We start from the raw sequence: 116,996 nt of genomic DNA, 5'->3' as shown, positions 1-116,996 counted from the left end.
TGACAGTAATGGCATTTATAATGTTACAAAAGTTTTCTGTTTAAAATAAATGTAGCTCTTCTGAACTTTCTATTCATCAAAGAATCCTGAAAAAATGTATCATGATTTTCACAAAAATATGAAGCAGCGAAACTTGCTAATAATTGGAAAAGTTTCTTGAGCAGCAAATCATCAAATTCGAATAATTTCTGAAGGATCATGTGACACTGAAGACTGGAGTAATGATGCTGAAAATTAAGCTTTGCCATCACAGGAATAAATTACATTTTAAAATATATTCAAATAGAAAACACTTATTTTAAATTGTAATAATATTTCACAGTATTACTGTTACTGTATTTTCTTTCAAATAAATGCAGCCTTGTTTAGTATAAGAAACTTCTTTCAAAAACATTTTCGAAAAACTTACCGACCCCAAACTATACCTTAAAATTGAAATGTTATAAATAGATATTGATTGAAAACAAACATATCAAATGCATAAACATGTATTTAGTCAAATGTATACATTTCTCACCTTTTTCTTGCATGTAAAGAGTCACACCAATATCTTTGTATTTCAAAACATGAAGAAAAAAAATTCCTTTGCAAATAAAAGGCTTTATTTTAATAAAATATTGTTAATCCAGTCTTTTTCCTAAATTTCACCAGTGTAAAAAATGTTCTCCAAGGACATGTTTTCTCTCAGGCAAGAACATGTTAAATGTGAGTGCGGTGCTCTACGACCATTCACATAGTGTATCACTACTTGCAGACCAGCCTGTACCCACCACAGAGCCGGTGAACTGTTGTTTTTATTTTCCTTATCATTTGTTTGTTTCCATCGCCCCTTTGTGTCCCGAAGGAAAGCGATGTCTGTCATTAGACAACATTATGACCCATTAACTTATTTATCTAAGACTCCCTCCCTTCCTCTGCTCCCACCCTCACTCCTGCCTTTGCTTCAGAACCGGCTGCATTTTTAAAAGAGGTATTGTTTTCTAGGCAGAAAGTTTGGTTTTTCTTTCAAAGAAATTTCCCCTGCCCTTTTGACATTTCAATCGCTATCCTGTCTACGTGGCTCATTCTTTGCGAGCAAGAAATTAATTTTGTTGATTTACCTCTCAGATATCTCTCATAATCATTTCCAAGCTCAAAAAATATCTGAAGCCAGTTGGGTTTGTTTTCAGTAAAGAAACACTGAATTTGTATATCAGTGACATCTGTTCTTGTTTAGGTATTCCTAAAGATCTACTCATTCAAAGCCCAAGTTGATCCGTTGAACACCCAAAGATGTTCATTAAACATTTGAAAACACCTTGATGTCGGTAAACACTTGCATTAGAGGGTGTTTCCTTCCAAATCTTGTGGCACAATTGTTGTTTTAAATGACTGACGACGAGTCAGCCTGTTTGATGCTTTGCACCTTCAGGAAAGAGTACAACGTATTTTTGATAGATTGTTTATTATGTTGTCATTTGCAATATGTTTAGATTCACTACAGTGACATGAAACCACACTCACATAAGATCCACAACAACTATAGGCTAAATATCTACTAGTCCGAGCAATCCTTGTAATTTGCTTTTAATGTGGGCACATTGTAATTAGCTCTGACAAGTAATCCAATAAATGTGCTCTGGAATAGCACAGAGAAAATCCCTGTGCTAAAAGAAGGAACAGTTGCGTATGTCTGGTGTTTCCAAGGGAGTTAAATAAATCCAGGGTGATTAAAGGCAGGGCAGACCTGTATCAAAAGAATGTTTTGGAAAGTTTAAAATGCAGCTTAAGATTTAAATGAGGAAATGAATGGGCAAAGGGGGAAAGAATCCAGACGAAGTGTGAAATGTTCCCTTTTTTGTCCTGTCAGCACTGTAAACAGTTTAAATTGTATGCTGAATAGACTGGGGGCCGTTTACAAGACACCATTTTCAACTAAAAACGGAAAACTTTTCATGCGTTTGGGCCGTTCATTTACATGACAACAGCATTTTGGGGGCCTGAAAATGCAAGCTTTTGAAAATGGGTTTCAAAGTGCACGTTTTTGAAAACGATGCCGTTATCATCTGCGTAAACAAATAAAACCTTAATTTTGTGAAAACGGTGATGTCATGTGCATGCGTATTACGTGTTCAGTATATAGGCGCATGCGTTAGCCTACTTTACAGTGACATCGCCAACTAACGGGCTAGCAGCATAATACAGTGTTTCTTGTTGACGTCAGATTTGAATTTATTATTAATTGAAGGAAATTGCAAGTGTTTTGGCACATGTGTGCAAAAGTACAATTGTCTACAATTTGCACAATAACTAAATGCACATGCTTGTTGATCAAAACTGATGAGTTGATTCTCAGTGAAACTGTCAATCTCTTCACAACTTCTAAATATTCTTTCATCGTGTAAGCCATCACATGCAAAATGATCCATTCAGTTATCCAAATCTGACAGACATGCATGTATTTTCCATAAATATCATGGTACGTCTGCTAAATTGGCAAATGACCTGCCATTGCAATAAAAAAGGAATCACAATCAACCAATCAAGTTTGGAAGCATATATGGAGTTTGCCTACAACACGATCACTACCATTTTTGAACATGGAGGACCTTAGTTTTATTACAGCATTTTTTTATACACATCAATATTGTAAAGATAAATGCAAGTCTATTTACAGTATATCTGCACAACAATCTCATGTTGGTGCAGAGCAGCAGTATTTAGCCATCAGCAAGAACAAGAAATTTGCAACATGCTCATTGCCAACAATTCCATCAGGCTAAGAGATCCAAATTGCGACATAAATGACAAAGATGTCTTTGCAAATATAAATTCTGTCAGCATTTCCATATAGACAGAGTTTTGAAAAGACATCAAATGACTATGAAACAACTATTTAAGGTGCCATTTGAGAGAAATAGTAAAAGAGTAAAGGAGCTGTGGTAGTATGTCCAGGTAAACCATTGGTGTGCACTTAGTACATTGTCCAGTGAGTTTTACTGTACTTAAGACACCTGTATATATTTCTTAAAAGTATTAGATACCCATTAGAAGAGAAAACATTTGCTAATCTGTCTATAAGCCATGTACAATTAACTTTATATTGTTTCTGTTTTACTTTATTGAGAATAATGGAGTTAGAAAGACATGAAACAACCCACAATCTAGTTTTTGAGGACGAGGTTGGGTTCAGTCTGGCCAAAGGTCAGAGACGTGCAGCCACAATCTCACTGGACACTGAGCAACAATTGACACACCAGGCCAACGAGGGGGTAATATTACAATGAGTGCTGCCATTTCAGAGAATGGTGTGAGCACACATATCCCACACATTGGGCCCTTTAACACCCAACTTCTCCTGGCCTTCCTTAACACACTTTACAGAGACCTAATACATGAACAAGAAAAAGGTTTAGTTATACCATTTGCCAATTTTTGTTATTGTCCGGGATAATGTCTGCTTCCACTGAACCAACATTGTTAGGGAATGGTTTGATGCACATGCAAGGATAACAAGGTAGTTCCTTCCACCATACTTTCCATTCCTGAATCTGATAGAAGAGTTTTTTCAGCAGTGGAAAATATATGACCATCGACCACAAGATCAGATGTCTCTGTTAGATACCATGAACGCTGCTTGTGAGGACATCACAGGTGATCACTGCAGGGGATGATTGCATCACTCAAGGAGATTTTTTTCCCCAGTGCATGGCAAGGGGAAACATCAGATGTGATGTTGATGAAAATCTTTGGCCAGACAAACAAGTGTGACAGGATTTCCACCAAGAATTTTTTTTTTCATAAATGTCATTTTGAGGCAATTTTCTGTTTAGTATTTACAGTAACATGAAATTTACTGTAAAATGAAAAATACAATTGGACAAGTAAAAGTTTCAGTTTACATGTAACACATTTGTTAAAAAATAAATGCACTTTTTGTTTTGGTGACATTGACCAATTTACTGACACAATAACTAGGTTTTGAAGCATGAATGAAATATTTTGGGTGAGTTACACTACATTTTGCAGACATGCAATGGAGTTCTGATGTTCCAGCAAACAGTTTTGACAATTGCCCTTACAGTTTAGAGGATGTTAAGACTGTTTAGAAAAAATGTGCCAAAGCGATTGAGAAAAACTGTAAACATGTGATGAGTCAAAAATCACTAGCTGTTTGATGAGAAACACAATTTTAAGCCTAAAAAAACATAATTTTGACTGTTGGGTTGCTTTTTTTTAATGTATGTCTATTGTTTATGTCTAATTGATATTAATATTCCATAAGAAATAAAAATGATCCATTTTCTTTTTATGTTTGCTTTAAAGGAGTTGTTGATTATGATTTCACTTTTCTAACTTTAGTTAGTGTGTAATGTTGCTGTTTGAGCATAAAGGACACCTGCAAAGTTACACCACTCAAAGTTCAAAGCAAAGGGAGATATATTCTTTTACAGAAATCGCTTTTTAAGGACTACAAAAAACAACTGATAGGGACTACACAAGCTTCCTTCCGGGTTAGTGACATCACAAACCCTCAAATTTACATAAACCCTGCCCCTGAAAACAAACAACAAATGGGGTGAGTCTATGAGAAGAGGAAGAGTTGTGCTCAAGCTGTCGCATCCGTTTTTTCACATTTATTGCAATACAGTACGTAACACAAATGCAATAGCATGTCACTCTGTAGGCATCTTACAACAGTTCCCACAAGAGCGATTATAGATTATAATGACAGAATATGCTAATCAATGACTTGAAGATAGTTAACTCCACATCAGCTACACAAATTCATCAACTAACCATTCAGAAATGTCCTGTTGCATTCTACATGTTGTCACTTCTTCTTGAGTCTCTCCATCATTGTCTGACTCAGTTTGAACATAAAAGGCAGAACAGTTTCTGACATTTTAGTGCGCACAAGCTGCTAAGGACACGAGCTGTTGTAGCTCCGCCCTCTGTGCACAAAACAACACGTTTTTGCTCATCCTCAAAAAGGGACAATTTTACTGACAAACTTCACTTACACACTCTGGGGACATCTGTGATTTTACATCTTGTAAAAAGGGGCATTATACCACCCCTTTAAATGCTCATGACATGTGTTTCTACCTGCACAGCAGTCTTTTTCTTTACATTTGCATAAAGTTTATCACTTTTTCATACTCTCAATCTCCGGTCTGCTGTTAATCCCACAATCCACCACCCAAGCGTGTTGCTCTTTCATAGCAATGAATTGAAAACACCACTTTGCTCGCTCCTCAGCAGTGTAAACGCATCGTTATGATAGAAAAAGCAATGTGGCCGATAATATTACTATGGAAGAGGTGTGTCACTAAAGCCCAGAGAGAAGTAAATGTCTGCTACACGCAGCTAAAATACTGCCAGTATTTATTTAGAATGACCCAACAGAATTGTCGTGTGTCACAGGTTCAACAATCTAATGATATTTACAAATGAACCTTAACACAGCTGCTAAAACAGCTAGTCACTAAACCAAACACGACCTCATGAATTTATTGGAGTAACAACAGTTTATGTGCAACTGTCAAAGGACACCATGGGCAACATACAATTAGTGAGCAGGATAAAGTCATGTTGTTTATGTTTGACGCCGAACTAAAAAAAAATGCATAATACAGTAAACAGAAAACCAGCACCAGAGATGACAACAGACCCAACAAAGGACAGATGGCAAGAAAAGTTGTAGAGAGGTGAGGAGTACAGGAATGAGATTAAAAGAGGGATTGTTCCTGGAAATGAGGGTACGGCAGATGTAAGGTCCAGGCTTAATGATCCCCTGATTACAACTTGCAATTGAAACACCATCAAACAAAACCCAGAGGTGTTTCGAATTAACCTCAATGAACTTGATATTGACGTCAGCAAAAGCTGCTGTCACTGGATTCACGCTCAGTGAAAGTGTTGACAGTTCGTAGATGCTTCTTCAAATAAAACAGATAAAGCTGATTTTTTAAAAGCCATATAAAACCTATAGCAGGTGCTGCTATATTTCTCAACATTACTTCTCTTATAATAGCTTTGGATTGGCCATGCCGTGGTTTCCCACGTAAACTTATCTAAAGTAACATTAAATTAAAACAGAGGTAAGACACACCCAAATTTAGATTGGTCAAGCAGCATTTGCTGTTCTAAATGGAAATTAACTTCTTGTCTTTACAAACCAAGTACACTTGAATTGATGGCAAATATTAGTTGTCACTATGACGCAAAACTTGCAGTAACATACGAATCTGTTTAATCTACTTGGGAAAACAATTTCAGAGTCAGTCAGAATAAAATCAAATGTTTACAAATTATAGAAATATTTACCTGGCAATGAAAACTACACATGGCGATCGTGTGGGAAGTCTACCTACAGACTCTTCGAACCTTTTGCCAGTTTTCCTTATAAACCCAGATAATTCAATAAGCTTACCAAATGGTGGTGTCTGTCATTATAATAAGATTTGGTCCCCTATTGAGGGGTTCACAACTGTGAGATCAGAATTTGTAATTGAATGGGTTCTTGATACCTGTAGAAGAATACTTATTTCCATACAGGAGGTAGTTTGAATGGAGGATCTGGGGGAGGGCACACTTTTAAGGGGCGCACCACATTTCTCATATTTTATAACTTATTTTAGCTTTTCATTATGGCTGGGAGAATGAGACCATTTTACCAGGCGCACTGAGACACTTTAAATGATACCAAACATGTATAGTTACTTTTTTGTACACACTTAACATTGGTTTTTGGTGAGCTTTAAGTGAGGAGAAGAAGGGGAGCAGGGGGAGATGATGGGACTGTAAAAATGAGGTGTGAGCTGCACTGTGTGCTGCATCTCGAATGTTGCTGTTACATTTGCAAGAGATAATTCAAATGTTAATTCTCATGAGAGCCTTTTGTTTTCTCAAGGGTTAGCCCAGACTTGCTGGCACCCACCTTACCGTCACAAAAGGTCAGTTTGGTTGTCTGGATGCTGCTTTCTGTGCCAAAGGGCATGGATGTCTCATTAAGAGGACTAAGACTGTCAATTGAGGACATGACTGCATATTCAGGACTCATTGTTAATGACTTTACCACTGCGCTTTTGCTGCTGAAATGATTTTGAGTCATCTTCTTTCACAATAATAAACATTTACTTGTTTTGTGAATTTGTTTATGTTCTATACAATTGCCTTATAGTATTTCTTGATATCAGTCAGCTGTGATCCAAACAAAATATCGCCCACCTAGAAAGTTCTGTAAATAAAGGTTCTCTGGAGTTTACCTGCAAGGTTGATTCAAAGAAAACCAAAATTATATCACATATTTATTTACTGCCATTTTTAATCAGTATGATGCATAAATAAATCGATAATTAGTTAAATATGCGATTTGGAACAATAGCTGGAAATTGCACTACAATGCAATGTATAAATTCATAAACACACCTATAGTATAAGGTGTAAAACCTTGCTTATTTGTGCAAAGTGTTCTTGATTTCAAGCCAGTTTCGCAAAATGTTTATTTTGTGTGACATAACATGTTTATCATCACTTGTAGGCAAGTGACAGTTTTATCAACTGGCCCAGAACTCATTTACACAAACGAACGAACGAACGAACGAACGATAGATAGATAGATAGATAGATAGATAGATAGATAGATAGATAGATAGATAGATAGATAGATAGATAGATAGATAGATAGATAGATAGATAGATAGATAGATAGATAGATAGATAGATAGATAGATAGATAGATAGATAGATAGATAGATAGATATGAGATTCTATCTATTACTGTAATAATTAATGGAAGGGGATAGTCCCGAGCTGTTGATTTGGGGCTCAGAGGCTCAGCCATGTCAAATCCCTCTTTAGCGACTTAAACCTGCATTCAAAGGTAACAGCCTAAGTTCACCTGCCCCACCCTCACTCACTCACTTACTTACTCACCCACCCATCAGCAGCCACCGTCATAAATCAGTGGTCATTCTTCCCTGTACATCTGAGAGCTTCATTACAACAGACATTGTTCTTTCTCTGCTAACTCTTTGGAGTAACATCAATAAATCCTTCATTTTCAGAGGAGTTTTGAGGGACATTTTGGGGACATTATTACAGGCACCCAACAAAAAAAGAGATTCTCTGAGAACAACTCAACAAGAGCAGCTTCAAAGTAGAGCGTTTCTCTGATTGGGAAACGAGGACCCGACAAACAACACTTCCTGAACCCCTACCTGTGCCCTCCACCAGCTGCCAAAAATGGGGAATGCCAAAAGCAGTGCTATGTCCAAAGAGATCCTGGAGGATCTCAAACTCAATACCAAATTCTCAGAGGATGAACTGGCACAGTGGTATGAGAACTTCCAGAAGCAGTGCCCGTCTGGCCGTATCACACCAGAAGAGTTTAAGAAGATCTACGAACGTTTTTTCCCAGAAAGTGATGCCGCATCATATGCCCAGCACGTCTTCCGCTCCTTTGACACGAATGATGATGGAACGTTGGATTTCAAGGAATACATCATCGCTCTACACATGACATCAACTGGAAAGACGGAGCGGAAGCTGGAGTGGGCCTTTTCACTCTTCGATGTTGACAAGAACGGCTACATCACCAAGTCAGAAGTGGGAGAAATCTGCCAGGTAGGTCAAATGTTATCTTCACAAATATGAAACGTTTGTGGCACTGTTGTGTGGCTTCCCTTCAAAATCATAGCATAAATGAGTGAGTGTATTTTTGTAGGGAGACTGGGGCTAGTTGTCACACTATTTTACTGCAATTTCTCAGAGTATCACATATTATTGAACATTTCACCCTTATTCCCCAGGAAAAAAAATTACCTTTAGTGAAAACATGCCCCAATATGCAGGGGATGTTGTCACACAGGGGCAAGTTGTCATAATGGAACCTGCCATTAAAAAGCCTATCATTTCAGTAAAACAATTATTAAAAGAAGAATTGTAAAAATGTTCAATGTATAACACTTCAAGAAGCGACAACATGCTAAGATGCCAACTTACCCCAACCAGTCATTTATAATAAATATGTATCCTGAAAAAAGTTCAACTTTTTGGTTAAACTCTGTCTTCATTATAGCTGACTCTTTTCTGAATGTATCCCAGTGTGGTTTTAGTGTTCACTTGTTACAAATGATAATATTAACATTTTAGAGGACAAAATTACTCTGATTTAAGATGTTTGAAACCATCTTGAAAAACATTAGACTCAAATCCTTATAGTTACTGAAATACATCCCTATGCAGTCTTAATACAGACCACTTCCCCCATGTGACAACTTGCCCCTGCCCCAATATAGTACAGATGCATTCTAACCTTTCTCCTGATCAATGAACCAGACTTTAAATATTCTCTCTATTCTCATTCTAAGTCAGCAATGTACCGAACGCAAACAAAGCACAAGGCATCATAAAAAAAGAACCCAAATGTCTTATCCTGTAACTTTGACTTAATAAGCCAGTGCCTCGGAGCATGGCTAATGGAATTGGCCGATCCCAGAATAATCCATCTGATACATGGTTTAGCTTGAACAATAAATGCACACAGAGGCCTTTTCGGAGGTGGACAGACAGGTGGCTGGGGGGATTACAGTGTGAGAGACCTTTTTTTAGAAAGACTCTGGATCAGTGGGTCATAGAAGTCACAGTAAACAGTGGGAACATAAATTGCATATTACATGTCCAGAAGGACAAACATGAGGAAAAAAAAAGCAAGAAAAGAGTCACGGAGATCGGTACAGTAATATAAATTAAAGCATTGGAAGACAGTACACCACCACGAAAACTTAAGATGCAATATGGATACTATTGGACAGGAGATACACTTACCTTTTTGATGCATTGTTTATGGCATTAAGGCATTTGTGGATTTATATTAAAATGGTTATTCTCACACAGCTAGTATCAGATAAGAATTGACCTCATAGTCAGGCTTTGTGATCACTGATTTGGTGGTTTATAAGTGTAAATGTCTCTGTCATCATGCCAGAAACTGAATGCCAAAGAGTAGCTGATTAAAGTCTAGGCTTGTTGAGGCCAGTGAGTGGTTTTGGCAGGAGCTTTGGTGCTGCATCTAATCTGTATTATTCTTACGTGTCTTATGTGTCAGAGATAAACATCTCCTCAGATCACTGAACCACTCAGATCCAGGTCAGCTGTGGTCAGGCAAAACTAAAGTCTATGTTAATAACCCTTGGCATTAGTGGTCCTAATCTATGATTACCTCCAGACAAGCATCATCAGAAGAGCAGACGGTCATTTATTTGACACTCCCAATTATGGCTGATGACTAATGGCTGTGGTTTTCACTGTCTGAAAATGAATAATGTAATAAAATATTACATAGCCTGTATTGAGATTTAAGGTGTTTACTTTTGATGTATTGGGGAGAAAATGCTATGAGATTGGGAAATGGTGGCTAGACTATTATTAATAATATTATTAAAAGGCAAACAGATTATATATATATATATATATATATATATATATATATATATATATATATATATATATATATATATTATAACAATGACCACAACATACATATATATATATATATATATGAAGAGTTCAGATGCAAAAGCCTCTAAGTGTCATCTGAAATGTTCTTCTAGAATGATCGTTTTTATCAAGCTTGTATATTTAAGTTCAATAATTTCACTTAAATGGCAATGCAAATTGCCTATTAATTGTCATTTAAGTGAAATTACTTAACTTAAATATACAAGCTGTATAAAAATATATAAAGGCTTTTGCATCTGAACTCTTCATATATATATATATATATATATATATATATATATATATATATATATATATATATATGAAGAGTTCAGATGCAAAAGCCTCTAAGTGCCATCTGAAATTTTCTTCTAGAATGATCATTTTTATAAAGCTTGTATATTTAGGTTAAGTTCCATTTAAGTGAAATTATTGAACTTAAATATACGAGTCTGATAAAAATGATCATTCTAGAAGAAAATTTCAGATGGCATTTAGAGGCTTTTGCATCTGAACTCTTCATATATATATATATATATATATATATATATATATATATATATATATATATATATATATATATATATATATATATTATATATAGTTACATTTAAGTCGTTGTGTTTGGATATAAACCAACATTTTTCAGGTTGCTTGATGTGCAATTTTCTTTGAGTTCCTAGCCCATAATGTGTAAATGAAAGAGAGAGGTTTTAAAAATTATTCAGGTTACACTATATTTCCACTTTGGACATTCTACTAAGTAACTTTGCAAGATTGTCAACTAACTCGCATTAATTTCCAACTACATGGCAACTAACTCTCATTAGAGTATTAGTAGAGTGTTAGGTTAGGGTTAGTAGAATAAGATGACATATACTTATAGTCAGTAGAATGTCTGTTAGGGGAGCATCATAATAAAATGTTAGCAGATATTAAATAGACATGACTGGTATAGTTGATATGTAGTTGCAAAGTTATGTAGAATGTTTAAAGTGGACTATCGAAAATAAAGTGTTACAAGTATTCAACAGAGCATGAGCATTTGTCTGTTATTTTTCCTCCCTTCTCAACTTCACTTTTCTTCCATCTTGTTGATCTTCAGGCTATCTTTAAACTGATCCCTAAAGAGGCCCAAGAGGATCTTCCAGAAGACGCAAACACTGCTGATAAGAGAGCAGACAAACTGTGGTCGTACTTCAATAAAAAAGATAATGGTAATGGCTTTGTTTTTATATTTTAGTTTTTAAATAGGCTAACTGTTTAACTATTTGTATATCTTTTAAAATAATACAATAGATGTATTATTATCACATATCTGCCATCCCTGGATACATGGTAAAAGTTTCAAGTCTGTTACTTGAATATAAATTTTCATGATGGTAGATGGTACCATGATAATGTCAAAAAGCTGCTGTTAAAAGCTATGTAATATTGTCCAGTAACATTGAGGGTTCTCACCCTCTCTTTCTCTTTTTTTTTTTCAGAGCGATTGGCTGAGGGCGAGTTTATTCAAGGTGTTCTTGACAATGAAGACGCTATCCACCTTATTCAATATGAGCCTAAAAAGTAACAATAAAACGAGAACAATAACACTGTATTTTTATTATCATGTGGTGTCCTTTTGTGCTCCCCCCACCCCTTTCTTTTTCATTTAGTTTGTTTTTAACTTTTACCCCTTTAATCTGGCCACATCTGTCTGTTTCTTGTATTAGTGTGAAATAATTTTGTCAATATCTGAAAGCCCATTAACTGCAATATATTTGGAGCGAGTCATGATAGATGGAGTGAGGGTAGGTTAAAGTGATTATTATTAAAGATTGTAAACTGATAGTAAAGTGTCACTGCTGGTAACTGCTGTTGAACTGAGTGAAAAAAACACTTTCTGAAAGATTAAATTATAACGATATACTCCTGAGCTGTAAGCAATCTTTTTTTTTTTCATTATAAAATGAAATGAGAGCTAGATAAGTCATGTTCCTCTTGTAAAAGAAGTAAAATGCAGATGAAGGCCAACTAAAAAAAAATCTATTTATCATCCAGGATGATTGCACAATATATTCAATAATGTTTGTCTTTTAAATTGTGCAAATCTGTTTTTTGATGTCCATAGCTGAGGAATAAAACTAAAACAATAAAAGGCTACCATGAGTCTCACTATTCTGTGTCAGTACTTGTGAATTTGTGTGTAATTGTTTGGGTGAGGTGAAGAGTTCAAGTGAACCGCTGGAATGGGCAGCACATTAATCTCTGATGGTCTGCTAGCGGCCGAGAGGTTTAACATTCTCGTGGCAATATTTACCCGTAATCCTAGATTATCTTTGTGTGTGTCAACGCATGGCAAATTTGGGCCAGATATATACTTCATGCACAGCACACAGGTAAATGTGAGTCTGTATGTGAGTACTTTCTAATATTGTGTTGAAGAGAGTCATCATTATGCTCTTTGTTATAACATTGTTTACTAACCGTTCCTTTCCTCACTGTCTTAGTCCAAATCAGGATTACTAAAATAATCGCCTGTACAACATTGCAAAGTAGACATTTCAAAATCTCCAACTTCACAGTCCATCCTCTCTCTCCAGTCTCTTTAACTCTTTCTCCGCTATTGACGCGAATTTCCAGTGTTATGCCCAATTTCAACTCCTTGCAAAATTATTACCTCCGTCGTTGACGTCAGTACTTGATTATCTAATCCTAACCCCACCCCTAATCCTAATCCCTCCCCCACAACTAATTCTAAACCTACCAATACTAGGGGGGTAATAACTTGGCAGGGATCAGAATTCGGCACAACACCTGATTTACGTGTTTTCACTGTTATATGTAAGGGGCGCTATTACACATTGTCTGAAAGAGTAGGCTACTGAATCTCCTGATCAAAAACACACTGGGCCCTATCATACACCGGGTGCAATGCGCAACGCAAGTGTTTTTTGCTAGTTTCAGCCCTACGCAGTTATCATTTTAACTGTGTTGTGCGCCCATGGGCGTGCTGGTCTGAAAACGAGATGTATTTAGGCACATTGTTGGCGCGTTGCTATTTTGAGGCAACTGAAATAGACTGCACCATTAACCAACAAAAACCTGGTCTAAAGTCAATGGCGCAGTATTTAGCCCTATTCGGACGGGACTAGTTTTCCAAACGACGTTTGAGTTACAATTCTTATCAACCTACGTCTGTGATTTCATGTATGGATTCGGACGGGACTAACATCTCCGTGTTTATTACCGAGGTAGGAGTGTCTGTTTTACATGTGGGCATTGCAGAAGATCACGTGTTCAGAATGCGTGGATTGCGTATGGTCATTTGAAATTAAGTACTTTTAAAATTAAGCACTTTGAAATATAAAGTAAAACGTCCTAACGTATTTAGTGTTTTGTAAACCTTTTATAAAAATTGTAGTATAAAAAAAAAACTAAACATAGATTTATCATCATGATTTTATAGAACTGGGTTCTTATAATAAACCCACTGGAATAAAAAGTTTTAACTTACACGTTAAATATAATTTACACGTTATGTAATTAAGTGCAGAAATGAAAGTAATCTTACCTGAAACTGATATTACAGTAGCCAGTCTTAACAGTTTACGTGATTTGGCTCTTCTTGTTGATTTCATTTTTTATTTAATTTTTTCTTCGCAGTGTAGGCTACCAAACACATTTACATCCATTATCGGTGCGCAAAAAGCAGAAACTTGAATACCGGCGCGATAGTGAGAGATTGTATGGCAGTTCACGTTGACCAAAACACATAAGAAAAAGCGTTTTGGAAAAAAAATGTCCGGTAATCACAGACATTCGCATTCGGACGGGATTAGATTTCTCTGAGGACCGCCGAGTTTGACGAAAAACAGTAGGTAATTTGCTCTGGAATTTTTACAGAGGTCGTGTGAGAAAAAGACAGACATGGCAGATTCGGACAGGATTAAAATCTCAAAGTACGTCTGTGAAACAGATATTTCTCTAACGTCCCCCTGTGAAACTAGTCCCGTCCGAATAGGGCTTTTGTTTATTTTTTGTTATTTTAAAGGGCGCATTAGTAATATGAGCCTAGGTGGGTGCACAATGCGCGTACACTCTGCTTATTACACACACAGGGCACAGCAGCACACAAACATGCAAAATATTACAAATAAAAGGATTACAATGTAAAAGATTATTATTGTGTACATAAAGATATGGTGGAATCCGGCTCGTCCCATAGATGGTCTGCTTGTTCGCTTTAACGTTGCGCACGAGCAGATCCGGTTTTCCTCTCTGGAGACGCATTCAGTTTTTCCGCTCGCAAATTCCGCCATGTAAGTAGCGAATCGCCATGGCCCGCGCACAGCTGGCTTTTAAAGGGAATGGGAGATGAGACTCTGATTGGTTTATTGCACGTTACGTCCAAAACACACCCATTACTCATTAAGAGAATAGGGACAACCCTTTTAGACCATGCCGACCATTTTTCCCGTCGTTAAACGAGCAAAAGTGAATTTCGACACGCCCTAAATGCACTTGTGCCGTGCACTTTAGACCATGCGCTTAGATCGTTAAAATAGGGCCCACTAACACAGGTGAAGGGAAGAAGATCAAGAGATAAGCAAATGCATATGTAAAATAACGCGATCATCAATATTAAACAGCATATAAATCAAAACTGCTTAATGTTATATGAAATGTCGACCCATGACGAGCTATGACTGAGCGAGCATTAGGGGTGTTGATGGACTCGATCTCCATGTTTTGATCATCGTTCTGAATGCGATCCAGACGTAGTCTGACAAAATCACAATTTTCTCAGCTTTTTTCTCAAAATTTTCTTAATGAAACTAACCCACATTCAAGTATAAAAAAGAATGCATTAAGCTGGAATAAAGTGGTGTTTTTTTTTGTTTGCTTGTTTGTTTAAAAGCAGAGGGTCTGTTCTGTCTTTTGATATATTGCATGTTCAGATAGTTATTAAATACAGATATAGCATAAAAGATTAGATATAACAGAACACATTTTTGTTTAAAATATAACAGATGAGATGCATAACTAAAAATAATACAGGCTTCGTGATCTGACACAATCTCAACGTAATCCACTCAAGAGTTTCATACCTTTCAATACATAAATAAAATTTCCTGGAATTCTCACACTTGGAAATCCAATCACTGAATGATTTACACCTTTCTCCTTTCTCAAATCTGCTGTGTGTCTGCATACAGTATCTCTCACTCATACTGACTGAATTTCAGCCACACACATACCTAAACAAAATCATCTAGGGACATTTTGCATAGACAATTTTTGCAAGTCAGTCAGTTAATCAGACAAACGAAACATACAAGGCCTTTGTTGTAAAAACTCATTAAAGGTATATTTTACCCAAAATGCAAATTCGGACATAATTTACTCACACTCTTGTCGTTCCAAACCCGCATGACTCAAAAGTAGATATTTTAAGATATGTTGCAGTGTTTTTTAATGGCAACCAAAACTATTTCATTACCAACATTCTTCAAAATATCTTCTTTTGTATTCCACAGACAAAATAAATTAATCGAGGTTTGGAGCGACATGAGTTTGAATAAATAATTTTTGGGTGAATCAGCAAGGAGAATCCATTCCTTTCATGGCCTCCTTCATCTCATTTATCTCTCTCTCGCAGTCCTCACACGTATCCGGTCTGCATCCCCCAACCAGTACCAGGGTTGGCACATCTTCCTCTTGCACCATTCTCATGCTCCCATTGGATGCCCACACAGAGTCCATCATCCCATTCGGGCACTGTAACAGGCCACTGACGGAGTAGAGCCCGCCCCCTGGGACCACCTCATCGTAGGATGGAGCGTGGGTTGTAGCGCGGGCCTCTTCTAATCGAAGTCTCTGGCGGTGACGCATCTCAATGACTGTTTTGGTGTAAGAATTAAGGGTCATAACCGCAGCACCCATGCAGCAGCTGAAAGAAACCCATGCCAACCTTGGAGTTGAGAAGTGAGAGAAAGGACCATGCAAAAAAAAGAGGGAGATTAACAAAGATCTAGACAGGATTTATCAGTGAACTATTTCTCAAAAATATCTCATTTTTGACATTCAAGTGGCATTTAACATCATGGACAAACCAGGGCACAACATGTCTTCTATATTTGGATATATATTAACATACTGTATGTATACCAGCCTTGACGTTCCATATTTGTAATATATGAAAACTTGAACGATATATATAATGCAAAGGGGAAGCGAAATAATCTAAATATAAAAATAAAAGTCAGAAAAATGCATCTGAATGTGATGGCTTTGAACACATTCAATTAATTTCACTGATGAAATACATAGAAGCAACCTATTAATTCCATGTATTCAATATTCCATGAACTGAGAAAAATTCCTAAACATTTGCATGTTTCTAAAGTTTATTCCTGACCTGGGCCTGCTTTGGCTATTTTTTTATTTTTATTTTATTGCTGCACATTGTAAACTATATTATCACACAGTGTATCCAACTTTATATCTGCCCACATACAGTGTAGTACACTCAAATAAAGCAATATTTACTACATAAATAGCAAATCTCGACTGCTTGATTGCTTGTATCCTTGCAAAACATAAACTATATTAGGCGATCACCCAGCTCTAATCTGCTAAAACTAAAAGGCATGAAAATACTTAAGATATGATAAATATTAACATCATGATTTTCTGTTAAGCTGCTTTGAAACAATATATATTGTGAAAAGCGCTATACAAATAAATTTGATTTGACTATACTTAAAGTTCAAACTACACTTTTAATCGGATTTTAATGAGATATTGTGTGAACATGCAAGTACTCACGCAAATGACCAACCGTAGTCCCAGGTCTGAGGTCTCCAGTCTTTGGGCCCAACAATCACAGTCAGCTGAAATACGGTGGTGTACATCATATGAGCCACCATCCCTAACAGTCCTGAAAAATAGAACTAGATGGAATTAGGACAATATAAGATGCCTGGTATCTAGACAATGTAATGCAAATGATCAAAATATAATTCTTTAACAATAATTACCAAAAACTGCAATACCCAAATGTACCACAAGAGAGAAGCAATCTCTTACCTGAGAGCACAGTGCACATGGCTGCAAAAGCGTTGATTTTGAGCGCATGCATTTCTTTATGAGCACACAACACTTCCACCCACATGAGTAGGAACCCTATCCCCAACAAACTGATGTACATGAACTCAGCAATCATTGACAACCACAGAACACCTGCAGCAGGCACAGAGGAACACATGCATGGTACACTTATATGAGCACATATAATGTACAAAGAGAGAGAGACTTATATATATATAATTTCATGAACACACACATGCACTGCACTCTCACCATGAGTCTCTCCAGGAGTAAGATCTAAGAACCGGCGACATCGTTCTCCTGTAATGTAGCAGAATGAACAAGTATACCAATGAAATCCAATGTCTGACACACAACAATACAATTATTTTAATGACATATAAAGCATTTTAAAATGGGTGTGCCATTTTGGTTTTTACAATTTCTTTGACACAAATTTGGCACTAATTTTTCAAACCTCAAGACATTAAACTGATCAAAATACACATTTTTCATTTCATTGCAATGATCTAACTGTCAATTAAGACAACTGCTCAAAATGATAAGTAACTGCTGCATAGCTTATATGAAAATTGATGAACATTCCACGTTATGATCAGAAGGTTTCTGGATAATGAAATCCACTTACATCAATTACTGTGGAACATGAACCAAGTGGTCTACATTATTTTGGATGTAATACTTCATCACCATTCTTTTTCAGACACTGTTTCTATGGTCCCATGTTCCACTTTTCCAGACCATGTTTTCAGATTTGACATTACTGTGCAGGCCCTTGTTGAGAATCCAAAAAAGCGGGTTGAAAAAATGTTTTGAACATTAGATAGCCCGTTACAAGTGATTGTTTTGTGTCTAGATTTTGAAAAATGCCATCAAGGTCCTGAAATTAGTATTAAAGTTTAAAGTATTAAATTACTTTTAAAAAAACTAATTTGTTAAAAAAAAAATTGTCATTTACCCTCATGTCGCTCAAAACCCCTTTCTTTCCTCCATAAAACACAAAATAAAACATTTGGCAGAATGTTCATCCAGCTCTTCCATAAACAACTCATGCACTATTGCAAGTCTTCTAAAGATTTGAAAAAGAAAAAAATGCATTGCTTCATCTCTGAAATCTTGTACACATTTGGATATATTCAAACATAGCGCAAATTCTGAATTCAGTTTCATTGTACGGGAAAGAGCAGTGTGAAAGTCCAGCCTAACATCTCCTTTTGTGGTCCATAAACAGAATGACATAATCAACATTGTGACTTGACGGTGAGTAGATAATTTTAGGGTTAGAAAATTTCCATTTTTTGGTGAACTATCCCTTTGATGTCTCTCGATGAGACTTTTTCTTACCATCAGCGTGTTTTTCACAAGACTCCCAAAATCCTGTGTGGAAATATCTGAAGGTGTACTTGTCTTCTCCCGTCTCCCAAATGTAGTGAACTGCGTTGGCCAATTGCCTTTGACGAATCCTGGCTAGTTCCTCCCTTCGCTTTGGTGGTAAAGTGCCCCGTGGATCTGGGGTGGGGCTTTCTGAAAAAAAAAAAGACAACCAGTTAGCCTGTTAGTTACCTAAATAAGTGGAGTGTACAAGCAAAGTAACTTTTCACTGCTCGTATCACTGTGTTCCAGAATCCAGACAGTCTGTCATATTGGAGATTATTCATTGACTCTTTCTACAGACTACATTATTACACCAGTAGGTGGCGACCATCTTTATAAACCGTGTTGGAGCTAACGCATTACAAATAAACTGAGTTACGTAATCAGATTACTTTTTAAAAGTAACTAGTAAAGTAATGCATTACTTTTAAATGCATTTTATCTTGGTTACTTTTTCAAATAAGTAACCAAGTTACTTTCCAAATCAGGACTAATGTGCACATAGTAAACATAGTTATTGTAGTTCTAGACTAAATGTGAGCATGTGTTTACTCATCGCACTTGCATAAAGACAGATTCAGTATTCCTCAAAATGAATAAAACAACAGTGAAATGCAAACTCAGAATATTACACAAACCTGCGATAAATAAATGTGTAAAAAACACATATTTTATGTATTTAATCTCACTTTATAAACCAGTTTCTTTGCTGCTGACCTTCCATGATACAACTGATTTAAGAAAAGCATCACATTTGTGTTTAATTTTGTTTTTATTGCTGAAATGAACTGTTTGTTTCAGCTGCGCCCTACTGAACAACCGCAAATTTGTATTTCCTTCATCCTGAGGCTTATTCATTTCACTTTTGGTGTGAAAGGGCCTTTACATTTGCCAAAAATAAAACTTTTTTTTTTTTTTCACTGTTTATGAATGAGTCATTGAATCATTCACTCAACCAATTCATTCAAAACACTGGCTCATTCATTCAGGAGCGAAAAACTACTGTTGTTTGGAGATACTTTCATTTAATTTGGGACTATTTATGTTGATGGGTCAAATATGCAGAACAATATTGTCTCTAAAAAGTAAGTTACTCAGTCATAACTTCTAGTAATATCACACACGCAATAGTTATGTTGGTCTGAATATCAGCACGATTGTGATTTATCACACCGGTAAAATCAAACCAGAAGATTAAGGTGCATGTGATATATCATACCTGTAGTGTAAGGCTCACTATTGTTCTGGCCGCAGTTCTTCATCTTGACAGGTGAAAGGCAGAGAGGTTTGACCACCTTGTGCGTTCCTTCACACCAGTAAGACGTGCAGAAAGCCAGCACAGATAAAGCAAGGGCAAGGGAGGTCAGGAAAAGAGAGAGCAGGGAGCGAGAACGCCTGGACATGTGGTCCAACATGCTACCCAGAGGTAAGGAAGGACAAACAGGGATGCCAGTGTCCACGCACAAAAAAATCTTTTGGGATGAGAATGAAATTGAGAAAATTATATAAAGTAGAAATGAGAAAGAGATCCCTGTGGCAGATGGTAGGATAAATTAAGATGTGGATTTATTAAAGGAGAGGGTCAGACAAGGAAAGAAAAAACCAGGGGTATACATTTAAACTTTGTTCTTGGCAGACGTTTATTAACCAAAGCAACAAATGAAAAAATCTTGAAGAGTTCTAAAAGACAGATTACATTAACTACACAGACACATCTTACTACTTTAGCACTGTTGTGTTATGGTTTGGCATTATGGATTTTGTTAGCTAACAGATTTATTATTTGTTTGATATTTTTATATGAAATAATTTATTATTATTTTCTATCACCAAATTCTGTAACGCAAATCACTTCATGTCATAATTTTGTTTTTTAAAGATATCTTAAAATATACAAATATTGTTTATATTAGTTGATCTGTTATGTTGCTTTGAAAACCAAAGGCAAATAAATGTACTAATTACTTCTTCCAGTATGAATCATATATTTCTTCTCATAGGTTTATACCCCTTGCAGATTATGTAAGATGTTAATAATTATAATTAAATAAGAGGGATCATAAAAAAATTGCATGCACTGTTTCACATTAGAGACAAAATAATCACTTCATTTACACAAATGAACCAGTTCAAAAGTTTACATACCCTTGAATCTTGGATGATCAACAGTTTTATGTTTTGATAGTTGTTCATGAGTTGTTGTCAGGCGCAGTTAAACTGCCCAATGTTCTAGTGTTATTTTATTGAGATACTATTATAGTTTTTTTTATATTATTATGTTTATATTTTTCATTTCATTTAAAGTTTTGTTTAATTTTAAGTCATTTTGTTGTGTTTTTGTCATTTTTATAAGTTTTTATACATTTTTATTTCATTTTTAGTTTATTTAGTTCTTTAAACTAAATGAAAATGAGAAATGTTGCTGCTAGATGAGATAAAATAAGTTTGTTTTAACTTTATTTTATTTTAGTTGTTTGTTTTATTTTAAGTAACAAACATGTCTGTTGGTTTTAGTTTTAGTTTCAGTCATAATAATAATCATGCACTGTTCTTCAGAAAAATCTAATTATTTTGTTATAGCATCTTCTGCTTTCCAGCAGAGACTGTATGATTTTGAGATCCATCTTTTCACACTGAGGACAATTGAGGAACTTACAACTATTACAAAAGAAGGTACAAACATTCACTGATGTTCAAGGCAGCACCATGATGTATTAGGAACCTATAGGGTGTACATTTTTCTTATTTAGTTTAAAGATCATTTCATTTAGTACTGCACTTCAGAGACTACATAAGACTACAAAAAGTTTACACCCCCTGCACCATCTTGAACATCAGTGAATATTTGCACCTTTTGTAATAGTTGTACAGTTCCTTAGTGTGAAAAGATGGATCTCAAAATCATACAGTAACTGTTGGAAAGGGCTCAAATATACGGAAGAATGTGCAGGACCTTAAGAACAGTTTGAAGTTTTACAGCCTGTTATGTTTATTCAGAACAGTACTAAAAAAATAAAAACCTTCAATTTTGCACATTTTGCAAGGGGTATGTAAATTTATGAGCAGAACTGTAATTTAAAGGTAAAACATGTTTATGAAATGCAGAATAAATGATACGAAACTATTACTGATATTCCCTAACGCATCATCCAGTCTAACACTGAATGGGATTAAAAATGAGAAAAGGAAAGAGAGGGAATTCAAAGGATTACGTTTGAAGTTACGTGATGAAATTATTAGTTAAGCTCTTGCATTAAGTCTAACTTTACTTGTAATCCTCTAATAATCTGTTTTAATCTGTTTGGGCTTTGTAGGTGTGCATGTTTTTTTTTTTTTATTATGCTTTTAAGGATTCCTATGCATTATTTTTATCCTTAAACTCACATTAAACTTGAGCTATACGAGTATGTAACATAAAAACTATAGTTTAATATATCTGAATAAACCAGACTACATTATAGATTACATCAACAAAACTCATTTTCAAAAGTCAGATCAACTAAAAAACAGTTAAGGCAACATTTGCACATTTTACAGAAAAACAGATCCTAAATGTAATTTTATTTTAATGTGTTTGTAAGCGATAGAAAAAGCATTATGTGTGCTAATCAAAAGAAATGATTGAATCATTAATTTATTGTTTAAGAGTAGTACCAGATGTATCCGCAGTATTGAGAATTAAATGTAGCTATATTTCACAAGAAAATCAACATTATTCTGCATTAAAAAAGCTGATTTTTACCTGTGCACATTAATCTTCTAACATCATGTCCATCGTAATAATTCCCCCCTGTTTCGATCCATTCATTTTCATCTTTTTCTTCCTTCTGTGCAGTTGTTAAACAACTCTTTGGTTCAGCATGCAGTTTCCCTCCTTACCCTTCTGCGATTATTTCTGCTTTTCCCCTTTTTTGGTACAATCCTGCCCAAATCTCCTCCTTTTCCTGCCTTTCCTTGGAAATTGGTGTCACACTCTACCAAGAGCATCCATAATCCCTCTTCAGTCCATCTGTTAGCGCCATCTCCATCTTTCTATCCTGTCTTCTTTTACATCACTCCATCCCACCCTTTTTAAACAACCCCCTGTCCCACCTGTTCTTCACACCCCTCTGTGTCTCCACCGGCCCTTACGTGACCGGTTGTGTCCTGGGGCATTACCCACCCCTCCTGTAAAAAGTAATCACTCTGTACTACTGAGAATTACATATTGTCCTTGTCCCTGTAAATCACTTCAACACGAGCTTAAATATAAAAAACATTCATCAGAATTTGTTGCTGAAGGTATTTGGTGTTCTTATGATTTCCACCTATTCCTCCCACCTCCACCGCGCTTTAAAAAAGTCCTAAGAGATGATGCATTGTTTTATAATATTATTTACACTTTATTATTTACAAAAAAAAAACAAGACATGAAAAATGTATACATTATAAAAACACTGATGATGCGTATGGGATGTTTTTGTTACTGTATGTGTACAGATGTATAAATGAAAGGCGGAAACGGGGAAAAAAGAGAGCTGCACGGTCATCCCCAGGCCTGGGACTTGCAGTAATGGAGAACTAGTTTCCCATCACTTCCAAAACACTGTAAAACAGAGTAGAAGAACAAGGTTTACCTATTGAATCAGAGAAACAGATTGTTCCTTCACAGAAATCCCCACCAAAATTGCATTAACCTATTATATATTCATTATACAGGTCATGTTAAAAACAGAAACTTGAAACGAGTCAGTTGCGTATAGAGGAGTGTTACGAGTTTCAAGTCTTCTGAATAATGCTGAATTTGTCAGCAAAACAATGTTAGATGTAATTACTGTAGTAATGACAGTCAATTATGCATAATTACATCCAACTAAACCAAACCATGCTTCTAATCCTAACCCTATAGTAAGTACCTGTTAATTGATATTACTCGATACTTCTTAAATGTATAATTACACTGTGACTAAGACACATTAAAATAAAGTGCAACCAAATGGACATCTGAAATGATTTCAGTCTACTTTCAATTCCCTTAAAAAGTCAGAGGAGGGCAGAGTAGCATTGCGCAACACACACACACACACACACACACACACACACACACACACACACACACACACACACACACGTGTAAATCAGCTCACTGATGAACCTGTACTTGAGGTGAACTCTGCTGAGGTGCTGGAAGAGCTGACTCTAGGAATTTGACAGGAACACGGCAGCACTGAACACACACACACACACACACACACACACACAAAAAAAACATACCTCAAAAAGCACACCCACTTCTTGGTCTGGTGATGGAGCAAATGACTGATTGACATAAATGAACTGGTGGAAGAGCAGAAAAATAAAGATAAAGCATTCAGTACACAAGAGCAATACGAAAAAAACTAGTTCATCTCATAATGCTTTTTTGATTTCATGAGTAAAATTACTTTGATTGGGTTGTATACATATACTTTTTATATGTATATGTATAAATGTATATATATATACATTTATACATATTATTAATATATATATATATATATATATATATATATATATATATATATATATATATATATATATATATATATATATATAAGGTTAATACAAATGTATTTATTAAACATATTATGAAAACAGACAACAGATATTTAACTTGTATTAACATGTATTGTCTAGGAATGTAGATCTAAAGCAGTGGTTCTCAACCGAGGGCCAGAGCCCAATAGCACAGTGAATGGCAGCTCTGGTCCTGGAGTACCGCAGCACTGCACAGTTTAGAAAAAGCCACTTGAAGGCAAGCCTGCAACTTTAGGCAAAAAAAAAAAAAAAAAGCGGTACGCAGAAAAGGAGACAAGAGGCCTTTTTTAAATGGATGTCAATGAGAGAGGCTTCACTACGCTGAATAAAACGCTTTTGTGAGGAAATAGCTTATTTAATGAATCGACAGTCTGCTAATCTTCAACGTGTTTTATGCCAAACAATACTTTTTTTGGTAACCGTATTTACTATAATAGAATGTTTATTTCACAAGAGAAGGCAGAGTAGGGAATGTCACAACAGATAGGACTCATATACGGCATTACCACCAGCAGATGTGTAGTGGTTTTTAATAATTGTGTTGTGTAATATTGAGTAATATTGTATATTGTCTAAAGAAAATAAACAAACATTTTTGTGGGTACAGTGTAATATCATAGTTATAAATTCCTTTTCAATTGATTATTAAATTGTCTAATTAAGGTTTATACATAGTTTCCATGACAGTGTTTAATATAAATGTTTTCATTACTACAAGATGCCAGTTTGCTAAATTTCAAATGATTATTAAACAGAAAGCACAAACTATGCAAAAGCGGCAGCCCTTCCGGTGCACTCAGTGTCCGAATTCACTGACTCGTTTTTGTTCACTCCCTCAAGTGAATTATAAGGAGTAATGTAGGGAATAGTGAATGACAGTATAGGTGGTGATTTAAAACAGCCCATCTCTGATTTAGACGTCTCCCTAATCAAACACGCCTGATTCAACTTATCAGCTCATTAGTAAAGACTCAAAGGGTGCGTCTCAATCAGCTCCCTAGCTCGTGAATCAGTATAGTGTACACAAATCCGGCCGCTGGTAAGGACCCTGGTTCCGGCAACATGACTACATACCCCGTCAAAGTACAACATTGTATAATGTTGCAATCTTGCAACATTTCAGCTGAATATTAATAATAAATGCTAACTAGATGTGTTCACTTCCTGTCTAGTGATGTGCGTTTATGCTAACATAAATGTTCTATCGCGTGTCATTATATTTATTGAGTTGGCTTGTGCGTTTTATGTTTTGTGCTTCAGAAATGTGATGAATTTTCCAGTAAGGGAGCATCAATGCTCCCTGGTTTTTGATTTTTGCCTGGTTATTGTGGGATTTTTAGGGGGCGAAGGTTTCAGTGCACTGAAAGGATTTTGCGATTGAGACAGCCCTTATAATGGCCGTCAAATATTGTGTTGGACAACAACGGGAAGCATACGAGTCAAAAAAGTTAAGCCCACTGCCCGAACATGCTTCATTTTCTATGTTCCGTGTCCGCACAGCTTTCAGAAGTACACTAACTCAACAGGATGAGCGCAGACGGCACGTTTGACACAATTGCTTTTCCAGACTCTACAGGATATCATAGGGCAGCACTGAGTCATGTAATTTACAGGATGTTCACTCAGAGGTATAGAAGAAGAAAAGTAGCTTGCATGCTAAAGTAAAAAAACAACAAAAAAAACAACGGAGAATGATATACTGCTTTGTTTACTGTTCTTGCAACAGCGTGTTGTTTTGTATCGCTCTGTACAACAACTGTACAATATATGCACAGTTGCATATTGCCACCTACTGGACTCTTCTGTCTCAACATTCACCTTGCACATGTGCTGTTGTACGTGGACCCTCCTGATGGCAAAAATTATGTCTCAATATGAATATCTTTAAGAAGCTTTCAAACTGTGAAAAATGAGTGGTTGTGTTCTTTTGTTGATGGCACAGTGGTCTGGCAGAGGAGGGAGAGTCCACTCTGCCTTACACTGCTTTTTAATGAAGCCAGTTGGTCATGGTGGGGTGAATAACATACCAATTGTTCACTAGGCTCCAGTTTAAGAAAGCGTGAGATGAACTGAGCGAGTGACTGAACGGTCCTCCCTTTCTCCACGGACCATTTTTTGGTCTTCATGATGGGCGTATCACCGACAGCCTTCAACAGCACATCAACTAAAAGAAAAAATGAGAGTAAAATAATTCACAACATACTCAGAAAATCTCTGTGGACCATACTTATTAAGAAGCTGAAACTTATCATAGATTGCTCTTTTAACAGTGTACTTAAGTGTGTTACGAAACACGAAATTGTACTCTTAAAATGAACAAACACACAGTCCAACTTTACATTAAGTGTCATTAACTACTAGTAACTTTAACATGTATTATTTCTGTTTATTGTGTACATGCATGTTTTACATTGAACTTATATATTTTTTTTAAAAAGAACATGCATGTAATTACAGCTGTAATTAATTTAATTACATCTATAATTAAACTGTTGACAGTTTCCTTATCTCTTAAACCCACTCTTAAACAAAACCAGACCATCACCCGTATCCCCCCTCAATAGCAGCTAAAGTGTTTTGCATTACAACATATAAAACAATGAGTACATTGTACCTAAAAAGTATTTTTATGCAAGACATACAAAGTAGCTAAAGACACCTAATATAAAGTGACACCTAATAAAATGAACTGCATTTTTTCACAAGGGCCAGCCAATTACTGTTTGATGTCAAACTACTTTGTTTCTAAAAATTTTAAAAAAGTAAAGTAGAAATGTATAAGTTATATTAAAATGTATAAGTATATTACTCTGTTAATCAATAATGGTGCTAAAGGATCTGCAATAAAACATTATATAATTACAATAATAAGGTACAATATGGCCAAAGTCTCCACAAAGGGATTCCCAACGTCACAATAAATTGTGATTATAGTCCTCTGTATTATCTTGTCACCTGTTGTTTAATGATTCAACAAGAATGTTTAGGGCATTCGATTAATTAATTCGATTATGCCTAATTTTCTTTAAAATCTTAAAAATACAACTCTTACAAACACTTTCATGGTAAAGAAGCACATGCCTGCTTGGCCAGCCATTGGCTGCCTACATACAAAAGAGAAGTTCATTGGCTGGCAGAGCTATCAATCTTTGCGAAAACACGGAAGTAGCTCGCGGATGACCTGCCGAAATAAACACTGCAGCAGCGTTTAGAAATTAATTAATAACAGTTTCTCAGGTCATGTATATAACTCATACTCTTTTTCTTCTCATCCGATAATCCAGTGTGTTCAGTGACAGTTTGTTGTATCGAAGGTTCATCTTTTTGATTTTCTGTAGGAGATTCTGCGTTGTCAGACATCCTCCGACGTACACGGCTGGAAGCAACACTATAAGACTGCGCATGCGTGCTGAGCTGAGCTGAATTTTCAAATTAAAAGTCTCTGAGGGCGTTCTGTTTTAAAATAGGCTACCATACAACGTACATTTTATCTAGTTTATATAATTAGCTTCCATTCAGTTTAGTAAATTAAATTCGTTTTAATTTAGTGCCAGCAGATTATAAGAAACCGCATGCTAATCCAACCATAAGATGGCAACATTTCCATAAGAATGGTTATAGATAGTTAAGAGTTAAGATAAGAACTCCTGGAAAGCTTTTTGTTAGTGTGTAGGTCTGACAAGTGACGAATATATATTTATGCGTGCTGGTATTAAAGAGATCTACTGTGCTGCATTCATTGCACTTCAAATGGATGGTAGTAGTAAGTAAATGTATGCAATCTTCTTGACTCCACAGACATTTTTATCCCTTAACATTTTTTTACTCACAGTACAACACAAGGCAAGTATTCCATTCAAAAGATAGAGAATTCACAGGGGAGCAAATATAAATACATGTATAAATAGGGCCTATTGTTCAGACTTATTTTGCCATTGTAAAGATAAAAATGGATTTGGTTTCATTCTTGAAAATGGATATTCTCTAATCCAGTGAACCACTCCTTCAGTAATGCTGGGTTTTATATGTGACCTCATACACTGACAACACTTCCAGCCATTCATCATTGTATTAGTAACCCTAGTGATAGTGTGTGACATAAGCTGTGCTAAGAAAGAGGAAGTGATGTGATGTGATTCATGGCTCAGCTGCAGCATCCTTGAATTCTCTTTCCAGGCAGGATATGTAGGCCACCAAAAGCAGAAAGAATGTCAGTTGTAGCCTTTAATCTACAATTCATTCAAATATCTTAGTTTCCTTAACCCTATAGCATCATATTTGATGCATGAAAGGAATCTAAACTGTCAACAAAATTAAAACTTTGCTGAAAGACCTGTTGTATACAACCTTCTGTCCTCTGATTGATACATTTATATAATTTAGCCTATAAAATGTATAATTTATAGGCTATATAAAAATTTATAAAGGCCTATTTTTTTATATTGTGTCTAAAGGTTGAATAAACTGTTCCATTCTCAAATAGGCCTATTTATATTATTTCATGTCACGCTTTTAACACAAAGAAATCAAAGAAATCAAACATTAGTACTTCTATTATAATATTGATGGTGAAAGTGATAGGCCCATACATGGAGATAAAAAAAAAAACAGAGCATTAGAACAGGTTCTGCTTCGACAAGCTCTGTGTGCAAAATGTTGACAGACGGGATTCCAAAATGTGTTTTCATTGTGATTCACCCATGGCAATAAACTCAAACACACAATGTACAAACAGTCCTACACAATGGTGTAACAATAACTCTTATATTTTAAATAGTCTCCTCTCCTCACAAAAAAAACTTTACTTTTAAAACTTACTTTTTTAAATGACCAATTGCCTTGTTCAACTTTTCATTTTTCACTTGTTCAACCCTAACAAGCCCCACTTTTACTACTGATTCTACACTTGAGTGAGGTTTAAAATTCAAAAAGAAAACTCATGTGAAATCATTCTGAAAGGAAAACAGTGCAGCGCTGCGTCAGTCAGTAAATAATACTACTTTCATTCACTATTACAGCTGTTGCCAGAGCTCTCCCGTGTAAAACATCACGTCACTTCCTTGCCCATCCCTAAAGGAAAAAAAAAAGAAATATCGGAGAGAAGAGCGACGCCAGAAAAGTCTGTAAAAGAAGGAAAGCGATATTTAAAGAATCATTTGGTTAAAAGTGGAGAAAATAGGTACAATCCCGTTGACAAGCACACGGTGATCAAAGTAAGTCTAATTCCCTCGTTTGGAAGGAAACTGATTCGGTAACTCCGTTGGGCGCGTAACTTTTGCAGTTACTCCCACTTTAAGAAACCTTCATTGCATTAAACTATAAATACTAACTTATTTGATACACACGTTGATTTTTGCTCTATTACAGCTTCATTGGACAGGGCGACGCTTTCCTGGGCAACAGGCAGGTCTTCTGCTTAAAATATAATAGCACTGGTAAGTTACTTGGCTGCAATAACTTTATTTCGTTTTCATCGAATGTGTATAAAATGTGTATAAAGGTGTTTTACTTCAGAAAGTACGTTAAACCTAAGATTTTTACTTTATACCCGTGGTTAATAGATCTGCTAAAGACGACTAGAACTGATACCCTTTCCAGCTGTTGCAGTTGTTTATGAAAAGGTTAGGACCAGTCTATGGTTAGGACAGGCATTTCGATAATTACTCTTTATATATATTATATATAAAGTTTTATATATATTTATATATATATTATATATATATATAAGTTTCTCGGATGATGCAAAAAATGGATTTTAACAACTAGGCAAAGAGTAACTTTTATTTAATTATTAAATAATTTTGGGAGTTAATTATAAACCATCCCTGGGCTTCAAATGTGTTCTAGCTATAGGCTCCAGAAACGAGTGACATTTCTGTCTGTCAATTAATGAATCGATTTAAGTTTTTAAAAGATGTAGGCTAACCGTGGGCACGTTTATAATGTTTCTCAGACTTTGCGTCTCAACCATAGACGGTAAAAAAAAAAAAAAAAGGTCTCAACCTCGCGAGAATGCTCGAGGCAAGAATGCATTTAAGCACGCTCTTCACATACAAGTCCGAGCTTGGATTTGGCGTCTGCCAACTCCTCTTTTTCACTACCTTTACGCAATCATAGCTCTTTTTTTGTGCAACATAATGATTTCACACCTGTTTATTGATACAACACGGAAATATACAATATACAAAAAAGAACATGAGTCTTATACTGTTATCTCACCTCACCCAAAACAGAGCAGTTGAGTCCCACTGGATTGAAACTTCAGCTTTTACAGAGAAAACAGTCTGAGGAAAGAAATGTTGGAAAGTCAATAACAAGCAACATTAAATTATAATTAACTATAATATAACAAATAAAGTGATATAATATATTCTATTTATGATTTAGGGAATTTAGAAATGTGGATATCATATCAAGCAACATTATATAATTATAATAGCTATAATACCAGCATAAGACAAAAAGTTGCTGCCTTAAATTTTTACAGTAAGTACAATCAACTTGGTTGTTTAAGTCATTTCAACTTAAATGACATTAAACTGACTTAAAAAATGAGTTGAATCTTGTATGAAAATATATTAACTTACTGTATTTTGATGAGTTAAAGCAATGTTGTCAACTTTTTGATCATATCATTTTTTACTGTGTTATTATATTATATTATAATACAGTTAATATAGTATAATGAGATTTAGGAATGTGAATAACTAGCAACTTTAAATAATAATTAACTATAATATAATATAATACACTGCCTGACAAAAAAGAAAAGAAAAAAAAGAGGATTTAAATATGCAAGTGTCTTCCTACATGGTTGTTTAAGAAATGAAAAGCTACACACTTCATCAATTAGGGTTTGAAGAACTGTTGCCAAACATATAACATGCTAGAAACATAATCACTGCAATAATGATCCAAACATTGACTCTTAAGCAGTTGCCTATATAAATCTAAACAGCTACTTTTTTTGGGACGGCCAGCGTATAATAATATATCATATAATGGAAACCATTTAGTTGTTTAAATGTTTTTATTACACCTTTTCCCTTCATCTTACTTTGCAATTTTGCTCCTCAGTTGCTACCATGCCACTCCACAAATCATCTCGAACCCCTCGTCTGGACCCCACCATGATCTCTGCTCCCCTGGGTGATTTCCGTCACACCATGCACATTGGTCGTGGTGGAGACGCTTTTGGTGACACCTCCTTCCTGTCCAGCCATGGCCCCTCTAGTCCTAATCCTGACTCTGTGCAACCAGTCGGGGAAGCCACTGTAGAGACCACAGACATTCAGATGAACCATAATGATGATTTTGAATATGCCAAAGAAGATATCGGTCCAAGTGAGCTCCGGCACGCCGAATCAGTTTCCTCCTTTGACCTCGACTTTGATTTAGGGCCTTCGATTTTAGGAGATGTACTGGGAGTGATGGATGGACTGACCATGGGTTTTCACAAAGACAGCGAAGAGGTGTTTAGTCCCAGCAAGAGCACAAGAGATGTGATGATGTCGCCAAGGGGTGCTGCCAATGAGTTGAATGAGAGGATGAGAATGGAAAGCGTGACCAAAGAGGTGAGCCAACAAGATGAGCAACTGAACGAGATGAATGGCGTGAAATCAAAAGGGCTGAGGCCTAAAGTGCGATTCAGCGACAAGCGTGATGAGATCATCGGTCGGCAGGAAGCAATTGAGGGGCTAGACGTGGAAGGTGAAGAAGAAATGAGCTTGAGACCAAATAAGGAGATACAGGAGATTAGTGGGAGAATAGTTTACGACAAAGACCCAAGACAAGCAGAGATGGTTAATCGGAAGGAGGACAACTCTCCAAGCATCTCTTCCTCAATGAGCTCAGAATATGAGGGAGTCTCACCGTTGGACCGGAGGAGAGAAAACCAACATCTTTCAGAAACAGATTCAGAGGAGGAGGGCGTCAATGGAGAACAAGGATACACTTTTGAGGACGAGTTCGATGATGAGATTGGCCTATAAGAGGACATTGCGAGCGATTCAAAGACCAGAAATAAGTCATTAGCAGAATTGATGGATCATGTGAACAGAATCAGTCTTTAAAAAAATCCAAACACGGAGAGTTAATGAAAATTTCCTTCTTGAGGTAATAACTGGACTATTTGGAACTCTCTTTTCCACACTTTTGAAGTTTACGATGGTGTTTGCTCATTTTTAAGTCTATTTTATGAAAGAAAGACACAAATTTTGAGAGTCTCCCATGGTCAGTGTCGTCTTAAAGAATAACCCAAGAAAAATTGTCTGCATATATTCCCAAGGTATATAAAACTGTTTAATATTTCACTTAATAGTTCCGTTATAGGGCACTTTACCTTCTTCAGTTAACTGGATACAGCTTTAATCTCAGTGGAGAGTGAACACCTGCAGTACAGACTCTTTTTTTTAAAGCCAAACACCACATTAATTATTGTTTATATTATGGTTATATACAGTGCCTTACAGAAGGCACTGAAGATGTTTTCCATCTTTTTCTTGCTTAGTTTCACTGAAAAGCCAGCGAAGAAGCTTTTCTTTTTGTGGGAAGTTGCAAGGTTGCTGAATGCATTCACAAATGCTGGAATTTTCTCCTGGGAGTTTTCATTATTACATATGCATGCATACATACATACATATCCTAAAATGCAATAAGGAATCAGATTGCTTTTTGTTTTTGGAGATGTAGCCTTTTAGAAAGTGTAAAAATGAAATGCACACAATATAGTTACACACTACAAAATAGTCTTAAAGCTAAACAAGTGCAAAATGCATAGTTTTTAAACTGTGAATGGAAAACAAAACTGATCATGTAGGTTTTGACCAGATTCATAAAGGGAAGCATGAAAAGCTTTAATAGGTTGGGTTTATTTTTTAAAGCAATTGCTTTTATCTTGCTTTCACATTTGTATGATTTGAATACTATAACGGACAATCAGTAATTATTTTACACTCAAAACCACTCTGCCAATTGAAATAATGTAGATAGACCAAAATGTGTAATTAAAGTTTTATAAAACTGCAAACTAGCATTTTGTATTCTTTGAATGTGCTGATGGAAGGTAAATGCATTTCTGTAATGCTATTTTTAATGATATAGAATTTTTATTTTAAAATCAGGTAAATAAATGAATTCTTTACTATCTTTATCTCCCTCCCATTTTATTTTGATAGTATCAGTGAGCGATAATTTTTCCTGATGTTTTTATTTATGTATGTGTAGGTGGATGAATGGATGGATTTTTAGTTACACACAAAACTTTTCAGAATAATTCTAAATGACGTGTTATGTTATTTTTTCTACAAACGTCACATTCATGACCATCATCAACCAAGGATCAAAGTAAAAAGCGAACAATTGCTGGAAGTGGAGTACTTGCAATTTTTATTTATTTATTTTTAACCGTAAACAAGCTATTTCTTCATACTTGCACTGGAGGGCATCCTTTATATTAAAACCATTTCCTCTTTCCATCAAGAATCACTGAATTCATTAGATTTTAGCCTTGAGGGAAAATTCAGAGCACTCATTGGCTGCATAAAAACCTAAATTGTATTTAAAACTTGCATAACGTGATTTTATCTAGTTAGGCTTATCAAATTTCCTTCAGTACTCTTTACAATTGTTTTGTGCAAAACATATAAAAGGAATTGAGGAGTTATCAAATTTTTTTCATGAAGAAATAAAGACTAACAATACATTTTTCTCTTTATTATAATATGTGAAAAGGCTACTATGGTTTTTGAAAATAAACCTTAATAAAAACCTGCAGTCTGCCTTCAGACCGAAACCTCTTCCTGTTATGTCCATTAATTTGCCTGAGGAAACAATTCTAAACTTTTTTTTTTTTTTTACTGAACAGATACCCAAGGAAATGTGACTCTTTGGAAAATATGCTGGTTGTAAAATAAATGAAGTTAACAGACAACCAATAGACTTGATTCAGAACGGAGTTTTACCGAATTAGTAATTTGTCACATACAATTACATCATTTCTGTCTCAAGAAGTTGAAAAATTGGTTCCACAAGTACAAGAAAAGGGTGGGAAAATGATGGAAATGCATACAAGTCATGCATACCGAGATGTTCCATTCATCCATCTATGTATATGTACATTAAAAATTATACACATGCACACTGTTTCTGCCTGAAACAAATCTGTCCAATCTGTCTGTTTCACTCTCTCTCTCACACACACACACACACACACACACAAACACACTTAAACCGAAATAGTTCTGAAGATGTTGAATCCTGACAGCGCTGTGGAAATGAGAACTCCAGGAATCTGTGGGTGCCAGTGGACCTCCTTCACTTCTTTCTGGCCCTGGTGAAGGAACAGTAGCTGTGGTGGTAGCTGTTTTAAGCCCTCTGCCTGTCCTCCCACGTCACATGATTCCACTGACAGATCCCATTGGCTGATGACGTCATCAGCTCCAGAGGCGGCAAACACACTAGAGTCAACAGGGCTCCACTGGACCGATGTCACGGGTGCACTGTGCTGCTTAAAACTGGCCACTGGATGACCAGACTGAAAAAAAATAAAAATAAATTATATTAATAAAAAACATCTATACACTACCAGTCAAAACTCTATGGTCAGTAAGATAAAACAATTTTTTCATTTACCAAGAACCAATTAAATAGATCAAAAGTTACATATTTTTCTAATGTTTTATATTTATATTTTAGATTTATATTTTAAATAAATACCGTTCTTTTGTACTTTTACAGGGTATATGCAGGAATCTTGAAGTTAATTTTAATACCTTTTCAAGACTTTTTCAAGACCTTCTCAATATTTTTTAATACCTCACCGCCACTTCAAGCTGTAACCATTTACATCAGTGATACTTTTAACTTAACAGTTTTAGTTTGTGATAGACTATACGCACTACGTAATACGCACTGGGACCGCCAGAGCGTACATGTGCTTTTGAACTTCCGCCCGCTCTGGTGCTCTCAGAGGCAATTTACGTACCTGTTCGTTTTTTTTAAAAAATGACTAAATTCACACACTTTTACGATGTTTTTGGGATTCAAACTGTTGGACAGCTAATTCAGAAAAAATACTTTCAAAATTTAAGACTTTATAAAGCCGTGATAAGACTTTTTAATACTTTTTAAGGGTCTTAATTTTCCCAAAATTGATTTATCACCTTTTAATACTTTTCAAGACCCCGCGGATACCCTGTTTTATATTAAACCAGGAAGAAACATTTATCCTTTAAAAGAACGTATCATGTTTCCCACTAAAACATTAAGCAACACACCGTTTTAATAATAACTACACATTTTTCTTGTGCACTAAATCAGCATATTAGAATGATTTCTGAAGGATCATGAGACTGCTAAAAAAAATATAAAATACAAAAAAAATACAGCTATAATAAATCACAATAAATTATATTTCTAAATATATAAAACACAAATTGAATTGAAATAATATTTTACAATATTACAAATATTAATCCTAGAGACCATGAACAATTAAAAGCTATATATTTGAAAATATCCGAACTTTACAGCATTTTTCAGAGTGCTGTAGTTTGCAGGTAGGTTGTTCCAAACATCCTGGAACAATATACCAGGCAAACAGTTCCCACAGTTCTGCTATGGGTTTATATGGCCTCAATTGCGTTAGTCTCTTCACGTGATCCCAGACTGACCTGTTTCACTTTGATATTTTCCTTTAGTTGGATAATAAAACCTTATATGTGTTTCCTCTTGCTCATGCTCACCTGGAACTGCCTTAAATCCCAGACTTTCAGGAGGCCATCATCTCCTCCAGACAAAATGAATGGTTCAGTCCGGTTCCAGCTGATAACATTGACATCTGAAGAATGAGCCTCATTGGCTGAAAGCATAGAATTAGGTGGTGCCCTTAAGTCCCAAATGCGAATGGACTGATCCACTGAGCACGATGCAAAAACCTGGGGGTGGGAGAGAAACACTCATTTAGACATTACATCCATCAATCAATATCCATTCATATCATCTTACTCTGTAGATTGACACACCGTGGCTTCAGTAGGTGACCACTGTAGGTCCTCAACAGACTTGCTGTGTGAGCTGAAAGGCCGTTGGTCAATCTTCCAAGTCCCACCCTCCTGTGGCTCCCAGACATGAATGTTCTTCTTGCAGTCGCCGCTTACCAGGCGTCCTAAGGTAGGTAAACATTAAATTATTTGAATCTTAGTAGTTCCTTTAGTCGCTAGACATCTATTTATATGGAGATAAGACCCTGTTCTGTCTGTCATATACACTGCGTTCCAAAGTATTATGCAAGTGACATATCAGTGGGATTTCAGTACAATAAACATTTAGTTATACAAAGAAAGTGTTAGTTTTATTACTCTCTAGATAACTGGTATCAATCTCAGACAGGTTTGTTAAGTAGTTTGCCAGGTCTACTTAGGTAAATGGAAAACCTTCTTAAAGAGGTTGTTTCACATTATTAAGCAAGTTACAGTTCTCATGCAATATGGGGAGGAAGAAAGATCTTTCTGAAGATGAAAAGCATGGAAGATGTTGAAAAAGGTCTTGAAAAATGCATGTAAACTCATATTTTGTGGAAACTAAGCGGATATTGTCGAACGATTATTGTCGTGATTTTAAGCATAGAAGAGCTTGGTCAGAAAAAGGCTCAGTTTCTGTCAAACAAATGAATTGCATTAAAGGGGCAGACCATCAATTGTAGTACTAGTATGGAATTCTTCAGTGAATAAAACTATTTACAAATAAGTCTTCATTTATTTCTAACTTTATGCACAACTGCCAGCAGTGGCTTTTTACAGCTGGCCTTAATACAATTCATTCTCACAAATCTTTTGATAGTTCGATAATCTCCATTCAGTTAGTTGTTTTCATGCCTTTTGTGAGACATTGCACCATTTCATGCTTTTTCATATTCAGAAACATATTTCTTCCTCCTCCCCATATTGCATGCACTGAGACTTGCTTAATAATGTGGAACAACCAGAACAAGACCTGGCAAACTACTTAAAAAACCTGTCCGAGATTGATACCAGTTATCTAAATAGATATGAGAAACAAAAACAAGCACTTTCTTTGAAAAACTAAAATCTGAATGTTTATTGTACTGATATGTCCCTTGCATAATAACTTGGAACAGTGTATAAAGTCACAATCCATAGTTGTGTCAACTGCGCAGACAGATCAGTGTATAACATCAAAGTACCGTGAGAGAGGGATTAAAAAGCATATGGAGCCGTCAGCTCTCTTATCGATCTCATGGTACTTTGATGTCACACACCAGTTGGTCAGCGCTGCGCCACTTCAAGTCGAACACACCTCATATTACCCACCTGGTACCTTGGGTGACCAATCAATGGCAAATCCTTCTGACATGTGACCAGTAAAACTGAAAAGGGGCGTGGCTTCCTTCTGTTGCTTGATAAAGGCCGACATCACTGATGAACTATGTACTGCCTCAAGCTGAGGTCGGAGGTCAAAAATCTCCACCTGGCCTTTCTCTGACCAGACAGCAGCCAGTGCCTGTTCCCCTCGCTGGGTGACCTATTCAAGTATTAAGATAATAAGAACTTTAGATGGGTTAGGCTGGATTAATTTTCTGATATCTACTAATTTTTTCACAGCACATTTTTTATAAGTAAACATTTGTATGAACATAAAAAGATTGAACAACTGAGACAAACTGAACAAATTTCACAGACTTTGGACAAACAGAAATGAAATGTAGGCCTGGTTTCACAGACAGGGCTTAGATTAAGATAGGATTAGTTAATTTAAGACATTTATAAAGCTTTTATACACATGTCTTATAAAAAGAAAAAAAAAACATTACTGGTGGTGTGCATCTATTTATTTATAGTTGCTTTCAGTTAAAACAGCTCAAACACGCATATTAGTCTGGGACTAGGCTGGGCAAATTAGTCCCTGAACAAAAGGAAGGGTCAATATCAAAAATAGCAGTCCTCATTGCAGTTTATTGCACTGTTCACCTCTGCAGTCCTCATGCATCCTGCAGCAGGATTCAGGTTTTACAGAGTCCGTACTAGAAATGTCTCTTTAATGTCCCAAGTTATTGTAACTGAGACTTTAATTGTCTACCACCTGTAAACTGTTAGTGTCTTGAGGACCGATCCACAGGTGCATATGCAATAATTGTTCATGGGTCATTGAACAAGCATGAAAAACATGGTCTAAACCCTGATCTAAAGATCTGTAAATCTTGTTTGGATTTTACATATATATCTTTAAAACAAAGCATACTGAAAAAGGGACGTTTCTTTTTTGTGGAGTTTATAAATAAGTAGATTAAATATGAAAGCAACTTGACTTACTCTGACTCTGTTGATCCCACCGTAATGTGGCATCATGGCCAGTTCCAGCTGTGGTTTCTTATCCTCGTCTTCCTCATCTTCATCACTTTCTCCATCACTGCTTTCATTTTCATCTTTTTCTTTGTCAGTTTCATGAAGATTGTGCATGCGCATGACAATAAGCCTGGATTGAGATTGAGAACATTTCATTATCTTTAGGTCTTTGTAAGAAGCCAAACATAATAAAGGTATTAGATGTTTGCTGAAGTTAATGAAAAGTAACAAGCTCTGGCAGTATTGTTGCCAGTTTACCTGTTGCTTAACGCAGTGTCCGCCTGTGTTCCAGCACAAAGCACCATCGAGAGAGGAAACTGCTCCCTCCCCTCTCCTTCACCATCACGCACCACATCAAAACTCAGACATGGGGCACCTGCAGGGGAAAGAGAAGTTCACCTATTATATATGTATTTAAGAAGAGAGCAAGTATGGGTTTAGAACAGATATAGCTGGTTATTAACGTAAAAGTTCTTCTATTTTAATTCACGTTAATAAGGCTTCAAAATATTCTCACAAAACCTGTCAACAACTCATTTTCACTAAAATTAGTATTTCACCCATTTTAAGAATAGAAAAAAAAGAATACAGACTTATTATTTAAAGAATAATCGGTTTGATAAAGAATGCCTTAATTTTCAAGTACATTTCCCCAAATCCCATTCTTACTATCATGTCTCAAAAATAAAAAAGGACCAAAAAAAGTGTTATTGTTTTATTGTGCAAAATTTGTATTGTAATATGTATTACAACATGTCAGAATGCATTAGTGTAATGACAGTTTGTAAATTATGTCATAAAATAAAATGTATTTGTAAATTGTCATAAAAATAATGCCTCAACTCAAAATAATAATAGTAATAACAAAAAACATAACAATTATTATTATTATTTTGAGAAAACAAAGCCTACATTGCCATTAGGATATTGTGACAATATTTTCAGGACAATTGCACATAATTACCTGACATTTCAATTTTCAATGTGAAATACACTTTAGGATCACAAACCCAGACATCTCTTAGCACAGATGCAAACAAAAAACTGTGGCAGTTTCAGGGTACTGTAGAATTACAAACAGACTGTAATACAAACACCATGGTCATTCTCTTGACAGAACTTCAAACTGTATCACGACACTAATACTACATGTCCAAAAAACATGTTATTGCCATAATACTTTATTTTGTTGGTAGATGTATGCAATATGTTGCATAGAGCAAACTACATCTATGAATAAATGGCTCATGCTTGTCTATGTTTAGTGGTCGGACATGTTCAGCAAACTGACCGGTCTGGCACTCGTGATACATGCGGTAAGCGGAGCGGTCCATCTCGAGCTCTTCTCCCGGCTGGAGCGCCTCCAGACCGGGGACATAAACTTTTTCCTCTACGTCCCCGTTCTGTCCACCTCCCTCCACATCATCCTCGTCGCTTCCACTCGCCTCCATGTCCTCAAACTCATCATCCTCCTGAGGCAACGTGTCTTCATCGGCCGCGGACATTTTGAGAGAACGGACTGTTTCCGCTTCACGTCACGTGGTTTAAAGCGCACGCCGAGCCCTGTACAGAGTTGGAAAGCACCCAATTCCCCGGGCTAGCGGGAATTGTTGTCCCAGACAGAGTGTTTTCCAGAAATCCTCCTTATTCTTATATCTCTAACATTTAAGTCATCTTCTAAAAATCTGGACACTGAAATATAATCTATGCTAATCCGTTCCATTCCAGTATTGGTAAAATGACCTAACAATGACAAATTCTAGTAAAGCATTTAATGTCAGTTTCAGCATTTACTAATCTAAATCAAAAGTCGTATATGTTAATATTATTTAGGATAATGGTCTAACATGAACTAACAAAGAACAGTTACAAACTAATGTTAAGAATAATAAATTCTGTAATAAACTGTTAATGTTAGTTAGGCTACTGATAATGTTAACTAAAGGGACCTTATTTTAAAGTCTTGGTCTAAGTCTTCTAATCTGGCCATCATAATCTTAAAATGGCCAGCATTCTCTTTCATAAAGTCCAACTGAAAAGTGCCCAAAATCCATCTAAATCCATCTAAGTAGATTTAAGATTGGATTTTTTTACCCTCCAGATGGGTTGGTGCTAGTTTGCATGTGGCTTGGATAAATATTGTGCTAATACAAACAAATGCTGAAATGTAACGGGGCAACATTATGAACAACCTTGTTTAATTTCAACAATATGCAACTGAAATGTAATTTATTGTGTGTTGACTAGCAAATTGTGTTTTCATGTGTGTTTTCGAGATGTGTCAGCCCTAGGCTATGTTGTGGTAGGACAGCAGAATTGTGTGAACAATAGGTCTCTGTGCTGTCTTGCTATTTGTGCCCTCATCTGCAAGTCCCTCCTTCCAGCTGATACTAGAGAGTCCTCATTCAAACACTCTGACAAACAAAAGCGTATAGTCTCTTTCAAAAACAATCGCAATAAATAGACAGTTCAGGCAAACACAGAATTAATCTTAAGAAGATTTTATTCATGTATAAAAATCTACATGTAAAAACAGACAACACATGTACACCAAAAAATGTTAAATTCATTTGAGTAAAACATTGCTTATAGTAGTAACCTTCTCTATGCAAGACAATACTTGTAAACATGACTTGTGTAACCCTTTTGTAAATGTCTTTTCTTTTTCAGAAAGAAGCAGGTGCTGTGCTACAGTTGTATTTAATATGGATTGAATTAACTGTATTACATGAGTGTAGTTGTTCGCTCTTGAACACTGAGCGATAAGCAGAGCTTTTTGGCTTCATCTATTCTTTGCTTTTTCACTACATTCAATGTTAAAACATTCAGTCAACAGGTTTTACCTGAATTATCATGGATGACACACAATTCACTGTATAAGATGATAGAAATACTGGATAAGTGATAGAAACAATCAGTGCAAAGACATGATGGAGGAGAAAAAACACCATTCACATACTGTACATAAAAGAGAACCTCATATTAGCCATGTGCAGGTTTCCAAAATATCCCTTTTCTCCAACAGAACTGATCCATAACTGCATCCAGCCACTTTATCCAGAGAGCATTTCTTCGAAATCTCATGCAAATGCCAAGCTTTATTTATCAGTGTAAAACAAAATTAGCATCCAAACTGACTAAAATCAAGGCAACACAGTAGCTGTCCTTTCAAAGTGAAGCCTTCTTCTGGGCAAGTTTTGAGGCATATTTAAAACAGATTTCTTGACTTTCACCAGATCAGACTTGATATTATCCATAGAAAAGATAAGCTCCAGTGAGTGAAAGCTGTGCAACGTGTATAGCTGTTGGTCGGACCCCGGTCGAGCTGTATTTTACCCGTCTCTCCTTCTTCTATCACAGGCTGTTGCTCATCCACCGGTTCATGACTCTCCACATTCTCTCCCTCCTTTGGATTTTCTTGATCCTCTTCACTTGGTGTGGGGAAGATGCAGTTATGCTCTCCGAAAGCACAATTCAAATCGAGCCATCGTGTGAAGAAGGATGAGGTGAAGGAGAGAAGTCCTTCAGGCGATGACTGAACAGATGGGAAATCAGAAAGATCTGGACGATCCGGGAATTTCTGTTTACAAAAAGATACGAAAAAAAAAAAACACTGACTTCAGATGTCAAGCCTACAATAAAGAATGAAAAACTTACTGATACAACATCTGATAAAACAGTGTTGTAGCAAGAAGTATGGTTTGATCAAAGTGTGTTAGAAAGAAATAACTTTGTATGATGATATACCACTTTTGCTATGTCGTCCAGCGTGTAAATCAGCTCACTGATGAACCTGTACTTGAGGTGAACTCTACTGAGGTGCTGGAAGAGCTGACTCCAGGAATTTGACAGGAACACAGCAGCACTGAACACACAGCACTAAACACACACACACACACACACACACACACACACACACACACACACACACACACACACACACACACACACACACACACACACACACACACACACACACGGGTCATTCCAGAATTGCGGGTCCATTTCAAGTATAGAAAGAAAACAAAAAAATATTATTTTCTTTTTCTGTTAAACCTTTTTATTTTCATAGAAGGCACTTTAAATTCAACATTTTAAATATTTGCTGATCTTAAACTTGTAAGATTTAAAATATTAATGCTGAACATGAATTTACTAACTGAACATCAATGTAAAAAGCTGTCAACTCTGTTACAGACAAAATGGGTTGATTTATATGGGTTGATAACAGAGTTGACGACAACAGAGTTGACATTTTCCACCATTTTGTGCTTTATCTCAAAATGCTAACCTCAAACCAGATACCACATGGCATGTCTAAAATCATAATTTTATGGGTTTTCACCATATTATCGTTTTTTAAAAAGTGAATGAGAGATTTAATAGATTTGACAAATAATTAATCTATTGGTGTATACTAAACATTTTGTACAAATTAATGAGAGAAAAATAATGAAATACTTCACGCTTTCCAGAGTTTCCCACCAGAGGAAGTGACATCCCTTGGTGCAAGTCACATGCTTTTTCTACAAATGCTTTGGAGGTTTTTTTTGTTTTATAACAGAGGTAACAGAGTTGACCAGAATGTAGGGACAGACACAAAATCAATTTATTTATTTATTAAATTACAAATAATACAGAAAATATATATTCTATGCAATTGTTTGCATAACTTAAAAGAGTAAACAAAAAAATATTTGAAAATTAGACTTAATTATTTCATGATAGTTCAAGTTGAATGTATGAATCTGGAGGCGGAGACAGTCAATAATAGGTGCAGTGGGAGTCATTTAGTTAATATTTCCCCATTAAATTGTAGTACAAGTGTAGGGAGTGTACCATATCCAACACATCATTTTGATTTAATGATTCATAATGACAAAAAATGTCATGTGTTGTAAAATTCAAGTATAATGTATCAAAATTGAGCGTCACGTCAATGACCCGTACAGAACTGTCATTCTTACCGGCTCATTGCACAGCGCGCTGTCGTTGAAGTAGTGAGACACGACGTAGTTCTTCGGAAACACTTGTGGCTGCAACACATTTAAAATGTCATTTTACATCCTTTGATCTTTACTTTAGGTTGCATGGGCTTCTCACGCGTTACCAAAACCGCAGAACAACAATAAGGTCAGTGCAAAATTGACACGGGAGAGATAAATGAGATTGTGAACTTTCTAATAAACAATGAGCAGTTTTTTAAAAGGGCGAAACTCACGAATCCGTTCGTTCTTTCAATGTTTATAGAGTCCTGCAGATTTCTGATCGTCGTCTTCATAAAATCATTGCACCCACTTCCTTGAACAGTCAATATTGATAGAAGTAACAGCACTGAAAGGCAAAGGTAAACAAAGGTTCAGAGCATTAAAAGCCGTAAGATTTTTCAGAACAACTACGCATTTTAGTGTCGCGAACACCATCTGATTATACAACCATTTTAATACGCGCATCAATTGATGGACCTTCGTCAGTGCTGCGCGCGTATCACGTTACCTGTTGGTGACATGCTTCTACCGGCCAATGCGGCCCATATTCTCCATGTTCTTCTTAACCAAGTCCTTTTGCGCGACAGATTGTTGCAGGAAAGTTATGGAAGAATCTCAGTCTCGGTGGGTTTTCCAGCTCCCTCTTTCAGAGACTACTAACCAACGTCTCCTCTTCCTCTTACTGCTGCGCTTTCTCCTCGATCCCTCATTGACAGCTGCACTGCGTTCTGCCCCTCTCTGGCTCAATCCCAGTCACTCACTTGGAAACTCCCAAGTCTTCTGGGGGGAAAATTCTGATGGAGAGCAAGATATTCCTCTATTTCCTGTGAGATTATAGTTTCCTGTTTATTTTACTCTTACTTTCCTTCTTCCTTTATAAATCCCTTGGTTTTGAGGCTTGGCAAGCTAGTGAGCAGCACATTGGATCTGTTGTTGTAGGCTACTGGAGCAGACTGTGTGGAGGCTGTTTGCTCACTGAAAGTGAAAGTCCTGGTGGTTCAATCTCTCTCCCCGCTCTCTTTAAAGCTCCCCACCCCTTTACCTCATTAAACAGCATGCACTCCCCCTCTTCTCCTCTCTTTATCTGTACTCAATGCACGGCCTTTCCCGGGCTTAGTCATAGTCATGCACTCTGGCAGTCTGTTTTTAATTTCCCTCCTCCCCACTCAAGTATCCATGTCTGTTGCTTTCTCAATCCCACAAATCATCAAGTAAAATGATGACTAAGCACATAAGCTTTCACGTCTGTAATAAAAGGATGTTATATTTTAACATGTTTATGTAATTCATGCTGTTCTAGATTAGTCAGTTAGGCATGTGATGCCTATAAAATGAGAAGATTCAGCTATGCTGTCATTTATATAGACAAAGCAGTCAGTTTGTGGTTTAGTTTGTGGTGCATTTAGTTCAAATACAGTCACATGAAAGATGGCATCAAAGAAAGAATTGTTCTTAGTGCATAATTAATGAGTGAAATAAAACATTTTCTGTATTGGGATTTTTTTTTATAGTGTGGTAATGTTACAATGTAACGTGTAAACAAAAAACAATGAGAAAGTTTTATGCAAAGTAAAGCTTGCCTTGTACCATCTGGAATAAATAAATTCATGATTATCTATGTGAGTAACAGACACCGTGGCAATGATCCAGCAATTCCTACTATGCCATCATCAATCAACCCGGGCAGACAGGAAAGCGTATCTTGCAATCCTCCAAAGGGTGACATTCACACCTACACAACACATCTAACTGAATTATTTCTTTTATTTAACCTGCATTGATAGATTCATTACACCTTTTTAAATCTAAAATGATTTTGCACATCCAAGATACCTAAATATGTGTGTGTGTGTGTGTGTGTGTGTGTAGAGTGATATATCACTTCTGCTCTGCACGGTTTACATTAATATAGGAGGAAATAACCTGATCCTTTCAGTTACGCTCATGCAATTGTGAAACACTAGTATGTCCTTATGTAAGAGGTGCTTATGGTAGGGGTACATGTTAGAAGTGTTTATTACAAAACTTGAGGTCTTGTAGCACTTTGAAACAAGTTGTAAAAACTGTAATGGCTTTAGGGTCACTGCTAAATATTTCAGAAATGTTCAGCAATTAAAGGGCCAGTTCACCCAAAAATGAAAATTCTGTTATGATTTACTATCATGTCCATCCAAAGAAGATATTTTGATTAATAATGTTATTATTAACTATTTTTATAGTTAATAATAATGTCAATAACTATTTTTGTCCATACAATGGAAGTCAATGGGGTCCAAAACAACACTGGACCTCTTTTTTTTTTTTTTTTTGCATGGCGAGAAAAAACATTGAGACATTTATCAAAATATCTTCTTTTGTGTTCCAAAAGAAATGTGAAAATTATTCGCCACAAGATGATCACGATTGTGGTCAGTAGCTGGAATAATCACATTTCACTAATGAATAATTACATTACTTAATAAAAAGTAGCACTTTACAAGATTTACAAGCAGCGTACAGTCTTTATTTAGCATGTGTGAGTTTAAAATCCATTTATTTAAAATAAGTTAACAAACAAGGATAAATAAAATTGCTGATAAAACAGACAGTTTCTCTCAGACATGTCAGATGAACAGAGATACGTGATGATGACGTGAATTATAATGGACATTAACAGCATCATGTCAACTGATACTCTGCCTCGTTCCCATGAAGTCAGTGTACCATGTGCTATATTAAACACAGTGAAAAAGACAGTGAATGGACATGTCTAGTCATGACGGTAAAAAAACATTCCATTTAAATGCACATGCCTTAAGTAAAAGGTTTTTTTAGGTTTCAATCACTATGGTAGCTTTTACTTTCTCTCTGTACCATGCAGATTCTCAGGCTTGGCCCCTTTTTCCCGTAATTGACCACAAACACACACACGCACTCACACATTCCTTTCATCTAACTCTAGCAATGAGTCTATTGTCCCCTTTCTCTTTCTCACTGGCTCAAAGTTCTTTCTCCACCTCTGACTGCAGTCATCAGATGGCTCTTGTAGAGCTTGCTGAGTCCTGTCATCCAAAACTTAAGAAGACGCACATTGTCCTCTTCTCCGGGCCCCGTGGCCCCCAGAAGGGCCAAAACCTTTTGAGTGTCCTCTTTACTTCTGCCATCCACCTTGGAGAACTTAAACAACACTTTTACTTTGCTGTAACAGAGAAAAAGAAGAGCATGTGGTGAGAGGAAGCACAGAAGGTTAGCAAGGGAACAATAAACAGACAAGACGAAAACAGGGCAAAGAGGAAACTGGAAAGAAGCGAGTAAGTGAATAAGAGAGAGAGAGGGGGAAAAAGGAGAATTACAGGAAAAAGGAGAACAGGCAAAATATTTCACTTTGTGATTGTTACCTGACTTTTCTAAACTGTCTCAAATAAATATAATGGCACATTCCACAAATGTAGTATATTTTGGTAACCGTTCATTCATTGTAGTAAAAGCCATTTTTAATTATTCATTCATTTTAACTACCAAAAAAGTATTATGTAACAGTGGTCCTAAATCTTTGGCGCAACCAAAAACTCCCACATTTCAGGCCCTATTTTGTACACAATTGTGGAAAGTGCCATATATAAATACTGTAACAGTACTTCAACAGTTGGAACAGTTTTATGAAAGAAATTAATACTTTTTTTCAGCAAGGAAGCATTAAATGAATCAAACGTGGCAGTAAAGACATTTACAATGTTACAAAAGATTTCTATTTCAAATAAATGCGGTTTATTTCTATTCCTCTAAGAATTTTGATAAAATATATCTTGCTTTCCTCAAAATATTAAGCAGCAAAACTGTTTTCAAACTTGATAATAATAATGAATGTTTCTTGAGCAGCAAATCGCCATATTAGAATGATTTCTGAAGGATCATGTGACACTGAAGACTGGAATAATGATGCTGAAAATTCACAGAAATATATAAACAATACGTATATATATATATATACACTACCGTTCAAAAGTTTGGGGTCAGTAAGATTTTTTTATGTTTTTAAAAGACGTATCTTCTGCTCACCAAGGCTGCATTTATTTGATAAAAAACAATAATAAAAAAACAGTAATATTGTGAAATATTATGACAATTTAAAATGACTGTTTTCTATTTTAAAGGGGGGGTGAAATGCTATTTCATGCATACTGAGTTTTTTACACTGTTAAAGAGTTGGATTCCCATGCTAAACATGGACAAAGTTTCAAAAATTAAATTGTACGTTTGAAGAAGTATTTCTGTTCCAAAAATGCTCCTTCCGGTTTGTCACAAGTTTCGGAAAGTTTTTTTCGAGTATGGGCATGTGTGACGTCAGATGTAGCGGAATTTCCTTATACGGGTCCTAAGGGCACTTCTCCGGAAGGACGCGGGAGTGCGCGCAACCGTAGACCAGAGCAAGAGAGCGAAAGCAGTACGCCCATCAAAGCGCTATGCTCGGCTTTAGGGAAGTCAATGTCACCAAAGAAGTGGGTTTTTGGTTGCCAGGGCAAGACAACCCTGCACAGATTCCCAAAGAACCCGGCGTTAAGGGACCAGTGGATGGAGTTTGTTTTTTCAGAGCATCAACGGAGGTTGTGCAAGACTGTTTGTTCCCTGCATTTCGACAATGCTTGTTTTATATAAACAAAGCCCAGATCGACGGATTTGCAGATCATCTAATGCTTAAGGATCGAGCAGTCGCAATGATAAAGGTTCGCGGTCGTGCGTTGGAACCGGGCGGTGAGTAAAACTGCTTCAAATGTCTCTGTGTGTTGTTAGCTCGGCGCGTTAGCACAGCTTTAGCTCCACCCACACGGCCCGTCTCCAGCCGCTCGTTTTTTTCCGGAAAGACTCGGTACAGCCTATCTTTCTTTTATAAATATAATAAAACTAAAGACTTTTTGGAGATATGAAGGATGCAATACTACTCTATAGGTACTCAAGATTAACAGGAGATTGAGTGAAAATGAGCATTTCACCCCCCCTTTAATATATTTTAAACTGTAATTTATTCCTGTGATCAAAGCTGAATTTTCAGCATCATTACTCCAGTCTTCAGTGTCACATGGTCCTTCAGAAATCATTCTAATATGCTGATTTGATGCTCAAGAAACATTCATTATTATTATCAATGTTGAAAACAGTTGTGTACAATTTTATTTCAAAATTCTTTGATCAATAGAAAGTTCAAAAGACCAGCATTTATTTAAAATAGAATATTTTCTAACATTATAAATGTCTTTACTGTAACTTTTGATCAGTTTAACTCATCCTTGATGAATAAAAGTATTGATTTATTTTATTTCTTTCCCCCAAAAATAAAATTAAAATTCTTACTGACCCCAAACTTTTGAACGGTAGTGTTTAATGTTACAAAAGCTTTAGATTTCAGATTCTTTTGAACTTTCTATTCATCAAAGTATATATATATATTCTGTTTATATACAAATGTAATAAATTAGACAAAATTATATAAATCGAAATGAAAAGCAACTCTTGAGCAAGCATTTTTGGATAAATTAGTTGATATTTGTATGGAATACAGACTGTCATCTGCTTCTAAAAGGATATATTTGAATGAAATAGTGGTATGTATATATCTAAAGAAAAAGTGCTAATTTACTTCATCCACTCCTCTTTCAGACAGAGGAGGCAGAGAGAGACCACCTCCACCGACAGATTCTCATTAGAAAGAGCCACTTCGATCTTATTCAACAGAGTTGGACCTAGGAGAAAGAAAAATCAGGAAGGAAGCCACATTATATATATATAGTACAAATGCAATAAATAGTGTGTCTGTTTGAATAGGGGTATACATCTTTAAAGACGTATCCTTTAAAGATGTAAATCCTACATGTGCCCATGTGTTTACCTTTATCCGTTGGTTGTGTGTTGGCACTGCTAATGTTGAACTGGTAAAGTGAGAGAATGTCATCATCCGAAACAGGATTTACACAACCGCGCTCAACGTTAAGTACATCCACCAGCAGAGAAAACTCTGGAAGACAGATTGAGAGAAAGAAAGAAAGAAAGAGGGAAAGGGGTTTCACCATTAGGATTCTTAATGAGTGTTGAACTTTGAGATGAACCTGACTCTGAGTTATGAAACAATTTCACTATGTTTAGTAAGAAAACAGTCACCCAGAAGTTGAGAAATATGATGTAAATCACATTCCGACAAAGAAAACACCAAAACACTTTGTTTGAGGCCTCTGCTACATCCATGTGTGTTTGTCTTGATTAAAATAAAATACAATCATGTTATAAAAACAATATGATCCTCTGAATTGACGGATAAAGATTACGAGAGCACTGCTGCCATTTCTCAGTGTCACTTATGTATAGTGTTACTGTTTGTGAATGTTTGACCCAAAGTGATCTTAGCTACGGCAGCACTGCAAAGATGGAATCAGAATACAATAGGTTAATGGGGCTCAAATCCCTCAGGGCTTGGATCTGAAGTGTGTTTTAATGTAGTGTAGACATACGAAAGTTAAACGAACTAGCTGTGTCAAGCAAAAATATACAAAAGGGGGTTTGCAGTGAAACCGAAAAGAAACAGCAGATTATTTTACAGTACAGTACCTGAAGAGCTGACATGGGCTGGGATTGGTACATCCGGGCTAAGGCCAAGGAAGTTGCATCGATATGCTTCCTCATAGTGAGGACTGTACGGAACTGCTCGGACACAGCCAACTGGAAGCAAAGCCTGTGAAATGGTCAGAAAACTGAACTCAGGATACGCTTTTAAAGATCATAAGAAAGAAATTCAGTCAAGGGTGTCCAGACTTTTGACTGGAAGAGTATAGATATAACATATATGTGCTTTATGGTGTAGACCTGGAATCACTTGATTAGTGTGATGGAAATAGGTATTTAGCTAACCTTCAGCACATTAAAAGCTGACTGGATAAGGCCAGGGTCTGCACCTCTCCATATGACTTGGTTTCCCATGAGAACGTGCCATGTCAGTTGTCTGAAATCTGTGGTACCCAGGACCTGCCAATTAATCCAAAATAGCATAGTCAAACTTAATATTTATATATATCTTTTCAAATTGATGTTGGTAACAGAGTAAACATTTATTTGCCTGTCTTAAATGTCTCAATGATTTGAACTTCGGCCCAATAAGGTCCTCTTGTCTTCCATCGTCAAATTGAAAGTCTTTAGTCTGTACACTCTCTGATTGGCTGGCCTGTGAGTTAGATCCGCCCCCTTCAGCACCATCCCAGCCACTCATCTCTTCCTCTTGCTCTGTGAGAGAATTGTACACAATGTTGCGGTGAACCTTTTTTAATGCTGCAGTCTACAGTATAAGCTTAGGTTATGCAGAGTCATTGCTATCATTCAGACTATAAAAGATGAGCAAAAAGCTGAACAATTTCTTGAGAGCTGTTTGTTTGTCAGACTCAGGAGCAGAATGTTGGAAAAGGAAAATCTGGGCCAGACACCCAGTTTAACAGTTCACAAATCAATTTGTTTTAAAAATCAATTTAGCAGACACACTAATTAAAATGTTCCTACGGAATCAATAGTAACCCATGCTTAAAAACAAAACTGAGCAGTGAATAGAAACATAACATTTATCACATTTTTAACTAAACAAAATTTCTATCTTTATTCCTTTAATGTTTTTTAGAATAATTATTTTACTCTGTGTATTCATTTTACCAGTTTGTCTTTCAATGAGAACGAGTGTGTCTTCTGTTGGTGCTCCTTCTAAAAGCTTCTCAGTCAACCGACTGCCACAAGCTTTCAGCAACCTACAGTATAGACAATTAACAAAGTAAGAGGAATTATTATGATTTAAAAATACAAAATAGATAGGCCTAAATTGTATGTGTGTTTGCTGTGGTGTTTTCCAAAGAAAATAATCACTATTACTATTGCTCATACACATTTAGGGTTAGGGATCTGACCAAACTCCTAACCCTAAATGTTAAATGTTTGTCACAGGTACATGAATGATACCTCAAACAGTGCTGTGAAATAAAGTGTAAAATAAGAAATAATGTCACATTGTGAGATATAAAGTAGCAATTTGAGTTATAAAGTCACAATTATACAAAATAAAGTCAAAATTATGAGAAATGCATACTTTTTTTTTGAAAAGTAACAATTATGATAAGTTGTAATATTGAGATATAAAGTCACAATTGGAAGCAATAAAGTCGCAAGTAGGAGAAATAAAGTTAGAGTGAGTTATAGTTAGTTATAGAGTTAGTTATAGTGAGCTATAAAGTCACAAATATGAGAAAAAGTTGTAATTGTGAGATATAAAGTAACAATTATGAAAAATAGTGACAATTGTGAGTCTCAATTAAGAGAAATAAATTTGTAATTGTGAGACATATTTACAATTGTGAGAAACTGACAATTGTGAGACAAATTTGAAATAATGAGAAAAAGTCATGATTATGAGAAATAAAGTTACAATTGTGAGGAATAAAGTCGCAATTGTGAGACTAAGTCACAATTATGAGAAATAGCCAATTATGAGAAATAAAGTGGTAATTGTGAAAAATAAAGTCAAAATTATGAGAAATAAAGTTGTAATTGTCAGATATAAAGTTACAATTGAGAGAAATAGTCAGAATTGTGAGACAAAGTTGCAATTATGAGAAATAGTAATAATTATGAAAAATAAAGTTGTAATTGTGAGATATCAAGTCACACTTATGTGATATAAAGTTGCAATTGTAAGATATCAAGTCAGAATCGCGAGATAAAAAGCGACAATTGTGAGATAAGTCACAATTATGTGAAATGAAGTCACTATTTTGAAATAGAAAGTCACAATAGTGAGACATAAGGTGGCAATTAGGAGAAATAAAGTAACATTGTGAGATATAAAGTCACAATATGAGTTATAAAGTCAAAAATATTCAGAATAGAGTTTTACGCACCAGCTGAATGAGGAGTGCAGACTAGCCCACAGGTTTTGGTGCTGGGTTAGAGATGTGAGTGAGCGGGCTGCGTTGCCGCTGCGCTGGTGGGGGAACACTGCCGGAGAAAAGGCACTGTTCATACGCACAGCCCTCTGAGGACACACACACTGCTCACTGTCAAACACCTGCAGGGTAACAAACAGGACAAAACATTGTATTTTCAACACTGCAAGCAGCTCATCACTCCAAGAGGCACTCCGTCAATCACGCTACTAAAGTGGGTCTGCAGTCCAGTACCTTGAGTGCTGTGTTCTGTAGACTCTGAATGGTTAGCCGCAGGTGGCGCAACAGGAATGGCCAGGAGTTGATGAGGTAGATCCTGTCCATAGCTACCACGACAATGCTATACCAGCGCTGGAAGCCCCGTGCCAGGCTGTCTTTGATGAAAAACGTATGAGAAAAAACAAATCCATGCTGTTCGTCTCCAAAGAAGATGGGCCCCTCTCGACCAGGACAAACCTGCAAAAGCAGATGATATAAAAAGTATCTCATAGATGCATTTTTTTGTTTATTCATTGATGCAAACAAGTGTATACAAACCTCACAGCTGAGGCTGCGCACACACGCCTGTCGCACCACACTGAAGAGCTGTGGCTGGCGGGGATGCTGATGGCTCAGATAGCGGATTCCTGTCTCACTGTCCACACTCACAAAGCCTGGGTGAGATGCAGGTAGGGAGCGACAGCCCTGGTGAGAGAAAGACAGATATTATACAATATTAGAGAGAAGGACATTTGAATATATTTGGGCTGTGACAAGAATACTTTCTCACTTCACACATGTCTGCTCTTTGTGTGGCAGAGCTGTTGGCTCTCATGGTGAGACCTTCGCCCTCTCGATCCCCCTCTCGGTCCCTGTCACCAGGAATGGCTGAACCAGGAGACGGGGACGGAGGGTGGACGGCCTCTGTACAGAATAGCGTCCGAGGGCCATGGAGTTCACAGAAGTGGCAAAGGGCAACTAACGCGTTCATCTGGAGGAAATTGAAAGGTTATATGAGAAAATGCAATACCATAAAAAAATAAAAAAAAAATAATAATAATAATAATAATATTATATATATATATATATATATATATATATATATATATATATATATATATACACACATTTTGATTTTGATAGAATAAGGGTAAGTTTTAGATTAGGGACCTAACAGTGATGCCAATGACTATGGCATTAAACATAACTCATTAAACATAACATTATCAACTGTACAGGCAAAACCATTGTACATTTTGAGATTTTGCTTCCATAGCATATCTTCTTCCAGACTAGTGGAAAACATCCAAGTGTTACTACACTTTCTCTATTTGTGTCTGTAGATTTCAATAAAACATGTTTAAAGGCTGAGTTTCTTCAGTTTGTTTGAATGTTTCTCATGCACTGAGCCAGAAATCTCCACTTCAGTAACACACATAATTATTTATATATATTATATATATGAATTAATTATATCAGTTTTATTCCTATATACATTCTGAAGTTTTCACAGAGGGGTTTGTTCATATATACATTTGACTTATTTATATAATATTTGATTCCTAAAAGTATGGTGATTTTTTTTCTTGAGAGATGAAAATATATCTTAAATCCTCTCTGTAAAAAGTGTTCTGCAAATGATGGCATTTTTTCTTGGATAGTGCCTTTTTGCATTTTTAAACATAACATTGTTGTATAACATAACATTTCAGGAAATTTAAAGTGTTAATGTGTTGTGATCAACTGGGGAAGTATGGTGACATATTAGTTAACATTTTTACCTTATTCACGTGTGGTACCATGACTAAATCTAAATGCAAGCAAAAATTATATACAGAAAAAACAACACCACAATATCCTTACCTTTAACAGCTGGGTAGAGCTTTTGCGCCGACTGGTACTGCCAGTCAACTATTAAGAGCAAAACATTGCAATGGAGTATTGACAATAGTAACTCTCTAATGTTACAGGTTTTGCATGGCTATCAATGTCGCTTACAATGTAATTTGTTACAAGTACTGCTAAACATAAATGGCAAACTATCCTCGCCGATGTACAGTTTACTAAATAGTCGCTGAAATGCGATCGTAATAATTAGTTTTATCGTGTTTACATTGTTAGGTCCATCCTTTTTCAGTCTTATGCATCATGTGATGGGGAAGTCACGCGCTAAGATCACAACAACGTGTGCGTGACTCACACAGCTGCTCTTGTCTCTCAATGGTCGTCGGTACAGGCCAAATAATCCACGAATACGGTTTTCTGTTGTAGTTACATGGTGGCGCCATTTATATGTTTGTTATTTCGAGTGATATAATTAATTATGGGCTCTACCGTAATCCGCTGAATGCCTTTTGAGAACCCTGGTCAATGAAAGAATCTTCTGGGGAATCGGATCTTTTCGACGATTCAGTTGAACCGGTTTACAAAACCGGTCTGAATGAATCGCTCATGAATCATAGGGATAGTTCACCCAAAAATGAAAATTATGTCAATATTTTGAAGAAGGTTAGTAATAACCAAACAGTTGTTGTTTGGTTACCAACCTTTTGGTTACAAACATTCTTCAAAATAGCAGAAAAAAGAAATCCATACAGGTTTAGAACAACTTAAAAGTGAGTAAATGATGACATAATTTTTATCTGATGGGTGAACATCCCTTTAACATGAATTTGAATTTCTCAAAAAAAAAACTCCAAAAGTTCAGGCGAGATATGTAAATTAATTTTGTTCATTGTAAATGCAATTTATATTTAATGTTTTTTTATGAGTGGAATCATGGCTGCAATAGACTGACCTGGGACACATTAAATGACAACACTTTACATCTGAAACACGAATACACCGTAGTATGTGCTGGGATATGTCTATTGGAAAATTGAGTATTTATTATGCGTTCGAATCAGGTTTGTATGAACAAAAGTGTTCGAAAGAATCGATTCGCGGAAATGAATCGGACATCCCATTAATAGTGCTTTTGGCAAAAACTACAATACCCATGACCTGAAACCGGAAGTTGTGTTTGTGGACATTGCCCTAGCAGTAATTAGAATTGAAAATAATAAAGAACTACATTATAAAATGTACAGTGAATGTTACAGCCAACAATAAAAACAGTATGTTCAGACAACAAACATTGTTTTGGCGTGTAATGTATTTGGTTAAATCATTCGCGCAAGAATATGAGTCATTACCAGATGATGTCATCATGTACAGGTCAACATTAACACTAACCAGTCGACTCGACTTCGAACCTAGTTTGTCTTACTCTTTATGACTTGAGGTAGGATGGTTCATGCTCTTCATTATACCAAAAAGCTTTTATACATAATATATATATTATTTGTCTTACCGACTACAGTACAATATGGCAAAAGTATTGGTGTTAGGTTGCTTTCTAAATGACTGTTAATGTAACACATTTTTTTCATGAAGCTCTGTTGAAGCTGTCAGATATGGAGTTTGAGGAAGAGAGAACTCAGGAAGACATCACAGATGATTCTGGCAGACAAATCCTCATAGGTAAGACATAAGATACATTTATTTACACTTCACCGAGTAACTCATGTCATCGGGAAATTAAGTTGATACAATATAAAAACCATGTTGTAATTCTAAAGGTTATATTTAGCATTTTATGGTTTGTAGTGCTAGTAAACTGTTTAATTTGTTGTCATTTTTACTAGTTTAAAAAATATATTACTTCAAAATTAGCTGAAAATTACAAATTGATCTACTTTGATAAAACTTTTATGTCACCGCCTATAACAAATACTGGAGAGGTGGAGGCTACAATGCAAATGACCTGAAGATGGCAGTGAAAAGCCTTTTTAATTTATTCATGATTTCTCGCTAAGTATAGGTTTGTTTTTTTGAGCAAAATTGCTGTAGGCTTACTGTAAGTGGAGAGTAGAGAATATAATTTTCACAAAGAAAGCACTGCTTCTACACCACAAGTCTTAAGAGCACTTACAGGGACACGCCATTATTGTGCTATTTTCAGTTAAAACCTCCTGGTCCAAAAGCTTTCAAAGGGGAAAATTGTGCTGTGTTTCTGTTGAGGCGAACCAAATTGTCATCTTTTGTTATATGGGGAGTTTTAGTACGTAGTCTGTACCAACCTTTCAGGTAAATGTTGTACATAGAATACCGTTCAAAAGTTTGGGGTTTCTAAGATCTTTTTTTTTTTTTTTAAATCTCTTACTTTCACCCTAACCCTAAGGTTGCATTTATTTGATCAAAAATAAAGTAAAAACTGTAATTTTGTGAAATATTATTACAATTTAAAATAATTCATAATAATTCCTGTGATGGCAAACTGAATTTTCAGCATCATTAGTGTCACATGATCCTTCAGAAAGCATTCTAATATGTTGATTTGCTGCTCAAGAAACATTCCTTATTATTATCAGTGTTGAAAACAGTTGGGCTGCTTAATATTTTTGTGGAAACTGTGATAAAAAAAATTCCAGGATATTTTTGATGACAAGAAAGTTCAAAAGGACCAGCATTTATTTGATTGTAAAAGTTTTTACTGTCACTTTTGATCATTTTAATTTGTCCTTGCCAAAAAAAAAAAAAAATTAATTGAACTGACACCCAACTTTCGAACTGTAGTGTGTCTGTTTATTTTGCCACAACGGGTGTGTAAAAGTAAAAGTGTAGGTGGTGGGTGGAGTTGAAGACATGACTCACGAGTTCAAACATGCTGCACTGAAACCAACATTTGCCCTTAGACGTTTATTCTGTCCCTTGTAAACTTGCATGTTTATCTCCATTTACATCTTCACAAACCACTACATGATGTCTACCTTAACTGCTCTGGGAGAACTTAACTTCTATCTTGTGTTATCAGTTGGTGCATGAATGTATTCATAATCATACTGCGGAATATTCACTTTGCTGTGTGAATGATTTTACTGAACCTTTTTTTCCATTTCCCTTCGTACCAGATGAGATGAAACAAGAAACTAGCCAAAACATTTGCCAGCACTTCCTCTTGGGCAGATGTCATTTCGGAGACAGATGTCGACTGTCTCACAGGTCTGTCAATCACTCTGGATGATAGAGATGCAACTAGCGAACTAGCCTTATGGTAGACATGCTTTATTATCTGTATATTTTCATTTAAACAGCAGTTGGTGTACAGCAGTTGTCGTCTTGTAGCTGCCATAAAAGATGTAAAATTTGATAGATGTTGGGCATACTCATTGAAGCTTAGTGGATAAATAATGCATTGCTCTTTCCTGACTTCACAGCATGCTTGACGTCCCTCAAAGCAAACACTCAGAGGAAGATGAAACAACCATCACAGAAAAGCAGAGCAAGAGCCGGAAAAATGGAAAAAAGATTAATGCTGAAAAGCAGCATATAAAAACTGAGAGGGAAGGTATGATGATGATAGATTTAGTGAGGAAGTGCAGACACACTTTACCTTCCAAATTCACTCTTCATGACTACAAATACATGCCTCTCTGTCTCAGGGTGTAAGAAGAAGCCACGCATGCGTACAGCCGATGATGTCATCTCCAGAATTATATGGGACGCCTCAGTGGACCCAGCTGATTTTGTAGTTGGTCACCTGGACCGCTTCCTTGGGGTGCTGGAACGCCCATTCTCTGACTTCTCATGGGACACTCAGGTGTGTTACATCAGTACTAATGTGGTTCACTATCATGTGTCATGTATGGTCACACCCAGCCTTAACACTCATTTGTTCCTCTTTAGGTGTGTGACTGTGACTTCTCTGAGGAGTTAGCTCTCCCTCGTCACAGGATCCAGTACTTCACCTACAAAGGCCAGCGGTTGTGGGATAGAGACAGTCGCACTGACAGGGTGTTCGGCTCCACTGGGCAGACTATTTTGCCCCCTTTTGGCGGTGAGGATCAGCAGCAAGGTGAGCGACAGTAGGGACTTTAAGCAACAGCTGCTGAGGGAATGGCAACGGCGAACGGAAGTAAACTGTTAACTGCCGTAGCCAAAGAACACATAAATCACTAAGCAACAATAAAGAGGATGGCGTAACGGATCATTTAATTATATGTACAAAAAATGTCATAAAAACAGCAACAGCAGGATTGCTTTTGGAATTAAATGAAATACAGATACCACATAACCATAAAACAGAACATTTAATGATCTAATCAGTCACATGGTAATGACTACGACAAATCAGCTGTTCTCCTGTAGTAGACTGTTACAGGAGAATGTCACGAAGTAGCAGTTAAAGTCGCGCATGCGCAATAGAATGCCAGAAAGCCATTGCCGTTCAATCAGCAGCTGTTGCTTAAAGTCCCCTACTATTATTTTGTCCTAGAAAACAGGCTCTTGGGCAGATGTCATTTTGGGGACAGTTGTCGACTGTCTTACAGGTCTGTCAGTCACTCTGAGTGGTAGAGACTCAACTAACGAAGTAAACCTCAAGCTAGACACATTCACCAGTATTTTGCTCTGTATTGTCCAGCAGTTGGTTACTGGGTCAATGCCATATAAGAATGTCCACACTAAAAATAAAGTCCAGTTTAAAATATGTGTACCAAGTTCTTAGATATGTCAGTTTCATGTCAGTTTCTTATGGTTATGAATAACTTTAATACCATTTTCAAGAAAGGTTTCAATGTAATGACTGTTAGTTTGACCATGTGTTTTTTTTTAAACCCTAGTAACCCTAACCTGGGACACATTATATTACAATAATTATATTATTAATAAAACATAGCAGACAAACATTTTTTTAAAAAATATGAATAAGCAGTAAAAAAATAAAATAAAATGAACAAAAATTGTTCAAAATTTTTTCTTTATTATGATATAAGGACTTTATGCCTTAATTTTAATACAGAAATGAAAACCATGTGATTTTTTAACAAATATAGGACAAAAAAATAGCATCATGCCACTTAATAGTAATATATTGGAATTATTTAATTCTCAGACACACCTGATACTGGACAACATGAAGAGATCACCAACACAGCAGATGTTTCAAATGACCTAGAGCAAGCAACTGACTTTTCTGAAGAACAGGATGAGGTTGTAACTACAATTACAACAACAAACAATAAACAAGAGCTGGAAGATGCCATAGATCACTCATTAACCGAAAATGCCGAGGAAGGAACCAGTGATGACATCTTACCATTGCAACAAGAATCTGCACCAGAAAACAAAAAGATGGCAGCTACTGAAGATCTCAGTTTGAATCATTTGGCAGAGGAGCTATCCATCACTCAGAAAGAAGAACCGGCTGAAATAGTGGAGGAATGGAAGGAGAGCTGGGATGGAGTCAGTGGTCCAGAACCAGAGCCGGTATCATTCGTTCAGCCACAACCACAGCCGAGGCGCCCACCACCACGCAGACCCACTCACTTCATCTGCTTCCGTGTGGACTCTCCCGCTGCTCTCCTGGCCTTCCAGCGCATTCAGAGGAAGGTCCTCTCCCACCTTCCTCAGTCAGAGCCGCTATGGGTGACCCCGGAAACTTTACACATCACTCTCTCTCTGCTTGTTCTCAATAGCCCAGAGGAAGTCAGCGCTGCTGCTGAGCTCCTGCATACCACAGTCAGAAACTCCCACAAACCCCCTATATCTGTGTCTTTCCCCCTAAAACTAAGGCACTTTAATGGGACTGTTCTCCACGTGACCCCACAACCCCTGTCAGATGTCCAGAGCCTGAATTCCCCTCTCCAAGAAGCCTTCCAGGAGAAGGGCTGGCTTCACCGCCATTCCCGATGCCCTTCGTACCATCTCACCCTGGCCAAAGTGAGGAAGCCCATGACAGACAAGATATTTGAAGGGATAGGGGCTATAAAACTGGCCAAAGACGTGAATTTCGGCAAGCTTGAAGTAAATAAACTCTATCTTTGTGTGAATGGTCACACAAACACAGAGGACGGTTTCTATCAGGTTGTATGTGATGTGCAGCTGCCCAATGTGTAAATGTGTCAGAGATGATGGTTATTATCAAATACTTGATGTATTTTAATCATGTGTTTTAGACAAACAGGTTTCCTACAGCATTACTGATTATTAAAGACAATGAATTTAATCATTTTAAAAATATGTTTGCAATAATTTCTAAATGATCTCTGTTGCAGTGAGAAAAGCAGACACTACTCTTTATATTCTTTCTTCTCAAACACAAATTTCGACAACACAAGCATTACCGACATTGAATGTTCTTTATATCTAGTGATATCTTGTTTTATGTACAGTAGTCATATTTCAATGCAGAAGCTAAATTGAATTGAATGGCCAAAGAACTGAATAGCTTTGACACTTGAATTTGAAACGGTTTATTTTATTGTAGATTTCTGTATAAATATAACAAGGTCTTCTCTTACTTGAGGTTTGTGTGTGCATTTCTTAACTCTCGTTTAGGTAAAGACATACAGCATTCACCTAATACTATTTCTTCACGTCCTTGTTCAGTCATTCATTGCAAAATGTTGCTAAAGTGACTTATTTTTGTATGACTTATGGAATTGGACGTGTGTGGCGAGTGTGTAATTTTTTTTTTTTTTGATGAAAGTGGACTGCATATAAATAAGTAATACACCATGTATTTCAGCTATGTTTTTATAGCATAAGCTCTCAATTATTCAAGATCAAACAAACAACTCAGACCAGCCGATCATTTAGCCCCTGGAATGTCTTGAGACCTAGTATGTCCAAACAGAGACAAAAAAAACAACAAAAAAACCCTAAATGACACATTTTATTAATTTTTTTCTTGCATGTATGCGTGTTACAGTAGCAGCTCTGTCTGAGATGTCAGTGAGGAAGTCTTGCATACATAACATAATTTTCTTTCCTCCTGGATACATGCCCACATATATGAATGCTTGTGCAGTCTCTCCATCCCTCCCTTTTGTGCTTCTCTATATAGCACCCTTCCCCCATCCTCACTCGCTTTCTCTTTCAGTGACACAGAAAAACCAACGCCACCCTCCCTCTCATGCATTCATACCCCCCCCCCCCATACTCCCTTGGCACACAAATACCCATCTCTCCATCCCTCGCTCGATCTGTTGTTTTTATTGTATTTTTTTAAATCCTCCTATCTCGGTTAAACCTCTGGGGCCACCGAGAGTCTAGCACCCCTTCGACCCTTTGTTTCACCACCCATCACCTACTTAATTTCTGGTAAATAATCATAAGCATTTTCGGGAATTCCCTGAGAGTTTGTGCTAAACTGAACGGATTACATTTGCAAAACCAATATTGTCTTTTTTCCCCCACAAAATATCCTCCTGTATACGGAGTACATGTGGTTTTCTCACAATCAATCACCTTTCTTTTACTCTCTGTCATTATGAGTTGTTGTGCACTCAAAATACAGTACATGTGTAAATCCCTCCATCCCCTTTTGTCTCTAGCACACAAACACCCACACACTCACACACACACAGAGAGGGAGAGAGAGAGAGAGAGCCAAGTTCAGTCCTGATCATTGGGACCCTCAGGACCACACCGTTTTTTTTGCCATTCACTTACTTAAATTAGACTGTATTGAGTTTTAAAATGGCACAATTAAAATAAATACACCATTTCCCACCCAAAATATTTAGCCAATTTTTTAATACCCATAGTTAGCTAGTATTTAAAGCGAACACACTGAATGGATTTCATTTGCCCTGGATGTTATGGATTTGCTACTTCTGCAGACTGAACATTTATTTTCTGTGGAAACGACATCAACGACAGTTGTGGATTGTTTGAACGCGAATTCTGACTGAGAACAATTAATTTCTGAAGTTTTTTTTATGACTCTGGGCGTCTTTTCGCGCGACTGTGGACGGTGATTCAAGTTCTCAGCGGGTTTCAAATAAAGAGAGTGAAACCGACGGACAGGCGTCGGGATTTGAAGGATTCATCCCTCTCTCTTAAAACATCCCTCAGGGATTCTCGCCTCGATCTCTCTCTCAAGACCTGTTTCCCATCTATCAGCGAACACAAAGACTGGGCGCACACTGGAACTGAAAATACATAGTTTTCTCTTGAAGCCCAATACATCAGATCTCATCACTATCAGGATGCAACCCGTTTTAACGGTCAGCTGTCTCAGTAATAGCATCTAATCGCAAAGTAAATCACACGAGCGTGAGAGACGTGGAAGCACCACATTAGGCTGCTGCAAATTAAGGTGGGCAACCCTTTTTAAATGTGCGATATAAAATTGTATAGCCTGCTGTGCGGTTCATTTGCCGTGTCAATTGGTCTGTGCGAAAATGTATGACAGTTAATTTATTATGTGAGTCCATTCAAACAAAAGATCCATGTAATGTGTCTTGGCGCCCAGACAAAGCGCTAGCGTGGTTAAATATGATTGCCATAAACAAGTAAAGTCAGTCAGAGAGAGATCGATTGGTCCAGTCTCGCACCGGGTCAACTCACATAAGTGCAATCAATCAGTTCTGGCCTATTTTGTTTCTGGTCATTTTGAAGGTTTCATCAATATCTGATTAGGATCAGTTCTGTTGTGTGTGTGGATTGTTGTATATTTACCTATACCTTCATAATAGGCTCCTTTAGTTATTGACACTAAACACAAGTGCATACAAACTCAAACAATGGCCTTCAGTGACCTTTATGAAGTTCCTTTGGACCCTCCTTTGGGCCATCCATCTGTTCTGAGCCACAGCAGCACTAAAAAATGTCCAGTAAAGCAGAAAAATAATTATCACATGTGTATAAAACACATGATTAAGTAATCATTTCAACAGTAATAGCGTTTTTAAATGTTAATGGTGTGTGACAAACTATATCATACCCTCATCATTTTCTTTTTATTGGACAATTATTATTGCTTTCAAGAGATATTCCAGGCTTTGGATATTCATGGAGTTATAAGTAATTAAAATGCTTTTATTTATTTATTAATAGCATAGTTCAGTCTTAGTGACCAATGATCAGTTCATTCATTCTTTATTAAATCAGACTACTGAATTAACCACACTGGCAAAAATATTCTGGGAAGTGCATATAGAATTTTACTCTACTGTTTTTAAAATTTTGTTGGAAAAATATTTCAAGGACATGGTACCATTTTTAGGATACACATATATATCATTGTCATACATTTATGGTTTATTGCTCATGAAATGCCATAGGCTAGAGCTAAGCCAAAAATGGATGCTTCCTCATAGTATCATGAAATGGCAATTCCAACAAATCGAATGACTTTTCAGTGAGCTTAAAATAGCTTGCTTTGGATGACAAACCATCATAATTAATCCTGGAAACCATTTTTGTTTTTTATTTAGCATACTTCTGTTGTGGTTAATTGCAGTGAAGCTAAAGAATGGACGATTGATGTTAAGCATTATTCAATCCAGAATAGAAAAGAATGAAAAAGAAGATGGAAGATGTTTTGTCCCTCTATTGTTCTGCACAAAATTGTTCTTCCTTGCTCCATTTCCAAACTCACATTATTTTCCTTGCGTTATGCAATGCGAACCATCCTTATAACAAGCTGACAGAATGCATCATGTTCAGATGTGCTAGCGTTCCAGTCTGAGTCACAGTCTGCATGTTTAACCGTTCCATAACACCGTTTCACTTTAATTTGGCTTTTATTCACATACAGTATAGGCTACATTTGAGAAGAGGACACTTGTGATAATGTGTACCAACCATATACCACAATTCACCAGCTTATTGTCTTGACCCACTGCATGCTGGTAGTCTTCTCTAAGAGTAAATCAATAGGCATAGCCTACAGACATCATTATGAACAAAAACACATCAGACACTATCGTTAGGGATATTTGTGATGGAGCCTGCAGTTTCTTGTTAATTTATTGATGTGAGATGTGAACTGTTTTGGTGGGATTAAGTGTTCAGATATGACAGACATACATTTGACAGACATGATTTTTGGAAGGTTTCTGTCAACCAAAAGATCTAGACAACTGGGGCAGGGTCAGCTGTTTGTCCAAACAATGCAGGACAGGGGGTGGTGCAAAAGGCACGGTAGTGAGTTTGGTAGACCTGGTAGACACTATGTCATAGTGATGTAGTAATGCATAAAACCTAGCCAGGTCATTTGAATTTTACAAATTCAAGTTATAAAGTCATTGGAATGTATTCCATAAATCAATAAAGGACTTGGTCTATGATGAGTTATTACTGAAAATCTAGATGAAGTCATCTTGTTTTATCATGAGATCATAATTTAAATACAATATAAAGACCCTGATGATATCATAATGATTTTTCCCATCTTGAGAACAAGATTTCAAAATATAGCCCCAGATGAGGTCATAATTATTGTGTATGTCTGATGAATTGTATGATTTTGTGTGTAGAACCCACTCGCCCCCCTCCAAAACCCCATAGTGATGTTGCAAATGTATCAAGATCTAACAGTTGCTCAAGTATCCTCTTTGAAACCTCTTCTCTTAACATTGATGATCTAATCACTTAATCCATGTTGTTTCCCAGTGGACCTCTGTACTGGTAATGAAAACATTTGTGTGTGTGTCTCTACTTAACCTACTTTCAACCTATTCCTTGTTTCCCCTGTTATTTCCGCATGTTATTCCCTTTTCCTTTTTGCTACATTCTCCTCCTTCTTGTTCTGGTTTGTTCAGAGACTTCTAAATGATTTTTCCTCTTTTTCCCCCCCACACCAAAAGATAAAAATCAAGTAAATAAATCAAATCACTTTATAGTCATTCAACCTGGTGAAAACCTGTGGTCCACACACTGCAGTTATTCACATACATGCGAACATAATATAATGTACAGAATTAGTCACCATGAAATCAAAATTGACAATTTTTATTGTTTATGGTATATTACAGTTTGATAAAAATAACCCCTCGTAATCTTTAATCAAATTAACTTCACCCTCTTGCAGCGACATCTCTTCTCTGATGATATGTTTGCTGGTGTGACCTGTCACTCACATGACATCACTGCAATAGCAAACCACAAGCATCCAATGAACCATCCAATTTTTTTGTTCGAGAAGCCGCTTCACTCATAAATGTCACGCAACTTCTATTTCATGCCGACTTTAATAAAATATGTAATATATATGCAATACACAAATTTACAAAATGTTTGTCTAAAAATAAATCAGAAATATAATATAGTATAATATAGAAATGAATTTCACATTTCAATAAATATTAAAATAATTTATGTTTATTTCAGTCTTTATTCAGTTAGTTTATTTTTCTTAAAAAAAATAATACATTTATATTTTTATAATAGATTTTTTTTTTAAATAATTTTTATAGTGGATATATTTCATAATCTGGGTTTAGGACATTTATGAGACTTTAAATGTAATCTATACATAAAAGTATCAAAATAAATGATGTGTAATTAGTTTTTGAGGTAGTTTTAATGTGACTTTCATATAAAACAGATTTCAGCTTCTTTACTCTATATATATATATATATATATATATATATATATATATATATATATATATATATATATATATATATATATATATATACATATAGTAAAAAAGCTGAAATCTGTTTTTAATAAAAAAAAAAAAACCTTTTAAGTGATGTATTATATAGCTGGCTCACAGTCCAATCTTGGTGTTTTCTCTTAAAGGTGCAGTAAGCGATTTCTGAAAAACACTGTTGATATTTGAAATCAACCTAAACAAACACACTCCTCCCATTTTTGCTCCGCCCCCAAAATACACAAACACACAATGCAAGATAATGTTACTCAAAAAATGAAACAAAGATTACGAACAAACGACAAGGAAGAACAAAAAACATTGTACACAAGAATATATACATTACAAGCAAGAGTTTGTTGTTTATTCGCTAGCAGCACACCATCTCCAGACCAACAATGATACTCAAAACTGTCCTGTTACTATAGTTAACATTACATTAACAGCAAAGTTATGTGAAACATAGCAAAACCAATGTTTCTCAATATTACTAAGCGGCCTTCCCGTATAGTTTATTCCAGCGCTGGAAAGTTTTTCTAATATTAACGCGGGTCCTAAAGCTCTTGTCTGATCATAACCCTTCTTTTCCCAGTGATTTCTCTGTTGTAATGTCTCTCAGCCATCTTGCTTTCTACAGTCTTTCTTCAAATCTCCTTCTCACTCACTCTCTCTCCTCCCCCAACATGAGTGTATACGCCCCCTACTGATTGGCTACAAGTGTGTTGTGGTTCTCGTACCAATACACTTTTAACAGCGTTTCTCAGAAATCACTTTCTGCACCTTTAATAATCACATGTTTCTCAACCATTACAGACATTTGAGAAAACAGAGGTGATTTACTGCATTCATGGCGGCCATAGCAACTGTCCCCAACTACACCCCATCGGTATGGGTACGGTTATGCCATGCCATTCCTCGCCTGGACTTGACCCTGCAGACCCGAGACAGCGTGTTCACTCCAGACAGCTGGGAGTACCAGCAGGTAACCCTCTCTCTCTATCAAGCACACTCAATTCTCCTCTGCCCTTTCCTTATTTCTCACTCTCAGAAACAATTTTCACATCTGACAGCTGGCGGTAGGCTTGTAGAGACACACATATATTTTTGTCTCGCTCTTTATTTTCTCTCCTTTGTTTGCATCCTGTCATTTTGTCTAAGTTATATCACATATCTGCAATATGTAAGGAATAACTGACGATGGATGGGCCGTTGAATTATTCGAATAATAATGCATACCTGAGGTGGTAATGCATTATTTTTCAATAATTCAACGGCCCGGAGTCAATTATTCCGCTTACACTATGGTAACCGCACCTCAAAACATTGTTCAAATGATGTATTTCAAGACATTTGTCAGGTCTTTGTCCTTAAAATGCTCTTGTGTGTGGGACTAATTTTCTTTTAATTGCTAATTCCAAAACGTCATTTTAGAGCTAGTGACGGAGGCTTGAGCCATTGATAGCAGGATAATGCAGTTATTAATGCAGTTAATAACATATATATATATATATATATATATATATATATATAGAGAGAGAGAGAGAGAGAGAGAGAGAGAGAGAGAGAGAGAGAGAGAGAGAGAGAGAGAGAGAGAGAGAGATTGGTGCGTCTCTCAACAGTGTTCGGCAACAGCGTCTCTCTACAAATAGGGAAACTGTAAGTTTATCTACCTCGCTAGTGAGAAATTCATGTAGCTTTTAAGTTGTCAAACTATCTTAATGATAAAATCATCAGAGCAGCGCTGACAACACGTTTCTGTGCGGGTGTGTGTCCATACTCTATGTGTGTGCGTTTGAGTGGGAGAGAGAGCTGGAGAAAGTAGCCTATGTAGCCTATGTGCTTTCCGTACATAATAAAACGTAATTTTGTGGCAAAAAACATGGACATAATTTGTCATTTTTATCCTATTGTTTACTATATTTATTCGCTTGGTCAGTGTCATTGTGGGTTTTGGTTCTTTTGCTGTTGTAGGCTGTAAGGACTTTTAAAATACCTGTCTGGAACTACTTTAGCCGTGCTTTTCCTTGAAAATAATTGCAGAAATGTCTTTGTTCTTGCTGTCAGAAATATTTACACATTGACTCGCATGACATACTCTCTCGCCGGCACTCTTACACTCTAACACACTCTCAGAGAGATTAAACTGGAGTGTCATAGTCAAAACCATTAAAAGCACTTTTCTGTCTGCAGTTTAAAGATGAATTCAAAATTGTATCTCAAATTGTCAGTCGCTAAAGAACCATAGATTTGCATTATCAGAGACTAAAAGCATGATGGACTATCATCTTATCATTAAGATAGTTTCCACATCACTTACATTTTGATAAAAGATATGACTATATATGTCCGACACATTAGAAAAGGAACCATGAAGCAGTGACTGTGGCTTAAATGAGGATGTGTACATTCCATTTTGGTTGAGAAAATATTAAATATGTAAAATATGAATAAATATGTAGCTTTTTTTATGTACCATTATTTTTGGTTCTCAAATTTGAATCCAAGTCCGTGATTCAACCATTTCAGACAGGCTCTTAGTCTATGGAAGTACTTTCTCAATAACATGCATACGTGTGGTGGTGACAAGTAACCTTATGATTGAGTCACTGATTCATTTATTCAACAGATTCATTCAACCACACCGATTAATGCCAGAACAAAACATGTGACAGTCTATATGAATGATTCATTGAATAATTCACTTAACCGAATTATTCAGCCTTCAGGAATGAAACACAACTAGTGGTGTGTTGTGCTGTGGCTTCGTTTGGAGCTTTTCTTTGTTGACAGAGCAAAAAGCATAGAAAGTAAATGGCAATATTGTGCCTACAAGTTACTAATTATTAATATCTTGTTTATTGAACTCTTGTATAAAAGCCGCCTCCTTGTTGCTTTAGTAACTTCTCAAAAACATTCTAAACTATCGCTGTTAGTTCTAACGTGACATGTGAACTTACAGGCAGTGGCACACTATGTAAGATTTTTTGGATCAAAATATCCAAAAACCACTAGAACAATGTTATATATTTTGTTGATTTGTGTACTTATATTATCCCAAATGTTTTTAAGAATGTTTAAATTCAGAGAAATAAGCAGTTTTAACCAGGACATGGACCGTGTCGGTGCGTCACCTATCAATGATATCATACCCGCATAACCCTCGTTTTATTTTGTAGAAACCACAGAAACACCAAAGACGCTTTAATATATTATGTGTTTTATTAGACAGGTGAGGAACTGTTTGGATACATTGGATACAGAAAACTAATCATTGTTATACAGCAGCTCAACGCAGTTAGTCTTTTTGTTTAAATCTCATTTTCTTGATTTACCGCGCGTATATTTACCATGCCTAATATCGATTTGTCAAGTGTCTCGTATAGTAGCCACCGAGCGAACACACAGAGTAGCATTATAAAAACTTTCATCACACTCAAATGTTTATAATATGATAAAACAGCGCTGCGTTACCCCACATACGCATGACCGGAAGAAGCGGAAGCGGTCTACGGCGTAATAAAATCTGCACTGCTCTCGAGCTGTGTGTCGTGCTTGTCCCTCTTTAGCAATCGCTCCAGCGGCCTCGTTCCGCACCAACGGCTTTCGTAACGTTAATAAATCTTTAATACATTACCGGTCATCCATGAAAACGAGTCCCGTCGTATTCTCCACAAGTTGTCGAGGTGAAGACAACAACTCTCATGATTCCGCGAAATCAAGGCGTCATCAAGCTACGCCTTTTTTTTAAATAAACGACCTCTAGTGGCGAAAAATTACATAGTGTGCATTTAACTAGCAATTATAAGTTTTAGACAAATCTGAGACACATTTTAATAGCCTATATATATATATATATATATATCTGCATTAAGAGATTAAATAGAAACAAAAATGATGCATGCTGTTTGATGCTTTTGCTTCAGTGTGTAATCTTTTCTGTTAAAATTATACTTTCTCCTCTCCTGATCTAAGTATTCAGATTTGCAAAGACAGTTATAAGTACGTCACACTGAAATTGTAGGTCGACTGCCCACAAAAAGTGCAAACGCTTGTTGATTATAAGTAAAATATTAGTAATTTACAAATCGATTACATAATTTGCAGTGCTTTATGGTAGCGGGCGATCAATGCAGTCACCCATTTGTTTGTTGCAATTCTATGATTGGTGGATATTTCTCTGCAGCATCATGGGTAAGGTATTTCTTCACCAGGAATTCCAGTGTGAAACAATAAGTTAAAATAATACGAACCAATGACTCTTAACAGTAGAATATATCATTGATAAACAGCCTCAGAGTTAATGGTTGATCTGTCTTTTCAGGCTAGTGGTGACATTATCGATGCAGAAACTAAACAGCTACAGTGAGATTGCTCTTAGGAAAAGAAATAGCTTCACCACAAATGGATAAAGGTGGAAGAGACAAAGCCAGATTATGCTTGATGCCTGAATGGATTTACAGGATAAGATGCAGATGATAAGAGACAGATGTGCTTGAAAATAACGGACAGTGAGAGAGCAAGAGAGATGGTTGAGAGGAGAAATGAAAGAGCGAAATACTTTTGGGGAATAGTGGGAATTGCGAAGAGAGGAGAAATCAACGAAGAGGAGAGAGAGCAGGAGATAAAAAAACAAGAGAGAGAATCAGAGGGAAAAGCAGTGAATGTATTTAAGTAGGTCACAGATTATTAATAGAGATCCAGTGGCGTGGATAAAAAAAAAGAAAGGGGGAGAATAGTAAGGGATGAGTGAGCGGAAGCATGGAGAGAAACCATGGGGAAAGGAGAAAAGGGGATCATGGGGAGAACGTGAGGAAGATGGATTGGGACCAGATTGCAGATGTATAGTATATGTAACCTGAATGGACAATGTGTGTATGAATCTGACTGACTTTAATTATACCTCCTCTTTCTCTCTCTTTGAGTGGAGCATCCATGCTGTATTAGCCAATAAGATTAAAGAGACATCCTCCATTTTATGTCACTGGTTTCAATATAGTACATGCATGTGCTTTAAAGGTATGCAGCTATTAGGGGTGGTTAATCTGTCTGATTTCCCGATTCGATTCGATTACGATTATTGAAGTCCCGATTCGATTACAGTCGATTTTCGATTATTAACGATTTTCGATTAGCGATTATTGATTTTCCAGTTCACAACAGTAAACAAAAATACACTAAGTGATTGCAGTATTAAAAAAAGTCAGCTGCTGAATTACTTAACTCTTTTATTGAGTAACAACTCAAAGCACTTTCTGTGTCGTGTAGTTATAACTTCAGAATTATTTGTATGTAGCTTATGTTCTGTAGAACACAGAAATGAATACATCACATTGTGTTGTGACTCATCAAGTTGAACCAAACTAGCTTTTAATACAATGTTGGTATGAGCCACCACAGTATTTTACAAATATAAAAAATAACACAAAGTGAAAATAAAGTGGCATTTTGGCGTTAATATTGAAACGACAGTTACCATGGTGAATACACAATACTAACAAGAACTGTTAATGAAACATGGAAACTGCTCCTGGTGAATAGAATGAAAATCATGCCTGCATGCAAATCCTTCTCAGCTAACACACGACGTACCAGTAACGTGATTTATTGGTATTTTACTTTTATTTCATGACTTACTAATTTACAACGTAACAACGTTGCATGCTCGTAGTTTCCTTTGCACTTTGCACTATACAGTGAAGCGATACACGGCGCGCCCCTCCGCATTTGCGAGTGCAATTGAAGAGTGTGCGCTACGAGTACAGTATAACGGCTGACAGGACAGGAACGTCCGTTTTTCTGAGGTGAAATACTTTTTATTTCAGCGTACACATACGTCACTGCCTGGTAGTTCCTATACTGTGCTGGGTTTTCTGAAGTAGTTGTGATTCGCCTCTCATAACATAACATGCTCTAAATGCACGCAGAGTGGATTTTTTTTATTTTTTTTTTTTTTTATAAAAAATCGATTTTTGAAAATTTGATAATCGATTCATACTCGTCCATAACATACTCGCGATTAATCAATAATCGATTTTTTTCACCACCCCTAGCAGCTATGCAGTATGTAGGCCTATATTCTGCTTTTTTTACACTGAAAACAATTTGATGTTTTCACCAAAGTAAGATTTACTTTTGATTTAAACAATTCCTACTCAGAAATTGCTAGTAAATTTCACAAATAATTCCGATGAAAAAAGTCAAATAACACATTGTTTTAAACATGACATTTTGAAGTGGAAAGACTGAAATAGTATTTTCTTGTAAAACGTAAAACGTATTTTTTACACTGTAACTTTATTTTAAAATCTTGATTAATTTTTTGACAAGTCTTAAATGAGTTTAATGATGATCAGATTCAAGACTTGATTCACAATCTACTGCTCTTTGTTTCTTAGACCAAAGACATCATTTAAAAAAACTGATGTCATGCGCTAAACCAGCTAGTATTTAGTAAATGAATACGTAAGAAGTATTTTCTTCCTACTCTTTTTTCCATCTTCTCTTTTCACAGACTCTCCTGGTCCTCTCCAGCTTCTCCGCCATTGCTCTCGTCCTCTCGTTGCTTGTCGTTCTCTCCTTCCTCATCCACTACTGCTGCTGCCATCGTGGTGAGGGGGGCAGGGATGCAGAGGAAGAGGAGGAAGACGATGATGCCAGCGGTGTCCATGGATACAGTGGCAAAAAAGGGCGGGGCATTTGCTGTGTCACATGGGTATCAGTTGCAGCCGTCACATTGTGTTGGTAATACCAGTTAATGACAGTAATTTTAATATGCCAGTGATTAGGCTACTGTCTTTTGAGGATATTTTTTAAATTCAAAAGTCATAATTCAAAATTTGAAGTTCTATTTTATATTTTGCCCTTGTGGCACCATAATCATGCAATACAAAAAATTATATAAATCTATATTGTTTGCGTAAAAGTGCGGTTACACTAGACTTTAGAGACACATGCAAATATGGAGAATGGAAACACAAGCACATACAAAGTTACATTTTTCTCGCGTAGCAGAATACCAGAGGAAAGTTTGGTGGACTGCAATATTTGTTCCATACCCGAAATTTTGATTTATTAAGTCTATAAAGTCCGCTAATATATATATATATATATATATATATATATATATATATATATATATATATATATATATATATATATATATATATATATGCTCCTCCAGAATTTCTGTGTGTATTTTGTTATATTTTTGATGCGCAACAACAGGACTTTGATGACATCATCTGTGTCTTGTTTATGACTACTTCAGCGATCAAGCAATTTGCATCATTTAAAAATTAGATGACATTTAGCACCTGACATCATCTATTCAGTCCCTGTGGGAAAGTACTGATGAGTGAAAAAGAGAAATGTTCCCCACTGTATTTAACTCGCGCCATGTTGTGCTTTCACACATCAGAGTGCAGAAACAGTAAACTGTTCAGGGCTTCTATTATTAGCAACTGCCTTTATCTGTATAAGCGAAATAGTATTCCCTCCCCCATTTCTAGACTTGCATTAGATAAAGATATCATGATTTCTTCTAAGCTCATTCATATGCACAATTGCAAAGGATGGTTGGTTTCCTTCAATTATACAGAAACATCCCATTTAACATATTTATGAATATGAAACCCAATGGTTTTTCAAGCCTCGTTGATCTGAACCATCAGCATGATGTATTAATGCTGTTTATGTCACATGCTTGTAAAATGCTTGTGTAAATTATCATTGTTTTTGTAAGAGTTGGTTTGGGTTGCTCTGTGCGTGATTTCATGATGCAAACGTTCTGATGTGGCACGTGTTCCACCCCCATGACATCACCCCCTTCCCATCCATGTTGACCTCTTTTTCTGAGGGATTCAAAAGCTACATGCTGATTTACAGCGAGGACTGCATATAGGCATACAAACACCTTTACTGCTCGCATCGCAATATTAATTATAGTTTAAAACACATAAACACACTCTTTTGCTTTCTTTGGCTTAATCTGGGTCAAACAGCGAGAGATTGGGCTGTGCTATTTTTGGCAGGTTGGAAAGGATTGGACAAGCATCTGGTCTAAGCATTAATCTGAATATTTGAATGTGAAATAGATATGTAAATGAGTGGATTTTCAGTGTTGATGGTTTAGATTCCAGTACTCTTTTAGTTTGTTTGCATGAAAACCATTTAATATGTTCACTATCATTCAAATGTTTTTTTTTGTTTTTTTGTTTTTTTGAATTGGCAAGGATGTATTAATTTTATCTTATGTATTTAATTAAATCTATAAGATTTCATACTCAAATAACTTTTTAACTTTCTTGAAATGTATCAAAAATATATTTAAAAAAGCATTTTAGAATGATTTCTGAAGGATCATGTAACACTGAAGACTGGAGTAAAAGCTGCTGAAAATTTTCAATTCTACTTCTTACTTCTAATCCTACTTCTTTCAAAAACATTTAAAAATCATACCAACCCCATATTTTTGCAGGGTAGTGTATACGTGTAACTAGATTAAACATGTCTCATTTGGTTTTCTCTTTCTCACTTTCATTTCTCAATTTATGCTGTCTTTCCTCCCTCTCATTTTCTCCTTCTTTGTCTCCTCTCCTTGTTTCCTTGTTCATATTTCTGCTTTTTGTAGTGTTGCCATAGGCATTGGTTTCTACGGCAACAGTGAGGCGAACGATGGGATGTATCAGTTGACCTCATCCTTGCTCACTGCCAATTACACGCTGGCTTCCATCGATCTTCTGGTGAGAACAGAAATGCACACACACACACTCATACATACACAAAAGCTTATTCCATCCATCTCCTTTTGAAGCGCCAGGGGACCCAAAGAAATACAGGATGTTCAGCAAACACACTCCATGATTTTATTACACTGTGATTGCCGAACAGGGGAATTCAGATGAGTCTTATCTGTTTTGAATGTGTGTGTGTGTGTGAGAGAGAGGGAGAGAGTGTTTGAATGCATTTGTGTGAGATAAAATCCTCTCCGGGTATTGATTTGGCTGGTTGCTCAAATGGTCAATCGATGAATGTGTGTCAATCTGATTAATGACCTATTTTACTTCTACTGTACTTTTAAAAGACCCTCTCCATTCATTCCCACTTTTTCCACTCCATTCCATTGTCCTCTATATTCCACACATCTATTCCTCTACTCTTTTCTTGGTAACACTTTACAATAAGGTTCCATTTGTTAACTACATAAACAAAAACACTTGTAAAGCATTTAGTAATCTTAGTTAATGTTAATTTCAACATTTACTATACATCATTAAAATCAAATGTTGTGATAATATGGGCCTAAGCTTACATGAACTAACAATGAACAGTTAATAACATTAAAGGCCCAAGGAAATCGAATTTGATTTTGAATTTGAATTTTATAATGGAATATTGCAATATTTATTATAAATTCATGTGCCGTCGTAATCTTTAATCAAAAAAACTTCCCCTCCCTCTTGCAGCGACATCTCTTCTCTTCTCTGATGACGTCACTCACATGACATCACAGCAACAGAAAACCACAACAGTCCAACGATCCAATCAAATCCCGACGAACAAAATCAAGTCCCGCCCTATATTTTTTCTTGTTCGAAAAGCCGGTTTACTTGTACATGCGTCACAATAGACTATCACAACTTTTGTTTCTTGCCGACTTCAACAAAGGTTAATAAATACTGTAACTGTATTGCTCATTGTTAAAGTGATAGTTCACCCAAAAATTAAAATTCTGTCATTATTATTGCTCACCTCCATATTGTATTCCAAACCCGTAAGCCTTTTGTTCATCTTTGGAACACAAATTAAGGTATTTTTAATCAAATCTGAGCGATTTCTGTCCCTCCATTGACAGCTACGCTACTACCACTGTAATGCTTCAAAAAGTTCATAAAGAGATTGTAAAACTAATCCATATGAATTGAGCGGTTTAGTCCACATTTTCTGAAGAGACGCAATCGCTTTATATGATGAACAGATTGAATTTAGGATTTTATTCACATTTAAATATTCATGAACTCACACATCAGTTGTGATAAACGGAAGCTCAAGCATGTTCGCTTGACGTGCAAGAATACAATGAGGTTCATTCTCGTGTTACTCAGAACGTTTGAGCTTCCGCAGCAACCAATGAGGTTTGTTTTCGCGCTTCAAGCAGGTTTGGTTGAACCTCTGTTTATATTCGCTGATCAATGTTTATATGTGAAAAAAGGCCTAAATTGAATCTTTTCATCATATAAAGCAATTGACTCTTCAGAAAATTTTGAATTAACCGCTAATCCAATTCATATGGATTATTTTTTTACGACCACTTTATAAACTATTTGAAGTATCAAAATGGTAGTTGCATTGCTGTCAATGGAAGGACAGTAAGCTCTCGGATTTCATCAAAAAGATCTTCATTTGTGTTCCGAAGATGAATGAAAGTCATATGATGACTAAACCTTTAATGTTAGTTAATGCATGAACTAATGTCATCTAATGGGACCTTATTGTAAAGTGTTACCCTTTCTTTTGTATTTAAGCTAGTATGTTCATAAATCAGATCTGGGTACAAATGCATTGGGTTCATGCCATTCAAAGTGAAATATTTCATTATAATCCTCTCCTCTTGAATGTCCAGGTTTCAGACACCGTGGCCGGGCTGCAGCAGTCTGTCTCAGGACCCTTGACCTCTTTGGAGGATGTGTTTGGAGGACATAAGCCGGCGCTCGTGCCCACACGCTCCTGCAGGCGTCTTTCAGAGCGGGTCGTGTCTATCCTCTCCAACCTGACTCTGGGAAGAGGTCTGATTCCCATCGGAGATGGATTTTACAGGGCGAATGGAAGCGAAAGCATAGTAGGAGCACTTACCCCAGCCCCACCTTCTGTAGCCACCACTCTCAGTCCATCCGCCAACAGCATTCCTGCGCCCTTCTCCCCAGGCTGGGCAGCCAACACCCTCATGGTGAATGAAGACTATAGGTGAGGAGATGTCAAAAGCAGATTTGCCCAGATTTGTGTGTTCAGTGTTGATAGATGTTGATCTTTAGTTGATAAAAATGTATCGTAAAACAATATGCTCAAAAGGGCCATATTCTATGCCTTGAAGAATTTTATTCTTAGTCAAGATTTTTGAAGCTTAAACTGTCACGGTCCATATAAGTTATTTATTGTAAGAGCAAAGAAAATCTTTTTTGTCCATAATACAATCCTTTGAAACTGATTAAAATATTGAAATGTAAGAATGATACTCTGGCCCGTGCTGTTCAAAAGTTTGGGCTCAGTAAGTGTTTTTGAAAGAAGTCTCACCAAGGTTGCATTTATTTGATCAAAATACAGTAAAAACAGTAATAATGTGAGATATTATTAATGTTTATTAATTATTAATGTTTTCTATTTTCTTGTAAAATGTAATTTATTCCTGTGAAGCTCAAAAAACAGTAATATTGTGAAATATTCTTACAATCTCAGTTTTTTATATAATAATATATTATAAAATGTCAGTTATTTCTGTGAATTTTCATCATCTTTACACCAGTTTTCAGTGTCACGTGATCCTTCAGAAATCATTCTAATATGATGATTTGCTGTTCAAGAAACATTTCTTATCATTATCAATGTTGAAAACAGCCAGATATTTTTGTGAAAACCATAGAGTTCAAAGTTCAAATGAACAGGATTTATTTGAAACATAAATATGTTTTTTAACATCATAAATGTATTTCCTGTCACTTTTGGTCAGTTTAATATGGAAGCTTGTTTCCGCCACTGAATAAAACATTTTAAAAGATAATTGCGACTTTTTATCTCACAATTGCGAGTTTACATCTCGCAATTCTGACTTTATTAATAAAGTCAGAATTGCGAGATATAAAGTCAGAATTGCGTGTTTTAAAGTCGCAATTGCGTGTTATAAAGTCAGAATTCTGAGATATAAAGTCAGAATTGCGTGTTATAAAGTCAGAATTCTGACTTTTTTTCTCGCAATTGCGACTTTATATCACGCAATTCTGACTTTATATCTCAGCATTCTGACTTTATATCTCAGAATTCTGACTTTATATCACGCAATTGGGAGATATAAAGTCAGAATTGCATGATATAAAGTCGCAATTGCGTGTTATAAAGTCAGAATTCTGAGATATAAAGTCAGAATTGCGTGTTATAAAGTCAGAATTCTGACTTTTTTTCTCGCAATTGCGACTTTATATCACGCAATTCTGACTTTATATCTCAGAATTCTGACTTTATATCTCAGAATTCTGACTTTATATCACGCAATTGGGAGATATAAAGTCAGAATTGCATGATATAAAGTCGCAATTGCGTGTTATAAAGTCAGAATTGTGAGATGTAAACTATTCTGAGGTAAAAAAAAAAAAAAAGTCCGTCTTTTTTTCCCCCCTTAGAATTGGACTTTATATCTCACAATTCTGAGAAAATATGTCAGAATTGCGAGATATAAACTCGCAATTATGTGTTATAAAGTCAGAATTGCGTGATATAAAGTCAGAATTCTGAGATATAAAGTCAGAATTGCGTGATATAAAGTCGCAATTGCGAGAAAAAAAGTCAGAATTCTGACTTTATAAGACGCAATTACGACTTTATATCTCGCAATTCTGACTTTATATCTCAGAATTCTGACTTTATATCACGCAATTCTGACTTTATATCTCAGAATTCTGACTTTATTTCACGCAATTCTGACTTTATATCTCGCAATTCTGAGAAATAAAGTCAGAATTGCGAGATGTAAACTCGCAATTGTGAGATAAAAAGTCGCAATTATCTTTTTTTTTATTTATTTTGTGGCGGAAACAAGCTTCCATAGTTTAATGCATCCTTGCTAAAAAAAATAAAAAAAATAAATAACTTTCTGACTCCAAACTTTGAAACAGGATGTATGTGTGTGTGTGTGTGTGTGTGTATATATATACACACAGGTGTTGCTAAAATGTGGTGTAGGTTTTGAGATTTCACTGTCTGAAAAGCACTGTATTGAAGATGTTCTGAAAATGTCTGTTCTGTGTTTGTTGTTTAGGTGGCTCTCGTACGTGCTGCTTCTTTTACTGGATCTGGTGGTGTGTTTCTTTATTCTTCTGGGTTTAGCCAAACAGGCCCGCTGGCTACTTATTCTGTGAGTTACACTCATTTCTGAACTGCTTTAAGTGAGTGTCTGGTAGATTTGATATGCACACAGCATTCCTGCATAATGTAAAAAGAACATAAACATTCATAGTAATGTTTTATTAATGTTTCTGAATATGCTAAGATAGAAAATGCGTACAGAAAAAGGGTAGTTTTATTTTTATGTACTGACACCCACTCAGTCACAGAGAGGCAGATGGTAAAAATGTGTGTGTGTGTGTGTGTGTGTGCGTGCATTTGCAGGATGACAGTGCTGGCCTGGTTGGCTCTGTTTCTGAGTTGGGGTTCTCTCGGCCTGGAGACGGCCACAGTGGTGGTGAGTATTCAAGCAACGTCTAGCCCGAAAGAAAAACAACAGCTCTCCGCAAGCGGACATCCAGCACAGAATACCGCCATCTGTGTGTGAATGAGTGTGTGTCAGCTCACTTTGCAGAGGCATTTGTGTCCAGCCAAAGCTCTGTGAATGTGACTTTAAGTTTTCAAAGGTCACACCAGCCAAGATGCAGTCACTTATTGTCTGCTTATGAAAGAGGAAGAGAGGAATAGAGTGTGTTTGTGCGTGTTTTATAATGAAAACGGTTTTCCACTCTGGGAACTCAGCAGTCATGGCACAATCCCAAAAAGGGAGGAAAATAGGGCAGAGATTAAAGCTTCAATGTGTGTGAATCTGAGTGTCTGTGTTTCTTTGTAAAAAAAAAAAAAGGAAACATGGATGCTGTGTTGAAGATGAGCATAAGAGATCTTAAAAGCAATAGGAAAAGAAAAAGAAGCGAGTGAGTGTGCTGAGAGGAATACAGCAGTAATGGTCAGCTGGACTTCAAAAATATATGAAAATATAAATGTAAAATTACAAATGTAAATACTCTGTTCAAAACGGTAAGTAAGGGAAGTTTGAGGAAGAAATTTATAATTTTATTCAGCAAAAAGGCAATATGTTACAAAATATTTCTATTTTCACAAAAATATTAACTTTGATAATAAGAAATGTTTCTTGAGCCCCAAATCAGACAATTAGAATGATTTCTGAAGGATCATAGGACATTGAAGACTGGAGGAATGATGTTGACAATTCAGCTTTGATCACAGGAATAAATTACATTTTTAAATATAAATTATAATATAAAATATAGAGTTATTTTAAATTGTAAAAAAACCCCACATTATTATTATTATTATTATTATTATTATTATATAAATGCAGCTTGGTGAGCTGCAAAGTTCACCAAGCTTAGATATTTGAAGGGTAGTGTATATATGAAGGATAAATATTATGGGTCACCAGTAAGAACCTCAACCAAAATCTTTAATGGCCATACCGATGATGTGAAAGAAAGAAAGAAAGAAAGAAAGAAAGAAAGAAAGAAAGAAAGAAAGAAAGAAAGAAAGAAAGAAAGAAAGAAAGAAAGAAAGAAAGAAAGAAAGAAAGAAAGAAAGAAAGAAAGAAAGAAAGAAAGTGACAGGACGAGATGGCATTTGCTGGCCTTCAAAACAAGAGTTTCATTGTCCAGTTCAAGCCAACGGGAACAATCGCCTAGTGCTTCCCCTTTATAATATATACACACACACATTCTCAGTTTTCCTGTCCTCTCTCCAGCGCTCACTCTCTCTCTTTCTCCTGACCCTCTTTAGTCCTCTTGTGAATCTCTTGGTAATATGAGTGCTATTCACTTTGATTAATTAAAGTGTTTGTTAAAGAGACAGACAGTGCAGAGTGGACAAGAGGAAAGATCTGAAAACTGGTTGAGGGATGAGAAAAAAAGATGAGGATTTAGGGGCAGTTTGCATATGTGTCAGTGAATACTGTAGATCAATAGCAGTCTGAGCAGTGGGACGAGTGAGACTGAGGGAAGTATGTCACTTGGTCACTGTGCCACACTGTTAACATCTCTCTTCTGTATTTGCTTTTGCTCAATTCCCTTTCTTGCTCTTTTTTTATCCCTCTCTCTCTCTTTCTCTCTCAGGCCCTGAGTGATTTTTGCTTTGACCCAAACACATTTGTGCTTAACTCCACTCACTTCAACTCTAGGACAAGCACAGGTGCTGTAAAGCTCTTTCATACGCAATTGCTCTGTTTCAAATTTTATTGAGTTGCCTACATGGGCAGCATTGTAGGGCATCAGTTACAGTCCCAACGTGAAGGCTGTTCAAAAAGGCACAATCTGTGTCATTAGCAAATTTTCAACTGAATTATGGCTTATGAATTAAGGTCCAAATTCTGTAGGTTGACGTGACAAATCCTTGTGACCAACTTGAACCCATTGCAAAATCTGTGTGGAAAAATGGTTCACCTTCATGAAAAAATCTTGATCCTGTGGATTCCTAATGAAATCCTAATGGAATGACTGGATTCGTTAAAGCTGTGTAATTTTTCAAGTTGATTATTTGCAAAAAACACTTTGTTCTTTCAAAATGATATGTACTCATTAATGTGTAATTACTTCTACCAGCGAATCAAGTATTCTCGTAAGCGTAGAATCTGCCATTTAGAATACAAACGAGCGAGTCGTTCGAATGGCAGCAGCCATGTTGAGCCTCCATCTTGAAAATACGTTAGCCAAAGAGGGACATACCTGGAAATTCAAGCTTCGCCTTTCGCGTTTTTACACTCAGTGGCGCCGTGACGAATGCGAGGGGGAGATTACTCGCGACTGCCAGCAGATTTGAATTAATACGGCCACCGTAGGAGTTAAAACGCCCTCGGAATGGGAGGGGCTAGAAAGTAATATTCAGTTGGTAGTCATAAACAATTTCACCGCTAGATGGGAGAAAATCCTACACAGTGTAGCTTTAAATGTAAACATATTTTTAGCTGCCTACTAAAATATCTGTCAAGCGTGTCTGTCTAGTTAACATTGAAAATGCAGAAAAGTGGAATGCAAAATTGTGAAAATTCATCAAACAACAGTAAATGTAAACTCTGCTTGCTAAAATATCTCTGTCAAGCGTGTCCGTCTAGTTCATGTTGACCAAGCGGCAACCATCCGGTCTTTTTCTTGAATTAAAATGCAATTCATCGATTGGCCTCTAGAGACAGGCTCCAAAAGAGAGTCAATCCCGTATACCCCCCATGTTAAAATGCCCAACTTTGCAGCAGAAAAAAAATATGTTTACAGCCTGGTACAAAAAGTGGTTTTGTCTATATAGCTAATTTTGCCCTTCATGACAACTGTGAAGGGGGTGAATTTTTTTATAACTCATTCGTTTAAATTATATTAAGCCTTAAAGTTCTGCATAATTAAGGGCGTGGCCACTTGAGTGACAGGTGGATTGCCACTGATAGCCGTTTATCTGCTGTCTGTTAGCTGTCACGTCACCTCAGCTAATCCCGCCTCTTTGGCCATTTTCGGTTATCCGGGAGTGACGCGCATTGACGCAGCCAAGATGGCGATGGCCGGCTCCGCCCACTTTGGGCTTCAAAAATGCTCTTCAGAAGCCTATGGGTAACGTCACGGATACTACGTCCATATTTTTTTACAGTCCATGATGTTGTCATAGAAAACAATGGAAAAGCAGCACAGTGGAATGCAAAAATGTATGCAGCTGCATATGTAGGCAGAGAGGCAACTCACTAAGTTTTGGAACAGAGCTACCTGTCCATCTGCCCTCATCTCTGACGCACACACAGTCTTACCCACGCCTTGTATCTTTTTTATTTTCCTCGCTCTCTCTTTTCTCTAAATAGAAATCCTGGATTATTACCTAACCTGCAGCAGGAAAATGAGCAGCCCTTTTCAACAGGTGCGCAATCTTGTTACATGGCAGTGATGTCATAGAGGTTACTAAAGCAGCAAAAAATAGAAAGTTGATGATATCACGAGGCAGAATTCCCCAAGTATAAAGAATTATAATGATGTCACAAAGCACAGATTAAGATTAAAAAGCAATGCCATTTATGTCACGGTGGGGATGAACAGAATAAAGAGGATTATGACATTGTAATCAAAATTTTGTAATCAAGACCTAGACTGACAGTGTATTTAGAGGGACTGATGAATGAAGAAAGGAATTTGATGTCATAAATGAAATTATAAGGACAGTGAAATAACAATATTGATGTGAAAACGAAAGGCCAGTTTCAAACTGACTGTGTAATAGAACTGCTGCTCTAGTGAAAAGAAAATGATTTCTGAGTTACTGTATTGAATATTTCCTTTAATATAGTCCATAAATGATACAATTGTTTTTTAGCCATTGGACATTATTATATTGCTTCATAAATCCATTTGAGTAGGTTCTCTCTCATAAAGAGGCTGAAATGCATGTGTGTGAATCATGCCTTAAGACCAGAATATGCATTAAAAATGCAGTTACAGGTTTTAGCCTGTGAAATTCTGTTAAATCAGTGAAATTTTGTTTGTTGAACGGGCATAAGATACTGACCCAGTCCCAGAGAGCGCTTTCCAGCATCCACTCTCACCTTTCCAGTCTGGAGAGAGACGCCCTCCCACGGTTCCCAAAGGCAGAGGTATGTTAACACTGCTGGAAAGATCAATAGCAGCCGCACAGTTAAGTGGATCACAACACACTGCTTAGCTTCGGTGTTATTTTCCCTTGTAGAAGTCACTCAGGGAGGTACAGCAGATCCTCAACACCACTGAGGGAAACTTCCACCAGCTGGTGGCACTTCTCAACTGTCGAGGGCTGAACAAGGTAAACATGGCATCCTGTTTTCACCTCAGCCTGACTGCAAGTGAGAAACTAAAACTATACTTTTTTTATATTAAAACAAACTGTCTCAATCTCCTCCCTGTTTTCATGTCGCTCTCTCAGGATTATGTTGACTCTCTGAAAGGCCTGTGTTATGATGGGATGGAGGGCTTGCTCTATCTTTCCCTGTACTCGTTTCTCTCCGCTTTGGCGTTCACAGCTATTCTTTGCTCCCTCCCTGGAGCCTGGAGGAGTTTCCACAGGTTAGGTGAACTTCATCGCTCCACCCCGTCTATCATCTCATCTGCTGTTATTTTCAGAAATGGCATTTCCGATTATATTATATATAAGTTAAGATGGATGAGCTACATAAAACAAGCAATGTTGCACTTGAAGTAAATATTAGTTTATACAGCCTATATCATATGGTGATATATATATTTACATTTTGTAATTGTTATTAATGTGATTATAGACGTTATTTCTAGAAAGCGTGTAATAAATCAAGAAACAGAAAACTGCTTAAAATGCTTCTATTTTGCATTTTTCTTAAAATTTCATAACATATATGTTATAACATATCAAAGTCAAATGTTTACATAAAAAAATTACATTCATTTCCCAGTATCTTGTATATAATGAAGCTTGTTTCTGCCACTGAGTAAAAAATAAAAAAGGTAATTGCAATTTTTCTTACTTTTTTCCTTGGAATTGCGAGAAAAAAAGTCAGAATTCACAATGAATTACTTCTTTTTTATATATATATTCAGTGGCGAAAACAAGCTTCCATTGGTATATCCACCTTTTGCTTTAATTCAGGGATTCCCAAACAAATTTTTTTAAAGCCAAATATTTACATGGGATGAGATTTAAGTTAATATTTCAATAATTTACACATTTGCATGTTCATGGTTCTCTTATGTCCGTTAAAGGTCACATGACTAGTGTGGTTTTTTTTTTAAATAAAAATTATTTATTTACTTTAATTTTACATTTACATGATTTAATTAATTATTTGCTTCATCAACTCACAAACCCCAGTTTGGAAAACCCTGTGCCCGAGCTAATTTTGATCATTACGTTTCTTTGTTTTACATTTTTCAAAAACATTATTTGTAATTGCAGTTTTAATTAGATTAGATTGAATACCAGATTTTCATAGACTTTTTGCAGCCCACTGTGTTCATGAATGCAGAAGGTGCTTGATGAGAATGAAAAAGCAAATTTTTTATATAGAAAAAAGGAATGCATAGGAATGCATAGTCTATGTCGATGTACTATGTGTAATGTGAATATCAGATTAATGCTCGCAGGAACCTGAAATCTCCAGATTTTTTATGCAAAACAAATTACACGATTCCATCATCCTCAACTACAAATGCAGCCGAACGTTAATGGAGGTCCAGTATGGTTTGACTTAAATGGGCCTGTGGTAACAGAATAAACACTGACAACTGCTCTTATCAGCAATGCACAGATGAGAGAAATAAGATCTCAACTTAAGGGCATTAGAGCTTAAATGCACTTCACTCCTTTTATCTGGATATGGTATGGTATTAATGTCGCTATTACCATTAGTTCAGAAAGCCCAGTCACTTACTATTGATTCAGCCTGACTTGGTACACTCCCTCGAAGTGCCTGATGTTGGAAAATCAAATTGTTTAAAGTAACAGAGGTGACTGCAGTTCTTAATTGCAGTAAAATTGTGTTCAGAGCACAAACTCCATTTGCACAGACAGTAGATGGCAGATGCATAGATTACTGAAATGGCGAAGAGGAGCGGGACAGATTAAAGGATTACCTTCTAGTCTGGGATTATTTTATTTCATGACAATATCAACATGTATGTAGTTAAGAGAGATTTTTCAGTAAATGTGTTTAAAGCCTTTGTTTTTTAAAAATGCATACGTAACAGAAAGCACAAAAAGCATATACTTATTTCATGACGTTTTTTTCCCCACTTTTTTTCTATGTTTCCATAATTCATACTGGGTGGCATAGTGATTCAGAGGAATACGAGGACTCCGACAGCGAAAGCGAGGACCCCTTCACTTCTCATCAGGCACGTAGACCGACGGCCACGGGCTCCCAGCGAGGGGCCTTGCCCCCCTTCTATAGTTACCAGGGGGCCGGCTGGACTCCCCCCTTTTCTAGCGCGCCTCCGTTACCGTGAGTAACACATGCACAGACACACAGACAGACAGACAGAATGACCCTACCCATAAACCAACACAAGGTTGTGTACATCACTCACACATAGCTCAACAGCAGAACCTCAATTGTTCTCCTTAATTATTTTACTTAAGTATCTGGAGTACTAGGAGTGCCACTCACAAATTAAATGAAGGAATCAAATGTCAATTTACTAATTAAAAGTAAAAATGCTAATAAATAGTTTTCAATTTATATATAAAATGTAGTTAAATGTAACAATAAAACAATAAAATTAATAACTTTTCATACTGACAATTAAATGGACATATTTTAAAACTATGTAATTAATTTAAGTTTGAAATGTTAGCTAAATGTAATGAAATAAAATAATACTTCAATAGCTTGCAATTAGAAAAAACATTGGCCAATTACATTTTCTAAATGCTTTTCTTTATCCATTTTTCAAAGTTTAAAACATAATAATTTTTTTGCGATTTGTCACTACACTACCATTGTATTATATTCAGCTAGGATGCAATAGATTGATTAAAAAAAATTAGAAAAGAAATGTATAATGTAAATTATAAATGTTTTTAGATTTCTATTTCATATAAACACTTTTCTTTTGTTCTGTTCCATTCATCAAAGTCGTGAAAAAACTCCTGGCCTCCACAAACATTTCAACATTGATAGTAATAAGAAATGTTTCTTGAGAACTAAATCAGCATATAATCATTTCTGAATGACAATTAATCTCTATTAGGACGATTTTAAGTGCCCTTGTCAGACAGGGGGCTCGTTCGGCACTATTGGTGTGAAAGTACGCAAAAGTGACACAAAAGTAATGCAAAAGCAACACAACACATTATTTTCCATAAAAAGTAACTAAGTAGGGAGTAATGATCATGATCATGTGATGCTGAAGACTGGAGTAATGATGCTGAAAATTCAGTTTTGCATCACAGGAATAAATTACATTTGAAAATGTATTAAAATAAAAAACACTTAATTTAAATTATAGTAATATTTCACAATGTTACTGTTTTTTATTGTATTATTGATTAGACTTGGTAAGCATAACAGACTTACTGATCCCAAACTTTCGAATGGTGCATTTTTAAACCTGAATTAAATAAACACTTATTAGTCCATTTTGTACATTTTTATTTTTGAATTCTTAAATTGATTATTTTTAAGTGGCACTTCTAGTCTTCCATATTTGTATAGGTATTAGAAACTCACATATTCTAGTTCCTTGCTTTAGCAGCTATGCATCTAGGTTGTGTATGAATGAGCTTTGCACTACAAAATATACACAGGCATACATGCATACAAATATAGAAAGTGTTATGCAGGCAGACAAACACATAAAGCTCCAGTCACACACAGACAGGTAGACAGGTAGGTGTTAGATGGAGCGCACAGACAGACAGACAAACACAAACACATGCACACACACACAGACAGACACACAGACAGGTGTATATGTCACAGTCCAGCCAAAAAAACAGACATGAGTCCAGAGGTCTGTCTGTCTGTGTGTCTGTCTATCGGTCTGTCCGTCATTGCAAGACAGACTTAGATCCACCAATCAGAGACGATCCACAATATAGGTAAAGTCCCGCCCCCTCTGATATTTCTGTCCGCTGTCAAAAATCATGCTGTCCAAAATACATCGCTCTTTTCAAATCTATGGCAATCTGCCTTGCAGTTTCTCTCTCCCTGCTTTATTACATCCCCTGTTTCTCTCTCTTTCAATGATTCTGTTTGTAAAGATCATGTGCTATTTTCATAACATTAGATCTGACGCGAACACTTTTTCTCACTTCATTCACATTTCCATATGCTTTAAAATGAAATAAATCCAAATTCTATATGCTAAATTTATATTTACATATATTTCACATTCACGTCTCCTTTTAAATATCTTTCTCTGTCCTCTTAGATTCTAAAGGTTCTTAAAAGTGAAAATGTCACATCTCTCTAACTCTCTTCCACCTTTTCTCTTCCTGTTTCCACCCTGGATCCTGGCTCTCGTCCTTCCCTGCTCTGTGTCCTGTACTGTGGCATGTCATTCTTCCGTCTCTTTGCTGTCCGCTTCCTTTCCTCTCCATTGTCCTTTACCTTGTTCCTCTCTGCACCTCTCTCTTTCTCTATGCAGGACTCCAAACGTTTCCTCCAATGGCAACCCTGGTTATGAGAACCTGCCTTTGAGTGACAGGCAGTCCCCACCCCCCTCTGTGAGTTCCCTTGTCTTTGTGACATCTCTGCAATCTGTGGCATTCTCATGATTCTCATGACGGACAGATCAGACCGAATGACCACTCGCTAAGCCCCGCCTCAAAACGTTACTGACCAATCGCCATCTGTCCATATTATCAGACAAGCTTTTGCTCTTTTTTAATATAATCCTATAAAAGTCCTGCGTGTTTTGTGGAACATGTACACTACCGTTCAGAAGTTTGGGGTTGGTAAGATATTTTAATGTTTTTGAAAGAAGTCTCTTACGCTCACCAAAGCTGCATTTTATTTAATCAACAATACAGTAAAAACTGTAATAATGTAAAATATATTATATTTATTATATAAAATATACTGTATATATTCACATAATAAAGTGTCATTAATTCCTGTGATGCAAAGCTGAATTTTCAGCATCATTACTCCAGTCTTCAGCGTCACATGATCCTTCAGAAATGATAATTTTCACAAAAGTTTATGGCCCCCAGAATATTTTGTTGTATGAATATTGAAAATGCAATACATCAAAAGAAAGAACAGACCCTTTGCTTTAAAAAAAAAAAAAACTGTTTTATTCTAGCCGGAAATTTCCGTCAATGGCGGGGAGAGAGTTAATAATCTTACGGACCCCAAACTTTTGAACAGTAAAGTGTTTCTGAACAGTATTGTTTAAACATAATCTAATAGTTTACAGAAAAACATTTGCATTGTCATACAGAAATCATTTCCGGTTCAGTTTTAAAGCACATTTTAGTAAACAAAAATGTGCTGTTTATAGAAGCTTGGCTGAGTCTGCAACATTGTGAAAAAAATGTGAATATATAGAATATTAATGAATTAATATTTACTTTTCTTTCCTTTCTTTGTGCTCCTCTCTTGTGGATCTGGCTCCTCTTCCGAATACTTCCATGCGGTTCTCTGAAAGTACAGTACTCTCCCAGCATGCTGACCGGCTACGGCGCCAGTCAATCACACCCCAACCCCGCCCATTCAAGAAACCTGTACTCGCACTAATTATTTTTCTGTATAGTAGAAAAAGAAAGATATATAGCAAGGTTTAGTTTTCATATGGATGGACACTTTATGAGACGAGAGACTAATTTAAAAATCTAGATGTTAAATATCTGTGTGTAACGTCAGTACCATTGAGTCTTTTGGGTGTAACAAACTTACAAAGTGAGTGACAGATAAAGCCATCCGCTTCATTTAGTCGTACGACCCTGTCACTTCCTCTCCCTCAAGTGTCATGCTGTACATATAGCTGGTGGAAACAAGATGGTATTGACGTTACAGTAGTGGTCTATTTTTAAATGTATAACCACTTTATTTTGGAGTTTTTATATTGTTATATGTAGTCACAGATGCATAGTGGCGATGGCACAATTTCTTTGTATGATTATGCAGTTTTCTCTTCACCTTTCTTTCTTTTCTTTTTTTTTTTTTACTATTTGACAGGACCCTATTTTATAAGTGGAAATTCTGTATTACCTTGTTTACCCTCTGATACTATATAATTATTTATTTATATAATATAAATATATGAATATATTCACTGTATAAACGTTTGATTGTTAATGCATTTTGATGATCGAAAAGAAAAAGAAAAAAAACCCTCTAAAAAACTGTTGAGGGCTAGTGTGTGTTTCCTCTGCTGGCTCTGAGCAATACAACTGCGTTTTGCCAATTGCAATGCAATGGCCACAATGTAAGCAGCAATAATCATCAGGACATCTTGCAAACACCATCTGTGTCTGTGTGTGCCAGAGGTCTTCAAAACTTTATATATATATATATATATATATATATATATATATATATATATATATATATATATATATATATATATATATATGAAATTACATTGGTCCCTTCTCTTGGCTATCAACCTGTTGTTAATCCTTAAAAAATGAGTTTCTATGGTTTAATGCTCCTTTTGAATGGCATCCTTTTTCACTACAGAGTCTAATATAAATGAAATAAAAATAGAGTAACAAAAGTGAAATGTCTGAAAATGTTTTTGTTGCAAAGCACTACAAGCATCTCGCTATATAAACCTATAGTGGGTTTAGCCTATATAAAACTTTTTTATATAAAGGGCAATATTTTCAATCATAATATTCATTTATATAATATTACACAATATTATATGAATATTATGATTGAAAATATTGCCCTTAATATAAAATATTTAATTCACATGATATTTAATTTATTGGTAACACTTTACAATAAGGTCTCATTCTTTTGCAATATATTCTTACAGCATTTATTGACCTTTGTTAATGTTAGTTATTAAAACATATTTGTTCATAGTGCATTAACTGTTAACAGAATCAAGTTTTAAATGTTGAGCTTAATATGTTATGTAGAAGTATTGATCATTGTTAGTTTGTTAACAAATTTAGTTAACTAATGTTAACAAATGCAACCTTATTGTAAAGTGTTACCTATTTATTAAATAATATATAAAAAAAATAAATATTAAGCAATTTCAGCTGTCTAACCATATAAAAAAACAGCATGCTGTCCATTTATGTCCAGTACTGAATCATTAAATGAAATAAATTACAGCTGTTTCCTATAACATTAAGCCTATAAAAAAGCAACATAAAAAGATATTATATAAATACGGCGATATAATACATTCTAAAGATTAAAATAGTTTTTTTTTCACCTAATTATAATTATTTTAATTAATTAAAAATCTAAAAATAAAAGCAAATTCAATCTGTATATAAATAATACTAAAATATTGTATAAAGTAATATATTAAAATTCTGTTTTTGAGTGTTTTCTTCACATTCTGTAATTTTAGTGATTTTTTCCAATAAAAAAAAAAACTTCATATTATCCACACATTTATCTGACAGCTATAAGAGGGAAAGAAATTCTAAAGTGTCATATTTATTTTATAGCCTACATTTTTCATGCTTTTTTGTGGCCTATTTGCCCTAAATTGTGTTTAAATTCAGCCCCTGCTCTGCACTTAATGCGATCATTTCTGTGAAATTCAACTGACTGAATCATTGACTTGGATTAAATATCATTTATATGACATTAAAATCCAGCTCGGACAACATTAATCAACAAACATTAGTAATCAGACAAAAGCAACAGTGTTTGTAGCCGTAATGACGATTTCAAACAGCTCTTCCATTTTGCTGCACTACCACAAGCACTGCATGAGCAAAAACAGTCAAAGTAGAAATTCAATCAAATTCAAATAAATAACACAAATCAAATGTATTCAGTCTCCCTCCATTTGGTGGTTTTCACTGAGTCGACGTAAATGAGGCAGTTTGCAATCAAGCTTGAAAGAGTAAAGGACGTGAGATAGAGCTACAATCTCTTATCTCCCTTGTTTATGCATAGTAAGATGTACACTGATGTCTAAAAGACAATGAATAATACATACTTGAACAATAGAGTACCCTTTCTGTGCATAGTTGTAACAAAGACACACACATTTTTGATCTACTTCAGCAGTGGAGTGCATAGATAAAGATAAAGAGAGAGATGGTAGTTCCTGAGAGAAAGAGAAAGAGAGTGAGAAAGAGAAGAGTGACTGGCACAGATATAGTAGCGTCTCCCCACGAGCACACAGCCGGTGTGACTTCAGATAAAAGGCTCCTGCATATGAGAAAACATGTCCCTTTAAACACTAGATCATTCTCTCAGACTTCCCTTAGTGTGTGAGTGTCTGTGAATGAATCTGCCATCTTCCTGTAGTGTCGCTCTCTCCATAAAGCTTTTCGGCGCTCCAGTGTTTTACGCCGCATTGAGAGAGAGAATGTTCGGTTGAATCACTTCCTGGTGTCATCTGGTTTCAGCCACGTCCCATCGTCGTCTACTTCCTTTTGAACGACAAGCAGCATCTCTGCAACATCCTGAGAAAGCTGTTCAATGAGAAATGACCTGGGAGGAAGAAGAATGAAGATCAAGATTTATTGGGATTCATTTGCTAATAATTGCATACAAGTGTCTGTACATTTCTAATATAATAATATCCGTAAAATTATTTTATTTTGGACGAACATTTTATGGTCCTAAGCCTTCCACAGACGATATGTATACACATATAAACACATTTAGACCACTATTGCTATCAGGATGTGAAGAGTGTTTCAACCAGCATAACAAAGAAATGTTTCTGGAACAAATCACCCACCCTGCCTTTCATTGCCCTTTCTATGTGATAGTGCCCTGCCTTTTGAGTCAATTAGTTTTTGTTTTATTTGAATATTTCTAAATACTTTTAATTTATTTTTTTATTACGGTTTTAGTTTTAGTCTTAGTCTTATGCCAGTTCCTCAACTTAAACGTATTTCAGTTAGTTCCCAAGGCAACGTTTCCAAGTTTTTCATCTAATATTTATATTTTCATTTCAGCTTTCTTTCAATTAACAAAAATGTTTGCAATAGTTTTAGATAACGATAACAACAATACAAGGTTACTCTTAAACTTACTGCTTGTTGTGAGTTTTATTGAAGGTTAGAAGGTTTGCTGTATAATTTAATTTCTTACACATAAGTAAAATAGACAGTGTAACAGAATCAAATCGAACTGAATCAGTATCGAATCAAGATCGAATCACAACGTAATGGCGGCAATTGACGCCTCTCGCGGTTCAAACAAACAGGGCTGGGCAACCGCGTTCGTCATTACGTTGTGCGTCAAGTTCAAGGGTTACTCTTTTGCCATAAATCGATGCGTACGGCCGTCTGCTGGAATCTAGTTATTTTAGTCCATAAAGTTTTAAATATGCATATTTTTCTTACACAAACGCATTGCTTCACTTCAGAAGGCCTTTATTAACCCCTGGAGACGCGTTGAGCACTTTAATCATGAATAGATGCGCTTTGATGGACTTCCAAAGACATACAGCCATTCACTGCCATTATAAAGCTTGGAAGAGCCAGGACATTTTTTAATATAACTCCGATTCTATTCGTCTGAAAGAAGAATGTCATGTACACCTAGGATGACTTCAGGGTGAGTAAATCATGGGCTAATTTTCATTTTTGGGTGAACTATCCCTTTAATATGGTTATGTTCACACACAGTTCAGTTATTTACAGGAGCGACAACTGTTTTCTATAATTAAAAAAAGTAACACCTGTAAATTTTCAGGACTCACAACCGCATTCTCGGAAAACCCGTGCTGTGTGAACGGAACCGCACCGGGCAACTAGTTGTCTGTCACGTCATACAGTGTGAGAAAGCTGCTCTGCATTGCACAAACGTGTGTCTACCGTGTGTTGCGGGTTTTCGTGTGTGGTTCCACTTCCGGTAACTTAAAGGGATGGAGATATGAGCTGTGTGTTACCGCAACACCGGTTACATCACTTGCCCACCGCGGCACCATCCCCACCATTGTTTTGATTTTGTATAGTAATAAAAATAACTTAGTTCAGTTAGAGAACAGACAGTACAATTAAAAACTGAGCCCATCTGCCCAATGCAGCGTGTGCCGATTCTGCCGAATGAGAGTCTCAGCACAGATCAGCAGCAGGAGTCAGATTTCACTTATCAAGTGACAAGAGTGAGGTGAGCTGACTGACAAGACGATGGCGGAAGATTTTATTTCAAAGCGAAATGTAAAAGTGCCTATTTAGCAATATTTTAGATTTAAACCCAATGCTAATTGGGAACCTGCAAAGGGTTAGTTGTGTTTATCTTTGAGAATAATAATGAACCCACCATTCAAGCAATTGCTGGCCCCTAAAAGCTGCTAATTCAAAATGGATTGCCCCGCATGGACATTCATAACGGTGCGTGTCCACTTTTCAGTTATTTGAAAATGCTCGTTCTGCTCTGCGCCAGTACACCGTAATGAATGCCCATGTGGCTGTGCGCATTTTACTTTCGCCTTCGAATGGTGGGCACCATAAGCGATTTAACAATCTAAAAAAACTGACAGTGTGAACATAGCTTTAGATGATGCGATCACCGCGATAAATACAAGGGTAAATGGAGTAAGAGAGACCATATGATCTGGTTTGACTGTATGTCTGTTGTGTCCTGTGATATTTCCATGGACCTGCCATTATAATCCTGCTCTTTTTCTTATTAAATTACCGTATTATAGTTGTGTCTGGGTAACAATACACTGATTATCAGTGACATCTGGAAATACATGGGTCTTTTTTACTCAGTTTACATTGTGTCCACTCCTGGTAGCTGTAAAAACATGCGCTAATGTTTTCATGCAGAAATGTATCAATAAGTTCATTCTTATTTATTGGGGGCAGTCGTGGCCTAATGGTTAGATAGTCAAGACTGGTAACCCGAAGGATGCGGGTTCGATTCTCAATACCGGCAGGAAATTACTTGAGAAAGGCACCTAACCCCGGGTGTGTGTGTGTCCACAGTTTACAGTGTGTGTGTGTTCATTACTCACTTTTTATTGTGTGCACTAACTTGGACGGGTTAAATGCAGAGGACAAATTCCGAGTATGGGTTGCCATACTTGGCCTTCACATGTCACTGTCACTTTCACTTTTTATTAAGTAGTTTCGAAGTTGTAGAAAAAGAACTAATTCTGAGTAAAAGTCTCACCTGAGTTCGGTTTCTCCACCTATACAGGCAGGCCCCTTTAATTTAGAGTCTAGGTTATAGAACTGCCCGTTGACGTCCCGTACTGCCAGCCAGTGTCTGCGTCTCAGTGGGAGAGACACAAATCCCAGTGACACCCTTGATGGGACATTCAAAATGAAGCCTTCAATTTTGTCCAGGCACAAATTCTGTATTGACCTATAGTGTGTGACAGAAATGGAGAAAAATGAATGCACCTTTCATGATCATCATGAAGCTCATGATTAACAAAGTCACACTCACTTGCGTTTGTCCCACCAAACTGCAGCGAGCCCCCGACTCTGCAAAGCTGCCATGATGACATTGACGTCATAGTTTCCTGTGCCCAAAACTGAGCGGTGTGGGTTCATCACACATTGTGGGGCAAGCCTGCAAGAAACAAATCAAACAACTTCGACTTTGAGAAGATAGCACAAGACTGAGAAGAGACAACGGAAACAGCAACAGAAGTTGCAATAGACTTTTCTTCCCTATTGTGACGTATACGTATACTGACGTCTAATTGCATTATTATTGCAGTTTCTAAAATGTTATATGTTTGGCAACCATTCTTTTAACCGTAATTGATGGAGTGTGTAGCTTTTCATTTCTTAAACAACCATGTAGGACGACAGATCATGGCCATATTCCAGCAACTTTTATATATATATATATATCTATATATATATATATATATATATATATATATTCGAGTGAAGTGGCTTCTCGAACAAGAAAAACTGTAAGACAGCCTTGATTTTGTCCATCAGGAATTGATTGTTTTTTGATTGTGTGATTGATTGTTTGCTATTGCTGTGATTTCATGTGATTGACAGGATGTCCCACACTCGCGCCAGTAAACGTCATCGGAGAAGAGAAGTCATTGCAAGGGGAAGTTATTTTTAATTTAAGATTACCAGGACATATGAGTTGTACACGGATTAATATATATATATATATATATATATATATATATATATATATATATATATATATATATAAATTGTGTTATTTTTATAATAAATTCTGCAATAGTACTTTAAAAGTAAGAACGGTAAATGTTGATATCCCGGTGGTGACTGTAAACGATGTGAAGCGCGCGCGCTCACCGCTTGCAGATGTCATCTGCTGTCTCCTTGGTGAACACTCTCTCCTGAAGCACGTTGTTCAAGGCATGGATGGCGCACAGCTCCAGTCTCTGTTTCTCATGAAACACCTCGCCCTCGCTCATACTCGCCCTGCCATTACAAGTACATTAAGCCCGTCGATTAACATATGAACACGCCCAAGAAAGAACACATCATGATGTAACGTTAGTCTCGTTCACGCGAGCTGACAGCACATGACTGAATACAACATCATCATAATCATACCTTCTGGAAGACAGAATCCGCAGTGCAATGATTTATCCACTGTAAAACTATTACCACCGAGACGAAACTAATCTTTATTGTTCCATTAAGCCTCCCCTGTAGATAACTACACCAACAATAGTCTCTGACAGGAGGACGCTATCGATTGTTGTCCGTGAGGATCGGCCGGAAGTTGTGCTGTTGTTGAGTTGAGGGAACGCCCCGTGAAGTCATGGAGGAGTCATGTGAGCTCCACAGTGGGGCGCTGTTATTATATAAATACTGCTATATAATTAAAAATCGTCTTTTGCCAAAGCGAAATTATTTATTTTTTAAATAGAAATGGGATAGAATAAGGAAATGCATTGAGGAAGATCTATATAGTAAAATATAGTATATAAAATAAAATGGTCTGGCTCCAAAGCATTTTTTTAGTAAACAATACTGTAATAGTGCATTGTATTACATGTTAAAAATCAGTTTGTTATTAAATATAATATTAATAGAAAAATCTGCATAAACTATGCAGAACTTTTCAAATGATAGAGTCTACAGCGGTGCCTTTATATATATATATATATATATATATATATATATATATTTTTTTTTTTTTTTTTTTTTTTTTGCTGTATAATTTAAACTATTTATATTTTGTAAAATGTCGTTCCTTATATGTTGTAAACAATCTACAAAGTATTTTACGACTAAAAAATACAACACTCAAATTAGCGCAAACAACGAAGCGATTGCTCTCTAGCGGCCGTTAAGTAGTACTACAAACATTTGTATTGTCTGAATGTTTTGTGGGTTCTCAGTCACTTATTTATTATCAGGCTTGATTAAATCAGTAATAACAAAGCAATAATGATGATCTAAATGACTGATTAATGGGGCAAAACACTAGTTTTAACTAAATTTTAGTGGCATTGGGCAAGAGAAATGCATATATCTACCTGATAATGTAAATGATCAATATTAAGCATGTAACTTAAAAAACTGTAAATCGTTTATATAAATAGCTTTTACAATTATTTTTACATTTACATTAGGTTTTACATTTACTTTTTTGGGTGGATTTTACCGAAGTACTATCGCGTTCGAATTTAATTATGTGATTCACAACACACTACAAGAGATGGCTCATTATAGCAGGTCAGATTTACAAATAATTTAGGTTAAACAACATTTTAGCAGAGTGACACTACACGCTGAAGTCTTTCATTGGATCATCAATCGAAACAACATGTGTCCCTGCCTTTGGGAGGGCACGAGTTATTCAAACGCACCTATTACCAAAGAGCATTTTTCGCATTCTCAACTTTCTCTGGTCCGTGAGGTCTCCAAGGGCTGCTACGTCAGCGCAACAAAAGCTTCTGATTGGTTGGATGAATTTGATCGTTGAGCACATGCAGTCTTTCTCGCATTCTGATTGGTTAAACCTCTTTCGAACTGCTTCTTAGACGAATTGTATTTTTGTTCCTGTGTCAAAGACTGCTAGCTGGTAACAGGCTACAGTAGCCGTCTGTGACAGTTAGCCATCGAACAAATCAACTTTATCAGAGACGAAACTGACAACCCACTGGACTATAAAACCTCTACATGGCAGAATTCTTATGAGGACAACATCGGATAGCAGTTTCACAAGGGAAAGCTCTGAAGAATAGCCAGACATCTACATTACCTAGCAAGCCCACCGTTAGCTTAGCCTGGTTGATAGCTACACTAGCAAGCCGACCGACATTATAGTGAAATTTAGATTTAGCGCATTTGCATACTCTTTAACCGTCTTAATATATTTCGCAATCTTGATTGGTTGCAACTTTTAGATTCGTTATAAGTGGTTTCCGTATATCTAGTTCTAGATCACCAGATCAGTGTAGTCGCTGGTTTGGTAGCAGTTTCCTGAGCTTTCTCATTTGAGGCTATCAGAAAACCCCACACAACTGGAAATGGTACGTTTAAACTGTGCGCCGATGAGTGATGCTTTCAACTGTTTGGTTAATATAAGAAAAAATATTTTCTGTTTATATTCATTACTTTTTAGCAGTTTATCTTGTTCATTAGCAGACGTTACAAGCTTTAACTTAATGTGCAACTGAAACTTGATTTTGCATACATGGTTGATTTTAATTTCTTGTAGATTGTTTACTTTTATTTATACTATTATCACTGTCTTGAGTTAACGGAACAGATTTCACTGTACTGATGTCAAACTATCTGTTGCTAGCTAAATTTCACTGATCGTGTGCCATTCATTTTCAGCGAGTTATCTTTGCGGTTTGTGCTATGAAATGTCCCACAAATTAGTACAAATGTAATAATTTAAAGGAATAGTTCACCTAAAATACTAATTTTGTCATTTACTAAGATATTTACGTAAGATATTTTAAAGAACGTTGTGAACCAAACAGTTGACGGTAGCCATTGACTTCCATAGTATTTTTTATTCTTACAGTGGAAGTTAATGGGTGCTGTAAACTGTCTGGTAACCAACATTCTTCAAAATATCATCTTTTGTGTTCAACAGAAATAAGAAACACTTACAGGTTTGGAACAACTTGAAGGTGAATAAGTAATGACAATTTTCATTTTTGGGTGAACTATCCCTTTAAGCCGTCTTGTTCTTCATGTCATGAACGTGCGTTGCTTTACCAGCAAATGTCGATTTGTAGCAACTAATGCTGTAATTGTTTGTGAGCTGTTCTTTTGTTTTATCCTTGTAGAATTCAAACGTTGAGAACTTGCCGCCTCAAGTGTTGAGACTGGTGTATAAAGAGGTTTCCGCCTTGGCAGCAGACCCTCCGGAGGGGATCAAAATCTACCCCAGTGAAGAGGATATCACAGAACTGCACACTGCCATTGAGGGACCAGGTGAGAAGTGCAGTTTATAAGAGGTCGTTTCTCGTTTTTGTAAGGTCCTTGGCTTACATTTAAACTTTGTTTTCCCCTTTTACACAACAGAAGGAACTCCCTATGCAGGAGGGGTGTTCAGGATGCGTTTGGTCCTTGGGAAGGATTTTCCTGCTGCACCTCCCAGAGGCTATTTCCTCACAAAGATTTTTCATCCTAATGTCGGGCACAAGGGTGAGATCTGTGTCAATGTACTGAAGAGAGACTGGAAGGCAGAGCTGGGCCTGAGACATGTATTGCTAGTAAGTGCCGTTTGACTCTTTTTGTAAAGGGACACTGTCCCTTTAAACCTAGACTAAACTGCTAAAAAAAATGCCCTAAATATAACCAAGGATTTTTTTTTTACCTCTCTAACATCTTGGCAATACCAATGAAATGATTACTTTCTGAAATGTATCGTCTCTGAAGCTCTGCCACATTATTCGATTTTGTGTCTCGTTGTGTGTGTATAAGTATTTGGTCATTAAAGGATTAGTTCACCTCAAAATGAAAATTTCCTGATTATTTACTCACCCCAATGCCATCCAAGATGTTCATGTCTCTCTTTCTTCAGTGGAAAATTAAGTATTTTGAGGAAAACATTTCAGGATTTTCCTCCACACAATGGACTTCAATGGCAACCAGAATGTTGAAGTTCAACTCAATGCCGCTTCAAAGGGCTCTGCGCGATCCCAGTCGAGAAATAAGGGTCTTATCTAGAGAAACGATTGGTCATTTTCTAAATAAAATAAAAATGTGTATACTTTAAAGGGATAGTTCACTTTGAAATTAATTTTTGATATGTTTTAGCTTACCTCAAGGGCATCCAAGATGTAGGTGTCTGTTTCCGCAGTAGTTTCAATTTTGATATTTTTAGGTCAAACCGTTCTTGTCTGTCAGTCATATAATGCAGGTCGATGGTCACTGTCTCAAAACACAAGCACAGAGTCCAAATTAAAACAATTCCCCATCGTCCAAATGAAACAATTCCCCATCATAAGTACACATTGATGGCCTAAGACACGAAACGAGCGGTTTGTGTGAGAAAACGAACAGTATTTATATCGTTGTTATCTCTTGAAAACAGCACACGTCAAAATGATCTGACGGCGCGGGTGGGTATAGATATATTCATAGAAGTTGCCTTGGCTACGGTTTCATTCCAATGAACTGCAGTAGCGAAGGCGACATCTAGTGTATACATCTATACCCGCATAGATATATACACTAGATGTCGCTTGGCTACGGTTTCGTTCCAATGAACTGCAGTAGCCAAGGCGACATCTATGTATATATCTATACCCGCCCGCGCCGTCAGATCATTTTGACATGTGCTGTTTTCAAGAGATAACAACGATATAAATACTGTTCGTTTTCTCACCCAAACTGCTCGTTTCGTGTCTTAGGCCATCAATGTGTGCTTATGATGGGGAATTGTTTCATTTGGACGATGGGGAATTGTTTTTAATTTGGACTCTGTGCTTGTGTTTTGAGACAGTGACCATAGACCTGCATTATATGACTGACAGACAAGAACGGTTTGACCTAAAAATATCAAAATTGAAACTACTGCGGAAACAAAGACATCTACATCTTGGATGCCCTTGAGGTAAGCTAAAACATATCAAAAATTAATTTCAAAGTGAACTATCCCTTTAACCACAATTGTTCGTCTTGTGCTGGTCTGCGACGTGCCACGTATTACGTTGTCACGTTGGAAAGGTCACAAAAAAAAGAAGAAAATAATAATAAATTAAAACAAAGATGTCGGACGATTTTGAAGTTGGAAGAGAAAATGAGATGGAATTTTTCGCCCTTCCCTACCTTTTTGAACCGGAGTACACAGACAAATAACTTAGATGACGTGACTCGTTACCTTTCCAACATGATGACGCAATGCGTGGCGCATCGCAGACCAGCACAAGATGAACAATTGTGGTTAAAAAGTATATACATTTTTAATTTTTTTTAGAAAATGACCGATCGTTTCACTAGATAAGACCCTATTCCTCAGCTGGGATCGTGCAGAGCCCTTTAAAGCACTTGAAACTGCATTGATTTGAACTGGTTGCCATTGAAGTCCACTGTGTGTAGAAAAATCCTGAAATGTCTTCCTCAAAAACTTAATTTCTTTTCCACTGAAGAAAAAAAAGACATGGACATCTTGGATGGCATTGGGGTGAGTAAATTATCAGGAAATGTTCATTTTGAGGTGAACTAATCCTTTAAAGGGATAGTTTACCCAAAAAATAAAAGTTTTGTCATTTACTCATTCTTTCCAAACTCATACGATTTTCTTTCTTCAGTTGAGCACAAGATATTTTAAACAATGTCGATAACCAGACAGTTGATGTTGGCTATTGACTTCCATAGTATTTATTTTCCTACTATGGAAGTCAGTGGCTATCTGGTCAGTCAACTGTCTGGTTATCGACATTTCTTTAAAATATCATCTTTTGTGTTCAACAGGAGGAAGATTATACGGTTTTAAAACTTGAAGGTGAGTAAAGGATCACATGATTGTTCCGTTTAATGTTATGCTCACCACAACTGCATTTATTTGATCAACAAAACAGTAATTTTATTCCGGTCTTCAGTGTCACGTGATCCTTCAGAAATTATTTTAATGTGCTGATTTGGGGCTCAAGAAACAAGCAAAATAGCAATCATTTAAATAGTGCTATTTATAAACCTTTTATTAGTTCTAGCAGACATCCCATTGTATTTATAAAATCCTTTATGTATTTGGACATGAATCTTCCTTTCAGTTCGGTTTGCTTGACACTGTTGTAACAGACTTGAATGTCATGGTCAGTGTAAATATATAAAAAGAGTATTGATATTTCAAGAGTAGCTGTATTGTATAACTGACCACAATTTCAGCCAAGGCTAGATGTGGCCATGGAAACAGGAATTTTGTCATCATCAGATCTTCGTAATATTGAGAAATTTTGAACTTCTTATTGTAGGACTTCATATATGTATTATGCATCTCTTATGAATCACCCACACCCCTCTAATTCTCCGTTTCTGTCACAGACCATCAAGTGCCTTCTAATCCATCCTAACCCAGAGTCGGCTCTGAACGAAGAGGCTGGGAGGTTACTTTTGGAGGACTATAAGGAGTATGCATCCCGTGCTCACCTTCTAACAGAGATCCACGCTATGGGAGGCACTTCAGGGGCCCCTCAGGAGCCCGCTGATGGACCCCAACCTAAGAAACATGCAGGAGACCCAAACAAACGTGTAGCCGGGGCTGGTTTGGCTACAATGGCTGCTGGCGTCAACAACTCAAACGGCAGCTCCAGCGGCACAAGTAGTAGCAATACTAATATAGTTGCAAAGAAGAAAACAGATAAAAAACGAGCTCTGAGGCGGCTATAAAAGAGAATGAAAATGTGTTTTTTGTGTACATATAAATATTGAAGTGTGCAGACCCCCTTTTCACCTCCTTAAACTGTTATACCGTTTTAGGATAGCACATTAATTTTCTCATGCTCCTACCAGATCACTCCTCTCGTTTTTGTTCGGATGTCTCTTTTCAACTTACTCTCAGGACTTGAACTGTCCTTGTGGCAATTATCTCTGTTTCACTGACAAAAAGGGTTTTTCATCTGTCTGTCAAATGTTTTACAATTGTTCAGAATATGAAAAAAGTAGTAAAAGTTTTTGGACAAATTAATTTGTGGCCTCTAGCATTATGTAATGACCATCAGCAGGATTTTGATGTAATGTATTTAGATAGCGGGTGTGACGGGACAGCTACTGTAATTCTGTCCCGTTGCATTTGGACTGAACCCATTACGTTACAGATGAGGTTTTTTCAGGTGTTTAATGAAGAATAGTACATTGCACAGGATATGATCGTTGTGTTTGTGATGAAAGATGCAAGATCAGGAATAACAGAGAGGGGGTTCAAAATTGTGGTCTGAATATTATTCATGAAAAATCTGTTTTTAATGTTTTTTTTTTGTGAGTGCATATTTGTGTGGTATTATTTTTTTTATTTGTTTCCAGTTTTTACTCAATTTGTCTGTTCTTTTATATTTTGTAGTCACTTTTAAAAAGGCCTTTTTCCGTTTTTAAGTGAAAGGCTGATTTTACCCGACACTGATGCTTGAGAGAGAATTCTTAAAGCCTTTATGCCAGCTGAGGTAGAGCAATGGGGCAAATAGTTAATCATGAAATGAGCCCGAAGTGGTGTTCAATCTGTCTCATCTTTGAAATGGATTTGTTTAGTTATACTTAGTTATACAGCTGTGGTTATATGACCACAGCTGCGTTTACCTCTGGCTCTACTGGTCTCTCAATCAAAAGGCTGTTAAGGAATCTTCTCTGGTAGTCTGTTGTTGCCCATTGTTACACTTTATGGGGCCTTCGGTTCCAAAAGATCCTCTCTAACATATAAACTTTGGGCAGGATGTTGCTGAAACAGTTTGCCAGTGTTTCGAAAGCTTGTGGATAAACAATGGGGCATTTTGTGGCCATTAAGTTATTTAAATTAATAAGAAATAAAAGAATTTTAGGGAGCAATTTGGTTCATTCTTTCATTTGGCAAAAAATATATATATTTATATCCTTGTGTGTGCATGTTGAACAATTGAAACTGGTTGAGAAAGTTTGAATATCAGGAGTTATCTTTGGCATTGTGTGTTGGAAAATGTTTGCAGGATGTTTTCAGAAATCAATTTACGATGTAAGTGTTTATGCAGAATTGCACTTTTATTCCATATCACTCACTGTAAAAAGTGATCAGTTGACTTAACTAAAAAAAAAAAATTGAGGAAACCCGTTGCTTTAAAATTAAGTAAATAAACCATGCGTAATTAAAACTTTTAATTACGGTTTATTTACTTAATTTTAAGGCAACTGGTTTCCTCACTTTTTACAGTGTTGGCATCTGTCCGTTCAGGCTGCGTTCACCTAGCACAACAATATTTGCTTTTGAAGCATTGTATAATGATGGAGACGTTCAAAAACAAGATATTAGTGTATTTCGCCCCTTGAAACATTTGATGCCATACTCAGGTTACCCCCACCCCCCAGAGAGCGCGTTGCGGGCTGTAATTTGCGCGGGTTATGAACGGATGGTCGCTTCTCGTCGCAGGTTGCCTGAGCGGCCCACCCACCTGTATAGGAATAGCTAAGTGCACACCGGCTAATTGCTGTCTGTAGGAAGAATAGCCGATGAGGGGGAAGATATGAGTTTGAAATACATATATACAACAATCGAAAAAATTCAAATAGTTATATTTATTTATAATTTTTTTTAATTATTTATTTAAAAAAAAGAGGTTTTAAAATCTCTGTTGCCCATATGGGCCTGCAAAACGGATCGCGCTTTTCACCTGTGAGAATCTGTGTGAAGAAAAACAAAATGAACTGCACCGAGTAGTTAATATTTCATGTCCTCCGTGGATTGTGTGCTGTGCTTAGAGTTGATTGCATCGCTCTCCGTGGTGCTGAAATGGTTATTGACGGCTGTCGTTTAGCCGGCGGCAGAGGTTCAGCATTCTGCACCGCCGCAGAGGATGTGTGATTATCAACTCCAACTCATTTAGATTAGGAGTAGATTAATTAAGGACATGTATTGCCGATTTAATCATGCATTCATTTGACTCGATGAGTTATCTTAGTTAACTAAGGACTAATTAAAACAAAGTTGTATTTATTGAAAAGAAACCCACGATGAGTATCTTAAGGATGCGGGAATCAGATTAGCAGTTTGAATTAAGGAAAATATTTACAGCCACCAAGTTGTATAAATCATTTGGCAACGAGCAGTATGTATTTAAATCATTGGGCATCTTTATTTATTTATTTTCTATTAAGTATTATGTGAAGGTTAAGCTTTTACCATAGTCTGTGGCAAAGAATAGGATATGGCTGTGTCATCATGCAGGGTTGGCTTTTTTTTTTTTTTTTGCATTTTTTTATTTGCATTTTCTTTGCTAAATCCGTCACTGCCACATTCGGCAAACGCTATTATGTCTTTATTTCGATGCCTTACTGTTTTTCTGCAACCCATTCTTGTTTAAGGGTGTAAGGAATCAAGATTATTAGAGTCACAAACCAAATGACATCGTTGCCATGGCAACCGATCAGTGTGTCTCCCTTCAACACACACACACACACACACCATATTGCTTAGCCAGCCATAATCGTGGCAAGGATGAGAAGTAGTTTGAGAAAGGAAACACTTGAAGCGGTCTGGAATCAACGTATCAAACCCTCATCAACACCGTCTCGCGAAACCAATAAACGCACTATTCAGCGCAGCGGACCTCTGTGAGAACACCCGCCTCATTCCACCGGTGTTTCGTGACAGAGTCGGAATGTTCTTGTGTGCACACTTTGCAGGCGGCGTCGATTAACGGCAACGTTAAGGAGCAACACAGAGGGGGAAAACATTCATGGCGCACGTCATTCTGAGCGTTATAAAAAATATATGAGGGACTTAGGCAAAGGTTATATCACCTGGAATACTTTCATAGTAGGCTACATAACGTTAACGCGCAAATAAGTTGTGCACGATCAGATAAAAATCGATGTTTTCTCTATAGTAGCTACGAACATGGAAACAACCGGGGTAGGTGAGAGAAAATCCTTGAAAGAAATTAGTGACTGTAACTGTTGTTTTGTTGCCAAAAGACGAGACTATCATCAATAGAGGAGTGCTGCAACAGTTTGTGGAAATAATTTCCCAGCCGTCATCGTCGCTCAGGGTTGAGTAAGATGCGAAACTGTCGTGAGGATCAACAGAATTCAGCTCAGGTAAGTCTCTCAAGTTGAACTACATTGCTGCATGTCATCTAATTGACTGATCAATCGTTCACGCGCATAGGCTATGATTCACGCGCTCTGTGTTTATCGAAGTTTCGTGGTTTGCGCTGCGGGGAAAAAACAACAACAACAAAATAAATGTTCGACATGTTCATGTCACATTTTATGTTTTCAATCATTTGCAAGCGGCCGGAGGAAGATGTTCGCACATATGTGAGTGTAATGTGGCTCCACATCACCCTTCGTGTAAACATGCATTCACGCCTACGCAGACGGCCATTCATTGCTCTCGCGCTGGTTGTCATGTCCACCTACTCAGTTCGAATTGTTTGGTGGGTTGCGCAGAGGACTTTTCACACAGGTTATGTTACGTTGACAGAACTACAGCCTGATGGCATTTTTTCACACAATAGCAACTGTTAAAGTAGAATGCACAGATGTACTAAACTATAGGAAATTATGACAAATCTGAGATTATTTTATCTTTATGAATTATTTTATATACAACGCCTCCTTGTTTATTTAGTTTAAAAGAACAGAAAAAAGGGCCAAGGCCCTGCCAAACAGTTTCAGAAGAGTTCAGTAATGAGGTGAACCTTTGGTAAAGATAATGTGCTAGACCTGCAGATGCCATGTTTATAATTTAAATAAATAGCATCATTTCATCACTGCACTGTAAAAAAGTATATGATGCATAAGTTACGACAACATATGCTTTTACATTGCTTTAACTCGTCAAAATAATTTAAGCAATTTTCAACTTTATTTATAAGTTAAACCAGATTCGACTTATTTTTGAGTCGGTTTAATGTAATTTAAGTTGGAATGACTTAAACATCCAAGTTGATTGTACTTAAAAATTTAAGGCAGCAACTTTTTTTCAAGGCAGCAAATATTTATTATTATTAGTTTTAGTAATATTATTTTTATATTATAACTGGTTTCTTTATTTCAGCTCATATGAATAAAGCTGGTTTACTTGTTTGAAAATTGGCGCAAGTGAAATTTGCTGTCCATAAGGCACCATGACAGAAGCCTTAGGCTCTCTTATTCTGTCCTATGTGATAATTACTCATCTCATTCCTCTAGATCTACAGAACTAAACATGGTCCATGATGCAAACAAAGTGCCTTTTTTTGTCTCTTTCACTTCTCATTGCGTTCATTTGACAGCCCTTTAACCAGATCAAGACCAAGGTAATACATTTTATAAATAATATACATTTTTAATATGAGAGAATGTTATAGATGCATAAAGGCTTTAGGACGTGATGGATTGTCCATGAATAGCCCAGAGTGTCACAGGGGTATGAAGGAAAAGGGCAAACCATTTGTCTTTTGAGAGAGAAGAGCGGGTTTAGGGGGGTAAAGGAGGTCTATTCATCCTATCTATCTATCATTCTCTTTCTCCTTCTCTCCTTCTATACAAGTCTGAACTACTGCAGTGCTATTCTGAGAGAGAGTGAGCTGCCTCAACCCACGCACTGAATATCACAGAGAGAGAGAGAGAGAGAGAGGGGGGGGAAATGGAGGGAGATAAAGAGAAGTCGAGAGAACATTCAAAACAGACATGTTTTGCAACAGGAACACAATGAAATAGATGGAAAATAGCACGATTTCCTAAAATCAGATGAATCGCCCATGATTCCTGTGTGAACAAGCGTTTCTGACTGTTCTAGAAACTGTTTGTGAATGCGCCACATCTTCAGTGTCACATCTCTTAGAAGTCGCCCACAGTGCCTTGCTGATTGGGTGCCGTGTTCAGGAAAAGCTAATCCAGTTTGTAGAGGCGCATACTGTTTCACATAGACAAGAAGGTGTCGAAATGGCCTACGCTTTATTATAGACATGCAAATGAGAGGTTACTGTTTTTAATGTCATATAGGCTGTTCTTAGGTTTGCTCCTGTGAGGCCCACATGAATCACTCAGCGTCACACCTGTCAAAATCGCCATTCCGTGTCTAAAAAAATGTCTTCTCTGTGAACTGTTGACAGTTGTGCGCAAAATACGATGGCGAAAAATGGAAAAAACATTCTTCCCACGTATAGGTCGCTTGTTGCACTGTATGTGCAAAATTCGTAATTGCATATCTGTCAATGCAAAGTCCTTTCTCCATATTAATTATGCGCAAAATGGGGGCAAAACCACAAGCAGGTTATGTTCTGCTAATAAGGGATTTTTTGTTATCAGCAGCAGCCATTAAGAGAATTAGTAAAAGCCTTTTTGCAACATTCATCAAGTTCCCAGCATTACATAAATAAGAGAATATTCTGACCATTCAAACATTTTTTTTAATTGATCAAAATGTTGTATCATATTTCAGTTTTTACATTAAAATATTTTGCCACATATTTAAATTCAATGAATAATATAATATAATATTTTTATACAATTTCTGCATTAATTTTAATCTTAGCAGTTCTTGTACCCAGATTTACGGTCTTAATATTATGTTTGTTACTTTCCAAAATAGCTTATGTTGTTTTATTTAATAACTGAGTTTTTCTGGATTTGAGCCGGTGTACCAGTGTGTATTCCTGTGCCTATGTTTTTCGAAATAATTCTTGCATTTAGTTTTTTTTTTTTTTTCAGTCAATAGTTTAATAATTTAGCAGAACCAGCTTGATGCCACACTGCCACTGTAGACGTAATGCATAACCACTATTGCTAAGATGAGAGCGCAGCCTGCAGCAGCCAGGCACATGTATAATTTCATGGCTAATGCTGTATTTCTTGCAGATTTTTATGCGGCTTCTATCTGTGCAGTTTTCCTCGGTGATATCTGTGCCTCATTACATCAAAAACGTGTTGTTGGCATTAACTTATTTGATCTGCGACAACAGATTTTGTGTATTCACTCTCTTCAAGGGCTGTACATTTTATATACCTGTAAAATGCATGGTTGAGAGCGTGTTAATGTTCCTGTGTGAGCCAGCATACTGTCTATGTAGCACTGTATGTTCTCGGTGTTGTGTATTGTGTGTACCGTGTGCCTATGTGTGTTAGTAAGTGCTGTCACTGAATGCTCTCCATTCTCTTCCACCCACACACTGCCCTCCCACATACACACACACAAACACACAAAAGCACCTCTCCTCTGTCATACCTCTGGCTCTGTGCACTTCTGTTATGCTGTGCTCATATTTAAATCTCTACCCTGCATTTATCTCTCTTTTCTTTCGTACTTTTCCCAACCTTCTTTTATCTGCCTGATGGTTTTCAATGGGCTCCTACAATTGTGAAAAATAAAGCATATAGGTATTGATTACAGAATAACTTTTGCATAACACTGTCTCTTTTACTTCCTCTCAAACAATCTGACACATAGACATACAGTGTCAGTAAAGCATCTCTCTCTCTCTCTCTCTCTCTCTCTTTCTGTCGCTCTACCCCCTCCCTTGTGTCATGCATCATGCATCATGCTATGCTCTCTGAAAAGGACTGATCACTATTTGTTCCGATCATTGCTACTATTCACTTCTCTCAATGCTTCTGATTCATAGTGACTTGTTGTAACACGTTAGACAAATGGTCATCACACCATCTCTTCTTTTCTTTCTCAGTGTCATGAGCTGAAATCTGCAGCTGTACTGCATTTAGTACAAATGTTAGATTTAAGTTTAAGATTTAAGGGGTGTAAATTAAATGCAATCTATCTTGCTTGAATTTAAATGTAGATATTAAATCTATATCTAAATGTTAAAGTCACTATGAAATCAATATTTGTTTTTTTCTAAATGTCTTTTCTGATGACGTGTTTTTCGTCGCGAAGATGGGAAAACCTTTCACAATTCAATGATCCAATCAAATAAACTCCTGCCATACATTTTTTCTTGTTCAAAAAGCCGTTTCACTCGGATATACGTCGCAATAGGGAAGAAAAGACTATTGCGACTTCTGTTTCATGCTGACTTTAAATGTATCTGTATTCAAAGTATATTACTTTTACTGTAGTGAAGTATGTTTTTTTAAGAACTTTTACTTCTGTGCTTAATATCTTCGATCAGAAAATTCCTCATTATTTTGACGTAAAGAAATCAAGTGCACTTATAAATGTGGTGATGAGTTTTTTTTTTTTTTTATGAGCCATTTTAAAAAATATATTTTTGGACCTTTCTAACTTTTGCTGAATTCATAACTGCATACTAACATACTACATTTACTATTTCTGCCATAGAAAGATATGGTAAAAAGCTAAGCAATAGTATGCAGTTCCGAATTCAGCTTGGTTCACAAATCGCAAGGAACGATTTATTCATGAATCTGGAATGATCCATTTGTCGCAGTTCTCTGCAGAATCTCACTGATTCAGATTTCTGGGTGGAAAAAACGTTTGGCCAAATTTGATTCAAAATGATCAAAGAACCAGAACTAATTTGATGTTCAGAGTGTATGTAGAGAAGTTAGCTTGCTAGTTAGCCTTTTCTGTTAAAATTGGAAACTTTTCCTTATCGATGGCTTCGATCACATGTGGGGTCCCTCAAGGTTCCATTCTGGGACCAGTTCTATTTTCATTGTATATGCTTCCTCTTGGTTCTATTTTTAAGAAATATAGCATTTCGTATAATTTTATGCTGATGACACCCAGATGTATCTGCCCATAAAGTCTGGAGATGATAAATCCGTTAATTCACTTTTTGAGTGTCTAAAAGATGTAAAATTCTGGATTAATAATAACTTTCTCCAGTTAAATAAGGAAAAAACAGAAATTATTATATTTGGCCCTAATAGCTGTGCAAATAATATAGCTGAAAACCTAGGTCCTCTGTCATCCAATCTGAATACACATGTTAAGAATCTGGGTTTTATCTTTGACAGAATTAAAGTTTGATAGACAGATCAATTCAGTGGTGAAGAATAGTTTCTTTCAATTGCGAAATATCGCTAAACTTAAATCTATCTTTCAGTGATCTGAAGAAAGTAATTCATGCTTTTATTTCTTCACGTCTCGATTACTGCAATGTTCTGTATCTGGGTGCAAGTCAGTCTTCTCTGTCACGTCTTCAGAGGGTACAAAATGCGGCAGCAAGATTGCTGACAAACACAAAAAAGAGGAATCATATATCCCCTATTCTGGCCTTGTTACTCGGGCTACCAGTTCATTTTAGAATAAAGTACAAGGTACTCTGCATGGACTGGCACCAAAATATGTTTCTGAGCTTATACATTTTAGTTGGTCACAGAGAACCAAAATCAGCTGCTCCTTGAAATTCCTCGGTCACGCTTAAAAAGTAAAGGAGATCGTGCTTTCTCAGTTGCTGCTCCTAAGTTGTGGAATGGGTTACCAATGTTTATCAGATCCTTTACCTCTGTAAACGTATTTAAAGCTCGTCTTAAGAGGCCTTTGCTACTTTGTAAGGACCGTTAGGCTTTGATTTGATGTTTTATTAATAATTTTAATATTTTAATTTATTTTTGTATTTCCTTGTATTGTATTTTTAATTGTACAGCACTTTGGTACACACTGTTTTTTAAGGTGCTTTATAAATAAACTTTGATTTGATTTGATACTGTAATGATGAGATTGTGTATTGAAAATGCAAATCATATTTAGGCTATAAACAACTCTAAGATGTTTATGTGCTAAAATTATGTAAGTTGTTTAAAAGCTTGTATTTAATGTTCAAGACTCATTTCATCAACATATTTTGAGGTTGTTTTCACTTGTTTCACAGACTTAGTAACTTCGATTGATATCGAAAGTTCAATATTTTGATTGTGTACAGCAATTTTGTTCATAAAAACAAATTAGCTTTTTTTGCAGATATGCATATTTAATCTCTTAACTGTAAGTGTCCCGCTAGCATTTTTGCCTTTTTTCCCCCCATCTTACCGTTTTGAAATCGGACATTGCGTTACCAAAACAGGAAACGGTAGGCTACTTTAAAACCTTTTAGGGCTCCTCATCTTGGTGTCGGTGTCATGTTTATAATCAAAACATTTTCTAATCTTGACAAAACACATATTTGTTCCATATTTGGCGAGTGTTTTGTGATAGAAGTGATATTGTGACAGAATTCATTAATTTGTTTCAGGAGAACGCATTTTTTTTTTAAAAGTCAATGGAATGCCGGTGGCACTCGGTGGCTACTTTTGGTATAGCGCCTAAACAAAATCTCATAGGAACTTCAATTTTAAAATAAAACATGGTTAGACATCTGGCTTTGATTTTATAGCAGTTTTAGAGTAACAATTATTTTGTTTTGTACAGTTCATTTGTTTTACAGTAAACCTAACCCAGATAGCATGTAATCATTGAGACAGTGTTGAGTCAGTGTTGATGCGTTAACACTAATTACATTGAATTAACGTTACAAAGTGATGTTGTTTTTGCATCACTCTTGCACCCTCAGTTAATGTTGAAACTGTTGAACAAAAAAAATCAATAGTAATGCTACTGAATCAACATTACACTATGCTTGATTCTACATCACCGATGCTGAATCAACACTGAAATTAATAAAAATAATCAATGGTAATATTGTTGAATCAACGTTACACTATGATGTGGAATCTACATCACTGCTGTTGAATCAACACTGAAATTAACAAAAATAAATCTATGGTAATATTGTTGAATCAACGTTACACTATGATGTTGAATCTACATCACTGCTGTTGAATCAACTCTGAAATTAACAAAAATAATCAGTGGTAATATTGAATCAACGTTACACTATGATGTTGAATCTACATCACTGCTGTTGAATCAACACTGAAATTAACAGAAATAATCTTTGGTAAATTTAACTTGGTACATCAGATGGCAAGATTATTTCTGTTACAAGATTATTACAAGATTATTATTACAAGATTATTACAAGATTATTTCTGTTAATTTCAGTGTTGATTCAACAGCAGTGATGTAGATTCAACATCATAGTGTAACGTTGATTCAATATTACCACTGATTATTTTTGTTAATTTCAGAGTTTTGGTTTGATCAATGTTGCAACGTAATGTTGATTCTAAATACATTTCGTTGAAACACTGAAAATACAACTGAAAAGGAACGTCAAACAATGTTGCCATCTGATGTACCAAGTTAATGTTGAAACAACATTAATATTTCAACTACACTTCAATGATGCGTCAACAAATTTGGCAAAAACCTTTTAAAATATTAATGACATCTTTCCAGCAGTTGAGTCAATTTATTTTATTCAATCAATCAATGACAAAAATATATTAAAAGATCATTCTTTAAAGGGCACCTATTATGCAAAATTCACTTTTACATGGTGTTTGAACATAAATGTGTGTTGGCATTGTGTGAGCAAAACCACCCTAGAATGATAAAAATCCACCCAGTAGTTTTTTACTATCTCAATAAATCATAAGCACTGTCTCAGAACGCCCTGTTCTAAGATTGCTCTCACTGTGACGTAGAAATGCGCTAAGCCCCACCGACGTGATTTGATTGACATCTGGTTTTGGCATAGACCCCGCCCTCGGTGATCTGTACACCATCCTCCATTGTTTCAACGACAGCCGGTAATGTCTCCTAAGAAGTGTAGGTGTTCTGTTGTGGGATTTAAGAATGGACATAGTAGTCTTCACTGACATCAGAGCCACTGAAAACGCAGCGGATGGATTTTATTTATGAAGAAAAGGCGCCACTTAAACTTCCTAAATACGAGATTCATTTTCTGACTGACTGTTTAGTGAACGAGGGTCAAAGTTAATCCTCAAGTGTGGATCGTTGCCTACAGTTCGCGATCCAACGTCACCTCCAGAAGTAAGTGTATTTTATGATTTATGAGCAAATAGTCATTTCAATCGATGTCAGCCAGTTCAACAACAAATGCGTCTAAAGCTATTTATTGTCGTCGTCATAGGATGTCTCAACAAACAACGTCAGACAGTTTTATGTCACGTAGGCATTTTTTTTGCAGCATTTACAAATGCAAATAAATTAAGGTCTCTGCTCTATCTCCATAGACAGTAGGCTATATAAACGTCTATCTCCCTCCCCTTAAGAAAAAAATAAATAAATCGTTTGTACTTAGCAAATGTTATCACAGTATTTGTGTGTGTGTGTAGTTTAAAAAAATTGCACGAACGTTATCACAGTTCGTGTGTGTGTGTGTGTGTGTGTGTGTGTGTGTGTTGCACATCCATAATGGCAAAGGGGACGCGATTAAAACTTTGTAAGTACATAAATGTATCAAATAACCATTCCAAGACGTTCCATTCTCATTCGTGTTTATTCTGCCGGACTCTCTTCATCGTCTGGGTCCAGCAGCAGGGCGGGGATATGCAGCTCATTTACATTTAAGGTGGTACACGCCAAAACAGCTCTTTTTAAAACAGGCCCCAAAAATGACATTTTCAAATGGTTATAATAAATTAACTGTGGGGTATTTTGTGCTGAAACTTCACAAATGCATTCTGGGGACACCCAAGACCAATATTACATCTTCTAAAAAGGGGCATAATAGGTGCCCTTTAAAAAAGAAAGGGGGAGAAAAAGGACAAAAGCATTTCAACCTTTAAAAATAAAATTGGCTTCAGAAGTCTGATGTCATAACTACAGGTGGTCCAACAGTTCAGGTTTTTAAAAATCTGTGTTACATCAGACTACTGCCTCTTTGGGTTCTCTGAAATCTGAAAAAGAAAGCATGATGTTACTCGAGAACAAGTCAATTCAGTTGCCACATTCAAGAATGTTAATCTACTAAACAATATGATTCACTTTTTAAAAAAAGTTGCTGAACACAAAATATTCTAACTACGCTTAAAGTATCATTAAATTCTGTTTATTTAATTTATTTTTCTAAAATCTATTAATGCTTCAATAGCAAAAGAAAGCACTATGGCAGGGATGTCCGATTTTATCTCCAGCCCTAATTAAACACACCTGAGGCAGCTAATCAAGCTAATTAAGGTCATTAGGATCAATGAAAACTTCCAGGCAGGGCTGCGTTCAGCCCCGACAAAACGTTGCACAACGTTTTTTAAACAGAAACGGTGATGCGTTGAACACACTGTTCTGATGACGCAAGAGTTGCAACTATGGCAGCTGAGAAGGCCATTCATTGTGTTCTTTGTGAAGAATTTTCTGAGCCTGATGAAGTCGGTATAAATATGTGTTTAATACTACAAAATATGCCCGATGACGTTACAGTTACTGCACTTGCCGCCCAGAACTAAAGAGAACATCCCAATCGGGATTGCTGAAACTGAAATGGAAGCACACATCTTACCTAATTCAGACTAAAACACATCTATTTAGCCTCACATACTGACTTTATTTGTAGTTCATAGCCTACTGTTTTAATACCCTGTATTTTCTTTCTCATTTTTAGGAAAAACACTTAATTACCATTGTTTATACCAGATGTCATACACTTGCAATGAAGCTAAAAATATAAACTACATCATTATGTTGATATCCTATATTTTTACAATAAAACTTACGACAAACATGTCTAATATCCTCAGTTGTTGCGTATACCGAGCTGCATCGAACACATTGTGCGAGTTCACTTTAATACCGCGTGCTTTATATACATGTTGCTGCTGATTGGACTGCAGTTCTGACACTCCCACCAAACAAGACGTATCGATCTCAAACCCCGTTGCACACCGGTGCACGCCGTTTCCAGGAAACATGACGTTCAACCCGGAAACCGTAGCAAAACGTTGCGCACCGTTTTGAACTTGAACGTGCCCCAGGTGTTGGAGTTAAATTCTTCATGAAGAGGAACAAACACCCATGAGCTATAGCCATTAACTATATCTCAGTTCATTTTCTGTAAAACAACATAGCATTCAAGTAACAAGTTTATCTTGTAGAATCAAAGAGCTTTTGTTTTTTTCAATGAAAATTTCTTTAAAGGGATAGTTCAGCCCGAAATGAAATTCTGTCATCATTTACTCACCCTCAAGTTGTTCCAAGCCTGCATGAGTTTCTTTCTTCTGTTAAACACAAAAGATAAGATAAGATATTTTAAAGAATGTTGGTAACCAGAAAGTTGACGGTGGCCTTCATGGAAGTCAATGGCTACCATCAACTGTCTGGATGCCAACATTCTTCACTCTATCTTCTTTTGTGTTAAAAAAAAGAGACCAACCTTAGGTCTGTATTCCATATTCTTAATGTAGATTTAATGTGTATAAACTGTGAAGGATTTTTTTAATTAAACATAACTAACATTTCTTTTTCATGCAGGTATAACATTTTCTATGCTTTTGAATACTAAGTGTTTCTAACACAAGGGGAAATCAAACTAGACAACTGTATGTATCGCCTCATTTTTAACCTAGTAACAGAGAATTATACATGTGAGGAACCAATCGTTTTAGAGAAAAATGATGAAATGAATAATGTCACCTTTGCCATGCTCCTATTTTGTAAAATCTCTTGTATTCTTTATGTCCGTGATTAAAGCATATTGAAAGGGATTGTCTGGAGTCTGTCTGGTTACTGCTCCGCAGCAGGTTAGTGGAACGCCAGAGACCTTATTCCCAAGTGATCGTGTTCTTAATGGGGCGAGACTTTGTCCGACTCAGCAAGACCTCGATTAGGAGCTGCGCTCGAGTATAAATTTGTAAGCGTCGATTAGGAGACACTAAGCTTGGGTGTCGATTAGGAGACGCCCCAGGTTAACTTAAAGGTATAGCGGAGGATCTTTCCGAATTTTAGATAAGAACCGCCCTCTCCACTTTTTGAAAAAATGCACATGCGCAACACTCTACCTGCTCCCGAGAGGGAACGCCTATTAAACGTGTGCGAGGTTCTCCTCGTGCACGCTGTTTACAAGTTGCTGTCGGCATCGCTCATACAAGATTACTTTCCAAAAGAAGATTTGCACTTTTTCTCCAAATAGCATGCCAAACTTTACCTGTCGAGTAGAAACTTCGCGACTGAGGCATCAGTGGGAAGCCCAACCTGTGTTTTCAGCGAACGCCATCATGTGAAACAATCTCCCAAAAACACTCTGATCTTGTTTCTCTCTTCTGATGCCTTTCTCTTCTTCTCATACAGTTCGTACAAACTTTTTCTCTTGC

At 36.4% G+C, this 116,996-nt stretch overlaps 11 protein-coding genes across 16 annotated transcripts; 5 read left to right on the top strand and 6 right to left on the bottom strand.

Moving 5' to 3' along the window:
* Positions 1–6,532: 6,532 nt before the first annotated feature.
* Positions 6,533–12,644, top strand: rcvrn2 (recoverin 2). The gene is made up of 3 exons (XM_081388205.1): positions 6,533–8,610; positions 11,591–11,702; positions 11,973–12,644. Exons 1-3 carry the CDS (start codon positions 8,230–8,232, stop codon positions 12,056–12,058), a joined length of 579 nt encoding a protein of 192 aa, XP_081244331.1. The 5' UTR covers positions 6,533–8,229; the 3' UTR covers positions 12,059–12,644.
* Positions 12,645–15,342: 2,698 nt separating this feature from the next.
* On the bottom strand, positions 15,343–22,996 carry LOC308704592 (germ cell-specific gene 1-like protein). Of its 2 annotated transcripts, XM_081389020.1 has the most exons (7): positions 22,697–22,996; positions 20,174–20,426; positions 18,925–19,104; positions 17,833–17,880; positions 17,560–17,712; positions 17,299–17,410; positions 15,343–16,441 (listed from the first exon to the last, which is right to left on the bottom strand). In XM_081389020.1, exons 2-7 carry the CDS (start codon positions 20,367–20,369, stop codon positions 16,069–16,071), a joined length of 1,062 nt encoding a protein of 353 aa, XP_081245146.1. In that variant the 5' UTR covers positions 20,370–20,426; positions 22,697–22,996; the 3' UTR covers positions 15,343–16,068. The 2 variants fall into 2 exon arrangements, with proteins under 2 accessions (XP_081245146.1, XP_081245147.1); XM_081389021.1 differs by lacking the exons at positions 17,560–17,712; positions 22,697–22,996 and having other exon boundaries at positions 15,390–16,441; positions 20,174–20,450.
* atg12 (ATG12 autophagy related 12 homolog) lies at positions 22,294–27,912 on the bottom strand. Its single transcript, XM_081389022.1, has 4 exons — positions 27,768–27,912; positions 26,538–26,674; positions 24,208–24,270; positions 22,294–23,539 (listed from the first exon to the last, which is right to left on the bottom strand). The coding sequence occupies exons 1-4, from the start codon at positions 27,868–27,870 to the stop codon at positions 23,480–23,482; spliced, it is 363 nt and encodes a 120-aa protein (XP_081245148.1). The 5' UTR covers positions 27,871–27,912; the 3' UTR covers positions 22,294–23,479.
* Positions 27,913–29,528: 1,616 nt separating this feature from the next.
* cdc42ep5 (CDC42 effector protein (Rho GTPase binding) 5) lies at positions 29,529–33,657 on the top strand. 2 transcript variants are annotated; one of them, XM_081388609.1, is made up of 4 exons: positions 29,573–29,723; positions 29,878–29,945; positions 30,072–30,148; positions 31,588–33,657. In XM_081388609.1, exons 3-4 carry the CDS (start codon positions 30,124–30,126, stop codon positions 32,499–32,501), a joined length of 939 nt encoding a protein of 312 aa, XP_081244735.1. In that variant the 5' UTR covers positions 29,573–29,723; positions 29,878–29,945; positions 30,072–30,123; the 3' UTR covers positions 32,502–33,657. The 2 variants fall into 2 exon arrangements, with proteins under 2 accessions (XP_081244736.1, XP_081244735.1); XM_081388610.1 differs by lacking the exon at positions 30,072–30,148 and having other exon boundaries at positions 29,529–29,723.
* A 218-nt stretch (positions 33,658–33,875) lies between these two features.
* grwd1 (glutamate-rich WD repeat containing 1) lies at positions 33,876–40,492 on the bottom strand. Its single transcript, XM_081388299.1, has 7 exons — positions 40,165–40,492; positions 39,132–39,249; positions 38,841–39,003; positions 37,842–38,052; positions 36,534–36,676; positions 36,255–36,446; positions 33,876–35,044 (listed from the first exon to the last, which is right to left on the bottom strand). Exons 1-7 carry the CDS (start codon positions 40,376–40,378, stop codon positions 34,736–34,738), a joined length of 1,350 nt encoding a protein of 449 aa, XP_081244425.1. The 5' UTR covers positions 40,379–40,492; the 3' UTR covers positions 33,876–34,735.
* Positions 40,493–41,354: 862 nt separating this feature from the next.
* Positions 41,355–45,003, bottom strand: LOC308704094 (uncharacterized protein). Its single transcript, XM_081388174.1, has 5 exons — positions 44,370–45,003; positions 44,095–44,207; positions 43,841–43,909; positions 42,621–42,752; positions 41,355–42,453 (listed from the first exon to the last, which is right to left on the bottom strand). Exons 1-5 carry the CDS (start codon positions 44,380–44,382, stop codon positions 42,103–42,105), a joined length of 678 nt encoding a protein of 225 aa, XP_081244300.1. The 5' UTR covers positions 44,383–45,003; the 3' UTR covers positions 41,355–42,102.
* Positions 45,004–45,609: 606 nt separating this feature from the next.
* Positions 45,610–55,172, bottom strand: flcn (folliculin). Of its 4 annotated transcripts, none has more exons than XM_081389320.1 (13): positions 55,117–55,172; positions 54,646–54,693; positions 53,573–53,773; positions 53,341–53,487; positions 53,038–53,259; positions 52,759–52,925; positions 51,524–51,615; positions 50,943–51,106; positions 50,738–50,851; positions 50,438–50,561; positions 49,725–49,850; positions 49,476–49,578; positions 45,610–47,039 (listed from the first exon to the last, which is right to left on the bottom strand). In XM_081389320.1, the coding sequence occupies exons 3-13, from the start codon at positions 53,771–53,773 to the stop codon at positions 46,832–46,834; spliced, it is 1,668 nt and encodes a 555-aa protein (XP_081245446.1). In that variant the 5' UTR covers positions 54,646–54,693; positions 55,117–55,172; the 3' UTR covers positions 45,610–46,831. The 4 variants fall into 4 exon arrangements, with proteins under 4 accessions (XP_081245446.1, XP_081245445.1, XP_081245447.1 ...); XM_081389319.1 differs by having other exon boundaries at positions 54,896–55,154; XM_081389321.1 differs by lacking the exon at positions 55,117–55,172 and adding an exon at positions 54,983–55,111.
* A 610-nt stretch (positions 55,173–55,782) lies between these two features.
* Positions 55,783–61,363, top strand: leng9 (leukocyte receptor cluster (LRC) member 9). The gene is made up of 7 exons (XM_081388384.1): positions 55,783–56,065; positions 56,218–56,304; positions 57,735–57,825; positions 58,041–58,171; positions 58,266–58,423; positions 58,510–58,678; positions 59,717–61,363. Exons 2-7 carry the CDS (start codon positions 56,238–56,240, stop codon positions 60,718–60,720), a joined length of 1,620 nt encoding a protein of 539 aa, XP_081244510.1. The 5' UTR covers positions 55,783–56,065; positions 56,218–56,237; the 3' UTR covers positions 60,721–61,363.
* A 5,696-nt stretch (positions 61,364–67,059) lies between these two features.
* ttyh1 (tweety family member 1) lies at positions 67,060–89,400 on the top strand (the record flags this gene model as incomplete). Its single annotated transcript, XM_081388400.1, has 14 exons — positions 67,060–67,194; positions 72,724–72,953; positions 74,842–74,953; positions 76,834–77,174; positions 79,237–79,332; positions 79,587–79,659; positions 81,305–81,380; positions 83,026–83,081; positions 83,716–83,808; positions 83,901–83,993; positions 84,114–84,253; positions 85,993–86,160; positions 88,307–88,385; positions 89,317–89,400. The coding sequence occupies 14 exons, from the start codon at positions 67,060–67,062 to the stop codon at positions 89,398–89,400; spliced, it is 1,776 nt and encodes a 591-aa protein (XP_081244526.1).
* A 1,837-nt stretch (positions 89,401–91,237) lies between these two features.
* On the bottom strand, positions 91,238–96,575 carry josd2 (Josephin domain containing 2). The gene is made up of 5 exons (XM_081389375.1): positions 96,333–96,575; positions 96,069–96,197; positions 95,224–95,349; positions 94,945–95,139; positions 91,238–92,301 (listed from the first exon to the last, which is right to left on the bottom strand). Exons 2-5 carry the CDS (start codon positions 96,188–96,190, stop codon positions 92,190–92,192), a joined length of 555 nt encoding a protein of 184 aa, XP_081245501.1. The 5' UTR covers positions 96,191–96,197; positions 96,333–96,575; the 3' UTR covers positions 91,238–92,189.
* Positions 96,576–97,711: 1,136 nt separating this feature from the next.
* ube2s (ubiquitin-conjugating enzyme E2S) lies at positions 97,712–104,009 on the top strand. The gene is made up of 4 exons (XM_081389374.1): positions 97,712–98,263; positions 99,035–99,182; positions 99,273–99,463; positions 102,240–104,009. Exons 1-4 carry the CDS (start codon positions 98,261–98,263, stop codon positions 102,582–102,584), a joined length of 687 nt encoding a protein of 228 aa, XP_081245500.1. The 5' UTR covers positions 97,712–98,260; the 3' UTR covers positions 102,585–104,009.
* Positions 104,010–116,996: the final 12,987 nt, after the last annotated feature.

The sequence above is a fragment of the Scardinius erythrophthalmus genome (genome assembly GCF_964197995.2).
Source record: "Scardinius erythrophthalmus genome assembly, chromosome: 16".
NCBI lineage: Eukaryota > Metazoa > Chordata > Actinopteri > Cypriniformes > Leuciscidae > Scardinius > Scardinius erythrophthalmus.
Note: the sequence above shows the minus strand (reverse complement) of the source record. Positions and strands in the feature narration are given on the sequence as shown.

Excerpts from the sequence above, each read along its gene's own strand:
- rcvrn2 (XM_081388205.1), top strand. The coding sequence starts at position 8,230 with ATGGGGAATGCCAAAAGCAGTGCTATGTCCAAAGAGATCCTGGAGGAT. Across the intron at positions 8,611-11,590 it reads AAGTGGGAGAAATCTGCCAG|GCTATCTTTAAACTGATCCC; the intron begins GTAGGTCAAATG and ends GTTGATCTTCAG. Across the intron at positions 11,703-11,972 it reads CTTCAATAAAAAAGATAATG|AGCGATTGGCTGAGGGCGAG; the intron begins GTAATGGCTTTG and ends TTTTTTTTTCAG.
- LOC308704592 (XM_081389020.1), bottom strand. The coding sequence starts at position 20,369 with ATGTTGGACCACATGTCCAGGCGTTCTCGCTCCCTGCTCTCTCTTTTC. Across the intron at positions 17,713-17,832 it reads TACTCCTGGAGAGACTCATG|GTGTTCTGTGGTTGTCAATG; the intron begins GTGAGAGTGCAG and ends TGCCTGCTGCAG. Across the intron at positions 17,411-17,559 it reads CATGTGCACTGTGCTCTCAG|GACTGTTAGGGATGGTGGCT; the intron begins GTAAGAGATTGC and ends TCTATTTTTCAG.
- atg12 (XM_081389022.1), bottom strand. The coding sequence starts at position 27,870 with ATGTCTGACAACGCAGAATCTCCTACAGAAAATCAAAAAGATGAACCT. Across the intron at positions 26,675-27,767 it reads ATCGGATGAGAAGAAAAAGA|TTGATGTGCTGTTGAAGGCT; the intron begins GTATGAGTTATA and ends TTTTTCTTTTAG. Across the intron at positions 24,271-26,537 it reads TGGAGCCTAGTGAACAATTG|TTCATTTATGTCAATCAGTC; the intron begins GTATGTTATTCA and ends CTCTTCCACCAG.
- cdc42ep5 (XM_081388609.1), top strand. The coding sequence starts at position 30,124 with ATGAAAAGGTTAGGACCAGTCTATG. Across the intron at positions 30,149-31,587 it reads AAGGTTAGGACCAGTCTATG|TTGCTACCATGCCACTCCAC; the intron begins GTTAGGACAGGC and ends TTTGCTCCTCAG.
- grwd1 (XM_081388299.1), bottom strand. The coding sequence starts at position 40,378 with ATGTCCGCGGCCGATGAAGACACGTTGCCTCAGGAGGATGATGAGTTT. Across the intron at positions 39,004-39,131 it reads GACACTGCGTTAAGCAACAG|GCTTATTGTCATGCGCATGC; the intron begins GTAAACTGGCAA and ends ATCTCAATCCAG. Across the intron at positions 35,045-36,254 it reads GGGATTTAAGGCAGTTCCAG|TCTGGTCATCCAGTGGCCAG; the intron begins GTGAGCATGAGC and ends ATTTTTTTTCAG.
- LOC308704094 (XM_081388174.1), bottom strand. Across the intron at positions 43,910-44,094 it reads TTGAAAGAACGAACGGATTC|CCACAAGTGTTTCCGAAGAA; the intron begins GTGAGTTTCGCC and ends AATGTGTTGCAG. Across the intron at positions 42,753-43,840 it reads GCGCGCTGTGCAATGAGCCG|TGCTGTGTGTTCAGTGCTGC; the intron begins GTAAGAATGACA and ends GTGTGTGTTTAG.
- flcn (XM_081389318.1), bottom strand. The coding sequence starts at position 53,773 with ATGAACGCGTTAGTTGCCCTTTGCCACTTCTGTGAACTCCATGGCCCT. Across the intron at positions 51,107-51,523 it reads TCTCATTGAAAGACAAACTG|AGCAAGAGGAAGAGATGAGT; the intron begins GTAAAATGAATA and ends ATTCTCTCACAG. Across the intron at positions 49,579-49,724 it reads CACACAACCAACGGATAAAG|GTCCAACTCTGTTGAATAAG; the intron begins GTAAACACATGG and ends TCTTTCTCCTAG.
- leng9 (XM_081388384.1), top strand. The coding sequence starts at position 56,238 with ATGGAGTTTGAGGAAGAGAGAACTCAGGAAGACATCACAGATGATTCT. Across the intron at positions 57,826-58,040 it reads AGATGTCGACTGTCTCACAG|CATGCTTGACGTCCCTCAAA; the intron begins GTCTGTCAATCA and ends CTGACTTCACAG. Across the intron at positions 58,172-58,265 it reads TATAAAAACTGAGAGGGAAG|GGTGTAAGAAGAAGCCACGC; the intron begins GTATGATGATGA and ends TCTCTGTCTCAG.
- josd2 (XM_081389375.1), bottom strand. The coding sequence starts at position 96,190 with ATGAGCGAGGGCGAGGTGTTTCATGAGAAACAGAGACTGGAGCTGTGC. Across the intron at positions 95,350-96,068 it reads GCAGATGACATCTGCAAGCG|GCTTGCCCCACAATGTGTGA; the intron begins GTGAGCGCGCGC and ends TGTTTCTTGCAG. Across the intron at positions 95,140-95,223 it reads GTTTGGTGGGACAAACGCAA|GTCAATACAGAATTTGTGCC; the intron begins GTGAGTGTGACT and ends CACACACTATAG.
- ube2s (XM_081389374.1), top strand. Across the intron at positions 99,183-99,272 it reads CACTGCCATTGAGGGACCAG|AAGGAACTCCCTATGCAGGA; the intron begins GTGAGAAGTGCA and ends TTTACACAACAG. Across the intron at positions 99,464-102,239 it reads GCCTGAGACATGTATTGCTA|ACCATCAAGTGCCTTCTAAT; the intron begins GTAAGTGCCGTT and ends TTTCTGTCACAG.